The sequence below is a fragment of the Panthera leo genome, chromosome B2 (genome assembly GCF_018350215.1).
Source record: "Panthera leo isolate Ple1 chromosome B2, P.leo_Ple1_pat1.1, whole genome shotgun sequence".
NCBI lineage: Eukaryota > Metazoa > Chordata > Mammalia > Carnivora > Felidae > Panthera > Panthera leo.
In genome coordinates this window covers 19,826,169-19,970,347 of record NC_056683.1, presented here as the reverse complement: position 1 = coordinate 19,970,347, position 144,179 = coordinate 19,826,169, and the positions used below count along the sequence as shown (strand labels likewise).

Sequence of the window (144,179 nt, the reverse complement as noted above, 5' to 3'; positions counted from 1 at the left end):
CACAAAGATAGAGAAATAAATCAAGGGAAAAGAATAAAGAAACCAGAAATAAGCTCAAACATACACAACTAAATGATTTTCAACAAGGACAATTCAATGGAGAGAGAATCGTCATTCCAAAAAAAAAAAAAAAAATGGCACTGGAACAATTAGTTCTACCCAAAGTAGTGAAACTTGACCCATACGCTGCGACATATAAAAATTAACTGAAAATGGTCCATAGACCCACGTATAAAACCTATAAAATGACTGGAAGCAAATTTAGAATCTTTGTGATCTTGGGTTAAGAAATGATTTCTTAAACACAGCATCAACAATATAATACCCCCCTCCAAAAAAAAAAAAAAAAAAAAAAAAGAAGAAGAAAAAATATACTGGTCTTTACTGAAATTAAGAAATTCATTTATTTTGGGGCATCTGGGTGGCTCAGTTGGTTAGGCGACCGACTTCGACCCAGGTCATGATCTCGCAGTTTGTGAGTTTGAGCCATGCGTCAGGCTCTGTGCTGATAGCTCTGAGCCTGGAGCCTTCTTCGGATTCTGTGTCTCCCCCTGTCTCTACCCCTCTCCTGCTCACGCTCTGTGTCTCTCTGTCTCTCAATAATAAATAAATGTTAACAAAAAAAAAGAAATTCATTTATTTGAAAGACACTATGAAAATAAAGCGAAATCAAGCCGTAGATTGGGAAAATGTATTCTCTAAAAAGAAAAAAAAAATTAAAACATTTATATCCAGAATATGGAAAGAACTCTCAAAATATAATAACACAACACATGACTCAATTACAAATGGGCAAAAGATTTGAACAAAAAGATATACTGATGGCAAATAAGCATACAGAAAGATGCTCGATGTCTTTAATCATTAGGGAAGTGTACATGGAAACCCACAATGAGAAACTACTACCTTCCTACTGGAATGCCTCTAATCAAAAAGACTGACAACAGAGTTGGTAAGTGTACGGTATACTGGTATCCTGGTATACTGCTCGTGGGATTGGAAGTGGGAAAACAGTTTGGCAGTTTCCTGCAAGTTTAAACATTCACTTACAATAAGTTTCAGATATTCCACTGAGAGAAGTAAAGGTCTCTGCACAAGGACTTTTACATGAATATTTGGAGCAACTTTATTTGGAACAGGTAAAAACTGGAAACAACACACGTATTCATCTCCAGGTAAATGGCTAACCAATTCGTGGCATATCCTTATAATGAAATACTACTCAGCAGCAACAGTATGGATAAATATCAGAATCGTTATGTTAAGTGGGAGAAGATAGGCTGATAAAAGTAGTACACACAGGATGATTCCGTGTGTTATATAACATTGTAGAAAATTCCACACAGTCTACTGACAGAAAGCAGTTCAACGGGTGCCTCTCTATAGGCAATGCAGTGGGCCACCAGGAAACTCTGGGGGTGGTGGCCATGTTCACTGCCTTGATATGGTGCGTGTACAAGTATTAAAGTATTAAATTATAGTATTAAATTGAAGTATAAATTACACTCTTCAAATTTGTGATGTTTATTGTACATTAATTATATCAAATAAATCTACCAATCAACGTGTAAGAAACAAATATGTGTTACTCTAATTTGAGAATCTCGAATTATAACCTTGGTCTGTCTTACTTGACTTCTCTTGTGTCATTAACCACCACTGTTTGAAATGTTATTAAAAAACACTAGACTGACCAATCAGCTAACAATAACCCTCACGACTATCAGTATAAAGGTAAGGATGTATAAGAACATATTCAGTTGTTTAGGTAGCTGTTTTTTTTAGTTTATTAAAGTTATTAGTGCCTGTCCTTATGCAAAATTATGCTTTGGATCATAATTATCATTTATTAATAATTAAGGAACCTAAGATATCTTTTCTTTTTTAATGTTTATCTTTAATTTTGAGACACAGTGAGACAGAGCATGAGCGGGGGAGAGGCAGAGAGAGAGGGAGACACAGAATGCGAAGCAGGTTCCAGGCTCTGAGCTGTCAGCACAGAGCCCGACATGGGGCTTGAACTCGTCAACTGTGAGATCATGACCTGAGCTGAAGTCGGACGCTTAACCGACTGAGCCACCCAGGCGCCCCTAAGATATCTTTTAAATAACACTTCAGGAAGTACCCTATGTTTTACAAGCCTAGTTACTCAATATGGACATGATACAAATTTGAGCTCTCATTCTATAAAAATTTTTTTTTAAAGAATCTTCTCAGGGAGGATAAGAATTGTAAGATAATTTTTTTTTTCTTCTGTCAGAGAGGACAAATTTTGCTTCTGGTACTCATGGTAGCTCAGCTTCTCCCTCTGACTTGATGTATGACCATGGGCAAGTTTGTTTGATCTCTGCAAAGCACACTAAGCCCTTGTATTGCCTCCATCCTGAACAAATTAACCATGGTGGATGGAAAAACTGCAGACTGTGATTGAGAAATGTGCTTCTGGATCTACTGAATCCATTTTTGCAAAGGACTATTACACAATGGCAAAAATTAAAAAAAAAAAATTAAAAAAAGGGACCAAACATGTTCTTACGTTAAAACTGAGCATGGGCTGTCTTGTTCCCAGGATTTCCTGAGATGAGGGAAAAATCAGATTCACAATTGCTTTGTGATGATTATTAAATTTAAAATGTAGAGCCTCAGCTGATAGCTGTCGCCACTATAACACCTGAATGTGAGGAACTTGCCGGAGACCACGCTGTTGGTTGGTCTCAGCAGAAAGGTCCTGCAGTAAAACTGCCTACACCCACGAGGCTCCTATCAACCGCCGTGGGTGAGTATGACAGCAGTGGTGTTATCTTAGAGCGCTGCTTCTCAAAACTTCCATGTGCACATTTCAGGAATCATCATTCAGGAATCCTGATTATATGCAGAATCAGGTTTGGTAGGGAGAGCCCTGAGATTTGGGGTTTTGATTGGTTGCTGCCATTGCTCGTGGTCAGTGAGTCACGCGTTGGTAACAAGGTCTTAGACTCTCATTGGGCCTGTGACTGGGGTGTGACGATTTGCTATTCTATCTCAGAATAGCTGGTAGAAAATTCGTGGACCTGAAATTTTCTGAACCAGTTAGGATTAGGATTGAGTACACGTGCCTAACAGTGGCTTACACAAGATAATTTCTTTTTCATGTAGAAGTCCTGAGGGAAGCTGTCTAAGGCTGGTATTGTGGCTCCACTGTGTCAAAGACCCACGTTCCTTCCATCTTGTTGCTCAGCCGTCTTTAGTACATCACTTCAGGGTCCAAGGTGGCTACACGAGTTGCAACTGTTTAGGTTGGAATCAGCCAGAAATAGCAAGATCCTAGAAAAGGCTATGCCTTATGCCTCTAATAGTATTTCTTGGCATTCACATGAAATTTTTCCATTTACATAGTAGAAACTTCGTTTACATAGGCCAAACGGTCTCATGGTCCCGCTCAGGTGCAAGGGAGTCTGGGCAGGAATGTGCCTGTCGAAAATGGGATTCTCGGTTAAGACAGGGGAAGCTGGGTTTGGGAAGCAACTAGCCGTTCCCGCCACAGTATCACTGTACTGATTTTGATTGGAGGAGTTGCATTTCTCAGTGCATTAAAGCTCAGCCCATCAATTAGCTATGTCACCTAGAACTTAACCTATACAGATCTTAGGGTTTTTTTTTGCCTGTAAAATGAGAGGCGGGGACCAGGTGACTGAAATAGCAGGAATGTCCTAGAAGGAGGGGTTAAGTGGAACTGCCACCTGTGGTGAAGACATACTGGATGGACTCACTGGCCCGTTTGGCAGGCCAGAGTAACATCTACTTCCACATACACTCAGGTAGAGCTTGCTCTTTTGTAATATAGCCCTCTCGTATTCTTCCATCCAGCCCGCCCTCAACGTGCCATGTGGTTAACTGTGGGAATGACACCCCATTATTCCCCTCTGTCCCTTCCTCCACAGGGATAGCACTCTCGCAGGCTTTACTAGGTAGTCGTGAAAGAGTAACATCTAAAATTTGAAATAAAATGCTATTTACTTAGAAGTTATTGCTGATGTTTAAAGCAGGGCCCTTGTTTCCAATCCCAACTTTAATATTTTCCTCAGAAAGAATGAAGGTCATATGTGCACAGCTTTGGAGGAATATAGCAGTGTGCATATGTTTTTTTTGTCCGATGGCATTATCTCTTCTGGTAAAGTAGAAGAAAAAAGTTGACACGTACTGAAGATCACATTTAACTTTGGAAACTTAAAGGGGGTTTCGTAAGAATATATGTGTTGTACAATTTAAAGAGCTCTTTTAAGAATAGAAAAAATCACAGGCCTATGAAGATGTATTGTATGTTTTGCATTAAACCATATAATATTCCATAAGATTCATGTGGTTTATGAAATACCATATTCTAACTAGAAAGCACCCATACCTAATACTGCTTAAGCTACTATCACTGAGTGTGTATGTCTCTGATGGGTTATACATATGTGCAGCTTTGTGCAGGGAGTATGTAATAATCTACATGAGGGCATTTTATGAATCAATTTTTATCCTCTGTTATAAAGCAAATTAGACTCCAGGGACTTGTGTATTTATTAAATTCAGCTTCCCTCACTTGCTTATAAAAAATAAATTTGTCCTTCTTTTTAAAAACAATCCCCTTGTATAAAACTAGAGACTAAGAAACCCTATTTTTTAGAGTTTAGATTTTCTGTTTTTTTTTTATGTTGGCATTTTAAAAAAGAAAAAAATCTCAACATTACAAGAACTCTCAAAACATTACAAAATTGAGATATAGCTATTACTGTAACTTGAAGTAATATCATATATGCTTTTAATTTTTATAAAGTGAGTCCTTTTTTAAAAAGTCTCTAGGGACACCTGGGTGGCTCAGTCGGTTAAGCCTCTGACTCTTGGTTTTGGTTTAGGTCACGATCTCATGGTTTCATGAGTTCGAGCCCTGTGTCGGGCTCTGTGCTAACAGTGGGAAGCCTGCTTGGGATTCTCTCTCTCCCCCGCTCTCTGCCCCTCCCCCACTCATGTTGTCTCTCTCAAAATAAATAAATAGACTTAAAAAATATGTATAAAATACAAAATAAAAAAGTCTCTATATCATTCAGGGTTCAGCCAGGAGACAAAACCAAAAAACAAAAACACAACACACAGTAACTCAAGCAGGTAAAGTTTACTATAAACAATTGTTAATTGGTAACTAGGGATTAGCTAGTAAGAGGTAAAGAGGACTCAAGGAAGATAGAGTAGTTACTGACTCTATGGCTAAGAAGGGTCCACAAGAAAGGGACGTATTTGGAGAAGGCGTGCCACAGCCCACTGGGCAGGTGGAGAAGCTCGCTTTGGTGCTTCAGACTGGCAAGCGAGAAAGCTGCCGCTGTGATCCCAGTGACACTGGGAATCAGCCAGAGCACAAGGGGCACATTCTGGGAAGTTGTCCACTAGACATCTTCCAGACTATCTGGGATCCTGACTGGGGAACCAGCCAAATTGGCTAGGAGGCTGCTGAGGTGTGCTGCTGAAACTTGCCAGATAACTGAGTGCCCCTGGGTGCCCCCAGGTGCTGGCCTACACTGCAGGGGCAGAAGAGAGGAGAGCATACTGTGAATGGAGGAAGAGACTCTTTTCTCCCCCAGCATCCCTCTGTCACCCTCTACTGACAAAGCTTAGCATGAAGACCAGTAGACGAAGAAATGTTTGGAGGGCCCATCTTCAGAGTCACAAGGCAGAGTAATGAAGGGTGAACTTGGACTGGAAAAGTAATAAATTGACAACTGGCACAGTCACTCCATTTTTTTCTTTTCTTTTTTCTTTTCTTTTCTTTTTTCTTTCCCTTTCCTTTCCTTTCTTTTCCTTTCTTTTCTTTTCTCTTCTTTTCTTTTCTTTTTTATATTTTAGTCACTGAACACAAATATGAATTGTAAAAAATGGAAAAATAGGCCATCTTTTGCCACTATGATCTGAAAATTATCCATAACCAGTGATGTAGGGAAATAATATTCATCTAAGCAAATTCATGGAAACATACCATAATTTATTTATTTATATTATTTTATTAAGTTTATTTGATTTGAGAGAGAGAGTGAGCACAAGCAGAGGAGGGGTAGAGAGAGAGGGAGAGAGAGAGAATCCCAAGCAGTCTCTATGCTGTCAGCATAGAACCTGACGTGGGGCTCGAGCCCATGAACCGTGAGGTCATGACGTGAGCCAAAACCAAGAGTCGGAGACTTAACTGACTGAGCTACCCAGGTGACCCAAAACATATTGTAATTCAGAAAGGGTGGTCTATAGGGTCAAATTAAAGCATTTAAATCAAATTGAAGCATTTAACAATATAACAAATACATATATATATATATATATATAACAAATATATATATATTACAATATAACAAATATATAACAATATAACAAATATATATATACACATAACAAATATATATATATATATACACATAACAAATATATATATATATATATATATATACACATAACAAATATATATATATATATATACACACATAACAAATATATATATATATATATATATATATATATATATATATACACACACACACACATATACGTATATTTAATGTTTATTTTTGAGAGAGAGAGCACAAGCATGGGAGGGGCAGAGAGAGAGAGGGAGACACAGAATCTGACTGAAGTAGGCTCCAGGCTCCCTGTCAGAATAGAGCCTGATGTGGGGCTTGAACTCATGAACTGTGAGATCATGACCTGAGCTGTGAGATCACAACCTGAGCCGAAGTTGGATGCTTAAGCAACTGAGCCACCCAGGTGCCCCTGAAATTGAAGTATTTTAATCTGAAATATCGGAGAGATTACTTAGCCCAATTCCCTCATTCATAAAACTGGGGGGAACCTAAAACCCAGAAGAATTCAATGACTTTAGCCTTGGGGCTGAAGAGCTAGGGAAAATGTTCATTCAATGAATATTTCTTTAGTAAATATTTCTTTAGTAAATACAGGTGCCAGGTGTGGTTCTAGGTGCTGGTGAACAAAATACATCCTGAGTTCACAGAGTTACACTTAAGTTGAGAGAGTCACACAACAAATGGATGAACAAATGAATCCATAATAATTCAGGTATTAGACAAGTGCTATGACAAAAGAGCTGGGAAGGAAGATAGAAAATAATATAAGTGGGAAGGGAAGGGGGAGGTTCTGTTTATATTTATAGATATTTCTATTTCTATTTCTATTTCTATTTCTATTTCTATTTCTATATTTCTATTTCTATTTATGCCATTTGAAAAGATCCTTGAAAGGAGTTCCCCATCTCCCAATTCAAAATATTCAAATAAACAATGACTTTTAGCAAATTAAATATATTTTCTAGTTATGTCATACCTTTTGTATTTCTATTCGTGTTTTTAATGGTAGAATACATATGAATCCATTTAGATATCAAGGTTGAATAGTGTCATAGTTTCTCTTCTCCTGTCTTTCTGTTATGAAGGGACCTCAGGTTATCTGTTTGCACATTGTATGAGTTGATAACACTTTAGGAGACTGTAGGCAGATGTAGCTTGAAGGAATATGGGCTACAATGGACACAAACTACACCTCCAAAACTCCAACTGACCACATATTTTGACAAGTTTCAACAAGGTTACTGGATTTCTGGCTGTTTAGATATTATACATGTCTTAAGGGCAATGTTAAAAATGCTGAAAATCATTCAACAGTCAGTGTCCTACATAAGATGATATTTCAGCACCAAGATATTTCTTAATTATATGTATTTCCACTGTGTGTGTAAGCAGGGGATAAAAGTTGCTGAAATACCACGAACAATGGCTGATGAAATTTTGCACCACTCTATGCGCAGAAAGGGAGTTGAACATTTGATGGTTAGTGTGCGATCAGGCTATTTCCTGACAAGTATAGCTGACTTTTAAAATCAGCATAACTGATCCCACTGTCAGGCTCGAAAAACTTCATCTTAGGTAGGCAATGCAGCCACAGATATACAGTTAAGTTTTGGAAACTAAAAGAAAAAAATGTTCATGATTCTTCTGAAAATGTCATCAAATTTTAATTTGATTTCAACTGGACCTTGTGCAATACAACCTGACTAATCTTTATTTCTCTATAACTGGCCATTTATCCTGTTCTGGCGTTTTTGGTTTGTGACTCTGTTAATCAATGTAAACTGAATTGCATTAATGTTCTGATTTGTCAAAATGTTCTTTCAAAGGAGATTCTATTAAAATTCTATAGTTGTTGAAAGAAAATAATTTGCTTTTAAGATAACTCGTTGGTTATTTTTTTGGCAATTCATTGGTTATTAAAATCACTTTGTTGAATTCCTGTTTAACAGCATTTGAATGAAAGTATCTGTGGAATTTAGTCAAAATTGCAATACAAATGGAGATCTTTGAAATGTGTTTATTACCTTGTTTAGATCTCTATTTTAGAGATTTTGTCATTAATTCAGCCCACTCTGTGTAAGGGTGTTAAACTCTGAGACCAAATCACTACAAAATTCGAAACATTCTATGATGGAAATAATAACTAAAAATCTTAAAATTATCATATATCTTTTAACTCATGTGAACATGATAGTTGAGTTAATGCATCTCAGGGCTTACCTTACAATGATCAAAAAATCAAAAACTCAGATGAGAAAAATTATTTCCTTTCCTGATTAAAAAAAAAAGAGAGAGAGAGAAACATGTACAGTGTAATAAAAAGAGCATAGAGACTACCAGAAAACTTCCAATTATAATTTTCTCTTAGATCTCGTCCTAATAAGTTTTTAGTTTGTTTTCTAAGCAAATCGGGTGATAATTAAATGTGCCTGGAGGCCTCCTAGAAACATCCAATTACTCCCCTCGTGGAAATCTTCTCCTCAGTTACAGGATGATAGACAACCGCTGGGGCATGGAGTTATGTTGGCCACATTAAAGGGAAAAAAAAATATTTTGTAAAGAGCAATGAATGAGAAGGGACAAAAGTTTTAAACAGGTTCCTCATGTCTTGTTACTTCTCAGATACATACCTTATGTTGAATAGCCAGATCATTTTATTATTGCAAATGCCACGGTTGTAATCTTTTATTGCTTGCAGTAGAGGCCTACAGCATTAAGTTAGTATAAAATTACATATAGTTTAATATATCTGTACAACACCTTTAAACAAGCTTCTCTAGGCAAGAAGGTTATCCGTCTTATAAATCTATTATTCCATTGTACATCTTGATAGCCTAGCATTGCTTCTAGCCATGTTTAAGCATTAAATAGTGCATTATTATTTCACATAAATCAACCAGAGATGTGTGAATTCATAAATTTTGCATTTGCACAGACAGTATTTTAAACGTTTTACTGCTTCGTGGGAACGCAGAGCACAAGCCTGTACACAAATCAGGACCTGAGAAATTTCAATAAAATTTAATATCACAATTACATCTTCTCACAGTCAAGGCATGCATATTTTAGAAGTATTTTAACTAAGTCCAAAAATAAAAGTAAAATTTGAAAGGTGGCTTTTTTTGTTGGAGTTAGTCAGCTATTGTCATAATAAGCTAATGAGCACTTTGGTTTTTTATTCTTTGTAGCAGAATGGTGTAAAGAGGATAAAGCCTTATAAAAATTTGAAATGAAAGAAGAAATACAATAAAACCAGAAATCGTGGTAATTGTCTGTAATTGGCAAAATAATGCAGATAGAAGGCAGTCCAGAATTGATAAGCTTGTATTATAATTAATATACAGCTTTATAGTTTGAGGCTGAAATAAATTTTAAAAAAGTCATAGCCTAGGCTGTAAGTCATGGAAGGGTAAGAATGAAGACTTTTCTAGGTGTTTTTAGGTGATTCTTTCTGATTTGGAAGAGGGATACTTTTTCTTATTTCTAGGCACTTTTTTTTTTTTTTTTTGGTGTGTTGATATTTACTGTTTTTTCAATGTTTTCATTATTTTTCCCAGATAATGTTCCTTTTAAGGTTTTGTTTAGTAGGGAATGTCTATAAGATTTCATGTGCAGGAGTTTGGGGTCCTAGGAAGATTTCTGCTTTAGCATGTGTGCGGTGAAAATTACATTCCTGTTGAAATAATTCCTAATGCATATAATTAACTGAACAAATGCCACACTAATTTGAAAATGACATATTTATCACCTAGAAACAGGTAATGTAGAAAGATAAATTGCTGTGAACATAGAACTCGCTTCCAATCATCATCAAATTCTGGGCAGAAAGCTGATAGGAAAGAAAGGAAAAGAAAAGAAACATCCTCATGAATTTTTTGGACCGCTTAACTGAGACACTTCTTTGAGTTGCCGGTAGGTGATTCCTGGGGAAGTAAGTGACAAAAGGATAGATACAAATAATATCTTACCATGGACCTTTCCTTTTGTAGTGAGTGTTTTTTTATGATGAGGATTTATTACAACAGGAAACCAGTTTCTGCTTTCCTTTATAAACTTTAGATTTTTTCTCTGCCATTCTGAATCTGCCCTTTCTTTCTTGATGGGCTAAAAGTTCAAACCTAAGGTTAACAGGACCAGAAGATCATTGTTTGGAGATTAATCTCTTTAGGGCGATAAGCAAAAGACAGACACAGGGAGTCTTTAGAACCCTACAGCTACTCAGAGTAATGACAAGCATTACCATACCCAGGCAGGCTTTGGAATGTTAAAGAAAGCAGATCTAGTTACCATCCATAAAAAAACTAATGGAAACTTCTCTCTTACTCTGATGAATGTTGAAAATGGAGTGGCTTAAATAAAAAATCACTTCCCTTATTATGATGTTTGACTATTTAGCATTCATTGGTTTGGGGTCCATTTAGTTTTTGATGGTATTACTCCTTCTCGCTTCTTTTTACTGTGTGAAAGTTTCATCTTATTGTCTGGGTCTAGACTATCAAGGATATAAGGGAAAAAAATGATTCATTATAGAAATTACATTTTCTGAGCTAAGCCAGAAGGCACTGTCTTTACTTTAGCTCTTGTATAAGCAAGACTTAGTGTTATGTATATATTTTATGTGTATATAATGTTTACTTAGCAATATATATATTTATACCACACAAGTGGCCCATGCTACCATTACGCAAATCCCTCTATTTTTCAAAGGCTATATGGAAACAATTGATGGCTGAGGAAGGAGCATGTATAAACAAACATGTTTAAAAATTCTCAGTGTGTGTCAACACCATTTAAATAAATATATGTGCTTTTTTTTTTCATAACACTACCATTAACTGGTTAGAGGGGAAATTAGAAGGAAGGGATGGACAGTGAATATGTTGAATTCTAAAGCAGAATGAATTTGCTTCATCTCTCTCTCTCTCTCTCTCTCTCTCTCTCTTTAAAAATCTGGTTGCAAACATGGTTGTCTCTATTTGAAACACAAATGGATTCTTTTGTTTACCTGACTCATGGATTCAATTTCCGTTGGAGACACCACAATTAAATTTTGACAAATAAACTTTAGCACATCATCAACAGCACGGTCTCTGTGTTATATTGTTCTATCTTCTGTTTGTATGTTTATTAATTCGCCTCAAATAAAATGTTCAGGTTTAAGGAGAAATGAAGACAGTGGGCCACAAACAGATCAAGAATTGATCGGTCTTAATTTTCATAAATTTTTGCCTCTCCCTATCTATTTTGTTAGACATGTTCATTAAAGATGTATTGTAAGCTGTTATATTGAAAAGTGCGATGTCTTTTACACTATTCATCTCCTCAAATGAGCTCTATATTAATAATCCTTAGATTTTTATTAGAATCTGTGCAGCTAGGTAATAGGAATATGATATTGCCTTTTATTAAGAACAAAGCACCGTATTTTCTAAATAAAACTGACCACCACAGGAAGGTAGGCAACATGATTTTGTTTTGTTCTGTTTTCTCTTTGTGATCAGTTGTTATGAGCTATTTATATCTGCTGAGAGGCAATGCAGTGTAGTAGAGAGGGCACAGCTTTAGTATCGCAGTACCTTGGTTAAAGGACTGAGTCTATCATTTAATGAACATTTCCTGGTAGACGTGAATAACTGTCCACCAAGCTTTCATACTGTAGAGGGATGGCTGGCAAGGATATACCCTGCCAGAGCACATGTCATAGTGTCACCCCACCCCTTGCATATAAGTGCAAATGTACATTTGGGATTCAAACCTGGTTCAGCTTGACTACAATGACATGGAACATACCACCGTGTCTCCACCTACAAAAGTGATAAATGTAGTTTGCCCCTTGAATACAAAGGGATGGACACATCAAAGACCCTGTCTTAGCCCACGTTCTTCAGAAAACAGAGTGTGAGACAAGGGTTATGGTGCAGGTGCCTGATTTGAAAGATACAAACTCAGAGCAAAAAAAAAAAAAAAAAAGACGAATGTGGGAGTAAGGGTTGGGGAGAGAAACAAAGCAAAGTGATGTGGCATGTCCTTGCACTGGCTTTAGCTTGGACAGAGCTCAGAGCTCAGAGCAAGCCACAAAAACGCCCTGTATGTTGCTTGGCAGGTGTGTTTGCCTAGCACAAAGGATTTCTCTACAACTTGCAGGGAATCCATATCGCTGAGTAGTTGTGGGAGTAAGGAAGAACAGGAATGTAGCTGCCTGCACACTCCCTCCCACTCTTATTGTGTATTGTTCCAAGTTCCTCACTAGAGATGAGTTAACTTCTCTGACCTTTGGGATTGCATCATTTGGCCCATTGGATGGACCCTCAGGATGCCAGATCACACGGTGTGTGCGATGCAGTGTTCCATCTAAGTCTGGAAGTGACTTCTAGGCATGGCTGTCCAGTGGAAACTAAAGGATAGGGCCCAGCATCCCCAGGGCTGATGGTTGGAAGACCCAAGCATAGAATTGCAGGGCTTGACTGGACAAAGATGATGAGGGTTTAGAAGGCAGACAACAGAAAGGAAATAAGAAAAAACACAAGAGATCTATATCTGAAACAGAGCCTTCAATTGATTCATTCAGCTACTGTTTATCAAATGCCAGCTGTGAGGGGCATCTGGCTAGCTCAGTCAGTAGAGCATGTATGTGACTCTTGATCTTAGTGTCATGAATTCAAGCCCCACATTGGGTGTAGAACTTACTTGGGTACCAGCCACCGATAAAGAAACAGCAATAGAAGGAAAAAAAGTTAAAAATTTTCTGCCTTTATGAAAATGCATTCCAGGAAAGGACAAAGAAAAAAGTGAGATAAAGGAGTATAATAAATGACATCTTGGAAGAAGACCAAGATGGAAATGTGGGTATAAAGTGTTTGTAAGCAGGCGTAGTCAAGAGACTCCTGAGAGGATGACTTTTGAATAAAGACCTAAAAGAAGTGTGGAGCAACCATGACAATATCTGAGCATGAGTAAATACAAAGGTTCTGATCTGGGAAAGTGTTGCTATATTCATACAAGAGTGAGGAGGTCAACGGGGCTGGAGAGAAGTGAGAAATCAGAGTAATATGAGATAAAGTCTAGATCATGTTGAGTCATAGAGGTCATTGTAAGGAGTCCATCTTACTTATCATTCAAACATTTTAACCTGTTGTCTCACTTGTTCATCACAACAGCACTGACAGATAGGCAGTCTTATCCCCATTTTATGGAGGAGCAAACTGAGCCTCACAATGGTCGGGTGAATTGTACAAGGTCATAGTTAGTAAAAGCTCACACTGGGATTGCTGGGATCTTCATTAGTAGGAGAAATAAACACACCTGAGCAAACAAAAGCCATATCAGCTCTACTTAGCTTTCAGAACCAAAATACTGAAGTGTTATCAAGCATTGTGAATAATGACAGGCCGTAGTCTTTATGAGAAGCTATCCTCATTTATTCCTCAAATAACCCTCTGAGGTAGGCACTATTTTTTTTTTTTTTTTTCGTTTTGCAGATGAGGAAATCAGATAATCTTAGTCACTTACCCAAAGTGACACAATTGGAAAGTGATAAATCAGGAGTTGACCATATTCATTGTTTTGTTTTAGAACCTGTGCTGTTAATTAGGATGACACATTCCCTCTACAAATACTTTAGTTATTATTGTTATGTGTCATATTTTCTTTCTCAGAGTCCTTGTCTTTCTTCCTCTTCAATGTTGAAATATAACCATATTATCCTTTGTCCCTTTCAGATAATTCATTTGTGGTCTATACTTTTCTATTTTGAAGACAATGAAATAATAATAATTAACAACTTCTTTTGCTTCCTGGACTATTTTTCATTGTTATCTCTAGAGTTGTGCCAAAATATTTTCATCTCAGTGTTCTTTTTTCCTAATTTTTATCAACATTGTTGTTCTTTGCTCTTTATTTCTTACTGAATTACATCTTTTGTAAATGTTTCAGCATGTATCAGTCAGCGAATAGAAAACACTCAAAGTTTATCTTCATGTGAATTCATATTTATTTTGCTTTTGTTTTTGAGTTATAATTTAGGCAGGTGTAGACTTTTACATTTACAGCTCTTCCTCCCTTGTTTTCTGTCATCTATTTTTACTAATGAGAATATTACTCATCATTCAATTTTTCTTTTTTGTATTCATGCTCTCTGGATTTTCTTTCAGGTTTTTTTTTTTTTTTGAACTCCACAGTTTCATTACAATGTTTTGATATAGATTTTAAAAAAAAACTAATCTGCTCAAATTTTTGTTTCCTTCTTCAGTATAAAGGTTTATTACTTGCTTTTTTTCTAGAAAGTTCACAGTCATTACTTCTTTGGATATTACCTTTGTCTTCCCTCTATTCCTGTGGAACTATTACTAAATATACATTATTGGATATTCTTTTACTATTTTCTAAGTCTCTTAGCTTTCTTTTTATATTGTCCATATTTTATCTTTCTGATCTTTCATCAATTCCCTCATCATTTGTGCCTAATCTGCTATTTAACTGAGCTACTGAATTTTATTTTATTTTATTTTATTTTATTTTATTTTATTTTATTTTATTTTATTTTTATTTTATTTATTTTTATTTGAGAGAGAAGGAGAGGGTGAGTGGGGGAAAGGGCCAGAGGGAGAGAGAGAGAATCCTAAGTGGGCTCCATCCTTAGCACTGAGCCCGACGTGGGGCTCAATCCCACAACCTTGAGAACATGACCTGAACTGAAATCAAAAGTTGACACTCAACTGACTGAGCCACCCAGGCGCCCCACCCATATACTGAAATTTTTTAAGTCAAATTTATTGAGGTAAAATTTACATACCACAAAATTCATAGATTTTAAGTATAAATCTTGATGAGTTTTGAGAAATGTATACACCCGTGTAGCCATCTCTCCACTAGTCAAGATGTAGAATATTTTCATCATTCCAGTAAGTCCCCTGTGTTCCTTTGCAGTGATTTCCTTCTGTGGCTTGTCCCAGGCAACAACTTATTTATATCACAAAATTGACTTTGCCTGTTGTGAAACTTCATAAAAATAATCACGTATAGGATTTATATACTTGCATATAGTTACTTTCAACTCAAAATGATGTTTTTGAGTTTCATCTGTATTGCATTTATCAAAAACTCCTTCTATTTTTGTGCTTTGTGGATATTCTATTTTATGAATATGCTACAGTTTGAATGGTGGATGCCTAATTTTATTCCTCTTCATACACCCCTCCCCCAGGAAACCCTATAACAAACTAGATTTGCAAATTCAACTATACATGACTCACATTTTCAGCATTATGGAATAGAAAAACATCAACTTTCAAATTATTTTAAGTAGAATAATAAACCAAATTCTCGAATGTTCTTGCTGTCTGAGCTGAGAATATACAGAGAGGGAGGAAGGTTCATAAGTCTCCACAAAGAAAAGTGTAGGTCAAACACATAAATCACTCCCAGAAGAAAAAAAAGTCACAGGGGAGGAGACAAAATACTGAACAGAGAGCTGGAATTTGGTAGTCTGCTCTACTGTCTAGAGGAAAGGGCCTTCAAAGTGAGTGGGACCAGAAATAACATCCTTGAGGAATCATTGTTTTCAGGATAAATCAGATATATACAGAAGGAATGGTATCCTTTGGAGATGTGACAATGAGGCAAAGAAGAACTAAGAGAAAAGAAATTAAGAATTCCGAAACAAATTGTGAAAAATTGGTAATGCCTTACCCACTCACTATTATCCATCAGAGTGTCTGTATTTTATTAAAATAACAGAAGAGGGCACTCTTGAACTAGTAACCCCATCCACGAATGGAATAAAAATAGAAAAAAAAAAGCAGATTGTAATCTGCTACTTTACATAAAAGTACTGCAAAATGATAACAGAAAATCTAAATCAGACAATTTCAACTGTTGAATATTCTCCCCACCCAAAAAACCACAAGCAGAAAAGTGTAACATGATTCCTCAAACTGAAATAAATACTCTCCAAGCATTTGGAAATATTAAAAAAAAATCCTTAAATCAAAAGTTCTAAATCTAATAATATAAATGTATAAAAAATCAGTATAAAATTAAATAAGAGTCGAATTAGATAGAATTAAAAAGAAGAAAATTATATCAGAAAGGGAGACTACATTACAAGGTATCCAAGGGACAATAAATTCAAATAAATATTTAAAATTAAAAGTATTGCTTCCATCCTAACAATGACAGAAAACCAGAGACTCTATAAAAGTTTTCAGGCTTATTCTGTGAGGGCAGCTAAGACTGGAAGTGGTGACAGGAAGAGAACAAATATATACAGTAGCTGAGTTGACTGAAAGTTAGGAGCAAAAAAACACTTATTCGTGGAGGGGGTGAGTGGGAGATAGGAAAATTCTTTGACCAGGGTTTTATACCATTTTTATACCTATACTGATACCATTAAAGACCTGCTATTTCTAAAGGAGGGGAAATTCCTGCCTAAGATACAAGTCAGAGTTTTGCTGTGACAAAGAGTGAGTGGAAACCCCACCTCTGAGACCCTGGCATCCAGAGAACTCTTTCCATTTCCCAAGAAGGGCATGGAGAATAAACGAAAGCAATATGCCACTAGAGGAAGCACAAGAGGGTGGAAAAAGGGCAACTATATGGTGGAGCGTACAGCGAGATGACTGAAAGCTGAGTTGGAGCAGCAGTACTAAGGAAAACTTCTGGAACCCAAGCCCAAAGTACAAGAGAATGTACCCCACCACTAGAAGAACTGAAGCATATGATATAAGAAAGGTAACTGTAGCAGTAGTGACATCAAAACCCAAATCCTGCTCAACCCATGGCTAGTTTTTCTCAAATCCTGACCCTAATGCCTATGACAAAAGAATAAATATCATAAATGATACTTATTTCATTATGTACTCTTCTACACATAATGTTCTACATACTACGTTACTATGGTTCTGTACATAGTGTTCAATAAAAAGGTAGAAGGTACACAGAAAGCAAGAAAAAACAATGATTTGTCAACAGATACAGCAATAAATAGTACCCCATTCAGAGATGATCACGATATTGGAACTATCTGAGATGTAAAAATAACGATGGTTCACATGTTAAAAGATTTAGTGGAAAAAGTGGATCACATGTATTAACATATGAAAATTTTTCATAGAGAGTCGGAAACTATAGTAATGCAATGAAAAAGAAATGCTAGAATCATATCCACATCCGCATGGCACAGACACCATCGCGCATAAAAAATGCCTTTGGACAGTTCAGAAAATAACCTGATACAGCTGAAGAAGGCATCAGTGAGAAAAATATCAGGAATGTATCATTCCTAAAATGATCAAAACTGACATATATAGAGAAAAAAAGGTGAGATAAAAGGAACAGAGCATCCAGGAGCTGTACAACAATATTAAATGGTCTAACATATCTTTAATTGGATCCTAGAAAGAAAAGACTGAAAGATAGAAAATAGGTAGAAGAACTATTTGAAAATATAATGGATGAGAATATTCCAAAAAGAATGAAAGATATCAAACCACAGATCCAAGTAACTTTAAGAAGCCTAAACAGGACACACGCATGTGCGCGCGCGCGCACACACACACACACACACACACACACACACACGTCAAATCATTCTAAACAGCTTTTAACCAAAGATAAAATAAAATATTAAAGGAAGCAAGAGAGAAAAAATATCAATTACATAAAAGGAACAAACTGTTTTATAAATGTCAGAAACTATGCAATAATATAGAAACTGGCAAATAAATTCTAAAATATTTATAAAAATGCAAATGATATGGAATAGTCAAAACATTTTTTTGAAAGTGTCAGTGTTGGTGTACTCTCACAACCCAATTTTAAGACTGAATGCGTAGAGAAATAGATTAATAGAATGAATAGAAAGAAAACAGACTTACATATATACGATTGATTGAATTTTGATTAGATAATTAGTGGTAAAAGGATATTATTTTTTAAATATGATACTGGAAAAATTGGATATTTGTATATAAAAAAAGAAACAAGCCTACACAAAACAGAAATCCTCGACCTATTCTTCATACCAAATACAAAAATGAATTTGAAATGGAAAATATACCTAATGTAAAACTCAGAACTATAAAACTCCATAAGACTCTAAGCCTGAAACCATAAACTAGATCCATGTGACCTTGGATTAAAGAAAGATTTCTTAGGCAGAATACAGAAAGCTGAAATCATAAAATCTACAAGGAAAGAAATTACAAAATACATAATAAAAAAGCCCAGTTTTCTCCGGAATATTTAAAGAATTTTTACAACTCAATCATTAGAAAATAAAGAACCTACTTTTAAAAGTACGCATAAGATTTAAGCAAATACGGATTGCAAGTAACTACTGTGGAAATACGGATTGCAAGTAACAATATGAAAAGATGCTCAATAATATATCACATTAGAGTAATGCAAATTAGACCTACAATAACATATCAGAACACATCTATTAAGACAGCTAAAATTAAAACAAAACAAACATCTATTAAGACAGCTAAAATTAAAACAAAACAAACTAGCTGAAAATACTAGAACCTGCAATGGATAAGACAAACTATAACTCTCAACACATTGCTGGTGTCAATGAAAATGGTATAGCCACTTTGAAAAACTGTTTGATGGTTTCATATAAACTTAAGTTATACTTAGCAACAACCCAATAGTCCTAGACCTAGGTACTTACAAAAGATGGAAGAACACACACACACACACACACACACACACACACACACACACACACCTATATCTGAATGCTTATGGTAGCTTATTCACAATTCCTCAAAATCGGAAACCACACAAATGTTCATAACCTGGTTAGCGTGTATAAAGAATCTTCTGTTCTCTTCCTACTTCTTTTCATCAATGTATCAACTAAATAGCAAAAGTAATAGCAGCAACTGTTTTTTGACATATTTTTTTCCTTTTCCCTTTTATACTATAACAGCATACAAAGGATAAAAAAGAAATTTTGTCACAAAGTATGGTCCTCAATTTTCCATTTCACTGTTTGTGTAGATTTAACTATACGTATGTATGTATATGACCCTTGAACAACACAGGTTCACAGGCATGAACTGCATGGGTTCATTCTAATGTGGAGTTTTTCAATAATTACAACACAGTATTATAAATCTATTTTTCTCTTCCTTACATTTTTCTTAATAACATTTTTTCCAGCTTACTTTATTGTAAGAATACACTTCATAATACACATAACATACAACATATGTGTTAATCAACTTGCCCTTGCTCTTACTGACAAAGCTTCCGGTCATCAGTAAGCTATTATTAATAGTTAAATTTTTGAGGAGTCAAAACTTATACGTGGATTTTTCAACTGTGTGGGGGGTCAGTGCCCCAAATCTTGTGTTGTTCAAGTGCCAATTGTATTTGCAGAACTTGTTAAGAACCTGGAAATCTCTCATAATAAAATCCAAGAAGCTAAATCACATCAATTATAACATGAAAATGACTGAAATTTTGCTATCAGTTAAAAAAACTGATTACAGAAAGTTGAGACTTTTATGCTGAATTCTGAGTATTGCATTTCTGTGTATTTTTTAAATCATCAAAAGCATGTTACAAATCATGTCAAAAAATACAAATACTCCAGCCCTTTGCGATGGCAAATGGCACAGAGGGTGTCTCTGTATCCCCGAGAGTGGTCTAGTGCACGTGAGAAGGAGTGGCCGGTCACCCAGCCCCTTGTGCCCCACTTCCCGGAGTGGAACCAGGATGAAGTTTGCCCCTGACCGGCTGCACTCAAGTTTCTGCCCAGGGGCTGAGTTTGCCGCTGAACACCTACAGTTCCTGCTTGCATTTCTATGACTATTCCTTTCAGCTACTCCCAGTAAGCACATACTGGCTCCTGAACAGTCATGGACAATGACGTAGGTGGAAAAGTGGAGGCAGGAGAGGGTTGGCAGAATCTCCCTAGTTCATGGAAACTGACCCTTGGGCTAGACTTCGTAGCAGGACCTTTATGATAGAAATTTTTTATGTCAGATACTGTTCCCCGATCCCAATATTTTCTAACATTTCCTTTAAAATTTGCACAAATTACAGGTTACAACGAATCAGAAAAACAATTATGCTTCCAAGTTATTCCTACTTTTATTTACTTATTTTTTTAATGTCTATTTTTGAGAGAGAGACAGAGAGAGACAGAGAGAGAGGGAGAGAGAGGGAGAGCACAAGCGGGAGAGGGAGAGAGAGAGAGAGAGAGAGAGAGAGAGAGAGAGAGACATGCAGAATCGAGAGAGAGAGAGAGAGAGAGAGAGAGACATGCAGAATCCAAAGACTCCAGGCTCTGAGCTGTCAGCACAGAGCCTGATGCAGGGCTCAAACCCTCAAACCCTGAGATCATGACCTGAGCCAAAGTTGGATGCTCAACAAATGAGCCACCCAGGAGCCCCCATTTCTACTTTTAAATTAGAGTACACTTCAGTATTTTAAACTTCCTTAAAATTACATCCATGTGTTAGTATGACTTCGTTTCAAATACCTAGCTGGGATCAGCTGTGCTGGGTTGGATGCTTGAGGGCAGGGGTTGGTAAATTGGAGATCAGGGCAGGCCTGGATAGGTGGTTATTTTGAGAATATCTGACCAGCAGGAAGGAGATACTGAATGTCTGTTCTATAGATGAAGCTTTGGGATATTGAGAAAGTCATTTGATTTTTCCCTCCTTTCTCCTTTATTAATATTTCCGGCTTCTTACCAATGCCTCCAGAACACTGAATTCAAATCAGCCTATTAAATAACAAGAGACAGAGAAGTGAAACAAACATCAGTTGAGCCCCTAGATTCCATAAAAAAGAATGACTATATTAGATTATATACTCAAAATCTGATTATGTGCTTTTTATCATCTTACATAATCTTCACAAAAACTCCCACACACAAGAAATATGAGGTTTACTGGTATTGTGAGCTAAATAGGCTTGGCATGGTAACCTAACAATGGTAAATGTTGTACTGTTTCTTTTCTGGGAATATGCTTTTTGGATTCTGAATAACAAACCTTTGGAAAAAGAACTATTTGAGACGGCCTGGAGTTGCATTTTATGTTATATGCAAAATTTAAACAAGCACCTTGTGTAATAATTTTCTTAGAAGAACCACCGTGTTCCAGGGAACAATAGTAAAAACTACCTTTGGGACCATATGTCCAACACTTGCTTTTCCATAGTCTCCTTACTCTTTAAATATCCTCAAGTTAAAGCATGCAAATAAATAGAAAACAGCCCCTCTCATTTATAATCTCCAAATATCATCCATAGATTGCATATAACTTTTTGAAATGCTAATCATCAACTATACCTGTGCATAATATCTGCTGAGGTTCACATCTATTTATTTCACCAACCAGTTAATAAGACATCTTGGATGAAAAGTCATTTAGAATTGCGATACATGGAATCATACGGAAGCTGGCTTATAAAACAAAAGTATACTTCCTAATTTCTTGACAGACTGCTCAGGGAACCTCAGAAAACTGAAAACTTCCATAAGAATAACACTTGTTTCAAGATAAAAGTCTTTTACTGGGATAAATGTTTAGTTATAAACCTTGTATAATTGCAAAAATGCGGTACCCTTATGTGTTAATAAGAGGTAAATAGATAACTCATTTTTCAATATTTTTTATGAAAAAAAAATTCAGATTAGAAGCTAGGATATAATTTCCCATACTTTCATATTGAAAATTATAGCACATGACTACATTTTGAAAACGTAAGTAGTTTGGGAGTCATATCTCTACCTATATTTAACAGGAGAGGGGAAAATGTACTTAGTGCTTTAACAGATAGTGAGATATTATCGTTTTTCATTCAAAATGTTTCAAAAACAGTTTTCATTCTCCTAATCTTAATAACATCCAGGAGTTTGAGTGTATTTCATAAGGATTTTGAAATGTAGCTAATTTGGTGTTTAGTTAATTGAATATCTTAAAGTAATGAGTTCAAAGACAGAATGGAGGCTCATCTGTTTTCAATATGTGAGGATTACAAGTGAAGATACATTCTCCACCCTCCCAAGTATGTTCACATGGACAGAACCAGCAGGGTGTATTTCTGTGGATGTGGTTGGTTAAACTCCAGAAATAAACAGGAAGCATGAACAGAATGAGGAGAACTGAGAAGATATCAGTTCAGGCTACAAAGTCTGAGGAGTCAAGGCCAGCCACTGCAGAGGCCAGAATCTTGGAAAGCTCATAGAAAACACTATTTTTCTGAAGGGCTGTAGGTAGATTATTCCCTTCACTGTCACCCTTCTGCCTACACCCTCTCTCAAACTGTATCTGTGTAACTATGGGCCCATTTAATTGGCCTTTTGCTCATTTCAGGGCTGTGATTTTTTGATCTGCTCCTTTCAGCTGGTCAGACCTTCATATCAGAACTTGGACTTTCTACCAGCCTTTGGCGATCAAATTTTCCTAACTCTCTACTCTTCAGCCAGCTTTCCTGTTAAAGGACCCAGCAACTCTGCCTTAAATACCTTTCTCTTCCTTTTCTGGTAAATTCCTATCAGGTTCAGGATCCATATCAAATGTAAGTTGTCTAAAGAGACTTGCCCTATCCCGTGGATTGGTCTTCTGATGTGACAGTTATGTTCATATCTATGCCCCACTCTACTCAGCCCTGCACCACTTTGTAGCACTTACCACAACTAATGGATTAATTACCTGTGCAATTATTTACTGTCTGCTTCCCTTGTTAGAACTTAAGCTCCCATGGTCAGTAACTGTGTTTCTCCCCTCATTCCTATGCCTGGTTAAGCTGCCACAGTGACTTGCCATTGTAGGCGCTCAATAAATGTTCATTGAATGGGTGAATAAAGGGACATTTCTCTTTCAGAAAGATCACCCTCATTTATACCAGCTGGTAGAGCTATCACTAGTTTGAAGGAGAAATTTTTCTTGGGTCCTGTGCTGTGTAGACTTACTCATTCTTAGCATCTCCATCTATTAGCTTTGTTTAACTTTTGAAATACAAACCTGAACAAAGACCAAGGCTCTAACGTGTACTTGCCGTCCTGTTTCTGTAAGTTACAATTTACATTTATTACATTAATCTGAGATCATTCTGACTGAAGTAGGATTATTCAATCTATATTTACTGTGATACAAGGTATATAGCCTATGTTTGGTAACTCCTAGGCATTTAAAGATAGTTTGCAATGTTTTAATAAAATATGCTATCTAGAATTCTCACTTATAAATTCAGATTTACATGCCATATTAAATATATAATTAAGATATTCATTACTGAAATGTTTTATTTCTTATAACCTCGATATTTGAAATATGAAATATTTTCTTTAAAGTGTATTTATGTATTTATGCATTTACTTATTTATGTATGTATGTATTTATTTATTTATTTCTGAGAGAGAGAGAGAGAGAGCGAGCACAGAGGAGGGTTAGAGAGAGACAGAGAGAGAGAGAGAGAGAGAGAAAGAGAGAATCCCAAGCAGGCTTCCCACTGTCAGTGCAGAACTCAACGTAAGGCTTGATCTCATGAACCATGAGATCATGACCTGAATCAAAACCGAGAGTTGGACGCTTAGCTGACTGAGCCACCCAGGTGCCTCAATATGAAATATGGTCTAAAAACTTTTCTGGAAGGTGTTTCTGTTCAATGCTGTGGTTCAAACGTCTTTACAATCCTTAGTTTTCAGTTGGTATTGATTGTGTTTTGGTATTAAATAATTTACAGATCCATTTGACAATTTACATCTAACAATATTAGAAAAAGCAACTGCATTTATTTTTGGTAAAAATATGAATGTTTCGGGTGCCTTGGTGGCTCAGTTGGTTAAGCATCTGACTTCAGCTCAGGTCAAGATCTCACGGTTCATGGTTTGAGCCGCATGTCGGGCTCTGTGCTGACAGCTCAGAGCCTGGAGCCTGCTTAAGAGTCTGTGGTTCCCTCTCTCTCTGCCTCTCCACACTCACAGTCTGCCTCTCTCTGCCTCTCAAAAAATAAATAAACGTTAAAAAAATTTTTTTTAACATCATGTTTCCTAGTGAGAAAAAGACCACTTGACTGGGATTCAGGAGGCTGGGATTTCAGTGGGAGTTTTGCTAATAAATGACTGGGTGGCCATGGGTGAGATAGAAAGACCTCTTGAGCCTCAGTTTCCTGGTCTATAAAATGTGACATATTTTAGTGTTTCCTAAACTGCATTGCTCTGGATACCAGTTCTGCAAGATGTTAGTCAGTATTCCATGCTAAAACTGTGATAAAATAAACTTGGGAAAATTTGAGATAAATGAAGGTAGTAGGATTTTTTTCCTCTGAGATTTCTTAGTATTTTTTCTATACGATCTCCAGAATTAGGAAGTTTATGTATGATCTCCAAAGTGATTTGGCCATGGAACTCTTTTTAAAGAATTATCTATTGACAAAATTATTGGTAGTCATTACACTTTTTAAAACCCTTAAAGTTCTAGTAGAAATTTAATTCATGGCTATAAAAGTACTTTTTAAGTTAAAACAACAAAAAAAGGAAAGATCAGTAATGATGAGGAGAAGATGAGATTCAGATATTAAAGAAAATTTTATTGAGTACTTTTGTTCCTATTTTTAATTTTTAGATTAATTTGAGATGGAGGTTTATATGTCTTATGGATTAAATCCATCAGATACAATATTTTTATTTTTTTATTTTATTTAAGATATTTTTATGGTTTACTTATTTTTGAGAGAGAGAGAGAAAGAGGGAGAGAGAAAGACAGAGTGCAAGTGGGGGAGGGGCAGAGAGAGAGAGGGAGACACAGAATTCGAAGCAGGCTCCAGGTTCTGAGCTGTCAGCACAGAGCCTGACACAGGGCTTGAACTCATGAACCATGAGGTTATGACCTGAGCCAAAGTCAGACACTTAACTGACTGAGCCACCCAGGTGCCCCAGATACAATATTTTTAAATTATTTCTCTCTTTATAAATTTTAGAAGCATAGAGAATGATAAAGAAAATGTGAGAACAGACAATTATAAGGGAAAAGAACCCAGAAGAGTAGAAACGTTCTTGAGAGTAGTAGAAAAGTTCTTGTCCCTTCTTGACAACATAAGGTAGAGTTGTACTGGCAAACACTGGCATATATATCTCCTCTGGGTGCATAGGAATGTCTCTATGGTCTGCCCAAATCCTTTTAATCTGGATCCAACCTGTTTCATCCTAAGACTCCCAACACTTAGTGTTAACTCATGAGAAATCATCAGCCCGACATCAAGTAGATGACAATAACAATCACAAATCCCATGTATCATATACATGCTACTGAAGGAATTTAATTACAGAAGAAAATCTTTTCAATTGGCAAAGTGAAATAATGATATAAAAATGGAATTTGGAGGTTGATCAAAGAGATACAACCTTGTGCTTTATGATAGACTTGAGTACAAAGAATTTAGTTGCTTTCAGTGGAGGCACATTTCGTGACTACTGACTCTATTGCTTGGTCTGCTGGTGTCAGCTCTGACCATTACAAGGATCCTGCCACGAACTTGAGTGCCCTCAGTTATGGCCACCATTTGTCAGTGGTGATGCGTATAAGGCCCAAAGAATGTGTTTAGAGTGGAGAAAGATCTGACTAGTGTGTTAGGCCCCTCTACTGGAGAAAGTGAAAGGCAGGGATAAAATAAGTCTCTGAAATAAACACACACACCATGACCGTATTTTGTTTTGAAACTTTTGTCTAGACTTTTCTTTCATTTCCTTCCAGGTATAGCTTGGCTTACCCTCGTAGTCCTAAATTAGGTAATTAATTCACTTGAATTAACACCAAAATGAGGCATTCTGGATAATATCCAACTTGGCTCTTAGGTTTTACTATCTATTACTGGTTAAAATTGACACTTATATCCTATGAAAATATTGTAATGTTTTGTTAAAAATTATGTATTTCATTTTTTGGATATGGAAGGTACAAAGTAAGTCCAGGGGGCATACAAAGCTATCTTCAAATTTAGGAATATTTTTTCAGGTAATGAGTAGATGATTTTGGTTTATCCCAGCATGCAGCATTTAATTTCTAGGTGATTCCAATATAATGAAAGATTTCATTCTGGACAATTATTTAATTCTTTTTGATAAAAGTTATTAATTCACTAACCTATACTAAAGGAAGTAATTTGATCCATGGATTGTTTATTAAAGTATGATGAGTGGTTATACCAGAAAAATAAAAGTCACCCAAACATATTTCTTAATAGAAAAAGAAAGGAGAAACAAAAACAATTCATGAGAGGCCAAGTTCCAAAAATTCCCTTTCCCTCAAATATTTTAGTAATAAGAATATATTTTGAGTATTTCCATTAAGAAGCAACACTATGTGAAACCTGACCTAATAGTCATGAGACTCATTTCATGTAATACCTATCAAAATCAGGGGTGCCTGGGTGGCTCAATAGGTTAAGCATCGAACTCTTGATCTCAGCTTAGGTCTTGACCTCAGGGTCATGAGCTCAAGCCTTGCATTGGGCTCTGCACTGAGCATGAAGCCTACTTAAAAAAAAAACAAAAAGAAAAAACAAAAAGAAAAACAAAAAACCAACAAAAAAAAACCCTCCACCACACTGAACATGGAGCCTGCTTAAGATTCTCTCCCTGTCTCTCTCCCTCTGCTCCTCCCTCACTTGAGCTCACTCACTCACACTCTTTCTCTCTCCCTCTCAAAAAATAAAATAAATAAAATAAATCATAGTAATCCTCTTGGATACAGACAACATGTGCCATGTTCCTTTGACTCTTTTCACCTTGTTTTTCTAGGATAACTCTCAGGAAAAATTAATGACATCGCCTTTATGAAGACACTGTTCTGTGAATATACTGTGTCCTAAACACATCTACCTTCCTTTTTCTTTAATGATGGTGCCATTCGTAGTTCTGTTCGTGTAATCTGCAGTTCATATTTGTAATCTGGAATAAAATTTAAGCCTCTTAATAATTTTAATTTTTTTTAACATTTATTCATTTTTGAAAGGCAGAGAGAGACAGAGTGCGAATGGGGAGGGGCAGAGACAGAGGGAGACCCAGGAACAGAAGCAGGCTCAGAGCTGTCAGCACAGAGCCCTACGCAGGGCTGGAACCTAGGACCGCGAGATCTTGACATAAACCGAAATTGGCCGCTTAACTGGCTGAGTCACACAGGAGCCCCAAGCCTCTGAATAATTTTAAACAAAGCATCTTGGGGGGAAATTTTTAAAAAGAACTTGGCACACCAGCTCAAGTTGCTTTTGTTAGCAGTGGAGTAGGCAGCTATTAAACTTTCATTTTGGCATTTATTATGACTTTATAAAGTCACTTACCAGATTATCATTTAGTAGGATGAGGAAGCCAATTCTACATAGTCCAGGTTATATTATCTTTGGAATAAATTATTCAGATGATCAATCTGATTCTTTAATTATGTAGGCTTGGCCAAGAAGTTACTTCCTTAAATGAAATTCAAGCAACATGAAAAAAGAAAGTTAACTATACAGAGGAAGCGCCTTTTTGTTTATTTCTGTTGAAAAATAAACTTGGTGGCTCTTGTTACTTGAAATTCAGTCTAACTTTCAAAGAAAACTTCGTTTTATGTCAGAAAAACATCTCCCTATAGGCTAATTGCATATATTGTAAAGGAACTTAATCTTTTTTCATTCTTTAAATTACAACTCATTTATTTAAAGGAATACTTGTCAAAAGAAAGCTTTAAGTAGTGAGTTAAAAAAGCAGTGTTAAATAATTGAATTGACTGTGATAAAATTGCCTTAGTTTAAATAGACTAGTCTGTTTAATGAATTGTGCTTTTATAGGGTGAGATAAATCTAATGTGAACTCAAGTGGCTACACCAGAAACACTGAATTTGGATAGATTGTAAGAAAGCCAAGATGAGGCATTTATAATATTGCAGTTACATGTGATTTTAGTAAAATTGTCGTTGACTACAGAACAGTATTTTTGTCAAGGTTAATAATAATGAACTTAAAAATATTATCAAGAATCTTACATACATATTAAACAATTCAGATCACCTGAAGAGGAGGGACTATATTTGTTATTACTTTTTCTCCTGTAAAAATAATAACTTGAGTCTTAATTAGGAACATAGCACTCAACTTTCAATTTTTAGGAAGAGATTTAGCTTACAAACTTTCAGCATTGCAAGAAATCATTTTGGCAATGAGATGGTGGCAGGAAATTAATTTTGCATTTTAAAGTAAATTTGGCAGGTTTACTTTCCTGTTTAATGTTGAAAAGGGTTTTTATAACGTACCATTAAGCTACCGTGTAGTCAGCCTGTGTAGCAATGCTTGGTTATCACTTCAAAAGAGAACCTTCGCTGGAACATTTTGTAGCCCTTGATTATACTTCTTGTGTTGTTAAGTGTTGAAATACATTTTATGTGCTTAAAAACAGAGAAGCAACTTAAGGAGAAAAAAAACTAGCCTAAAACAAGTACAAACATACGGATCTGTTCTCATCAAAAAAGAATCATGAACTAAGACTGGATCATGTACTAGGTTGGCAATTCATGTTCAAATTGGCGGAATGGTGGAGACCAAATTCTTTGTTGCATAGGTCAAGGCTAAAAGGAAAGAGTAGGGCAAGATATTATCAGTTCACACATACCATTGAACCATTCCGCAATTTAAGAGCTATCTCTTCTTTTTATCTGACCCATGAAATTCCTATTTTAGTACTTATTATCTGAGAAGTAGCTTGTTAACTTAAGGCAAAATTCCTTTCACCATCCACACAGAGACTTCCTGCGTGGTATGTAGATTCTTACTCTGAGGAGTTTCTAATGATTGCCGTGAAAAAAATTTGAGAAACTCAACAGATGAACATGGGGGAAGGGAAGGAAAAATAAGATAAAAACAGAGAGGGAGGCAAACCATACAAGACTTAAATACCGAGAACAAACTGAGGGTTGCTGGAAGGGAGGTGGCTAGGGGGATGGGCTAAACGGGTGACAGGCATTAAGAAGGGCATTTTTGGGGGGATGTGTGCTGGGGTCTTATGTAGGAGATGAATCACTGGGTTGTATTCCTGAAGCCAAGACTACATTGTATGTTAACTAACTTGAAAATAAATTAATAAAACAAAACAAAACAAAAAATAAATCCTTTCAACAAGCAACAATAAAAAATATGAAGTCAAATTCAAGGTTTAAAATGTGTGACGAGGTTTCAACATGTAAAACCCTGATTTCAAAGTCACGGTCTAGTTTATATTAGCAAGCAAATTGGGGTGTTGATATAACCTGAATAATTCGAGTACATTCCCAAACTTAATTTTCTTTAATTTTAGAATATTTCATATCAACTTTTTTTATAATTAGATTTTTTGTTTTTTTTTATAGAAATTATGCACGCTTGCTACAAAAACTTATAATGACAAGAGAGGAAAATAAATAATACCCATAATTTTATCCATTTATCCTATGCTCTGTAACAATTTGAGTACCTAATACGTACAATACATATTTTGTGCCTTTATGGAGTTTATAGAATATCAGAGATAACAGATATTAAACAGAGAGTCACAAAAGGACTCTATGATTGCAACAGACTCCAATGCTATGAAAACAGAGTCCAAGGTTCTCTTAGGATGCATGACATGGGGACCTATTGTAGACTAGGGGAAGGGGTGAATATTGTGACAATGTGTTTCAGTCTGAAGTTTGAGCAGAGCCTGGGTAAGAGGGTAGGAGTGGTGAATGGGAGAAGAACATTCTAGATGGAAGGAACTGTGAGTGGCCAGGCCCTGAGGACGGAAGGCCATTGGCAAGTTCCCAGAGGCCCAAATGCCTGGGGAGTGGTGAGCAGAAAGGAAGGTGGCAGAGACAAAGCTGGAACAGCAGGTCAGAACCAGATCATGTGGCACCTTTGAAGGAACTCAACTTTTCTAAAAACAGTGAGAGAGAAAAAATATTAATAGTTTGAGCCAACTTGTTCTTTCTCTTTCATTAATTCTTAGAGGATCAGACATTATACGCTGTTTGTAACTTGCATCTGTATTCATTAAATGTTCTTCCACAACAATTTTGTTTCTGCTAATTAGTTTCATTGTACGGATTTTTCATAGTTTACTTCACCACACTCCTATTTTATACCTTTGAATTTTTGGTTGTTTTAGCTATTATTAACACTGATGCAATGAATATCATTGTGGAGACATATTTGTACACATTCGTAACTGTTTCTTTGGGAAAAATTCACAAACAGCACAACAGGATTTCGCTGTCAAAGGATAAGGACATTTGCAAGCTTTTAATATGAACTGCCAAATTGCCTTCCAGAAAGATTGGAACAATTATTTCCATGGTAGTGTAAAAGACCATCTGTGACAAATCTACTTTTTGAGCCTAAGTTATAGAGATGACTGGGGGAAATTTTCAGGTTCTATGAGATAGTCTTAAATAGCTATTTGCAAAACTGGAATTTACTTGGAGATTCTTAGTTGATAATTAAATCTGAGCCATGTGCCTGGAAATCTATAAAATTCCTGTCTTCCAATCTGATAGGTTTCAGTTAAGAATGAATCGCGTGAGCCGATTACTAAAATATGTTGTCAGCTTCAACGTCTGTAGGTGACATGTCGTTTTTTTACATTTGTACAGGTAGTGAAAAACTTTAACTTATACATAGGACACATAGAAACTCTGCATTTCAAAAATTTGAATTTGGGGCAAATTATTGAAATTCATGATTAACCCATGAGGCTGGGTCCCCCCAAATACAAACACATTCAAAAACAGATTTCGAAAGTGTCAAGAAATATTAGAAAAGTATCCTTTACTCAGTATGATTAAGTCTACCTCAGATGCTCCAAGCTATTTTTAAGCAATTGCTTGAAATTTTCAACACCAGAGCTGATACGCTATCACTGGGTTTCTCACTAATTCCAGCTCTCACTCTTGGCAATACACCCCAGCTTTGATCTGCCTCCGGCTCTTTGGCTTCCACATTCAGATTTTGTTCTCTCTGGCTTTTACTCATTGCTTTCCTTAATGGATTTTGGCTTCTCCTAACGTTCTGGGTTTTCTTACTCTGTACAACCTCAGATGGGCAGACCTTCGTTACCCTCATGCCCGGCTCACCTCACTATGGCTGTCTGGAACACACGCCCCTGTAAACTGTCAATGAGACCCCCCTGGCCTTGTCATCTTTGAGTTGGGGCAGATATTTGAACAAAAAGGTATGTATTTTCTTAACTGTTCAAATAATTGTGTAAACGTCCCAATAAGCCATAAGGTATTTATGAAAAGTTTCTTTCATGTAATTTTGGCAAAAATATAAAAATAAATGACACATTTCCTATTTCCATGACAGTTACAGTTAATGCTTATAATGACATGTAACTTTGAACTAAGAAATTAGTATTTTACTTGAATTAATAAGTGGGGATACAGTATTTTATAGCACCATCACCCTGAGAGTGACACAGACTTGTGTGTTGCAGACATACGTAATTAAGTGCTAACTTAAGTGGCTAATTCAGCAAGGGCTCTAGGACTTCAAGGAGGGAGAGGGGGCTCAGTCCCTGTTTGAGTAGTTAGGGAAAGTTTCTTGGATAAAGTGGGCCTTCGAGAGTAAATATTATTTAGGTAAGCAGAAAGGAGAAGACAGAGCACAGAGGAAGGGACTCATTTTGGCAAAATGAAGGAAATGCATGAAGCATGGTATGACTTGAAATGACAGAAACATTTCAATGACCTGTTCAAGTTTTGCCATACTTTGTGCTGTGATCATTGACAAAGTGGTTTTCTTCAAACATAAAATTAATGCACTTGACTGACCCACCTTTGTCGGGGTACGTACTTTTTTTTTTTAAATCTTTTTAATGCTTATTTTTGAGAGAGAAAGAGAGACAGAGCATGAGCAGGGAAGGGGCAGCGAGAGAGGGAGACACAGAATCTGAAACAGGCTTCAGGCTCTGAGCTGTCAGCACAGAGCCCGACGCGGGGCTTGAACTCGCAAACCACGAGATCATGACCTGAGCCGAAGTCGGATGCTTAACCGACTGAGCCACCCAGGCACCCCTGTACTTTTTAACTGTATTTCCTAATAATGACATTGGCTCTATTTTGCCATTCATCCTGTTTTATTCTTACTCAAGAGCACGTGAAGCTCATAGAACAAGTACTTGGAAAACGATTTCTAAGTGAGGCAAATGGAATATAAGCAAATCGAATGGAGCAAATAGTTATTTAACGCTCCCATTTCTTCAGCCTCTCAGTTGTTCTTTTACCTTTCCTCTCTCTTGCATACCACAATCAAATGCTCATCACAAACATTTTTTTTTTTTTTTTTTGCATTCACATTCTTCAGTCTTCCCTTCAGCAACTTGTACAGGTGCCTCCGAATTCAAACATAGTATAGAATAATATTCCCTCAATTGGTGCCTCTGGTATCATTTCTCTCTACTCCACTTTCCAGACAGACTGGTAATTAGACTACTTAAAAAATACTGCTTTTATTTCAGGACATTTCCTGATCCAAACCCCTACACTGGTTTTCCATCATCACCTGAAAGGCAGAGTTCTCCACACCATCCAGCCTACTGCATCTCCTGCTAGTGCCCCAAAGGTCATTCCTCAAAAACTCGCTGGTTTTTGTTTCATTCCCCACTGTGGAATATTTCTACCTCTCCCTTCTGAATTCACCATGGCCGGTTTCAATGTTTACTTCCTTCTTCACTAAGCAAACGGGCCTGTATAGGTCCTACTGGCCCGCTGACTCCTTTTCTGATCAATCCTGTGTACAGAGCTTTCTTCCATTATGTCCAAAAATGAATTAAAACTTAGGTGGCACGTACAATTGATCAATCTTGTATTGTTATTTTATATTCTTCCATATTATATGGTTATTCCAAGTAACAGATAACCTCTTTGAAGATGGTGACAGACTTTCCATTACCCCACCCCCACAGAGTAGGCCTTACTTATGGCATTTATAAGTCCTGGATTACACTCTGTTTGTTTTTTAAGTAACCTTTAAAGGTATGTATCTCACTGGTAATAGGAAAAGAAAAACAGGAAGGAGTGAGGGAGATCTGCTTTTCATAGACAGGATGCTCAACTTTTCAGCATTTCTTTAGGAAGTTCATGCTGTTCAACTGTTGCATTCACCTTGGTCTCTTCCATAGCATTTCACAGGTTAATAAAACCTAACACTTATCCAGTAGTTCCTACATGCCAGGCATTATACCAAGTGTTTTACATGAATTCTCTCATTCAACATTCATGCTATTCCTATGAGATAGACATTATTGTACACATTTTGCTGAGAAGGAACTAGAAGCTTCCAGATCAGTATCAGAACAAGTAGATGGTAAGACCAAGATTTTCATTCAACTGGATTCAATGCTTTTTCTTTCTTCTCCACATTTCTCTTCTTAAAGAAGATTCCTCAGTGAACCAAAGTGGAAATCAAGAACTTTTGTAAAGCTGAAAGAGAAGTATAATGTGGATGATTGGGAAGAATATTTTTCTTTTTGTAGGGAAGCATGATTCCTTGATTACACAAGGTGACAGGAGGTAGATGAAAAGCTGGTCCTTAAATCAGTGTAAGCATTTGTCCTGGTCAGGTAGAATATTGAAAGGTGATTGGCTTTTATAGCTAGACATGACATTTGTTGGCACATTGATCTGTTACTTCCAAGAATAGTTGTTATTTCCCTGATCTTAGCCATAAGGTTATTGATTTCCATGGAAGATGTGGGAAGACACTGGATGTAGAATGCAGACGATTAGAAATGGATCTGAAAGGATGAAACATTTTCGAAAACTGATGGAACAAAAAAGATTTTCATTATCCTACTTCTTCTTATTCTGTCACCATGAACTTTTCCCACTGTAAAGGAATCTATCTTCCCAAGTGGGGAAAAATGATTTTTAAAAAGATAAGCCTGAAAAAATTAATTTAAGCTTAGCCATATTAGGGTGGCATTAAGGCACTCCCGGGTATATTTTATTGGTCCATTAATATAGGCCCCGAGTGGTTGAATACACCTAAGGCATGTACTGTATTAATGAACCAATAAAACATGCCCTGGAGTGCCTTAATGATATATTACAACCATTTCTATTACATACATAAATGCACTATTTGCTGGCTGTCTTGCATAGTTTTAAAGAAAATCTTCAATTAACCAAAAATATTGCATCAAGAACTCTTACCCACAATAAAAAAAAAAGCAACAAAGAATCCTGTAATTAACTTACTGGGCTAGTTACCCATGAGGTGATTCTGGATTGATTTAATCTTTGGAGCTTTTTCACTCCACGACTTAGGAAGAACTAGTTCTTTGGATTTACAATTGGATACTTTTAGGAAAGGAAACAGATGAAAGCTGACAGAATTCATGTGTTCCTTTCTTCCTTCAAATATCCCACCCCGGCTTCTGGTTATAAAATTAAATAGATTTTAATGACTGGATCCAAATGTTAGCCTTCTGTGTTCATATTGAAAGAATATCTTTTAGGAATTTGGGGAAAATTTTTTTGCAGAGCAATAAAGAATGCTATACACTCATAGGCAAACATGACAGGATTGCAAACAGTACGTGGGATCTGGTAAAAATGTCTTCTCCTGACCAACGTGGTGTCCCACTTATTTAACTCAGTGTTAGCTCCGCTGTTTTTTCACTGGAGCCATCAACCCAGACACATTTCTATGAGTGGGAGTGGGTGAAAGAGGGAATGGAAAGAAGGAGATATAATGATGATGAGACTGGAGATGACTTCTTTAGAGATTATTAGACAAGAGACAATGTTTTAATTATTTTTAGATCTATTATCTGTGGAGCAACCTTATGAGGGGGCTACTGTTCAATTTGTTGCATCGATGGGATATCCAAAGTAAAACCAGAAACTCTTCTACAGGTAGGGCTTGGGTTTGATCCCGGCCATCTGAATCCAAAGCCCATACTCAAGTGGGTAAAGTTTGGTGTGGCCACTCTGAGAAAAACAGAGAACTATTAATTTAATGCTTTCTTTGGATTGCAAGCACCTTTAGAGTAGGAGTCATTTCTAAAGTCTATACATCAACATTACATTTTACATAACATTCTTTCTCTCTGCTCCCTCTTTCGAGGGGCACACTGGTAGTGGAGAGACAGCTGGTAGACATGAAGGAGCCTCTCAGCAGGGGCTTCAAGGATGCAAGGTGACTTGCATGGAGCAATGATCCAAGACCCGGTGGGAATGGGGAGATTGCAATACTAGATACCAATGGCGAGAAAGAAGATAAGGTGTGAATGTCTCAACATTTGACCATGGTGAGAAGGTGGTGGTTGAGAGCCAGACATCCTTCCATTCCCACTGATGCTGTGATACTAAGTAGATCCCTTGACACTGACATGCCACCCCTGGGATAATGAATGATTACAGAAAACCTTCAGGTTAGTCATAGCTGGAGAAAACACTGCACTGACTGATGAATCCTGAATTTGACCATGAGACTGACTGGGGGTGCATGATAGTAATGAGTTGCTAAAGAAAATATAAAATGAGAAAACTTTGTATATGCATGTTTGAAGCCTGAGATTACTATCCTCAGTTGTTTTATTCATGGACATTTTAATTGCTACAGATTTGCAACCTAAGAGAACCTGACTATGAAATGTTGTAAAAAGTCACTGAAGTGACTGCAGTTATTGTTTGTGGTAGAGTCATAGGTTAGCCATCATGTAATCATAAAACTTGCCTTTTCAAGGAATTGCATTTGAGCTTAATTTCTTCTTTAAAAAGATCTGTAAAACACTAGGAATTTCATTATTTTTTTCAGCTTTTTCAGAGCCAGTTTCCCTAACTGGATTTTATAATCCTGGAAAACAGTTGCTTATGGGTCTTCTCTGACTCCTTTTGATTTTTACTCATAGTTTATATTTGCCTTGCATGTTTTGTACTCAAGTGATATAATTCTACTGGCTTCATTTACAGAAGGGCTTAATCCATGTGTTGAAAGACATACTGCAGTGTTGTTCACTCAACCATTAGGACGCAAGAAAGTTTGTAAAATAAGCCTTTACTGCATTAAAAAATTCCGAGAAATCTACCAAACAGGTTATGCAACAATATCTTTAAAAATCCCACATATATTGAGAAGTAATTGATACCTCTTTATTTAAAGATGTTACTGAAGATTACTTTTTAAAGACAATTAGGTTGGTGCTATTTATAATGAAATAGTAATTTAATACCAGACAGTAAATCTACCATACAATTTCACTAGATAAATCCCTGCATCATGCAAGGTCACTGAGTTTGTTAAGTGACTCATGTGTTGGTTTATGTTCAATTTGGGAACCAGGACACAAGCTTTTCTGCAAAGTTGGCTGGATGAGTGAGCTCAATGTAGTCAGTTTCTTATAATAAAGCAGCATCAACATGTAGAACGTAATAGTGATGGCTGGACATTTGCAGTGAGTAATTTAATGGATGAACAATCTCACTATTCTTACTTTTAAAAAATTTAACACTGGTTTTGCTGATGGAGGCATCTTTGCTGACTCTAATAACAGCAACCTAAGTGTATGCTGCTTTAAACATTTCTGAAGCGCTTTCTCAGGCAGTATATCTTGTTGGATACTTTCTATGCCCTGAGACATAGATGTGGACAATATCATCCTCATTTTCAGGTAAGGAAATTATTACTCAGAGAAAATAAGTGGTTTACTTAAGGTAATTCACCTGCTAAGTGGCAAAATGCATTAGAATCAGGTCTTCTTATGTGTACTCAAGTATCTTCGTCATTCTTTTCCCCACACCAACACTTGGATATCAGTAGGTCAAGGCAGTGGGTCCAGAGTCCAAGGTGGTAGGTTGGGCATGAATGCAAACAGAGGAGAGGAAACACTGTTGAAATAATGAGCCAAATCTATATTTGGGGCATACATATTGCCTTTTAACTTTCTATAACACCGTAAGATAAACTGAAAATGCTTTATAGACCAGAAATTCAATTGAATCTAAAATCAAAATGGAGCTATCATTTGAAGATCGGATGAGATTATTAGCTCGTAACTTATTCAGAAAACTTTAGATATCCTGGAATTCTCATTCAATAAATATTGATTCTACCTTATTGACATAAAATGCTTTATAGTGGAATATAGGTGATGACCCACACTAACCGAAGTAGGAGGGCCTCATGGGACAAAGTGGAGCACATTTGATATAGTGCTGGGTTTGAGTTTAACACCAAATTCTTCTGCCTCGCTTGGGCAAATCATTTAACTTCTTTGTGGCTTAATCTTTTCAGTTGAAAAATGGGAATAACAAAACCTATCTCATAGAAGTGTTGTGAGGATTAACTTATAAATTACAGGAGTTATTCACCATTGCATGGATTTTAGGAAATCAATGAACCTTCCATAATTGCGATGCAGTAGTATATGTGTATAGGCCCATGGACAGAACTCTAGAGAGAGTGCTCATTATTGCCATTAGATGCTCAAAGGACTGTTAGATGAACCAGCATTGTATGTGAAAAGGATTTTAAATAGTGAAACACTATGTAAATAGTGGCATTCAAGGGTAAAGAAGCAATGCTCAGGAGGGAAAAACAAATGGTAATTTTCAGTAGGAGAAAAAAAAATGTCCATTTGTCTTTAACACACTTGGACTAGAATTCTATAAGATGATTCGGTAAGTCTAATTTACATACAACATAAATTACCTGTAATGGCAAAATTACTTTCACTTATAATAATTTTAAATATAGGCTTGTTAAACAGTGTGTTTGAACATATTCCATAGATGATAATCTCTAATTTACTAGTTTCTGTTTCTTTTTGAAATTGTAATGCATATATTTGAGATCCTTTTATAATTTTCCTTAGGTGATGTTGTTGAACACTTAAGTGTGGGATAAAACAAGTCTTCCCTGGTTCCAAGTAGTTAAATAATCTGTTCAATTCTTACCTTGACTTAATGAATTGATTTATAACACTTGAAGCATGTCAGTCCTTACCTCCTACTAAGATCCAGTATTTGGAATTACTAATCAATTCTCAACAAATATGACTTTTATGAAAATTGTCCTTTCCACACGTAAAACAAAAACAGACTCAACCTGGGGTAGAGTTGAGGGAGTAACATGGGGAAGAAGAAATAATATCAAAGATCTTACATTAGAAACCTTCCCTAAAGTACTAAAGAATCAGTACTGCATTTAAAAAATAGGTTGGGGTTGGTCAATGGAGCAATAGATATGCAATTTGGATGGAACACTTGCTCTCTCAGATATAAAGACATCATTGTCTGTGGAAAGAGTTCTATTGCATAAATAATGTTGAGATGACAGTGGAATTTAGATCTCCCAGTCTCTTCCTTGATTTTGGCAAGGTTGAATGTAGTGGAAACCACAGTGGTTCAGGAAGAATGCCATCATGATGTGATGTTTTATTACAGAAAAACAAAACCAGATGGTATAGGTTAGAATAATGTATCAGTTGATGTCCCAGCAGGAAATAGATGATTCATTCCAAAGAATATTTCAAGGAGTATTTAATAAAGGGGCCATTTGTGAAAATGTAGGTGGGATATAGGAGAACCATCAAGGAGAAGTACCCCAACACTAGTCACTCAGAGCCAATTTCCACCTATAGATCTGAAGAGGTAAATTACCTGGAAGGAGAGTCTTGTGGAGGGACCACCTTGTGAAGAGCCATGATCTTTATGGGGAGGAACCAGCAACTCACAGTGACCCACAGAGAGGGAGTTAAGGGATTATGAATACTCTGTTCCCACTCTCTTCTCTCCCTCTAATCTCCTGCCAGGTCTCTAGTGGTTGAACTCACGCAGAAGCCAGAGGGCAAGACAGCTCGTTGGTATACACTTTACAGGCTGGCTTTCTGCAGCAGAGGAGGGTGGAGAATTTAACTGAAGGGGTAAATGGAAGATATCTGTTACAGTTAAGCTGCAGGGGCAAGAACTCCCCCAACTTGGTGGCTTGCAATCCCAAAGTCTTCTCACTCAGGCTGAATGTTCAATGTTTGCTCTATTCACTATGGGATTTGACAGGGAAAGAACACACAGAGTAAGTTAGAAGCAGCTAAGCTTAAAGTATCTGAAACTACTTTCCTATCAGCATTCCTGGTGGTATTCAGAAAATATTATCAGTTAGCCTTCTATCTAGGACTTATTCCCAGAAGACTTTGCCTTTCACGATTCAGATAAAATGAAGAATAGTTTCTTTCTACCAAAATATTAGCAAAGTAGCATCATGCTGTATATCCAAAATAGACTCAATATCCAGCTTCCAAAACAACTCATAACATAATAACTTTTCCTTAGTATAGATGAGATTACCATCACCTTGCCCCTCACCAGTTATGTATTAATTTGGTTTGACTTCCAGTTGCTGGCAACTGTTTCCCTTTGCCTGAGGGCGTTCTCTGGCCCATGGAGTCTGCTCTGCCTGGGCATGCAACAGCCTCAGAGTACTGGGAAGATGCTGCCATGAAGGAGCGTCCTCAGTGAGACCCAGAGGAATTCTCTCATCCATGGATGGGACAGCAGTGAGGTGCACATTCCAGAGGATCTCTTACAGTTTCCTAAGGCCATAAGACTGTAGCCATTCAAGGGCAAATTACTTCATAAAGCACCTTTTATCATCTTCCTTCCCTTCCTTTTCTCACTTCCCCTTTCTCTCATAGTATCTCCTGGGTTCACCTTCCAAATAAACTCTGAGGACTCAAATCTTTATCTCAGGGTCTGCTTGGAGGGGGTAAGGGGGTAGAGGCAGGGGCAGGGGCTGACATAAACTAACACAGTGGACTATTTCTTCAGCTACAGGCTTCCTTTTATTTATACTGAATTGTGGGACCTGGAAGGACATTAGGAAGTCTTTGGACAAATATCATTGGTAGGTAAAGAGGTTATAGGCAGAGACAAAGAAAGTAGCCTAAAGTCGTTTAATGAAGACCTTGATTATAAAGCCTTTCACTAAGGAGGATGTGAAAATATTATAGATCTTAAGACTTGGAAATTCCTGAATTAGATATCGTTTAGACATTAACTATATATATATATATATATATATATATATATATATATATATATATTTCATGTTTTGCTTGAATCATTTAATCTACAAAGATTGCGAATGATTTATTAGATGGCTAAATTAGTTGCAAGGTTCTGTCTCCTCCACTTTAGCCAATGTGCACGGTGGAATAGAGACAGGATGACTGTAATAAATAGCCCATTCAGAAAACAGAAAATTGCATTATACGTAGTAATTGCCGTCCACGGTAATGATGAAATCCTTTTGGACAGCTGTTATGAAGTCCTGGCTGTGAGTGACATTCCTTGCTTAGAACTCAATTTTGCTTTCGGAGAGGAACTTCCTTGTCCTCTGTGGTCTCTGGTGCTGCCATCTGGGGCTTCTCGCTGGTCCATGACGTGACATGGCCACATTTGTAGTGGGAGTTGAGGGCTCCAGAGTTTTTTGCTGCATACTTCCTGTCTGTATGAGTTGGGTGGCTTAAGAGTTGTTTTAATTCTCTGCCAAGGGCTTTAAAAAGAAAGTATATTTTCTGTTTTTGCTATTTCATCAGACATAATCATTCAGAGAAGGAAAGGATCCTATGTCTAGGCTTAAACTCCAAACGTCACTAAGAGAAGAAAACAAATCCAATAATAATAATAACATTCCCATCATGAATATTTTTATGTCTAGCAATGTTTCTGCTTTTCAGGTGGGGGCAAAGGAAAAAAGATTTAAAGATACAAATTCACAAATAGACATCATTTATATGGATTTACAGTAAAAAATATGTGATACATATTTACATATTTTGGCCAATAGGAAATTCAAAATCATTTACATCAAGAATTTGTCATATAGGTGATATGTCTAAATAAACATTAACTCTCAAATTTCAAAGGATTTCAGGGTATTTTTTCAAAAAACCACATCAATAAACTAATAAACAAATGAATAGAAAACTAATCAGCCAAAGACTTTTAAGTTTTAACTCACAGCTGTTTTGGCAATATAACTTCCTTTAAAGTTACTAAGACTTTCCTCTCTTTGCTTGTAGTTAGTTCAATATGCTGGTACTCACAGCTACAATTCTTTGTTAGACATAATTCTTAAATCCAATTAATTTATTTTCTTTTTCATCACAATTTTTTTTTCTCTAGTCAATGACATTTACCTTAGGGACATCAGCCTTGGGTTGAGGGCCCGGCTCAATCTAAACTTTATCACATAATTATATTATTAGATCCTTAATGATTCAATTAAAAAAAATCTTATTCTCTAATCTTTGGAATCTAATCTTTGAGATAAGCATGCCCAAATTTTCAAAGATTTAAATTTTTGGAGGCTTCCTTTCTACTCTCTCTCTCTATATATATACATACATACACACACACTCATACTATATACATATATATATATATTTATAAAATATTTCTCTATATAGTTTTATATATTTATAGATTTATATATATTTGTAAAATATTTAATGCTTTTCTTTAATCTCTTGTTTATTTTTATTTATTTTTAAGTCAACTCTATGCCCAACGTAGGACTTGAACTCTGAACCCTAAGGATGATCTACTAACTGAGTCAGCCAGGCACTCCTACTTTAATCTTTTAATATGCAAAGACTGCCAATTCTTTATTAGATGGCCAAATTAGTTGCAAGTGTTTTCTGTGGTCATTTCTTCTTCTAATAGCTTGCCACATAAAGTTACTAAATCTAATGCATGCTAATGTAATTCTGTTTTCCAATCTCTTCTGCTGGAGCCACAGGCTAGGAAGGTGTGTGGTTTGCCTCTCCAAATATCATCAGCATCATTGTAACTGAATATTTTCCCACTGCCTAACTTGATAATTCACTTGCCTAGCTTCTGATATTAGTTTCCTAGTTTTCTTCTGCCAGTAACACAGATTTTATATTTTTTGTTACTACCCACTCTGACTGAAATTTCTGTGTAAGATAACACTAATTATAGTAGCAGGTAAACCTTGAAATATAAATGACTTAATCCAACAAGATGTTTGGTTTTGGCTCATGTAAAATCCAATAGTTGGAGGGGCTGTGGGTTCTGCTTTATAAATTCATCTAGCAGTCCAAAGTAGCAATACTCTGTTGTTTTAAATATATACTTTTCAAGGCACTGACACTTAGCCAGCAGATATGGAAGGGAGAATGCAGATTTGTTTATGGGAGGTTTAATTGTTTTATTTTTTTCTCTCTCATCTTTATTGATACTAAGAATCAAAAACAAGCAAAGTTTGGGGTGCTTGGGTGGCTTAGTAGGTTAAGCATCTGACTTCGGCTCAGGTCATGATCTCACAGTTTGTGGGTTTGAGCCTGGAGCCTGCTTCAGATTCTGTGTCTCCCTCTCTCTCTGCCCCTCCCCAGCTTGCACTCTCTCTCACAAAAATTAATAAAACATTAAAAAAAAAAACAAGCAAAGTTTGGTCTCATCTGCTCCTAGAACGTTTTCTTCCTTCTTAGAGCGCAGCTTATGGGAGGTTTTTATAGCCCAGCTTGGAAGCAGTACAGATCATTTCTGTCACATTGCATTGGCTCGAAATCAGGCACTTGGCCATACTTAACTATAAGGTAGCTGTGGGCCCAGGAAGCTGTGACAACATGTAGATTTTGATAAACCCATAACATTATAGTATTCTTTACTACACTATTATTATCTTTAAAATTATCTTTTGATTCAGAGGGCTCTATTATTTATACATAACGGTTGTGAAGATCATATTCCAAAAAGAATTATGATTTTTTAATTTCCCACACTGTGATATTTACTCTTAAATAAAACGAATAAGTTTAATGTTATGCATGATCCTAGTAGCACAAAACATGACCTGAAAATTAAAAGACTAAACTTTTTATTTGAAGCCTGGTACGGTCTGGCTGTTTTATCTTGGGCAAATTACTTATCTTTAAATTTCATTTCCTTGTTTATACACTGAAAGAACAGGACAAGGTGAGTGGCTTTCAACATTTTCTATGACAAAACTTTGGTTATCTTCCCTCCCTCCCCCATCATTAATTACCATCACTTACAATGTTAAGTGATTATTTATTGGATAGCAATTTTAATGAATCAAAGATACAGGTAGCTACCAACACAGATCTTCAAACCAGCATGATTTGCCATCATTATCACAATGACAGATGTGGCTATTTTGGCAGGATAGATGACGAGAGGTAATTACTTATTCAAGAGGTATTACCTATGGGTTTAGGTTCAAATAGACAAGCTATTTTCTGGAATTTTGAGAAAATGAAAGTTAAATAGTGTACACGTTATCATCTATGGTTACCATAATTAAGTAATCTTTCCAAATTCGATAAAAATATCTAGCTTCTTATTGTGTATTAAGATATAACTATCCTGCATCAATTTCCAGGTACACATTGTACATTTCAATATATGGATTCAAATTTCTTATGAAGAAGAAAGTTTTCTTGGATTGTAATTTTAGTATTTGTTAATTCCATGGTTTTGATTTTCTTCAACAGGACCTCCAATTATACTCATGCTAGGTCTTCTTTGTCCTATGTCTATCTCAAATTATTTTTAATCTCTTTGTTTACTTTTTTTAGTTCTATTTTTTCTTTCTCTTTTCCTAACATTGCTTCTTGAGTTGTCTCTCTACTTTTATATTAGTTTCCATTGAGTCTTCATTTCTAAACCTATTACTTTTATTTCTAATTCTTTTATGTGGTCTTTCTGTTCTCATCTTTCACTATATATGTATTTATTTCTTTAAGGTTATTTAGTCTACACATTTATTTAATATTAAATTAATATTTAATATTTAATATAGTAATATTTAATTTAATATTAAATTAAATAATATTTAATTCTTTTCTGTTGTTCATATTGGAGTGAGCTGGGTACCTCTATACTTCAAAGAAGAGATTCCTGTGTAGGGGATAGAAGTGGGTCAAGCTAGATTTTTTTCTAGAATTTGGTTCTTCTTTTGTACTCCTCCCTGATTTTGTATCTGTTGTTCATGCAGAGTATTAAAAAATATGGTCTCTCCATATAGCCAAGCATCCAGTATTTTCTGATATCTGTCTGGTGCCCTCCGCCAATTGTATCTGAATTTTCTCTTCTTCTTTACTCACTTAGTTTCTGACCTAATAAATTTATGTTTATTCCAAGAAGTTTTACTTCAGTCCAGGGTTCTATTTTGTTTTTTTGCTGGGTATTTCTAATACCCCTGAGAAGAGTGTTTTAAAACAAAGACCATAACAAAAGACAAAGAAGCACATTGCATAAGATAAAGGAGTCAATCCAACAAGAAGATATCACTTTTGCAACACTTATGCACCCAAAATAAGAGCATCTAGACATAAAAATCAAATATTAATAGAAATAAAGGGAGAATTAGATAGCAATGACAGTAGGAAACTTAAATGTCCCACTTACATCAATGGATACATCATCAAAATATAAAATAAATGAGCAAACAGTGACCTTAACCAACGTATTAGACCAGATGGACTTAATATATACAGAGAATTCCACCCCAAAACAGCAGAATACACATTTTAAAAAAATACACATGGAATATTCTCCAGAGTAGATCACATGTCAGGCCACAAAACAAGTTCAAGAAGTTCAAGAAATTGAAACCATATCAAATATCTTTTCCAACCACAATGGCATAAAACCAAAAATCAATTACTAGAAAAAAACTGGAAGAAAACCCCCACAAACAAGTGTAGAGAAGAACATATTACTAAACAATCAATGGGTCGATAAAAGAATCAAAGAAGAAATAAAAAAATATTTTCAGACAAATGAAGATGGAAACACAACATTCCAAAATCTTTGGGACACAGCAGAAGAATTCTTAACAGGGAAGTTCATACAATACAGGTCTACCTCAAGAAACAAGAAAAATCTCAAATAAATAATTTACCCTTATACCCGAGGAAACTAGAAAAAGAACTAAGTCCAAAGTAAGAAAGTAGGAAATGAAAAAGATCAGGGTGGAAATAAATAAAATACAGACTGGGAAAAAAAAAAAAAAAACTAAAACAAAAGATCAATGAAGCTAAGAACTGATTCTTTGTCTTTGAAAATTCAACAAGTTTCTAGCCAGAATCATTAAGAAAAAAAGAGAGATGGCCCAAATAAATAAAATAAAAAAACAGAAGAAGAGAAATTATAGCCAATACCACAGCAATATAAAGGATCACAAGAATGCTGTAAAAAATTACATGACAACAAATTAGACAACCTAGAAGAAATGGATAATTTTCTAAAAGCATATAATCTTTCAAGACTGAAATCATGAAGAATTAGAAAATCTCCACAAATCAATTAGCGATAATGGAACTGAATCAGTAATCAAAAAAGTCACAATAAACAAAGTCCACTTCAGAGGTTAATTCTACTACACTTTTAAAGAAGAGTTAATATCTACCCTCCTCAAATTATCTCCAAAAATTGAAAATGGAAGAACACTTCTGAATTTATTTTATAGGGTCAGGGTTACCCTGATACCAAGACCAGACAAAGATATTATAAAATAAAAGAAAAAAAAGAAAAAAAGAAAATTGCAGGCCAGGGTTACTAATGAACATAGATGCAAAAATCCTCAACAAAATATTAGCAAACAAAATTTAACAATAAATTAAAAGGATCATATACCATGACCAAGCGGATCCATTCCAGGGATTCAAGGATGATTTGACATCACAAATCAATCAACATGACATACCCCATAAAAAAACAAAAGATAAAATTCTTATGATCGTCTCAATAGAGGCAGAAAATGCATTTGACAAAATTCAACTTCCATTTATGATAAAAACTCTCAAAAAAGTGAATAGAGGAATACACCTCGACAAGGTAAAGGCCATATATGACAAACCCACAGCTAATGTCATACTCAAAGGTAAAAAGCTGAAAGTTTTTTTCCTCTAAGATTAGGAACAAGACAAGGATGCTCACTATTGCCACTTTTATTTAACATAGAATTGGAAGTTCATATAGTAAAGAATGAAATCTTGCTATTCATGACAACATGGATGGACCTAAGGTGTATTATGAAAAATGAAATAAGTCAGAGAAAGATAAATACCATGTGATTTACTTACATGTGGAATTTAAACTAAAAACAAAAAAAATTTTTAAAAAGCACAAAAAAACAGAAACAGACTCACAGATACAGAAAATAATCTAGTGGTTGCCAAAGGGGAGCTGGGTGTGGATGGGTAAAATAGGTGAAGGAAATTAAAAGATATAAATTTCCAGTTATAAAATAAATAAGTCACAGAGATATAATATACAGCATAGGGAATAAAGTCAATATTTGCATAATTTTGTGTAGTGACAGAGCTATTGAGGTGATTCTTTCATAATGTAAAAAATGTTAAATCACTATGCTGTATACATGAAACTGTTGTAATATTGCATGTTAATTTAATTCAATAAAATATAAGTTATAAATGTATGACACTCTCTACTCAAATTTATTTACTTCCATTTTATACATTGGTTAGCAACAGAGCAAAAATTTGTGCTCACCTCCACTCCTATATATTATTCATTGATTATTCAAACAATTTCTGAGCTAATGGTCTACACCAATCATTGGTCCGGTGCTGGGTATATAGAGACAAAAACATTTGTTTTTATTTTTTAGGGCCTTGTAGTCTTTGAAAAGACAGCCATCACACATGAAACTTCCAATGGAATCAACTTTAACAGTTACAAAGAAAATGGAACTGAAGTTAAAAGGATAAATAACCACATGAAATGTTTCAAGTCTGCTTGGAAGAGACAACATTTGAATTGAGTCTTAAAAGATGAGGGGTATTTGTAAGAATAGGTGAATATAAGAAAGGACCTTCCAGAAGAGATAGTATGCTTATTATTATGGTAGGTCTATTGTGCTTAGCAAATGGTGATGACTTTAGTAAAATGACTTTAGAGGCATGTTAATGGCTTGGAGGAAGTGGACAAGAGTTTACATGGAGTTGGCAAAGGAACACTAGGCCAGGACTGTGGTAGAAGGGACTTCAGAGCTAAAATAAGAAATTTGACTCTAATTCTATAAGCAATAGGAGCCAAGAGAGGTTTTTAAGCAAGTGAATGACATGATTAGACTTAATTATTAGGAAAATAGCTAGAGTCACCCAACATTACCAGCTTGGTCAAGGGGTTCTGAGCCAAAAAGCTGTTCTAAGAACCTAGGCAAAAGACTATAAAGTTCAGAATTAGTCAAAAAAGATGGAGCAGAGGACTGGATTTAAGGGTATTTCTGCTACAGATCCCACAATAAAAGAGTGTTTAGACTTTAAAATGCTTTTAGAAGGAAGCAAAGTAAAATAATAATATGTGAATTTCATACGAAGATCTTTCAATTGAATTTTAGCTTTTACCAAAGAAGCATATATTAGAAGCATATATTAAATAGTCTCAATTTTTGGTCTGCCAGGTTATTTTTACATGATAAGAGTTTTCAAGAAAGAAGAATCTTTTCTTTCCAAAGAGTGATAATGTCCACTTTGACACCTCCCTAAATATCTCCAACATGAGCCAGTTGGTATAGACAAATCCAGGTCTTCAACAGCCATTGGAGCTTTTGATGCAAGACAAAAACAGTCCAATATGGAAGTGTCTGTTCCCATAGTGCTCGCCAAAGTCAAGGCTCAGCACAAGCTGCAGTTATTTTCCTGGGTTTTATGTGTTCAAGGGTATGATAATAAAAAAGAAAAACAAGTTCTCTGGTAAACCACATTTATAGGCTCCTGGACTGCAAAGTTCACAGCAAGGGTCTTTCTCTTTTGAAGTCAGCATATTTCTTGAGAAACAGAAGAGTACAAGGTCTGTGGAAGACAGGAAGGAGGGTAAGAGAGCATGTGAAGTGTTCTGCACCTGGGGCTCATGGCTCTGTGGAGTACATGGAACTTCAAGCCCAGAGACAGGCTACAGAAGGCCTTCTCTCTGAAATTATGGAACAACCATGGTGGATGTATGGATTTTTCTGGGGAAAGTGTTCATTGCTTTCATCAGATTCTCCAGCTTTAAAGAGCTGACCTTTGAAGATAAGACTGGACACGAACTATGACAATATAGGTCAGTTTATGATAAGAACCAAAAGAGTGATTTACATCATAAGGCTTTGCTACTTCAGAAGATGTGATTAGTTTGTCTCAATGGACTTAGAGTCATCTCTTTAGTTATGTATATTTATAAAGTTTGTTTAAACAGCCACACAACTTTGGGCACGTTTGCCCCTCTGAGCCACAGTTTTTTCCATTACTACCTCCTAGGTTTGTTGTGATAATTTATATAGAACAGTTTGCACAATCCTTGGGAACGTTTTAATTACATATTTATGACAAATGCGGATATGACATTTGTTATGCATGTGTATGCATAGTAGCTATAAATACAAAACTGAAGCTTAGTGAATTGTTGAGGATTAGTCATATTTTATTTATGATCATCTCTTGGAAGCTGAAGAAAGAAGATCAAGTAGCAAGAATGTTTATGTTTTGCAAGTACTGATTTTAAGAAGGCAAACGTTAGGTTCTGATGTTAACCACCTGTTGCCAAGCCATGAATGAAGAAGAACTTGAGTAAATGACAATCCCTAGTTGAGTAAATGACAATCTTTAGAGAGAGTGAGTCAAAGTGACAATTTTTAGGAGAATGTACAACCAATAAGGATCAGACCCCACTTCTGATGGCAAGGATTATAAAAACATTCCATAAAAAAATTGAATCCTGGTCAAACCCAGGCTGCTGTTTTTCATATTCTGCTTGCTGACTGATCCTGGAAACTTAATCTGATTCTTCAATTTCTCCCAACATAAGTAATTGAATTGTGGGTCAGGTGGGGCCCTGTGTCAGCAAGCTATAATCAGGGGGTTTGGTCACTCCATGGATTCCTTAACCAGCACACCAATCTGATTAAGGAGCCCAGTCTACAAAAGGGCCTTGCTTTAGGACACAGGCAACTTCTTTGTCCACTGACCTCCAATGATTAGGTCTCTGACTCAAGAGCTTGAGTTTTGAAGACTTAATGTAATTGGACGACCACAATGGGTCCCCTATCTTTCTCCCAGTCTACCTCATCCCTCCATTATTTCCGTGGCTAGCTTACAGGTTACCTAGAACACTTAATAATCCTTTTGATTCCTTTGTACTGATGTATGTATATTTTCTCAGACAGCCTTTCCCTCTGACAGAAAAATATTTTGGTAAACCAAAACAAAGCAACTCACCCACCAGACAAAGTGATTACTAAGTTGGAGATCTCATTGGAAGATATTAGCCAGCCGTGAAGCAGAAACATATTTTTCTCCACGCTTTTTCATAATAGTGTTCATAAAGTCATATGTAAGTTGGATGGTGTGTGGTTAGAGCAGTGAGGAAGGAGAGAAAATGTCCTGGAAGGGAAAGAGCACCGGGCTGTGCTGTCAACAGACCGGGGCTGAGAGCTGGGCCATGGGTTACTTACTTGCTGTTATCATGGCGGACAATTTACTTCCTAGAAATGTCCTCTCTGTGAAATGTGGATGATGATGCCTGACAGGGCAATTCTAAGGGTTAAAGGTAAAGTGGGTAAAGTGCTTGGCACCAGTGAACACAAGCACATTAAACGTGTTTTATTGTTTTGCTCATGTTCAATTCGTGTTCTACCTTAATGAAACTCCATATCAAATACTTTATTTTTATGTAGGCAGCACATTTACGTTAATCATTTGGTATGTGCCTAGTGGTAGGTGCTGGGACACAAGGGAATAAAGCAGAACCCTTACGTTCAAAGGCATAACAGTCTAATTGTTTGGGGGGTGTTTGTGTACATGTTTAAACAGTAGAGCATAATGAGTCCTTGCCTTGTTGAAAATATTATCTAAACGAAATGAAATCAGTGAGGTGGTATTTTCACTGTGCCTGGAGGACACAAAAATACATAGATAGCTCATAGTTAGGAATGGGGGTTATGGAAATTCTAAGAGGTGAATATTGAACTCTGAAATATACCAAGGGCACAAAAGTGATGAGCTGTGTTTGTGTGGTTAGTTTCCTCGTGGTATTCTCCTTCACTTTTTCAGCAATAACTTAAAATTTGTCACGTTGGATTCTTCCTGAAGTCAATCTGACTTGAATTTTAGACCCAGGATCTCCCTTTTCACTTATTTCTTTTCAAAATACCAAGTTCCCCAAAAGATTGACAAGTTTTTAAAAAGATATAATCAGATTTTTTGCAACAGGTTTGCTGCCAGAATACAGGTGTCATGAAAACCCCTGCTTAACCTAACCCAAAATGGGAAAGGAAAAGACTCATATCAATATCATCATCACGGACACACAGATTTGGACAAGTCTGCCACTTCTGGTCATCTGATCTACAAATGTGGTTGACAAAAGAACTATCGAAAAATTTGAGAAGGAGGCTGCTGAGATGGGAAAGGGTCCTCTCAGGGAGGCCTGGGTCCTGGATAAACTGAAAGCTGAACATGGACACAATATCACTGTTGACATTTCCCTGTGGAAATTCGAGGCCAGCAAGTGTTATGTGACCACCGTCGTTGCCTCAGGACACAGAGGCTTCATCAAGAACATTATTACTGCACATCTCAAGCTGAGTGTGCTGTCCTGATTGTTGCTGCTCGTGTTGGTGAATTTGAAGCAAGCATCTCCAAGAATGGGAAGACCCGTGAACATGTCCTTCTGGCTTACACTGGGTGTGAAAACAACTCATTGTTGGTGTTCACAAAGTGAATTCCACTGAGCCACCCTCCAGCCAGAAGAGAGATGAGGAAATTGTTAGGGAAGTCAGCACCTACCTTAAAAAAATTTGGCTACAATCCCAACATAGTGGCATTTGTGCCGATTTCTGGTTGAAACAGTGACAATATGCTGGAGCTAAGTGCTAACACGCCTTGGTTCAGAGGATGGAAAGTCACCTATAAAGATGGCAATGCCAGTGGAACCATGCTCCTTGAAAGTCTGTATTGTATCCTGCCACCAACTCGTCCAAATGATAAGCCCTTGCGTCTCTCCCTCTAGAACATCTACAAATTTGGGGGCATTGGTACCGTCCTTATGGGCGAAATGGAGAGTGGTGTTCTGAAATCCAGCATGGTGGTCCCCTTTGCTCGAGTCCATGTTATAACCGCAGTAAAGTCTGTGGAAATGTACAGTGAAGCTTTGCGTGAGGCTGTTCCTGGGGACAGCGTGGGCTTCAATGTCAAGAACACATCTGTCAAAGATCTTATCATGCAATGTGGCTGGTGACAGCAAGCAGCTGGCTTCACAGCTCAGGTGATTATCCTGAACCATCCAGCCAAATCAGGGCTGAACATGCACGTGTGCTGCATCGTCACCCAGATCACGTTGCTCGGAAGCTGGCTGAGCTGAAAGAGAATATTGACCGTAGTTCTAGAAAAAGCCTGGAAGATGGCCCCAAGTTCATGAAATCCGGTGACGCTGCCATTGTTGATATTGTGCTTGGCAAGCCTGTGCATGTTGAGAGCTCCTCTGACTATCCTCTGGGCTAATTTGCTGTTTGTGACACGAGACAGATGGTTTCTGGGGTTGTCATCAAAGAGTGGACAAGAAGGCAGCTGAAGCTGGCAAGGTCACCAAGCCTGCCTAGAAAGCTCGGAAGGCTAAATGAATATCATTGCCACCACCTGCCACCCCAGTCTTAATCAGCGGTGGAAGAACGGTCTCAGAACTCTTTGTGCCAATTGGCCATTTAAGTTTAGTAGTAAAAGACTAGTTAGTGATAGCAATGCATCGTAAAACCTTCAGAAGGAAAGGAGGATGTTTTGGGGACCCATTAAGTTTGTGTGTGTGTGTGGCAGTTTTAAGTTATTAATTTCTCAAATCAGTACTTTTTAATGGAAACAAGTTGACCAAAAGCTTGTCACAGAATTTTGAGACCCATTAAAACTAAAGTTTAATGAGAGAAAAAATTTAAAAAATAAAAGATATAATCAAATTTTTCTCTGCATCCCTCTTTTGCCTGCCCCCCCCCCAATCTCCAGGAAACTTTTTGACATCCACTTTATAAAATAAGCAAGTAATTATCTGTTTGGGGGATGGAAAACAGAGGAGGTGGGAAGTGAAATGACTGGCCTACACTCCTGTTATTTAGGCATGGAAATTATTTGTTTAGTGATTTTGTCACAATCATAAAACAGTTTTTGCATTGTCTTGGCCTCTTTGTGTGTTTTGAAAGAGAAGAGTGCACTTAAAACATTCTTTTAATTCTTGGGAATTAAGTGTATATTTGGGGAGGGTGTGAAAGAGGCATTCTTGAAAGAAAAATGTTTCAAGCACAACTGGGAAGACATGTTAACACAGAAAAAGGAAAATGAATAAAAAATTTTACTTTAGAATTGAAAGAGATTTTAGAGCTTATCTTGTTTAACTTCCATGTGTACAGATGAATGGCCTGGGTTTAAATGTCTTGCTCATAGAAGGTCACACAAACTGAGATGTCCTGACTTCTAGAATAGGGCTTTGCTCCCCTCCGTTATTATGAGATGACATGGCAGGATGGTCTAATAAATATTGTCGTGTTGCTGTGACTGCTTGTGAGGGCAGGTTGTTTGTACAAACAAAGTTTACATAATACCTGATACAGAAATCCTAGTGCCCTGATGTAACTTTAATGATGATGCCTTTGCTCTCTTTAGACCAGTGAAATGAACACACATTTCTAGTTTCATTTATTTTTTTATTTTTTTTAAGTTTATTTATTTATTTTGAGACAGAGAGAGAGAACCTGCATGAGCACAGGGTGGAAGGCAGAGAGAGAGAGAGAGAGAGAGAGAGAGAGAGAGAGAGAATCCCAAGTAGGCTCCATGCTGTCAGCACAGATGCTGATGTGGGAATAGATCCCACAAACCGTGAGATCATGATCTGAGCCAGTCAAGAGTTAGACGCTTAACTGACTGAGCCACGCTGGTGCCCCTGTAGCTCCATTTCATAAAAGGTCTCCTTGAGGGCACTAAATCCTGCTCTTCTGGAAGAGCTCATCCACCTCCCATGGGTAAACAATTCGCTTCTTTACAAATTTTGTTTACTCACAATCCATAAACAGAATAAATCCTGTTTTGTGTGATTGCTGTTACCACAAAATTAGACAGACTTCACTTGAATGAACAGTGGTAGACTGTTGCTAACATGGGCATCAGTTCTGCATAGTCTCATAGAAAGGAAAAAAAGTTTGACCAAACATATTGGATTTACAGTTAAGTGACTATAATTATTTAATTGTGGTTACTCTGGATACTTCTGCAGTGATGGAAAGCTAGTGGTCACTATGGTTGGTTTAAAAATCAAGTAACCCATTCCATAGTTTATAGGTGAATGTTTCTGAGTTTTAAAAAAGCTTATCAGATAGAACAATTCGCATTGGTTTTACCATTATATTCACCAAAGCCATATTCTCTCTATCTATACTTCGATACCTTCCTCAGCATTTGATCTTTAACTTCTCCAGAGACTGAATTTCAAGGTAAATTATACAAAAGTAAGTTTTGAAAGAAGCCAGTCAAGACCTAGATTTTGCTGTTTCTCAAACAAACTTTTCTTATTACTGTAGTTGAGGCTGGTGAGATTACTGACTCTACTTTTAAAATATTTTTATAATTCAAGTTGTTTGGACTTATTCTTTTTTTGGAGGGTTTCTTTTCTTTTCCTTCCTTCCTTCCTTCCTTCCTTCCTTCCTTCCTTCCTTCCTTCCTTTTTTTCCAAACACAATATATGTGAAGAAGAAATAGTAATTGATGATCATTTATACCCACTTGCTTCACCCTGGACAATTCTCTCACCTCCTCATCCATGCCCTTACCAAAAGCGGCAGATGAAAGGAAATTTCCAACCGTATGTAAAATTTTGGGAATATTGCAACATACTGATGGATCTTCTATAAGTTTGAAGCGTCAGCTCTTTATTAAGACCAATTTATTAATATTTTTCTCTTAAGTCATATTTATGAGAACAGATCTGCTTTTAATGATATTACCAATATATACAAGGTACAGCTATATCACATCATCACATTGCACATCAGAAACACACACAAACTCATTTTCACAACTCAAAACACAAAACACAAAACACACAACTCATTTTCATCTTCTCCAGGCCTCAGTTTCCTCATTTGTAAAGGAATGTGAGAAGGTGGAATGATTTTTTTTAAGTTTATTTATTTTGAGAGAGAGAGAGAGAGAGAGAGAGGATGTGCACATGATCAGGGGAGGGGCAGAGAGAGAGAGGGAGAGAATCCCAACCAGGCTCCATGCCACCAGCACAGATCCCCATGCAGGACTTGAACTCACAAATTGTGAGATCATGACCTGAGCCGAAATCAAGAGTCAGGCGCCTAACTCACTAAGCCACCCAGGTGTCCTAGGGTGGAATGATTTCTAAGGTGATTTCCTGCACAAACTTTTTATGAACGTATTCTTAACACATGAACTTCCTAGCAATCCTGACAGCAAAGAACACTCTTACCAGATTATTCCCAAGTGTAACACTTTTTTTGTGGTTTATAATTTAAATCTAAAAATGTGGATGATGTACATTCAGAAAGATTTAGGTTAACTTAGAAAATTATGGATGGATCTGCCATTTCCTATTTTAAATCCTTAACACAGGCAATCCACTGTGTGTTGTTTATTTCACGAAATGCCTTAATCCTTAAAGATCATAAGAGAATCAGAATATTCTTGTAATATTACTCTTCACAATTTAAAAACTTTGATTATGACTAGCTTTGTTCTTGTCTTTTAAGATTAAAGGGTCACAGATTTTTTTTTATAATGTTTGCTTATTTTTGAGAGAGAGAGAGACAGAGTGCAAGCAGGGGAGGGGAAGAGAGAGAAAGAGAGAGACACAGTATCTGAAGCAGACTTCGGGCTGTCTGCACAGAGCCCAACACGGGGGTCTAACTCACAAACCATGAGATCATGACCTGAACCGAAGTTGGACGCCTAACCGACTGAGCCACCCAGGCGCCCCTGAAGGGTTGTATTTTTTTTAAATGCCCTCACTATGCTGCACTCTTGCTGTCATGTGAGTACGATCTGGGGTGTTTCCATGGCCCTCCTCCAGCTTCATAATGGCCTCTTTTACAGATACGCAAGAAATTATTAGATTAATTTCCAGGCCTGGAGATGGTTCTGTATATTTTGAATTTTATGACCATAAGATGTTTGATGGACCTCCTATTCTATTTTCGTTGGCAACAGATGCAGTACATTGGGGTGCTGGAGAACTTAGAAGAAAAGCATCACATAGAAATATGCACTGAAACTAAAGCAGCGGCAATTTTAAAACAAATAGAACTCAATCCCTCTGTAGTTACTGTTTTAGAACTGATAAAACCTTTTATTTTGAAAATGAAGAGGAAAGTGAGGACATAAAGTATCTGATGTGTACAAAATAAGTGAAATTTCCTTACTGCTAATCAGATAACTTGGAGTTTCTCCGACACCACGCCTTCCTTGTCAATTACCCCCTGACATTGATCAGCCTCTGTTTTTACATCTCCATGTTAAATAGGAAGAGTTTCCAGCCTCTACTTTTTTTTTTTTTTTCTTATCGGTGAGAATTCGAAGCAGACGTTGTCACAGTTGTTTGGATGCTTATTTATCTAAGCTCTTCTAAAACCCATGAAGGCAGAATTTGTTTCTTTCTTTCTGCTTTCTTCTTTGTATTCTTAATCCTAGCAAAGTGTTTGGCATGCAGCAGGAACTCAGGGCGGATCTAGTAAATATTTGCAGCAAGAAGTACTGTGCGCCCTGAACACTAACCGCCACTGACGTCTTTAATGTCAGGTTTGCTGGAAGGAAAGCTCACGTGCTAAGAATTAGGTTCATAAAAAGTTTGCGCAGGAAATAATCTTAGGAACTATTCCATCCTCTCACGCTATTTTACAGACGAGGAAACTGAGGCCTGGGAGAAGATGACAACGAGTTGTCTTTTTTGTGTTTCTGATCTACACATTTAAAATTAAAAAAAAATTAACGTTTACTTATTTTTGAGAGAGAGAGAGAGAGAGAGAGAGAGCGGGGGAAGGGCAGAGAGAGAGGGAGACACAGAATCTGAAGCAGGCTCCAGGCTCTGAGCTGTCAGCACAGAGCCTGACGCGGGGCTCGAATTCACCAACGGTGAGATCACGACCTGAGCCTAAGTCAGACGCTCAACAGACTGAGCCACCGAGGTGCTCCTGATCTGTACATTTTAACAGAGCATAAACAGTAATATTAACATATAACAAATTATATTCACAACAGAGCCGGATGATATAATTTCTCACATTTTCCCCAGCTTTCATGAGGCATAATTCACAAATAAAACTCTTATATACATAAGGTGTACAATTTGATGATTTGATATAGCTGTACATTGTGAAATGATGCCCACCATCAAGCTAATTAACACATCCATCATCTCATATCGTTGAGCACGAACTGTATGGCTACTTACAAATCAGAACATTCTGCCTTTTAATAGCTTTGTTGTGATATCTGTTGGGTTGTCTCTGAGTGCTCAGGGTTGGGCTGGCTCGCAGATGGGAGTTATAATACAGCAGCCGCCGGGGGCTGTGGTGGTGGAGATGGAAGGGCTCAAGAGCCTTGAGCAACATGGCCAGTGGGAGCAGAGGTCTTTGTCTTCAGGGTCCTGCAAAATGAGGTGGATCTGAGGGGAGAACTAACCTGGAGACGGCAAACAGGTGGATCCTTGCAGGCTTGTGGCATGGAGACAGTTTCTACTTTTCTCTTCTGATCTGATATTTGCAAAGAAGATGGAAACCAAAATATACTGGAATATCTAAGAAACCCAGCCAGACACAGGCCTGTTGTTTGTTCTGTCTGCAGAACAACACAGGTTGTTTGTTCTGTCTGCGAGAGTCTCATTTGTGTGTATATATATATATATATATATATATATATATATATATATATGCAGGAAAATTACATTGGGCTGGTTTGTGAATATTCTTTCTATTCTTACTGTTAGGATTAGAGATAGAAATGTGAAGGTGAAGACAAATTGAATTAAAATTTCCAAATTCTCTGGGAGAAGTGAATGTGTACCATGTTGAAAACAGATATTCAAATAAGATTCTAAAATATCTTCCCCAGAGCTAAGAAAACAAAAACAAAATGAAAAACCCCCCAAACCCCCCAGTCTTATTCCTAAAAGACTCTTTTGAAGCAGGTGTTTTTGTCAAATAGTAAATCTATAACTAAATATTTCAAGGGTATGAAGATTCAGAAAACATAGATATATTCTAAGAACTTTTTTTTACTTGATTGGGTTCTGTCACAGCTCAGTTTTTGTTTTTGGCTACCATTTTATTCAGCAAATATATTCCAGAGTAACGTAAAATATGTCCATTTAGTTCATGAGTTTCTTGAAACAGTTGGTGTCTAAATAACTTTATTCTTGGCAGAAGCAACTTCCTGTTTTAAAAGAAAATAAGTTAAAAGGTCTTATAAGGAAGGCTCATACGTCTTCTTGGAAATCAAATGTTTCTTACAAAACATTTTGATGTGTTTAGTACAGAGGAATTAGGAACATATGGGTCACATTTTCCTTAAAATGCACATGGTTTTTAAAAATTAAAGGGTAATGTTCTTGGTAAAATAGGTTTTGCCAAACCCAAACTGCTTAAAAAATTGTTCAAGATGTGTAGCAAGGCCAAAGGGCCCCAGGCTTCCACAGTCCTAATAATAGAATCAATCAGGAAAACCAGAATGAAGTCACTAAACTCATTTTAACAATCTTTTGAAAAAAACCAACAAAAATAAATCTCAATGTAGTAACAATCACAAGCAATTAGAATATAATAACTTTTATGCTCATACCGAATAAAACCCCAAGCTGGTAGTTAAAATCGTGCTAGGAATTCTGGAAAGTTGGCAGTGTACTTTGCTTGACTGAAATAATTGATTACATCTATAAAAATGGCGAAGAGACTAGGAGGGATTGCACAGATAAAGTACTTACCAGAAACGATTTAAGAATTTTACTGTGGTTGCTTAAGGAATAGAGGTTTATGTGATTGTTTAAAACCCGCACATTCTTTAGTAGAAAGATGTATGAAGAGGCAATGACCACAAAAATTTCATTAACCTGGTATTGAGTACTACTTGTCTTGTCTGGAACAGAGTCTATTAAATCGCCTAGTGATGTTCCCAGGGATGATGGGATAAAACGACTCCAAGACGTCAGACCTGAGGCTGTATATGTATATGGCCAGAATCAATTTGGTGTCCCATCAACTGTCAGCAAACAAATCTAAAATGAATCCAAGTCTCTGAGCGTCAATATTTGCTTCTCTTAACTACTTATTTTGATATGATATCTTGGTCTCGCACATAGTAGGGATCTGTTAGAAATGTGCCGATTGGATTTGGTTTCTTTGTATGAGAATACCTCGCATCCTTTGTCAAGGTCTTCATTTTCCCTGCATGATCTGCCTCTGGGTATTATGAGTAAACCCTCAGGGTTTTCCTCTGCTGGTTGACTCGTTGGTGTTTTAAGAAAAAAAAAAATACTGCAAGGCCTTAGAATAATAATAAAAAAAATCTTATTCTTCTCCAACTCAGACTGAATATAATCACCTCCAGCAAACGACAGAAACATTATGTTTACCAGTTGGGCAAGTTGAGCCAATAGTGCAAAGGTTCTGGAATCCTTCCAGTTTCCTCTTCTCTGCTCAAGATGCATGGCATTGTCTCCTGCTGAGAAGAATTCTAATTACTAGACAACGTGGGAACAGGGCAGACCGTATCAGCAGACTTTTGCATGGAACGTAGAGTTTGCAAAGACACAAAGTGCTCATAGAAATAACGCCAGTGTTCCTCTTTTTTTGTTTTACCAGTTCTCTAGGAAACTATATGTTTTGAAAGGGAACAGGACCGATGCATTTTAAGTCACAGGGACGGATTTGGAAGGGTGTCTAGGTTGAGCCATAGGGGTAATGGTTGTGAGTATTATTGTGTGTATGCAGGGTGGAGGGTGTTACACTGACTTTCATCTAGATCTAAGTGGCTAAGGAATTGTGTAAATGTGTCAGTGTGTGTGTGTGTGTGTCGGAAGGGGACTTTGGCTTTATCAGAATTACTGGGTGATGTCAGGGAAAAGGTTATCTCAAAGGGCACTAAAAAGATACATATCAAGGCTATGGATTCATTACTAAAAAAGTGATTTAAGAGGAGTGATCTAGTTCAGTTGATTAAGATTTCTAAGGGGAATGAACCTTCAGATGTCAAAGAAAAAATATTTTAATTAGAATATTTCCAAGAAGTCCCTCTCAGTGACATTGACACAAGTGTTTCATTTACTCTCCCACCCTTCCTGCTCTATTGCATCTGACTCTAGCCTCCTTTATCTTATTCAGTTTAAATCTTGGTCATAGCTCCCGAAAAAGATTTCATTCTTACCAATGTGTCTTCATCCACTGTTTGCAAAACATTTCTCTGTGAAGCTTTCCTTGATAATTCCAGCCCACTGGTGCCTCCCTCAGTTGTCTAAACTCATAATACTTTTATCATTTATATGGTTTATTTGATGCATGCCAATATATTACATTTAATTTGTCTCCTTGTCCTCAATTGGGTAAGAGAATGCATGTTGTATATTTCTCTGCATTTCTTATAATGTCTAGCACCTTCTGCATTAGAAGTACTCAATGAATATTTGTTGAGTGGATTAATCAGGTTCATGTGTAAAAATGTGCACATATAACTCTTGTAGGAAGGGACAAAAAAATAACAGAAGGCTTTAAAACTTATGAACCGGTTTTTTGTTCTGTTGCCTTAGCAACATTTTATTGAAATTCTTCATATTGAGTCTAGTCATATTGTTTCTTGATTTCTTAGGGAAGTCCTGTCTTTCCAGTGAGTATGAATCCTTATCAACAGCTACCAACAGTGCACGAGAAACACAATAGTCCTTCTATTCCACAAATGATTTTGATTTCATTTTGAGGGCCAGTCTCAACACGGCAACAGAGTTCATTGCAGTTAGTTTGGGATTTCCCTACATTCATTTTTCCCTGGAGTCGTATATGACTCTGAAGACGTTAAATAGTTCTGTGGGTGTGAGCAGAAATGGCCCTTGGCCATTAATTTGGGGGTGTCACGGCTGAGATATCTTTGTCTACCCTGTCTCATTGGGTCTTGGGCTCTTTCTCTTAAGTCTGTGCTGTTTTTAGGGTCAAAGGTTTACTCTGCTGTTTCTTCTCATGCTAGGTCACAGAACTCTCTAAGAGACTGATCCAATCTCATCACTCTATATTTGTTAGGGTTTCCATCTCTGGGGTTTTGCCTTCCTAAGGAAAGGATCCTGGGATTCTTTCTGGAATGTCTTCTTTAACAATTCCCCTGAGAACTGTCTCCCTTTCTCTCATGTATGTAGAGATATATAAACCAATTTTATTATTTGTGAATATGGGATCAGAGCAGAATCTATTTTATTAAGTTTAGTTTATTTATTTTTGAAAAAGAGAGAGAGTGTATGTACACACAAGCTAGGGAGGGGCAGAGAGAGAGAGAGGGAGACATAGAATCTCAAGCAGGCTCTGGATGTAAGTGCAGAGCTCAAATGCATGAACCATGAAATCATGATCGGAACTGAGATCAAGAGTTAGATGTTTAACTGACTGAGCCACCCAGGCACCCCTCAGAGTAGAATCTTATTCTACTCAAATCTTTTGCTGTGATTATAACATTTCTTCCTGGATTTCATAGCATTGGTCTCAGGAGTTTTTGTTTTTGTTTTTTAAAAAGTTCAGAGGCAGGAAATAACATATACTTAATGGTCTAAATTCTTGAAGAGGAGTAAGAATAAGAGTGGGTTAGACTTGCAAACTATTATGAGAATATATTGATTAGTATCTCAAAAGTGTGAATCCATTAAGTTTAATGGAATCCATTAAATTTAGGAAAGGGAAATAAGAGGTTTACTCAAGCTGTTTCTACCCATGCAAAATCATGGAGCCAGAATCAATGGTCTCTCCTAGGGCACTTAAAGAAACTGAAGGAATCGTTGGCTTGAAAGAGACGTCTATACTAAAGGTATTGCCATGACCCAGGTAGCAGAGTAGAGTAGAGCAATCTGATGACTGACAGCAGATTAAGTGTGGTTAATGAGGCTATGTCTATTAGGACAACCAAGGTTAAGTAAGATGTGACCCTGACTTCCTTGGCCTCTTAGAGAATGGAAAGGATGCTTCTATAGCCAGTATATTTATAAAGGTTTTATAAAGAAAAAGAGGTTCAGTTATAAGCAAGCAAGTTGACATATAAGAATATTGAGGCTGTAACTGAGACCTTGTGTTTGGCAACTCATGACCACATTTTACCTGATCCTGGTGAGAAAGGTTTGGTATTCATTAAGAATTGTATCTGTGTTGGGGTGCCTGAGTGGCTCAGTCAGTTGAACACCCGACTCTTGATTTGGGCTCAGGTCATGATCCCAAGGTAGTGGCATGGAGCTCGTGTCAGGCTCCACACTAAGCATGAAGCCTGCTTGGGATTCTCTCTCTCTCTCTCTCTCTCTCTCTCTCTCTGCCCCTCTCCCTGGCTCACATATGAACTCCCTCTCTCTCTAAAGAATAAACAAAATAATAAATAATTGTATCTGTGTTATACATAGCTTAACTGGTTTCATAATAGTGTATGTGTAACATATAGATCCATACATTTGCTAGGTCTTACTGATTGAACTGGATAGAATTGTTCATGCACTGAAAACCAGTTCATGAACAATGTTTATATGCATGATAAACTTGTGGTATTGGAGAAGAACCATGACAGGCAACATTTTTGTAGCCTTCATGGAACTAACATTTCAGAGCTAGTCTCTACAGCATTCTTTTGGCTTTACTATATTAATTTCCTCCTTTTCAAGCCTCATTGGAAGATTTTAGTAGACATATCTGGACCCAAGTTTGGACACTCGTTCATGATATTGGTGATTAGTCAGGGAATACCCTGACCCAATACATAAATAGGAGATGCTTCTAATTGGGTGCTTTCTGGTATCCAGTTCAAAGGTATGAACCAACTGAAAACACCCAAATCTGATATTTACCAGCTGCCTGGTTTGAGCCTCTTCTTCCTATTTGATAGAGACCCTTCTCTTTGACTAAATCTCTTGGACCTATTTTGTAGGATCTCTGGGGTGGGGGGGGCAGATTGGGATCATTTCGAAACTAGAAAGAGCTACATAAATATAAGATACGGTTACATGTTAATATAATGTACTAATATCTTTCCATAAGCAATAATTGTTAACTAAAATTATTTAAAGCAAGATGACAGCTTCTTTTTAAAATCACTTTTGCTTTTTATGGCTTCTGATAGAATTAACCTCAGAATTATCTCAAACTTATGTGCTCGGAAATATTCAAAATATAAAAACGTGGTAGGATGCCTGAGTCATGTCTGTTAAGTTTACTATGCGGTGTACTAATTTCTCCGTTCAAGCTGCTACACATAATAATATCAAATCACATTATGATAGGAGATCCCAGAGCGGTGACTCTGCAAATGGTGATGGGGAGGGGATAAGGAAAGCAAGAATGTCCTGAATACTAAAAAGTTTCCCATTACCAGGCATTTGAGATGATGTAGATGAAACTTGGTTGGATGCACAACTAGAATTAAAAATAACTATGTTTCTTCGATTAAAGACATTAAAACATTGTAGACTTGTTGAAATCATAAACTTAGAGGTTTCTGACTTCTTACCTTTCTCCAAATATACTTTTAGGAAAAAAATCCTAAAATATGATATGGTCAAAATACTCACATTTCCTGACATCAGCGCTATAACAAGGTTCCTAAACCCTCCTATTTGACTGAATTACTGAAGCCTTTCACTTTTTTTTTTTTTTTTGTCAGCTTCACAGATACCTTGGATATGCCTGTCCTCTCCTGCTTGTGTTTGGGCTAACCAATCTGCTAACGGGAAGAAATCAGAAATATTGCTCAGCTTTTGTTGTGTATGTTTGTTTTTTTTTTTTTTTTAATATATGAAATTTATTGTCAAATTGGTTTCCATACAACACCCAGTGCTCATCCCAAAAGGTGCCCTCCTCAATACCCATCACCCACCCTCCCCTCCCTCCCACCCCCCATCAACCCTCAGTTTGTTCTCAGTTTTTAAGAGTTTACTCTTATGCTTTGGGTCTCTCCCACTCTAACTTTTTTTTTTTTTCCCTTCCCCTCCCCCATGGGTTTCTGTTAAGTTTCTCGGGATCCACATAAAAGTGAAACCATATGGTATCTGTCTTTCTCTGTATGGCTTATTTCACTTAGCATCACACTCTCCAGTTCCATCCACGTTGCTACAAAAGGCCATATTTCATTCTTTCTCATTGCCACGTAGTATTCCATTGTGTATATAAACCACAATTTCTTTATCCATTCATCAGTTGATGGACATTTAGGCTCTTTCCATAATTTGGCTATTGTTGAGAGTGCTGCTATAAACATTGGGGTACAAGTGCCCCTATGCATCAGTACTCCTGTATCCCTTGGATAAATTCCTAGCAGTGCTATTGCTGGGTCATAGGGTAGGTCTATTTTTAATTTTCTGAGGAACCTCCACACTGCTTTCCAGAGCGGCTGCACTAATTTGCATTCCCACCAACAGTGCAAGAGGGTTCCCGTTTCTCCACATCTTCGCCAGCATCTATATTCTCCTGATTTGTTCATTTTGGCCACTCTGACTGGCATGAGGTGATATCTGAGTGTGGTTTTGATTTGTATTTCCCTGATAAGGAGCGACGTTGAACATCTTTTCATGTGCCTGTTGGCCATCCAGATGTCTTCTTTAGAGAAGTGTCTATTCATGTTTTCTGCCCATTTCTTCACTGGGTTATTTGTTTTTCGGGTGTGGAGTTTGGTGAGCTCTTTATAGATTTTGGATACTAGCCCTTTGTCCGATATGTCATTTGCAAATATCTTTTCCCATTCCATTGGTTGCCTTTTAGTTTTGTTGGTTGTTTCCTTTGCTGTGCAGAAGCTTTTTATCTTCATAAGGTCCCAGTAATTCACTTTTGCTTTTAATTCCCTTGCCTTTGGGGATGTGTAGAGTAAGAGATTGCTACGGCTGAGGTCAGAGAGGTCTTTTCCTGCTTTCTCCTCTACGGTTTTGATGGTTTCCTGTCTCACATTCAGGTCCTTTATCCATTTTGAGTTTATTTTTGTGAATGGTGTGAGAAAGTGGTCTAGTTTCAACCTTCTGCATGTTGCTGTCCAGTTCTCCCAGCACCATTTGTTAAAGAGACTGTCTTTTTTCCATTGGATGTTCTTTCCTGCTTTGTCAAAGATGAGTTGGCCATACGTTTGTGGGTCTAGTTCTGGGGTTTCTATTCTATTCCATTGGTCTATGTGTCTGTTTTTGTGCCAATACCATGCTGTCTTGATGATGACAGCTTTGTAGTAGAGGCTAAAGTCTGGGATTGTGATGCCTCCTGCTTTGGTCTTCTTCTTCAAAATTACTTTGGCTATTCGGGGCCTTTTGTGGTTCCATATGAATTTTAGGATTGCTTGTTCTAGTTTCGAGAAGAATGCTGGTGCAATTTTGATTGGGATTGCATTGAATGTGTAGATAGCTTTGGGTAGTATTGACATTTTGACAATATTTATTCTTCCAATCCATGAGCAGGGAATGTCTTTCCATTTCTTTATATCTTCTTCAATTTCCTTCATAAGCTTTCTATAGTTTTCAGCATACAGATCTTTTACATCTTTGGTTAGATTTATTCCTAGGTATTTTATGCTTCTTGGTGCAATTGTGAATGGGATCAGTTTCTTTATTTGTCTTTCTGTTGCTTCATTGTTAGTGTATAAGAATGCAACTGATTTCTGCACATTGATTTTGTATCCTGCAACTTTGCTGAATTCATGTATCAGTTCTAGCAGACTTTTAGTGGAGTCTATCGGATTTTCCATGTATAATATCATGTCATCTGCAAAAAGCGAAAGCTTGACTTCATCTTTGCCAATTCTGATGCATTTGATTTCCTTTTGTTGTCTGATAGCTGATGCTAGAACTTCCAGCACTATGTTAAACAACAGCGGTGAGAGTGGGCATCCCTGTCGTGTTCCTGATCTCAGGGAAAAAGCTCTCAGTTTTTCCCCGTTGAGGATGATGTTAGCTGTGGGCTTTTCATAAATGGCTTTTATGATCTTTAAGTATGTTCCTTCTATCCCGACTTTCTCAAGGGTTTTTATTTTTTATTTATTTTTAAAAAAAATTTTTTTTTCAACGTTCTTTTATTTATTTTTGGGACAGAGAGAGACAGAGCATAAACGGGGGAGGGGCAGAGAGAGAGGGAGACACAGAATCGGAAACAGGCTCCAGGCTCCGAGCCATCAGCCCAGAGCCTGACGCGGGGCTTGAACTCACGGACCGCGAGATCGTGACCTGGCTGAAGTTGGACGCTTAACCAACTGTGCCACCCAGGCGCCCCTCTCAAGGGTTTTTATTAAGAAAGTGTGCTGGATTTTGTCAAAGGCCTTTTCTGCATCGATTGACAGGATCATATGGTTCTTCTCTTTTTTTTTTTGTTATGTGATGTATCACGTTGATTGATTTGCGAATGTTGAACCAGCCCTGCATCCCAGGAATGAATCCCACTTGATCATGGTGAATAATTCTTTTTATATGCCATTGAATTTGATTTGCTAGTATCTAGTTGAGAATTTTTGCATCTATATTCATCAGGGATATTGGCCTGTAGTTCTCTGTTTTTACTGGGTCTCTGTCTGGTTTAGGAATCAAAGTAATACTGGCTTCATAGAATGAGTCTGGAAGTTTTCCTTCCCTTTCTATTTCTTGGAATAGCTTGAGAAGGATAGGTATTATCTCTGCTTTAAACGTCTGGTAGAACTCCCCTGGGAAGCCATCTGGTCCTGGACTCTTATTTGTTGGGAGATTTTTGATAACCGATTCAATTTCTTCGCTGGTTATGGGTCTGTTCAAGCTTTCTATTTCCTCCTGATTGAGTTTTGGAAGAGTGTGGGTGTTTAGGAATTTGTCCATTTCTTCCAGGTTGTCCAATTTGTTGGCATATAATTTTTCATAGTATTCCCTGATAATTGTTTGTATCTCTGAGGGATTGGTTGTAATAATTCCATTTTCATTCATGATTTTATCTATTTGGGTCATCTCCCTTTTCTTTTTGAGAAGCCTGGCTAGAGGTTTGTCAATTTTGTTTATTTTTTCAAAAAACCAACTCTTGGTTTCGTTGATCTGCTCTATAGTTTTTTTAGATTCTATATTGTTTATTTCTGCTCTGATCTTTATTATTTCTCTTCTTCTGCTGGGTTTAGGCTGCCTTTGCTGTTCTGCTTCTATTTCCTTTAGGCGTGCTGTTAGATTTTGTATTTGGGATTTTTCTTGTTTCTGGAGATAGGCCTGGATTGCAATGTATTTTCCTCTCAGGACTGCCTTCGCTGCGTCCCAAAGCGTTTGGATTGTTGTATTTTCATTTTCGTTTGTTTCCATATATTTTTTAATTTCTTCTCTAATTGCCTGGTTGACCCACTCATTCGTTAGTAGGGTGTTCTTTAACCTCCCATGCTTTTGGAGGTTTTCCAGACTTTTTCCTGTGGTTGATTTCAAGCTTCATAGCATTGTGGTCTGAAAGTATGCATGGTATAATTTCAATTCTTGTAAACTTATGAAGGGCTGTTTTGTGACCCAGTATATGATCTATCTTGGAGAATGTTCCATGTGCACTCGAGAAGAAAGTATATTCTGTTGCTTTGGGATGCAGAGTTCTAAATATATCTGTCAAGTCCATCTGATCCAATGTATCATTCAGGGCCCTTGTTTCTTTATTGACCATGTGTCTAGATGATCTATCCATTTCTGTAAGTGGGGTGTTAAAGTCCCCTGCAATGACCACATTCTTATCAATAAGGTTGCTTATGTTTATGAGTAATCGTTTTATATATCTGGGGGCTCTGGTATTTGGCACATAGGCATTTATAATTGTTAGCTCTTCCTGATGGATAGACTTTGTAATTATTATATAATGCCCTTCTTCATCTCTTGTTACAGCCTTTAATTTAAAGTCTAGTTTGTCTGATAGAAGTATGGCCACTCCAGCTTTCTTTTGGCTTCCAGTAGCATGATAAATAGTTCTCCATCCCCTCACTCTCAATCTAAAGGTGTCCTCAGATCTAAAATGAGTCTCTTGTAGACAGCAAATAGATGGGTCTTGTTTTTTTATCCATTCTGATACCCTATGTCTTTTGGTTGGCGCATTTAATCCATTTACATTCAGTGTTATTATAGAAAGATATGGGTTTAGAGTCATTGTGATGTCTGTATGTTTTATGCTTGTAATGATGTCTCTGGTACTTTGTCTCACAGGATCCCCCTTAGGATCTCTTGTAGGGCTGGTTTCGTGGTGACAAATTCCTTCAGTTTTTGTTTGTTTGGGAAGACCTTTATCTCTCCTTCTATTCTAAATGACAGACTTGCTGGATAAAGGATTCTCGGCTGCATATTTTTTCTGTTTAGCACACTGAAGATATCTGCCAATCCTTTCTGGCCTGCCAAGTTTCAAAAGAGAGATCAGTCACGAGTCTTATAGGTCTCCCTTTATATGTGAGGGCATGTTTATCCCTTGCCGCTTTCAGAATTTTCTCTTTATCCTTGTATTTTGCCAGTTTCACTATGATATGTCGTGCAGAAGATCGATTCAAGTTACGTCTGAAGGGAGTTCTCTGTGCCTCTTGGATTTCAATGCCTTTTTGCTTCCCCAGTTCAGGGAAGTTCTCAGCTATAATTTCTTCAACTACCCCTTCAGCACCTTTCCCTCTCTCTTCTTCCTCTGGGACACCAATTATGCGTATATTATTTCTTTTTAGTGTATCACTTAGTTCTCTAATTTTCCCCTCATACTCCTAGATTTTTTTATCTCTCTTTCTCTCAGCTTCCTCTTTTTCCATAACTTTATCTTCTAGTTCACCTATTCTCTCCTCTGCCTCTTCAATCCGAGCTGTCGTCGTTTCCATTTTGTTTTGCATTTCGTTTAAAGCGCTTTTCAGCTCCTCGTGACTGTTCCTTTGTCCCTTGATCTCTGTAGCAAGAGATTCTCTGCTGTCCTCTATACTGTTTTCAAGCCCAGCGATTAATTTTATGACTATTATTCTAAATTCACTTTCTGTTATATTATTTAAATCCTTTTTGATCAGTTCATTAGCTGTTGTTATTTCCTGGAGATTCTTCTGAGGAGAATTCTTCCCTTTGGTCATTTTGGATAGTCCCTGGAGTGGTGAGGACCTGCAGGGCACTTCCCCTGTGCTGTGGTGTATATGGAGTTGGTGGGCGGGGCCGCAGTCTGACCTGATGTCTGCCCCCCGCCCACCGCTGGGGCCACAGTCAGACTGGTGTGTGCCTTCTCTTCCCCTCTCCTAGGGGTGGGATTAACTGTGGGGTGGTGTGGCCCGTCTGGGCTACTTGCACACTGCCAGACTTGTGGTGCTGGGGATCTGGCGTATTAGCTGGGGTGGGTAGGCAAGGTGCACGGGGGCAGGAGGGGCAGGCTTAGCTCGCTTCTCCTTAGGTGATCCACTTCAGGAGGGGCCCTGTGGCAGCAGGAGGGAGTCCGATCCGCTGCGGAGGTTTGGCTCTGCAGAAGCACAGTGTTGGGTGTTTGCGAGCAAGTTCCCTGGCAGGAACTGGTTCCCTTTGGGATTTTGGCTGGGGGATGGGCAGGGGAGATGGCGCTGGCGAGCACCTTTGTTCCCCACCAAACTGAGCTCTGTCGTCCGGGGGCTCAGCAGCTCTCCCTCCCTTTGTCCTCCAGCCTTCCCGCTTTCTGAGCAGAGCTGTTAACTTATGACCTCCCAGATGATAAGTCGCGCTTGCTGTCGGAACACAGTCTGTCCGGCCCCTCCGCTTTTGCCAGCCAGACTCGGGGGCTCTGCTTGGCCAGCGAGCCGCCCCTCCGCCCCAGCTCCCTCCCGCCAGTCCGTGGAGCGCGCACCGCCTCGCCGCCCTTCCTACCCTCTTCCGTGGGCCTCTCGTCTGCGCTTGGCTCCGGAGACTCCGTTCTGCTAATCCTCTGGCGGTTTTCTGGGTTATTTAGGCAGGTGTAGGTGGAATCTAAGTGATCAGCAGGACGCACGGTGAGCCCAGCGTCCTCCTACGCTGCCATCTTCCTTCTCTCTCTGTTGTGTATATTTGAAGGCTTTTCTGGGATGCTCAAGAGACAGAAATGCCATCCCAGAAAGTGGACCCTGGGAAAGCTGTGAGAAAAGGTGGGATTTAAGTTGAGAAAACTTTAAGAGTTCAGAACGTGAAGCCCCAGTTGCTTAAACCTATAATGTTTGCTGCCTCTATTTAAATGGATAATTAGATCAAGGGACAAAGTCAAAGATTCCTGCTATGTTCTAGTTCAATTCTCTGCTGTTTGATATTAGTTAAAAGTCTTTTAGCTGCAAGGGAATAAAACCTAACTCCTGCTGATTTAAGTTAAAACAAAGTAAAAGCAGGGTGTGGTGGTGGGGGGCGCTCGTTAGCACATGTCACCTCAACGCCAAGGCTAGTCTGTAGAAATGGTTGGATCCAAAGATGTGGGCAATATTAAAAGCATCAGTGGCTCTCTCCACTGAACTTTCTTGTGTGGTTTCATTTTTTTCCAACACGGTCTCCTTATAAAATGGCTACTCTCAACTCATACCCTTTAAGCTTAGTAAAGCCTAGCAGAAGAAGAAAATCTCTTTCATGATAGGTCCAGTGAAAGTTCTAGGGTTCAGTTTGGAATGAATTCATTCTATGCTTCTCTCCAAACCCCTGTGGACAAAGAGATAGACTCTAATGGTTGGATCTGGGTCATGTTTTCACCTAGCTGGTGGGAAAGAAAAGTAAGGATGGCGGGGGGGGGGTTGGGAGGAGGGGGTTTAGATGCCCAGAACCGCATGAACTGAGAGAAAAATCTAGGTACTGATATCAGGAGGAAGGATGGCTGGATAGCCAAAGATAAGAAATGCCCCTTTGGGTGTGTTTGTAAATTACATGAAAAACCAACACTGTCCTCATGAATTGACCATCTTCACATTTCTATTAATAAAAAAAAAAAAAAAAAAATCACAAAGAGACAAAAGACCAGAATCCAAGGGCCAGTGCTATTACTTGAAAAGTTGCTACAAAACTGAAATCTGCTTCGAAAACCATAAAGTGCTATATTCGTTCAAGCTACAGACATAAAAGTGCTTTTAGTTGTTCCTCTGCTATTAATTTTTATATGTACTTATAATAAATTCAAGTAGTCATGAGATAATGCCTCTCTCATGATTATCTGATACTTTACAGAATTTTAAAGGAGACATATAATGAATCCTAGAGCACTGAATTACCTCATACCTTGCAATATCTTGCAAGGAAAAAAAGTCTTGCACTTCAAAATATCCTTTTGTCTTATTCTGTGACTGAGACTTATAGTCACCTGTGTAAATATGCCATTTGCTGCTTTAACAGTATGTGAAATACATGTATAAATACATAAATATAGCAAATGAACACAGAACAACATATTGTTGAATTTCAGCTATGTAGAGCATGTCACATTTCTGTCAAATCTGGAAAATAGAGCATTAGCTTTGGAAGAAAATATATATTTGCTTTACCAGTTTTTTATATATGTATAAAAAAACTGATTGCGGCCCACTCTGTCGCTGGTTGGTTGTCACCTTGAATTTAGTCATTTAATATCCTTGGGCTTAGTTTCCTAATCTGGAAATTTAAGAAATTTAATTGGATGCTATGTAAGGCTGCCACTAGCCCTAACATTTTATAATTCATGCAATCTCTGAAAATGCGAAATAATAAAACACGTGCTTTGGAAGTGAACTAGTTAGATTGCCAAGGGCAGTGGCACATTTTTTTTTTTTTTAAACCTGGGTCCCTAGGGGTGCTTGGGTGTTTCAGTTGGTTTAAGTCACGTCATGATCTGGTTGGTGGGTTCCAACCCTGGGGGGCTCTGAAGCTGGCAGCAGGGAAGCCTGCTTGGGATTCTCTCTCTCTCTCTCTCTCTCTCTCTCTCTCTCTCTCCCTCTCTCTGCCCCCTCTCCTCTCAGGCTGTCTCTGTCTCTGTCTCCCTACAATAAATAAATAAACTTAAAAAAAAAAAAAAACTGGATCTCTGCAACTCATGTGGTTACTTGATTCTGTCCAAATCGTTGTGAGAAACCCAGGGTCATTGTGTGCATACTTCTGTTGAAAGGTTTCGAGTCTCAGACGGTCCAGGAGCACCCACGTGGTTTTTAGACCGGAAGTTTGATTCAGCTTTTCAGTCCAAGAGAAAGGCGGTCCCAGCCAGCTCAGGACAGGATTACAACGGGGAGCGCATTGTGATCTATTTGAAATGTTTCAAAAGCACAGGGTTGGTTTTCTGCAATTCCATTTTATTGAATTGGCTGCTCGTGGTACCCCAGATGTCAAAAGTTTTGCTCTCCTTTTCTGTTGCCACCTTCCTCTCCCTCCAAGGATAGGATTGCAAATCTGCCCGCTCCCTTCTCTTTTCTCACCACTTAATGGAATGGACTCTACATGCTGTTATCCAGGCACGGCCCTTTGAGAACATTTCCCAACCAGGGGAAACAAACAAACAAAATAACCAATAATAGGAATGGCTATAAGATATAATTAATTTTTCTGACTATTAACGCAGGAGGAAAATGTCTAATGGGTTGCAGATTTCTTCCTATTTGAATAGCGTGACCGTGACCAATTCAAAAGGAAACCCTCAGCCGAAGTTGCATTTCCGTAGATCCCCTGCATCAGGACAGAGCCTGGGTCTGGGTGATGCTTGCTTGCCTGGTGTCCTACGCATGGAAAGGGAAATGATGTACAAACCGGGAGGGGTCACAGTGATCGGAAGAGAGCAGAGTTCTCTAACCATGATTAAGAATAAGGCAGCAAGACTCCACTTGTCCTGCTAACCGTTAAATATTTTTGGCTGTCTGCCAGCATCCTTCACTATTTCTTTGAAGCTTTCTTTTACTTACTACAGTAGAGTAATTAGAGAATACTTTTTCATCTTAACACACACACACACACACACACACACACACACACACACCCTGGTACGTTTTGCTCCAACATGTGCTTGCTAGAATCATCCTTCCAGAAACCATCCATAGATGCTCTGCATCTAGGAAAGCTCTTAAGAGCAGGTGGCAGAGTATTGATTCCTTTGAGCCCCTCTGTTTCTGATTCTCTGTTTTTAAATGTTACCCTAATATATCTAAGATAGGTTCATCCATGATTGGGAGCTGATTACATTTTACAAAGAAACTTCCTCCCTGGAGGCAATTAAAAATGGAATAAAACTCTCCTTATCTGGTCAGATAGGCAATTGTTAATTTTTGGCATTTTTGCATTTACCTGATTATAAGATTTCTTTTTGGAAAGATAAAAATTAAACATTTTTAAAAAGTTAAGCACAAAGCAGTTAACTCCTCTGGACAAGTATATATATATATATATATATATATATATATATATATACTTCCCAGTATATATACTGAGAAAGACTCTCTTTCAAAATATGGCCATCACCATGATTATATTGATTATATTAATTTTATTTTTTTAGAAGCCCAACAAGGCCATTTATTTTATCTCCTTTTTTTTCTCTCCAAGCTACTAAAATGATTGCAACCATCACCGTGCCTATCACCACAATAAGAAAATCCTGAGAAACAAAAGCATCCTCTCTTCTAGAATATTGTGGCTTCTGCATTAATATTCACTACATTGTTACTTTATTATGTTTGGATTTAATTCAATCAATAGTTTTTTGGGGGAAGTAAAAAAAGAGTAAAATAAGAAAGTGATTGAAGATAAAGCAATAATGTGTAGAGGAGAATATGTTTTTTTCTTATACAATTCTAAGTAAGCCATAGAACGTTTCGTATACTTGACTATTTATGATGTATAATAGGTTCATGTTGATCCCTAAACACATCATGTGATAATGGTGACAAGTCTGACTTTTGTCATTAGACAAGACAGGTCCACATTATTAATTGCTACACTTGTTCCAAGAGGAAACCTAAGTTCAGCACATCTCAGGGAGGGACAAAGAGTGCCCTTAAGGACCTTACCCCTCTGAAGGAGAAACTCCAGCTTTCTCTCCACCCCATGTGTATTCAGGTGCCTGAGAGATGGTCTGGCATTCTTACATGAATAAGTAAGTAAAGTGCAAGGTCATCTCTGGTGGAAGGAAGCTAGGCTACAGGAAAAGTTCAGGGGAAATTCCGGGCTGTAGCTCTCAGACTACCTAGGAAACAACTGCCAGCTTTCTTCAGGGTCCCTAGGTATGGGGGTTAACATGGCAACATTTTAACAGAACAAATTATACCTGTTGAAATTTGCTTGGAAAGGCACGCTACGGCACATTTGGTCTGGTAATTGTTAGTAGTCCATTTTCCACTAGCAGGTGGAGGGACACTATTGCAGGGGTTGGCTACAGGCATAGTGCCAAGATGCCTACTGTTGGCAGCTGGCTGGGAATCAACCTGCTTTTATTGATATGTTCTTTAATGGTGATTTTCTCTGGCACTCAAGCCACTAAATTTGTGGCTTTCAAATTTCCAACATGGTTGATTATGATCACTATGGTGTCTTCCAGGGTGGTAACATGGACTCCGGTGATGAGATGAGGAAGGTGGCTGCATTTTGGGGGTCCGGGTTGGAAGGACAACGGCTCTATGTCCTACTTGCCTTCCTCAGGTTACGAGAGCAGGACTTCCATGAAAATTCAGGCAGGTGGGAGCAGACACAATACATCCCTGAATGATGTAACTTTTGGATGGATGTAGTGCCTACAGTTTATGAGTTAGTACACTGTGTGTGGTTCGGACCCTCCACCAGAAGGCCAGGAGAGCTCACAATAGGAAAAGTCAAGAAATGAGCATTGTTTTCATGTTTAACCACCAAGACAAAACCACCAAGAAATCATTTTTTTTAGCTGTAAAACAAAACAAACAAAACTAAAAAATAGTATTCAGTTGCCAACCTTGAGATGTGTTTATACTTAAAAATATATATATTTTGGTGATATTTACCTGAAGTCAACAAAACCATTACAGCATTAGCATTTTTCAGGGCAGATAAATAGCTTCAAAGGTGACATTTTCTCAGTTAAAACCTTTCAATTAAAGTTTTAATTTTCATCATATTGGGTAAATTAAGAACTGTTTTGGTTGTAGCTATGTTGACACTGTCTACTGAAATCATGTTAACAAAATAAACACCAGAAACACTAAATACCAAGGGAACTTACCTAATAGATAGAGAGTGCAGGACACAAACTCAGCTCTCTCTGATTTTTTTAAATTTTATTTTTTAAATATGAAATTTATTGTCAAATTGGTTTCCATACAACACCCAGTGCTCATCCCAACAGGTGCCCTCCTCGATGCCCATCGCTCATCCACCCCTCCCTCCCACCCCCCATCAACCCTCAGTTTGTTCTCAGTTTTTAAGAGTCTCTTATGTTTTGGCTCCCTCCCTCTCTGATTTTAAAATTGATCTTCTCCTCATCATACTATACACATGTGTGTAGGTGTGTGTAGTCCATATTGCATGCTGCTGAAGTTGATTGGCTAAAACTTCATTTTGAATTTTTCCATTTCTGCTTGTGTATGATGTTGATTTATTACCTTCTTCTCTTGTGTTATCCTTCTGATTTGGTATCACATTTGTACTAGGCAGCTAACAGTTTTGTGGATGATTTCCTGCTTATTGGTTTTCTGTTACATTCATTTTGACTTACACAGTATGTATTATTTTATTCTTAGGCTTTTCAGTTTTACATTAGTATGCTTTTTTTAGCTTTTGAATTGAAAAATGCTTTCCTCTTTTTCCTCAGTCTTCATTCTTATTTTTTTTTTCCTTTTTAAGTAAGTATTTTTGAAGTATTAATTTATTACTAGGTATTACTTTAGCTGCATTTCACAGTTGTTTAAATAAGTACTTCTATTGTTTGGTTTCATTTATTTCAAGTTGGAAATATTTTATAATTTCCATTGTTATTTTCTTTTTAAACTAAGGAGTTATTTAAATGTGCTTGTTTAAATTTCCAAGTATAGAAACCTTTGTTTTCTCAGTGCTGAATTCCATTTTATGTTTCTTTGTCAGAGAATATGATCTCTGTGATATTGTTTTTCTAAATTTATATCTTAATTTATGACCAACTGAATGAGTCATATGTTCTGTAAATGCTCCATGTGACTTTGATAATAATGTATATTTTTATGATTAGTTCAGAATTTATTTAAGTTTAATGTATATATATACATTTTTATTACAGATAAATTATATAGTATAAATATTTATAATTTTATTCTTAATTTATTTATAATTCCATCCTCTATATTCTTAATTTTTTTTCTCTGCTTCTGACAGAAATATACTAAAATATCCCACTCTGATTTTGTTGTTATATTTTTCCCCTCATAATTTTGTTAACTTTTGCTTTATATTTTTCAAAGTCACGTTGTTAAATGCATAAAACATGTAGTATTATTTATTTTAGATTAATGTTTTCTTAACAATGAATTATACTTCAATGATTTTATAATCTGGTGATAAGAGGTATTAGAATTACTAGTTATAGGGGCATCTGTGTGGCTCAGTTGGTTGGCCATTCAACTCATGATCTTGCAGTTTGTGGGTTCAAGCCCAGGGTCAGGTTTTGCACTGACAGCATGAAGCCTGCTTGGGATTCTCTCTCTCCCTCTCTCTCCCCCTCTCCCACTTGTGTTCTCTCTCTCTCAGAATAAATAAACTTAAAAAAAGAATTAGTAGTTATAGTTAATTAGAATTAATTAAGATTTACCTGATAGATCTTTTTCTAGTCCTATATTTTTTAAAGTCTTTTTGATTTTAAGTTGAGTTTTAAATATTTAATCTGATCTAATAGTAAATGAATTGTCTTTGTTTACCTTAATCCTAATTATTGCTGTGTTTGAATTTCTTTCATTTTATATTCTTTGCCTATTCTCCTCTCCTTTTTCTGACTCATGTTAGTTTGATAAAGTTTTTATGTTTTCTTTTGTCCTCATCCTGTAATAATTGAAAGCTATTAGTTGCATCTGTATTTTTTTTTACTATTTTTATTGTTTAAGTTTATTAATTATCTTCAATTTTTAACACATGCACTTAGCCATGAAATCTTTTAACAAATTCCAAACTTACTCAATAGTTTTAATTATTTCTCAAACCCAAAAAAGGACCTTAGAGTATTTTGGTGATCTGTTAAGCAAACTTCTCCCATTTTCTACTGCTTTTAAGAGTCTTTTTTTTTTTAATTTAAAAGTATAAACAGATATCATGATTCTATATTAGAGTATATTATTTATCAAACTTTCCAGCTTTTTTTCTTTTTTTTGAGAGAGAGAAAGAGAGAGAGAGAGAGAGAGAGCTCATGCGCTTGTGCGTGAATTGGGGAGGGGTGGAGGGAGCCCCGTAGGAGAGAGAATCTTAAGCTCAACACCCAGCAGAGCTAGATTTCATGACCAGGAGATCATCACCTGAGCTGAAATCAAGAGTCTCAAGAGTCTGACGCTTAACAAACAGCCACGCAGGTGCTCCTTGCCAGCTTATTCTGTCAAAATTTGTCCTCATCTTTGTTCCTTACATACATTTCTTTATCTGTATTAACTTGGCTTTGGAGTATCCATTAGTACTGAAGGTCTATGGGTGGTAGATTTCTTTTTATATGTCTAAAATGACTTATTTGAGGCTCATTTTGGAAGGCAGCTATGGTCACCACTATACCACCAATGCTGCACAGGGGGCTCATTTTGAGTAAGACTCATCTATTAAACATATCCTGACAATTATTTTCCAGCAGCATTTGAGGATACTATCCTATTGTTTCCTGGCATTTGTTGTTGATACAAAGCCAACTTGCTATTTCTTTGTAGTGTATCTTCTCTCTGATAGCATATGGGATTTTGCTTTTTCTCTTATTTTCTGTAGGTTCACTACAGTATTTCTAGTGGATTTATATTTATCTTCCTTGACTCTCTAAGTGCACTTCTTTTTTTTAATTTTTAATTTTCAAAATTTTTTAGGGGGGAAGGGGCAGAGAGAGAGGAAGAGAGAGAATCCCAAGCAGGCTCCACACTACTAGTGTGGGGCCTGATGCAGGGCTGGAACTCACAAACCGTGAGATCATGAACTGAGCAGATATCAAGATTTGGACGCTTAACCATCCAATTCAGCCAGTCAGTTGCCCCTAAATGCACTTCTGATCCCAGGTCTAACGTATTTTTTTAAAATTTTTATTCCATATGGGGCGCCTGGGTGGCTCAGTCAGTTGGGCGTCCGGCTTCAGCTCAGGTCATGATGTCATAGTTTGTGGGTTCAAGCCCTGCGTTGGGCTCTGTGCTGACACCTCAGAGCCTGGAGCCTGCTTCAGATTCTGTGTCTCCCTCTCTCTGCCCTTCCCCTGCTCACATTCTGTCTCTCTCTCTCAAGGATAAATAAACATAAAAAAAATTTAAATTATTATTCCATAAAATTATCGTTTAATATCTCTTAAAAATTCTTCAAAATTTGTTGTTTCTGGTGTTTTTTGGGGGGAGGGGCATACTCTAGCCAAATGCTTTAGTGCCATTTATCAACTCATACATTCTTTCTTCAGGTGTGTCCAGTTCGGTCCAGTTATTTTGCCATTTGAAATCTTTAATTTTGAAATGTTTAATTTTGAAATCTTTGTTGTCCAAACTGTCTTTATTTTTCATTTTCAAATCATCTGTTTCTCAATCACCTATTTCTCCCTATATTTTATTATTGCCACCGTTTCTTCTTTTAAATGGATGTTGACACTCCATTCATTGTCCTAATCTAATTAAAGTCTTTGTTGGACTATGAAGACGAAGTTTTTCACATGCATTCATGTTTTGATGCTATTGATTAACTTGGTTGACTTTCTCAGTATTAGAATTCCTCATCGTGTGTTTTGATATTTTAGTCACAGATTTATTTTGAATGGAAGGTGATTTGGTTATTTGTGTCACTTCTCCTCCCACCCTTCCCTCTCAATCTCTTTTTCTTTCCTAATTCTTCTTTGTGTGGTGGGATGCTCTGACTAGTGGGATGCTTCTTTCCAGCTTTTCCAGCATTCCAGTCTCCAAGTCCAGAACTTGGCCTTACGGTGTCACTCTGGAGCTCTTCCCCGTGGTGGGTAGAGATATCACTGATCCAGTCACCAAAGCAGCGTTGGTTTAGCACTAGCTCTGCTTGAGGAGGTGATCTTGTCCTCCGCCACCAAAGACACAGTCTAGACCAGTGGTCAGCAGCTAATTTTTGATTCAGCTTCCTTTTCGTAGCAAGGAATATTCTATCCCAGGATTTCGCCTCGAGCCATAAGGTGAGCTCTGTTCCTCAATCCATAGTGGCCCCATCGTGTTTCTCAATTTTGTGCAGGCACCCATCTGTTGGCCCCCTTGCTTTTCTTTATGCTGAAGCTGAGTGGCTTCAGTCCTGCTCTCCACTGGGCTGCCTTCTAGCTTTACTCTACAGAGATGATTTTGAGCCATTATGTGCCTTTTTGTGTTTTTGTTTTTGTTTGTTTTTATATTTTATCTATCATTGACATGGGCTTAGAAGAGAGGATGTTGGTCAATATTTATTATTTTCTTCATACATTATATCATATCTAATAATTTATATTAGGAGCTTAGGCCTTTACCAACTTCACATCTGATTGTCAAAAATCTTCCAGGGGCACCTGGGTGGCTCAGTCGGTTAAGTGGCAGACTTCGGCTCAGGTCATGATCTCGCAGACCATGAGTTCAAGCCCCGTGTCGGGCTCTGTGCTGACAGCTCAGAGCCTGGAGCCTGTTTCAGATTCTGTGTCTCCCTCTCTCTCTGCCCCTCCCCCGTTCATGCTCTGTCTCTCTCTGTCTCAAAAATAAATAGATGTTAAAAAAAATAAAAAAAAAAATCTTCCAGATTTGGAAAATAACCTTTTCAGCAAACAAGATGATAGCCCTTATGAAGGTATCCATTCCTCCAAATTCTAATATTTATAGATTGGCACAGGGTAAAATAAACAAGTTTTTTGAATTTAAAATCCTTCTTGACATAGTTCTGGACCTGGTAGGCTCTTCCCCATCATACAAATTATCATATATTTGGTATCTAGTACTTAGAAGTTTCACTGCTATGGTATTTATTCAGGAGGAGGGGAGAAGTCAATGTCCCTGTGATTGTATCACGTTAACTACTTTTGATGACAAAGTGAATGGGCTTATTAAAATTATAGGGAAAAGAGTGAGACAACTGAAAAAGCAGAGAGAATACATATTTGTATTGAGCAGTTGGCACTTAACGTCTTGAGGCTCAACTTATTCACGACATTAGCTCCGTTTCTAAAAACTTCAAGCTGCCAAGACTAATACAGGCCACCCCAGAATAGTGGTACCAGAATTATGACGGTCCTCATTCCAAAGGTAATATACAATTTAAAAGTTAAAATCTTTTACATTATTTATTTATTTTTCCAGTATTTAACTTGCAGATTTATGGCCACATTATATCAATGAGAAAGCCCTTCCTCTGTTTATTTATAAACATAGATTTCATGGTATGGGAAAACGTCATGTGATAATGTACATTTATGAGCTGCATCTGGATTAATTCAAGGAAGAAATCCTTGGGTGTTGCTAAGATTCCTTAGATGTGGACATGGGTGAGGAGGCTTCTGTGGGTGAGGAAAATAGCACCTGATTCTCTGAGCATGAACACTTTAATGTTACTGTCTCTTTTGCACTAACAATAGCTCCTCAAGCCAGTAACTACTGAGTTGGACGCAGTAGAGTTTTTAAACTCTAAAACCTTGCCCATTTTTAAGTTGACTTATTAGTTTCTTTGTTGTTGTTGTTGGTATTGAATTGCAGGAGTTCCTTACATATTTTGTAACTTGACACCTGTCAGATATATGGTTTACAAATGTTTTCTCCCATTCCACAGGCTACTCTTTGACTCTGTCAGTGGGCTAAACACTTGAATGGACATTTCTCCAAAGAAGATTCACAAATGGCCAAAAAGTATATGAAAAGATGCTTAGAGCCACTAATCATCAGGCAAATGCAAATCAAAACCACAAAGAGATATTACCTTATGCCTATCCCTCTACCCTCCTCCCCAGCCAAAAAAAAAAAAAAAAAAGAAAAAGAAAAAGAAAAAGAAATGTTGGCAAGGATATGGAGAAATTGGAGCTTTTGTATATCATGGGTAGGAATGCAAAATGGTGCAGTCACTATAGAAAACAGTAGGTAGGTGCCTCAAAACATTAAAAATAGAACTGCCATATGGGGGTGCCTGGGTGGCTCAGTCGATAAGCGTCAGACTTTGGCTCAGGTCACTATCTCACCATTCGTGAGTTCGAGTTCCACGGTGGGCTCTGTGCTGACAGCTCAGAGCCTGGAGCCTGCTTCAGATTCTGTGTCTCCCCCTCTCTCTGTCCTTCTCCTGCTCACACTCTGTCTCTGTGTCTGTCTCTGTATCTCTCTCTCTCTCAAAAAATAAATAAACATTAAAAAAAATAAAAAATCAAAACAAGTTCTGCCATATTATATAGTAATTCCACTTCTGGGTGTTTACCCAAAAGAATTGACATCAGGATATTGAAGAGATACTGTTCATAGCTGAAATGTAGAAGCAACCTAATGTCAATCCACAGATGAATAGATGAAAAAAATATGGTATATGTGTACAATGGAATATTATTCAGCCATTAAAAAGGATGGAATCCTATTATATGTCACCACATTGATAAACCTTGAGGACATTATCCTAAGTGAAGTAAGCCAATCTCAGATGGACACATACTGCATAATTCACTTATGCAAGGTATCTAGCATAGTCAAATATATAGAATCATAGAGTAGAATGGTGGTTTCTAGGGACTGAGGCAGAGTTGGAAATCAAACGTGGTTATTCAACTAGAATAAAGTTTCAGTTAAGCAAGATTAAAAAGTTTCTGAGATCTACTGTATAACATTGTACCTATAGCTAACAATACTTGAAAAACATTTGTTTAATGTTTATTTATTTTTGAGAGAGGGAGAGAGAGAAAGAGAGAGAGAGAGAGAATGACAATGGGAGGGGCAGAGAGGGGGGGACAGAGCATCTGAAGTGGGCTCTGTGCTGACAGCAGACAATCTGATGTGGGACTTGAACTCAAAAACTCATGAACCATGAGATCATGACCTGAGCCAAAGTTGGGTGCTTAACCAACTGAGCCACCCAGGTGCCCCTATATTTAAAAAGTTTCTTTAAGATGGTATATCTCATGTTGTGTATTCTTAGCCCAACAACATAAAATTAAAAAAAAAATCTCTATCTTGCAAAGTAGTTCTATCAAATGAGATTATTATACAGTTCCTGGTCTGTAGTATTACTGAATAGTTTAAAAGACAAGTCTCTTCATCAAATTGGTGTAGGGAAAACTGGAGAGCAACATGCAAGGAGTGAAACTAGTCTACTTTCTTACACGGTACACAAAAATAAATTCAAAATGGATAAAAGACCCTAAATGTGAGACAGAAAGCCATCAAAATCCAAAAGGAGAACACAGGCAGTGATTTCTTTGAATCAGCCCTAGCAACTGGATATGTCTCCAGAGGCAAGGGAAACAAAGGCAAAAATGAACTAATGGGACTTCATCAAGATAAAAAACTTCTGCACAGCAAAGAAAACAATCAACAAAACCAAAATGCAACTTTCAGAATGAGAGAAGACATTTGCAAATGACATATCAGATAAAGGGTTATTATCCCAAATCTATAAAAATTATCCAGGTCAACACCCACAAATAATCCAGTGAAGAAATGGGCAGAAGTCATGAATAGACACTTTTCCAAAGAAGACATTCTGATGTCTAACAGGCACATGAAAAGCTGCTCAACACCACTCATCTGGGAAATACAAATCAAAACCACAATGAGAAAACAAATGTTGGGGTGATGTGGAGAAAGGGGAATCCTCTTGCGTTGTTTGTGGGAATGCCAACTGGTGCAACTACTCTGGAAAACAGTATGGAGTTTCCTCAAGAAACTAAAAAAAGAACTACCCTAGAATCCAGCAATTGCACTAGTAGGTGTTTACCAAAGGATATAAAAATACTGATTTGAAGGGACACATGCACCTCAATGTTTATAGCAGCATTATCAGCAATAGCCTAATTATGGAAAGAACACAAGTGATCATCGACTGATGAATGGATAAAGATGAGGTGGTCGTATATATATATATATATATATATATATATATATGTATGTATATGTATATCTTCCATCGACTGATGAATGGATAAAGATGAGGTGGTCGTATATATATATATATATATATATATATATATATATATATGTATGTATATCTTCCATTGTATATATACAATGGAATGGACTATTACTCAGCCACCAAAAAGAATGAAATCTTGTCATGTGCAACAACGGGGATGGAACTAAAATGTATTATGCTAAGCAAAATAAGTCAGTCAGAGAAAGACAAATACCATATGACTTCACTCATGTGGAATTGAAGAAACTAAACAGATGAATATAATGAAAAAAAAAGAGAGAGGCAAATCATAAAACAAACTCTTAGCTCTCGAGAACAAGGGTTGCTGGATGGGAGGTGGGCGGGGGGATGGGTTAAATGGGTGATGGGGATTAAGGAGGGCACTTGTGATGAGCACCGGGTGGTATATACAAATGATGAATCACTAAATTCGACTCTTCCAGCGAATGTTACACTGTATGTTAACTACATGGTATTTAAATAAAAGCTTAAAAGAAACAAAAAAATAAAAGTAAATACGTAAAAACTGTAAAGCCAAAAACAAACTCGCCACACCTCCCCGGCCTCAAGCAATGCCATTCTTCACTTGTACTTGTTTTCCAAACCTGACCAGCAGAGAGACTGACGGCTATTTTCTTCTATTTAAGTCCTCATTTATGGGAAACTTTTCTGACTCTAGATGTCCTCAAAAGGCAGAACAGCAAAGGATGGTACCAATTCCACGCAAAAGTTCTCACTAAAATGTATGCTGACATTTCTATTTTCTGTGTTCATAGAATTGCCCATATGTCTCATTTATCTTTCTCTGTAAGTCTATTTAAGACTTCGAACGTACTGTAACCATTGTTTCCTGTGTCACACCCATTTCCTGAGCTACCTTGGCATATTAGTGGTCCCTTCCTATCAAGGGGGATGGCTGCTCTAGGCCTGACATGTACGAGCCTTAAAGCTGCATTGAGAGACGCTCTCACTGCTGTTTTGCCTCCCATACACTGGTCCTTTTAGGTCAGCTTTATTTATATACCTACTGTGTGCTTAAAGCTCCTTTTCTCCTCACCCAAGGGTGAGAAGATTGGTTGAATGATCTCTACGAATCAGACAGTAGATTTTTATAATTCCTCCAACAGACTTGTACATGAATTTAATACTCTTGGATGTTCTAGTCTGTCTCTTTTATTTATTTATTTATTTTTGCCATCATGGCTATTCTAAAATGGGTTCAGTTTTACTAAAAGCCCGTTCTCCACAAACTTCTGAGCACAGTGTAGCTAGGCCAACACGGCATCTGCTTTTGAACTCAATGTGTTTCATATTAATTATTTTTAACCATACTTAGTCTCACGGAATTGAGAAAAGGAGGAGGGAAGAACCCAGGGGTGAGGGATGGGAGTGTGATAGACTATAATTTTGGAGAAATCCATGCAGTAGTTCCATCTTCTTTAGAAATAATTTTAACATTAGCTTAAATCATTCACCACTTGTAAGAAATCCTCTCCTGGTGTCTGTTTGATGTAACAATGGCAAGATGATGCATTGTAGGCTCCCTCAACCAGAAATCTTGATGGTATTTTTGGCTCCATCATTGATCGATTGGTCTATAAGTAAACCAAAGTGATTGTCAATGCAAGCAGCCAAAATGGTTAGTATGCGGTCAATTCTAAAAGATAACTGTTGTGAGGACTGAACATTGAAAGGGGATATTTAGTAGATTATTATGTCGTTGACAATAAATTATGAGCACAAGTGCACCTGAAGTAGTCTCAGGAATGTGTTTCACAGTTCTTTGTCTTAGTCCATTTGTGCTGCTCTAATACCGTAATTGCGTGGCTTATAAACCCACAGAAATTTAATTCTCCCAGTTCTGGAGGCCGGTGCCAGCATGGGTGGGTTCTGGTGAGAACCCTTTTCTGGGTTGCAGACTGTAGGCTTCTCATTGTGTCCTCACATGGTAAAGAGCAGAGAGAGGAAGCAAGCTCTCTCATTGACTCTTACAAAGGCACTAAATCCTATTCATGGGGGCTCTACCCTTCTGATCTCAACTAATTCTAATCTCCCCCTCCATCATATTGGAGGACAGGGTTTCAATATATGGACTTTGGAGGGACACAAGCATTTAGTTGATAAAAGTGTTGAATGATCTCTACGAATCAGACAGTAGATTTTTATAATTCCTCCAACAGACTTGTACATGAATTTAATACTCTTGGATGTTCTAGTCTGTCTCTTTTATTTATTTATTTATTTTTGTAAATAATCTCCCCCTCCATCATATTGGAGGACAGGGTTTCAATATATGGATTTTGGAGGGACACAAGCATTTAGTTGATAAAAGTGTTGTAAGTGTTTTAAGAAAGATGCCATCAATTATATGCCCCACATAGTATGAGTAGATAGAAAATGAACAAACCACATGTACTTTGAGGCTCATTTATGTCCTTGTTTGCTCCTACCATGCAGAGAACAATCTCTAGGATATAATGCTTTATATCACTTTATATACTTTATTATAAAGTATAACACTTTATAATGACTGAAAAATATGTTTCCAGAACTGGAACAATTTGAATGTGGATTTTTAACATTGAAACTCCGCCTCTGAATTTCTGGTGTAACACAGGAAAATTATTCTTGGCCAGGCACTGGAATTTCTTTGACAGCCTCATGGTTTTTCTGAAGATTAATTAGTTAAACATATACTCTTGACCATTTGATAGCTTGATCTTTGGAGACTTTATTTCCTTTATTAAAATATCAAATGATACATTTTATGTGATCTACATTGGATATTATGAAAGATTTTCATACATGTGTTTAAGATATACAACTTTTCCCTGGACATTACACTTTAATTGTCCTACTGACTTAAGAAACCACTCACTGAGGCAAATATTATTATGACCTCTTTCACAGAGAAATTTTATAAATGAAAAAGCCACTAAAATGATTTAAAATTTCCTCTTGGCTTCTGCTATTTCCTGTGACTGCCTTGGATCCTGAGAACAACCATACTGTCGAATCTAGCTACTAGAAACTATAAAATGCATCATACACCTGTCCAGAAGAAGAAAGTCCTGAAATAATTCTTATGCTTTCTATCTATTGCTGTTCCTGTATTCTTTTATCTTTCCTTCCTTTTAAGAAAAAAAATAGTACTTTGGAACAAATTGATTTAGTAAGATAATGCATTGATCATACCCCTAGCCTGGGGTGAGAGCATAACTTCAAAAACAGTAATAACTAAGACAATCATCTAATTTTACTGAAATAAAACTGAAAATGTACACTCAACAAAAATCATCTGTGAGACTACTTTAGGTGCATTTGTGCTTGTACTTTATTCTCAATGACACAGTAATCTACTAAAGTTCCTCTCTCGATTTTTCTCTTTGCAATCTGGAAGAACAGATTCACCAGTGATTGTGCTCATTTATAAAAGCATCTGAAACAAAATTGAACCCCAAGGCTGATAAGCTATAAAGATGCTGATCAGATATGAGCAGAATGGACCATGCTTTGGGGCTTGCTCAGCTAAAGATGGTTCTAGAAGACTGATGGCTTTATATACACAATTACAAACACCACAGCTCTGTCAGATGAATGGAAACTCGTGAAATATGGGGCTGGCCCTTTATTAAGTAAAGAATGACATTTTGTAAAATACTTCCTAAGATTTAGTAATTTTTTGGAGTTAATTAAATTCCCAATATTCTTTGGTAGAAAACATAATCAAAGGATCTTACAAGAAAGAACATCCAATAGCATATAAGACAGTAGTTCTATAGTTCTATAAAACAAAGATGAATTGATTTTTAATGGCTCAAGCTAAAGGGATGAACCTTGTCAAATTTATATAATTGTTACCCATAACCAGTAGAAGTCATGATCAATAAGAAATTAGAAATATGCTTGTTCTTTTCAGAGTTTTCTCCAAAGAGAGGTGGGAATTTCCTTTCCTTTCCTTCCCTTCCCTTTCCTTCCCTTCCCTTCCCTTCCCTTTCCTTTCCTTTCCTTTCCTTTCCTTTCCTTTCCTTTCCTTTTTTTCTTTCCTTTCCTCTTCTTTTCTTTTCTTTCTTTTCTTTTCTTTTCTTTTCTTTTCTTTTCTTTTCTTTTCTTTTCCTTTTTTATTCTTTTCCATCACACAGACATCTAAAAATGTAGTTACACTGACATAATATATTAAAAACAAGATTGACCCTCAATCTGAGATTAGTGCATATTTATCAGGGATGGTGTTAGTACACAAGATGAGGCTTGGTTAGATTTGCTCTTGATCATTAGCTAGCTTCTATGAATTTTCACATTCATATTGTAAAAATAAGACCCTTGAATTTACATTTCTATAAATACTTTTTGCCAAATTGAAATTTTATTCATTGACTCAATGAATAAGTATGAATGCCAGTTTAAAATTTCTTGTGTTCTCCATATTTTTTTTCATGATTCTACCAATGAAACAATGGGAAAGTCTACTATTACCGCTAATGGCTTCTTTGTCTTTCCTGCTGTTAGTCTGTCTATGGAAAGGCTTTATGCCTAGTTCATTCTGAGTGCCCAGAGTTCTTATGGTTTCTCTTGGCTTCCCAACAAAATACACTAACTCAAATCCCATATTTATATAGATATCTAGACAGATGATAGATAGATGATAGGTAGATAGGTAGATGGTAGATAGATAGATAGATAGATAGGAATTCACAAATAATATTAGCTTTTTTTGGTAGCAATTAGAAACTGAAGAATCATCAGGTCCTTGAAGCCCTGAAATTAACAAATTGTGATAGTTTCAGAATACTTTGAACTAGATGAGGAAAATTAGGTACCTTCTAGTATATGTCTGAAAAGTGTTTTTCGAGAGGTATTAATTTGTCTTATTGATGTGCAAACTGAATTGGAATGAAAATATCAGAATAAGGATATCTAAGATGGACTGGCCCCTAATATTTTCAAGACCCCAGGCAGGAGTATACAAGTGCAAGCCCGCATACTCTACATGTAAATATTTAAAGGTCATAAATCAAACTAGCAAACTCTCAAATAAACATGTTCTACCTTCCTACCTTGACAAATGTAAGTTATAACAACCTGAAAGGCCAGATTTGAATTTGAATTCTAGAATCCCTAGGAGATCTGTGTGGCAAGATGATGCCCCGGAAAGTCCTCTGGCCTCTGCAACTCCTCCTCACCCCCTGTACCTCCCCCCCCCCCCCCCCCCCCCCCGCCATGCCCTGGTCTCCTCTTCCCTCCCTCTAGCTGGTAGGGCACTACAAAACCCTGCAGGTGCTAGTGTGGAGATGACAGCCTGCATTCCAACCTCCATATATACCTCAAGCACTTACTAACGTTTTGGCACCTCTTAGGCCTAAGGATGCATACAGGTACCCCCCACTTTCCAAAAGTTTGCTTTATACCCATTTGCTTTTGCAAAAGACCTGTGTTAGTACCTGTATTCGCTAACCAGAAGAAATCTGAAAAGGATTTTTGCTTTTATTAAGAAAGCCGTTACTCTATTAACATAGGCCTTTTATGAAAGTGAAGTGGCCTAACAGGAACTTTTGGGAAGTAGGGGCTACCTTTTGCTTTATCCCATTTCAGCTTACAGAGGGTTTCATAGGAAGTCTCTACTTTCAGATATCAAGGGAAACCTCCGTATATTCCTGATGGGGTAAAGTTAGGGGAGAAGAGATCAAGCGTTCTCATAATCTGGGTGACATAATTGAGACTTCCAGGGTACCAGGTGTCATGTGTGTAGTCTAGGGGGTGGGGAAGAACTCTGAATAGCCAGAGCCCTTTCTACGGGCTTCTTTCCAACAAGAGGGTGAGTGCCAGAAAAAATCCAGAAAAGGGGTTTCCAAAGCCCAGGACCCAGGGCAGGGGCACGTCTTTCTCACTTATGGAGATGATATTGATCCAAGTTCTCTAGCATGCATTAAGGTGTAGGATTGAATTTGGGGCGTCTGGGTGGCTAACTTGAGCCTCTGGCTCTTGATTTTGGCTCAGGTCATGATCCCAGGGTTGTGGGATCGAGCCCCGCATCAGGTTCCATACTGGGTGTGGAGTCTGCTTAAGATTGTCTTTCTCTCTCTATATATATCTCTCCCTCTGCCCCTCTCCCCTGCTCATGCTCTCTCTCTCTCTCTGAAATTAAAAAAAAAAAAATTTAGGATCTAACTCACACAAAACCATTTATCATTTTGTATCTGTACATTTTTATATGGAATTTTGAAAATAACGTTATATAAGTGAACAATGAAACTTAAAAATAATCAGCATCTAAATGGTGGGAAAATAGTTTGGGGAGTTACTTACACAGTTTGGGTACATTCATTTTCCAGGTGATACTTAAACTAGCTGTAGTTTGTTAGGAATAGGGGAATTGATGATAAATCTGTACTTGAGATTTGGAGGGGGTGTGTAGTAGACAATGATTCCTTCCCCAGAAGTCCACATCTTGGAGTGGGAATATGTTGCAAAGAGCAATTCAAGTCTCAGATGGAATTAATGTTGATAATCAGCTGGCTGTAAGCGAAAATATTATCCCATATTGTCCAAGTAATTGCAACATAATCACAAGGGTTCTTAACAGAAAAATAGGTCAGAGTGAAGCAGTGTAAGATCTGAGGACTCCAGTTGCCATTGTTAGATCTGAAGACGAAGGAAGGGGTCAGGAGCCAAGGAAGGTGGTAGTCTCTAAAAATTGGAAAATAGCAGAGAAGCCGATTCTTCCCTGGAGCCTTCACAGAAGAATGCCAGCCCTACCAACACCTCGATTTTCAGTCCAGTGAAAACCATGCCAGGCTTCTGATCTCCAGCATCCAGATAACAAATGTGTGGTTTTAAGTCATCAACAGCAGCAGTAGAAAACTAATACAACGGATAAATATCTCAGCCCAACGTGATGCATTGAAAAGCTCAGAACGTTACTGAAAACTCTTTATTAAAGTGTAAAATTAGGGATGCCTGGGTGGCTCCGCTGGTTAGGCGTCCAACTCTTGATTTCAGCTCAGATCACGACCTCACATTTTGTGAGTTCAAGCCCCGAGCCAGGCTCCACGCTGGCAGCACGAGCTTGTTTGGGATTGTCTCTCTCCTCTCTCTCTGCCCCACCCCCACTTGTTGTCTCTCTCTCTCTCTCTCTCTCCAAATAAATAAACTTAACAAAAATAAAGTGTAGAATTAACATGTTCTAGGTTCTCGATTAACCTTTCTTAAAAATGAGGATTAATTTTCTTAAAAATATAGATGAATTTACAATTAGGGTAAAAAAAAATGTTGTTAACGCCTCAGTACAAAATTATATTATGATGTGCTTAGCATAGTGTATGTATCTGCAAATTTAGTCTTGCGGTAGATGCTACATCCGGGTAGCCGAGAGATGAGTTGTGTTATTTGCATTGTAATCCGATGAAAAAAAAGAAGCGATGAGTTTAACCAAATAGAGAATGCAAAAGGAATTTTAGTAGTCTTCAGAAGGCCTCAAACTCAAATTGCAAAGTGGCCCAAGTCTTGAGCAAGAGTAATGACATGTGGGCATGCCACTATGATGCTCTGTGTACATACAGATATTGGATTAAGATGAATTTTTCTTCTTTTCTTTTTTAACTGAGAAAAGGATTCCTAATGGATTTGTTCATGATATCTTGAATCATGAACTAAAGAAGAAGGGTGTGTTAAATTTTTTATTGATGTTCCCATAGTTTATTAATTAGTAGAAGATTCTACATACTTAAACTGTTATTAGTTTTCCCTGAAAAGCTATTATTAAATCATATGTGTATATGGGTGTGTATCTCCATATACAGGCAATTATATTGAGAACCATGGGGTTAAGGGAAGATAAAAAGTAAAATAACGACTTTCAATTTCTTCTTGACCTTGAATGTACTGAGGTTCCCGAAATAGCACAATATGCAGTGAACACAATAGTAATATAAAATGTAGATAAAAATGTAAAGCAGTGCAATCAAACAGATATTAGAATTTAAATCCATTTAAGACTTTATCATCAAAATCATGTGTAAAAATCAGAGAATTCATATTAAAAGGAGCAGACGTAATTCACCATCAAAGGCATTTCTTAAACTGATTTTCCTCACATCAGGTGGCTTTCTCTGGCCCTCCTCCCACTTTTTTTTTTTTTTTTTTAATCAAGCCTAAGGAAACCTATAGTGAAGTTCTCTAATAACAAAGTATAATGGGGCCTCCTACACCACTGTATGTTGAGGGCTGTCTATTCTATTTTTAAAAGTCTCCAGGGAAGGAGCTTCTAACTTCCTTGTGAATCTCTGACTTCGTACCTGGCAATCTTCCCCTCCCTGGGTCCCCAGGCTGGTCTTCCTCCCTTGCTTAAGAATTTATTATAGATCAAATTATTTTAGGGTTCTGAATATATTGTTATATTTAAATGATACTTTCCCCCAAAGGGGCTCAATTAAAAGAGTGCAGGATGTCTGTACAGTGGAGTGCTATCTCCCAAGAAAGGTGTTCAATTAATATAAATGGGGGAGATTCAGAGGATAAACACAAGTCAAAACCTCTCGGATGAACCCTTTCAAAAGTTTTGCAGCAACTGGAATGTGAGGTATGTCTTCTTTCTTCTGATTCTTCCTGGCGTTGTGAAATTATGTGCTAGTGAAGGCAGATGATCCCAGCCCAAGTCCTGAGACTAACCTTGGCCACACTGTTGGTTAGTCAGAGGGCAATGATAGTGCTTCCTTACTTATGTTTTATGTGCATTAATTAATATTTGTATGGTATTTTCAAAAATATCAAATCTTATTAAGATCTCTGGGCTTGATACTGTTATTACTCCTCAAGGTATTTTTATGGCCATTTTCCTTCAAAAATTAAATAAAACTGCCAAAAAGAATAGAGTTCTATTTTGTCATAAAATTATTGTGACATTCAGGAGGAGATATAAATATTGAATTTTTTTCAAATGTCCCATATTTCTCTTAATGTTCTCTATTACCTTTATACTAATGTTATATCTTCAAAAAAATAGCAGCACGATATAACTTGGAATTTTTAAAAATACTTCTAATGCTATTCAATACTATTCTTAAATTAATGGAAATATCAGTTAGGCTCTCTAATGAATGTAAACAGTGAAAATGTTAACTTATTCACTTATGTTAACTATTTGCTGTTTGCTTTTGGGAAAAGGGGTGTATCCGTTTTGTGTTTTATGTTTTCTTGTAAATCATTTATAAAAGTTTTTAGATCAAAAAAAGATTTAGATTCTAATTTTTGTATTACATCTTCTTTATTAGAAGAGCAGATTTTCAATTGATCTCACTTTTTAAAAAAATTTTTTAATGTTTATTTACTTTTGAGACAGTGAGAGACAGAGCATGAGCGGGGGAGGGGCAGAGAGAGAGGGAGACACAGAATCCGAAGTAGGTTCCAGGCTCTGAAGGTGTCAGCACAGAGCCTGACATGGGGCTCAAACTCACAAACTGTGAGATCATGACCTGAGCTGAAGTCAGATGCCAGACCTACTGTGCCACACAGGCGCTCTTCAATCGATTTCACTTTTGAGGATTTCTCCTTATTCTTGTTAAGAAAAGAAAGTTATCTTTGTGATGAGCAAGGTATTGTTGTCTGCCAATATGTTGGTAACTGGCTACTTTCAATATTGCAGGTCAACTTTTTTTCCCATTTGCCATTTGTTTAGGGAAGGGATTTACAGTCCTGTTTGTCTACACTAAATGACTGAAGTTATTAATGGAGCTCAAGGGAGAGTGGGGGATTTTTGCTGTTGTGTGGTTTGTATTTTGTCTTCTGACATGCTCCCACAGAAACAGAGCAAGTGTACTTCTCCATGTAAGTTTTCTTTTTTAATTGTTTTTTAACGTTTATTCATTTTTGAGACAGAGAGAGACAGAGCATGAATGGGGGAGGGTCAGAGAGAGAGGGAGACACAGAATCGGAAACATGCTCCGGGCTCTGAGCACAGAGCCCGATGAGGGGCTTGAACTCACAGACTGCGAGATCATGACCTGAGCCAAAGTCGGATGCCCAACCGACTGAGCCACCCAGGCGCCCCTTTTCATTTTTTTTTTTTCATTTTTTTTTTTTTACGTTTATTTATTTTTGAGACAGAGAGAGACATTAAAGGTGTCAAATATAAAGTATAATAAAGATGAATTTCTTCTCTTTTACTTCTCTTCCATTTCAGTTATTAATATTAATAATAATATTAATATTATTTTAAACCAATGATTCCGGAGGTGCCTGGGTGGCTCAGCGAGATACGCTTCTCACTTCGGCTCAGGTCATGATCTCGTGGTTTCCGGGTTTGACCCCACATTGGGCTTTACACTGACAGCTGGAGCCTAGGGCCTGCTTTGGATTCTGTGTCTCCCTCTCTCCCTGCCCTTCTCCTGCTCATGCTCTCTCTCTCTGTCTCTCAAAAATAAATAAAAAAAAAAAAGTTAAAATAGTAATGATAATGATTCTGAATTAAAAAAAAAAAAAGTATCCTGATCATTGTTTTCTGTTCTGTCCTTTATTTGCACATGTTGCTGGAACCCCAGAATGCTGGCTAGTGTTCAAGGAAGTGTTTCAGACTTTCTGTGTGCCGTCTCCTATTCTTTCTTTCTAAATTTCTTGAAGATTTTTTTATTTTAATTTCAGTATAGTTAACATACAGTGTTATATTAGTTTCGAGTGTCCGATATGGTGATTCAGTAGTGAGTCAGTAGTTCTACAGTTACTCAGTGCTCATCAGGAAAAGCGTACTCTGGATCCCCTTCATTCACTTCACCATCCCCCCGTGTGGTCCGCTGTACTTTCTCACCTCCATCCGACTCAGGAGGTGGAGGCCGGAGGACAGAGGCTGCGTGTTTTCCCTTTTGCTTTCTAAGCACATCTTAGAGTTAGATACGAAGAGCGTTCGTATTGAAAGGAAAAAAGTAGCACGGGGATGTCGTTCGTTGTACCCAGATGCACGTAATTTAGCCAAAAGTTCAAATCACGGCAAATAATGGAAGCAAAGTTTCCCCTTTTTTCAGAGGGGGAAGGGGCAGAGAGAGAGAGAGAGGGAGAGAGGGAATCCCAAGCAGGCTCTATGCTCAGCATGGAGCCCCACATGAGCCTGATCTCAAGACCGTGAAATCACGACCTGAGCTGAAGTCAAGAGTTGGATGCTTAACCAACTGAGCCACCCAGGAACCCCCAAAGTTTCCCGTTTTTTATGTTTTTCTGTAATGCTTAACTATTGTCCATCTCGGGTCTAGTACGTAATTTCCATTTTTCATCTTCACTTTTAAGAAAGGATGATAATTCTTAATTTCAGAAAATATTGTTGAAAATGCTTCATATTCCTTAATGAAATGTGTCGTATTAGTGCAAAAGCTTCTCTTAGTCACTCTTCATATTGTTCAAATACCTTTTATCTTTTTTTTTTTTTTTTTTCAGTAATAACCTATTCAGCTTCTGAACAGATTGTAATGGAGAAGCAGTGAGATGGGGGAAGAAGGAAATATTATTTTTATATTGTTTTATATAATTTACTTTATGCATTATGTGTGTGGGGGGGTTAAATTTCTTAAAATAAATTGGTTCAGACTAAAGTCACAATTCTCAGTGGATTAATTGAACAGTTGGAAAAGATATTATTTATTTTTTTTTTTCCATTAGAATGCAATTTAAAAGGTATTCCTAATTGCAGTAAATTTTGAAATAAGACTATTTACAATACTTTATTTTGTTCACCTGATATTGTAACAAATTAAAGAATGCTTTCTTCGCTGGCATGGTAACATGTCCAAGAAAAATAAATGTTGGTAAAAATCTCGTAATTTGTGCTATTAAACAAAATAATATTTTAAAACCTTGTTTCCTTGTGTTTGCTATGTCCTTAGATCTAAAAGAAATATTAAATTAGGGTTTTGGTAGTTTGGAATATGGACTCACGACAAGGTATGTGAACCTGCTTTATAAAAAAAAAAGATTATTCTGAAATTTATGTGGATTTATTGCACATTTCTCTTTGAGGTGAGCAAAAGCAAGTCTGTTATTGCTGATACAACTTGAAAGCTTATTGAGGGAAATAAACACTTCCTTTATTTCTTAACAAAAAACTGATTTTAAATGTTGGGGTTAGAAACCTACTCAACATTTTTTTTTCAACTGCTCTCGCTCTAATTCATAATTACAAGCTTATTCCAATCTCTGCATAATGAAACCACATTTTAGACCAACAGCTGTTATCTGCTTTTTCTGGTAGCCTTGGGGGTATGAATATTTTAATATTCATTTTCTATGTGCAGATAAACTAAATACTTCCTACTGGAAGTCTATCAAAGTAATCACAAAAATCTTAGTTGCTGTTCTTTCTTCCATGTAACTCATTAAAAAAAAAAAAAACTGCTCACTTTATGCTCCATTTGCCATAAGCCTGAAAGTGATTTTTTACGAAACATATAAAGAAGAATATGGGGAAATCCAGGAATATATCAGATCATGGGAAAGCGTAGAGCCGTAGTGTTTTGGTGACCTGAACTTCCATTCTCTTCCATTTGTGCAGTCTGTTTAAGCCTCAGCATTTTGCTTATGGCAAATCTTTTTTTAAAATAACTGGTTTTGTGTTAAAGGCTGTGATTTTCACTTATTGAAATGGTATTAGGTTTTATATGGAAATAATATGGCCTAAAGGTAGATCACCCCACCACCCCCAGTCTTCCAACATAAACTTACACACACCGTTGTAATGCAGCATACGACATATGGCAACTTTTGGTTCGGGATGGGCAGTGAATTAATAGAAAAATTAAAGTTCTATAGCCCAGTAAAATCTAAAAGTGAAGAAGCACATAGAAGGGTGGTGTGAGAACTCTCAAGGAAAATAGAAATAGATGAATTTGTAGCTAGAGTTGAGAAGTCAATATTGGGAATGGTTCAGATAGATTCTTCCTATTTTTTAAAAATGTCTATTTACTTATTTTTGAGAGAGGAGAGAGAGAGAGAGTCAGAGAGCGCATGCGCAGTCAGGAGAGGGGCAGAGAGAGAAAGAGAGAGAGAATCCCAGGCAGGCTCCACACTGTCAGTGCAGAGCCCAACACAGGGCTCAGACTCACAAACCGTGGGATCATGACCTTGAGCTGAAATCAAGAGTCGGATGCTCAATCAGCTGTGCCACCCAGGCGCCCCATGATTCTTCCTATATTTATGTCTGTAGGTAGATATTTTCATCTGTCTGCATTTCAGCAGAATATTACTACTTCTATAAGCAATATTTTTGTGTGGAAAACAATCTGTGCCATTAGGTCAAGATCAAATTATCTAATTAATGTTAAACCGTGACGATCTAAACATATTTGGGGTCTGAGCATCACGATGGAAAAATAATGCCAGGAGGAGAAAAAGCCACATAAAATGCTCTATGTGATGTTTTTCTAGTTACAAGGACCAAGTTCTTCTGTGAAAGCTTATTTGGCTTTAGTGAGCACATATGTGATGATGTCCTACATGATCTTTCTTTCTGACTTTATGTTCTTGGCTCTTGGGATAACAGAACACAAACACTCAGGCTCTGGGTTTTTCAGAAACAGATGCTTCTCCCTCTTTTTTAAAAGTGGATACATTTGGTAGGTCTTGATGGTGAGAAGAGGTAGAAATTTCTCATCCTTTCCAGTGCCTGTAACAGCTAAGATTTTCGTGCTCATCTCTACTTTGTACATTCCTCCACTCTCCTTGGGCTCGTCTCTTTTTCTTTCTCCTTCTCCTTCTCCTTCTCCTTCTCCTTCTCCTTCTCCTTCTCCTTCTCCTTCTCCCTCTCCTTCTTCTCCTCCTCCTCCTTCTCCTCCTTCTCCTCCTCCTCCTTCTTCCTCTTTGTCTCCTTCTCCTTCTCCTTCTCCTCCCCTCCTCCTCTTCCTCTTTCTTCTTCTTCTTCTCCCCCTCCTCCCCCTCCTCCTCCTCCTCCTCCTCCTTCTTCCTCTTCTTCTTCTTCTTCTTCTTCTTCTTCTTCTTCTTCTTCTTCTTCTTCTTCTTCCCCTCCTCCCCCTCCTCCTCCTCCTCCTTCTTCTTCTTTCTTTTCCTTCTTTTTTATTGTGACTTAAGAAGTCCCTTCTAAATATCAGAAAAATTCCACTTCTCTTAAGCCTATTTCTCATTGTAGTTTCTTTGTCTTCATGTCTTAACAGACACTTGCCTTTCCCTCCACCATTTTCAATGGAGTCCCAGCTTCTTCAAAGATCCCACCAGAATCCTGCCTTTTCCCCCCACATTCCTTATCTTTCAAAGTCCCTCAAGTGTCTCTCTACCCACTGAAGATTATCACTGCTGCCCTGTAGGGCTTCCCACATTTGGTTTTTATATTCCTAAGGATATTCCTAACATTTACCAAGCAATTGCTCTGTGCTGATGTGCTACTAAACACTTTGCATGCCTTCCTTCCTTCATTTATTCCCATCCTTTAGAGGTCTGCTGTTATTATTTCCATGCTGTAATGGAGCGGAATGAAATGTACTGAGGTTGAATAACTTGTGCAAAGACAAACAGCAGTTAAGTGGTTGTTTAAGTGGTATAGCTAGGAGGCAAAGTTGGGTCCCGTCCGGAACTCAGGCTGTCAGTCGTTACGAGCACATGAGTGTGTTTACTCTCCATCTTTCTCAGTGACACTGGCGTTCTTACTGTCAGTTCATCAAGTGCTATGAATTCCCAGTTTCAACATTCTGGCATTCAGCTTTCCTGTACAGGTGCCATAACTCTGGGACTGCACACAGTATTCCATCTCTGGGCTCTTCACAAGCACGGAGTCTTGGTCTGCCATTCTCCCTCTGTTCACCTCCACTGAACCTGCTTCTCGGTGTCTGTCTCTCATCCTCATGACCCACATCCCCTCTCATTTTGCCCACCTTTTCACTTCCTTTGACTATGTCACCTTCTCCCACCTGAACACTCTGGTAACCTCAAGCTTTGATGCTTCTTACCCATCCGTCTAGATTCCTAAAGTCTCTTGTTTTTTAATGAGCCTTCAGTATCAAGCCCCCATCTAAAATAATTCCAGAAATTACTCTACTCATGCCTCTCTTTAGATTACTAGAAACAAAGAAAAGATTCCCAGGGTATCCTGTGACTTTAAATTCTGTTTCCAAGAGGATGTGCCTCACGCTGCAGTTTGGCACTTGCTGCTTCTTGGAACTTCTTCTTCTTATCCCCTTTGAGTCCTTGTTGCTTTCTCCTTAGGCCTCATTCCAAACCTGCTTTCATGTTTTTCTCTTTCTCCCAAGCCAACCTTCATCTCAGCAGGGATCCACTGTAACCTTCTCCCAACCGCCCCTGGCTCGGTGCTAAGATCTTACCGCATCCTGTCCACAGTGGCACTTGCCCCCCTCATATATGCTAAGTTTTGCCCAGTTTTTATTTTGAGACATTTTACTCTGAGGCTCATTTGTTTCCTTTACCACATTTTAAGACTTTCTTATTCCAAGAAAGACTTGCCTTCATCCTTGCCCTCAAGCACACTTGGGCTTTCCTTTCTTAAAAAGTTCTTCACTTGACAGGCTGCCTCATCTAGCCACGATGGGATTTCATTTTCCCTTGACCTCTTGTTGTTCTACAATCTTTTTTTTAATAACGTTTATTTATTTTTGAGAGAGAGAGAGAGAGAGAGAGAGCAAGCAGGGGAGGAACAGAGAGAGAGGGAGACACAGAATCCGAAGTAGGCTCCAGGCTCTGAGCTGTCAGCACAGAGCCCGATGCGGGGCTGGAACCACGAACCAGGAATTCATGACCTGAGCTGAAGTTGGACGCTTAACCGACTGAGCCACCCAGGCACCCCTGTTGTTCTACAGTCTTAAATAAATGTCCTTAACTCCCTGGGTCTGTCCTCAAACAATCCTGTTTCTTTAATTCCTTAAAATGTGACTTGCACACCCCGAATTTTGCTGAAATGCAGTCATCCATGAAGTTATTTTTGCTCAATATTTCTGTTGCTGACGTCTCTGTGAAATTTGGTAAGTAAGCTGCAACTTCTTAACTAAAACATGTTCTTTTCTTGACTTTCGTAACATTATTAAAGTTTGCTCCTCCCGGCTTTGGCCAATCTCTTCTGCTTATCCTTTAATGTTTTTTAAACATTAATCCTAGGAGTTCCCGTTTTTTATTTTTATAATAATTATCTCCTAGTTCGGCTTTAAACGGCCCTGTGATATTCATTTAAAAAAAAAAATCACGGTTTCCTTGCCCGACTCTCTAGTTACACAGGACACATTTTCACTTGGTTTCCAAGCCACCATTTCTTTGAGGTCTAGAATTGAAATCATTCAGAAGTCATACTTTATTCAATTATTGCTTTCCAGGATGCAGCAACTGCCTGCTACTTGATAGGCACTCATATAGTTTCGTTTAATAGTACTAGGAATGCATATTATCGAGAAGCTACTCTACTGTCCTATAGATAATACGATAGGCACTTTAGATATTGCATTTAATATTCTCAAAAGTCCTTCAAGGGCAGGCTCGAGGCAACCCCTAATGACTGTTTACCCCCACCTTTACCCACAATTCCTTTCTCTGAAGTCACATTCCAGCCAGGGATGGCCCAGTGCCACCATTCTGGATAATAAAGTATGAGTGAAAGTTTAAAGGGGCGGTCTTCCAGAGAAGCTTTGGCTTTTTCTCAGCTCCATTGCCTCTTTTCCCCCGTTTGCCCTTTCCCTTGCTGCTTTCCAAGAACATGGATGTACTAACTAGAGATACTGCAGCCGTCTGGTGAATAAGAAATGCAGATAAACCCGGGTCTCTAGTGGCGTCTAGTTTCTCTTCCCTCAGATGCTATTTTTTAGGTCAGGGGTATCAACGTTCTCCAGGTAACTATACTCAGCTCTTGTATTCATCTTGTTTCACACCCCCCAGCTTCTCATATTTGGATTTCTGCTTTAATTTCGTGACTAATCTGATTTCAGTCTCTCCCCACACCGCTCCATGGTGGTTACGACGGCCGCGCTAACCTTACTTACAGAGTTCGGAAGTAATGTTAAGAATACAGATGGAGGTGTTCGTTAGTGCTGATCATATTAGTTAGTGGTGATCATATTGCAAAATCCAAAATTACATCCTGTAAATGTATCCAATCAGCACATCGTACACCGAAAACTTACATGATGTTGTAGGTTAATTATATCTGAATAAAAAATTACATGTAATAAAATGTTGTGTGGATGCCCCTAGCCAAAAAATGCTGCTTTACACTTACATAGAGCTGCTATATAAATTTATACAGAACTTATATACTGTTCATTAATTGATTAATTATGCTATTTAATCTTCATTAAAGTATGCAAAGTGTATTTTATTATCATCATTACTGAGAAACTGAGACTTACAAATGGCCAAACCCATACCCACCACCAGTAAGTGGCTGACTTAGAAATAGAATTCAGGTCCCATGACTCAGGATTCAGTGCTTTTAAAACCACACTTCTCTTCTCACACTGCTTTGCAATTTATTTTTGGGTTCAAGAGCCTGCTGGAGTTACCAACACTGTGACATATTGAGTGCATTTTAAGTAAATTTTCCCAGAACCTTTCTCCTTTCTCCACATGTAACTTTTTTTCCTTGACTCTCCAACATAACTCCCCCGTGTTAGTCAGACTAGTTTAAATATAGTTTCTCAAGTCTGTTTATGCTGTTTTTCTGCTTGATATCAGTACTGTAAGCTTGGCTCAAATTCCACCTCATCCATATAACTTTTTTATTTTCAACCTAACTAATTTGGGCTACTCTTTTTATATTTATGTAAAATTTCCTAGCAATTGACCTTAAACTCTCTTATATTACTTTCTAATAGTTTTATGCGTTGCTTATTTATTTATTTATTTATGAGAGAGAGAGAGAGAGAGAGAGAGAAAACGTGTGTGGACAAGTGGGGAAGGGGCAGAGGGAGAGGGAGAGAATCTTAACCCATGCCCAGTGTAAGCATGACTCAGGGCTTGATGTCATGTCCCATGAGATCATGACCTGAGCCAAAATCAAGAGTCAGACACTTAACTGACTGAGCCACCCAGGTGCCTCAAAGTTATAGATTCATTTAGATCATGTGCTTGAAGACAGGGACTATGAGTACTTTACTATATCCTGATAGCATTCTAAATCCAATGCACAGGCCTGAAAGAAACATGCTAAGAATCACTGAACACACCATTTCTTGATTCCTCCTCCCTCCCTCTCTCCTTTCCTCCCTCCCTCCCTTGCTTCCTTCTTTCCTTCCTTCCTTTCTCACCCCCTACCTCCTTCTCTCTTTTTTCTTCTTCTTTCATTTCTTTTTATTTCATCATTTGAACTGCTGAGTGATGAATGAATTACGAATATCCTACCTCTTCTTACAGTTGTCACATGAAAACTACCTGATAAATCATGAACTGTATCAGCTGACTTCAGCCTTCTGTGATCTATTTTGTTTCTGTTGTTCCATTGAGTCAAATCCATTGCCCCAATTTTTACTAAAATCTTTTAAAATAAATGAATACATACATCAGGAAAGAAACAGATATAACAAGCCCCGCCCAGTATTGCATGTAGATGTCCATATTTCCCACCCCTCACTGTTGCAGTTGGATATTTGAAACAGAAGAGAATTGAAAACAGAGAAGCAGGACCAACTGTAGAATGCTATCATAAAAAGGCTCGTCCAGCCTGGATGTGCTCCATATTAAACTTATTGTGAGTACATTTCTAAGATGGTTTTGAGTTCCAGAAAATTACGTGGGGACATCACATGTCCATTCACTTTACTGCATAGGCACATAAAATGGTGTGTGGAAAACTGGGTTGTCCTAGGACAATCGTGTGTTGAGTTCCAGCTCTGTCTCTGATGACTTACGTGACTTGAGATGACTATCTTTTATTTTTTATTAGATGTAACAAACATTTATCAAGCATTAACTCTGTGTGATGCATAGGACAAGGTGCAGTGAGATGTGCAGGCACAAGCAAAACATTTCTATGGAGGCAGATGGTAAAAGTGTTAGAAAATAGATGCTATGCAGGCAATCATCATGCTAAGACAGAGAGAAGTTAATATAACACAATGGACTGATTTAAATATTTGCTAATTTGACCACCCATGGCCAGATCCCATGTTAGAAGCAATATGGCTTCCTTCAACGCTGGCAGCTTTATTGTCACATGAGGTCAAGTTACTGCCTATTTCGATAGCATCATGATGGTTTCCATTTTCCTATCTTTTTGGTGGAAAGGTGTTTATTTGCCTCATGTTTTCAGTTAGGTATTTTAATTAAGACTTTATGATCTCCAAATGCCCAGAGAGCCACCTTTGTTTTCCATCTTTTTCTCTTGCATACTCATGCTAATTAAACTCACTGAGCCCTTGACTCGGACCTTAGACCTTTAGGAGTTCATGAAATGTTATGCCCAGAATTCGTGATCCCCAAAGACCACCAGGGAGCCGAGTCCGATGCAAAAGCAGAAGAGCCTTTATTCGAGCTAGCTCGAGCTCAATCCCCTACCTGCACTGACACAGCGGTGAGATACCAGGGAGAGAGCAAGTTTCAAAAGGACAAAGGTTTTATTGGGGCCTAGGGGCAGTTGGTGAGGTAATGGCTGTGGCCTCAGCTGATTGGCTGGGGAAGGGTCGGAGTCCTGTTACGAAGGTCGCTGGGCGTGTTTAGACCAGGAAGTTTGAACGGGTGAGTGGGAGGTTACTCAAGGGGTGGAGGCGTGGTCTAGGTGAAGGACACAAAACAAGATGGAGTCAGCCGGCATAGGCCCGCCCTTTCAGAAACCCTTAAAAGTATATGAGAAATTTCCAAGTGTATGTATATGTATGTTATTCTGGAAAGAGTATCCAGTATTTTCCATCCCTTTATCTAAAAGGTTTGTGGTTCTATAAACATTTTAAGGATTACTACTTCAAGGAGCAATTTTCCATGTTTTCCCAGCAGCAGCTGGGATATTTCTCAGCTTTACTGGACATTAGCCATTGCTTCAGCATGTATGTTAGCACATGGTCGCACATATGCATACTTACGGGAATTCATTGCCACAGTATTTATTATGACTGTGCTATCTCATATTTTATCACTTGGATTGTTCATATACATGGTGGGTGTGACCAATACAATTGCCTTCTTAATCCTATATGAAAGAGATGTGGGAGTGTTTTCTCCCTTCTCAAATTCAGGGCAGTCTAAAGGTCAGCCTGTCCTTCAAACGTTAGCTGGAGTCTAAAGGTATGGAGGCAATCACAGTGACTACTTGTGAGCAGTCTTGACATCTGGAAGCAAGTTAGTGAGCAGAGTTTGGAAACTCTGGATTGGCCTGGGATCTTTGATTGAGGGTGAGGAACCTACTAATCTGCATCCAATAGGACTTTGTCTTTTGGAGCTCTGACCTCAGGCGAAGGAGTCCCCACTGCATTGCTTCCAGAAATGTTGATTTCAAGATGCCTTTTGGGCATCCAGTGGAGATTTTGATTAGGCAGTTGAAAATATGAGATTAGATTTTAGGAGGAAGTCTGCACTGGTGATCTAAAATCCAGGGTCCTCATCCTATAAAACCAATGGACTAAGTGACATCAATTAGGTACTAAGCATTAAAAAACAGAGGTCTGAAGACCTTTTCTGAATATCCCTGGGGACCTTCTGAACGAGTCTACCTGAAGAATCCTGTATGTGTTCAACATCCAGGGGTAAGGACATAATGAAGGTACAGCAAAAGTACCTGAACTGTCACCCCCCCTCCCCCAATAGCTTGCTTTATTCTCTCTCCCATTTTCCTGTATTTAGCTTTAATAGCATAATGCAACCCTCACCCTGGTTTGTGAGGAAGTCTTTGTCTTGATGTATCTCTATGGCCCTGATCCTTTTGTGCTAACTTCCTCTTTCTCTGTGGGATGACCAACTGCAGAATCATCTCATTGACCTACACATTGTGGCCATTTCCCACTCAAAGAGAATGGGGCAATCTGCTACTGAATGGAGGCCTCAGGCTTTGAGTTCATGCACAGTTCCTAATGCTGGACCCTACAGGGCCATTCACTCGACATCTGTCTACTTCCAAGGCTCTCCACCCTTAGGATATTTCAGGGACATACTTTAACTGAAAGATCAATTTGTTTTTCATTCATCCCTGGAATCACCTCCTTCTAGACTCCACAAAAAGGTTTTAAAACCACAGGGGCAGCCAAATCTCCAATGGATCTAGTGTTTGCTGGTGGAACAAATAGCACACAGACCTTCAATCAGCCCAAGCTTCTCTTTCCCTCCAGAAAGGACGTTAATTTCTCAAGATACTCTATTTCTACAAAGTGAAGGTTAAAACTGATTATTTCTAGATTACAATGTTTCTAGAGAGTTTGTTAAACTGTCTCAATGTAGTGATTTCATATTGTGTTATGGATATTTGGCTTTCTGGCTTATCCAGTCCTGGAAGATAGTGTCCCGATTTCCCTCTCCTTTTCCAAAAACTATCACAATACTTGATGTCTTGATTTACTTTCTTGTGCACTACAAATCTAACAGACAGGTGTTCATAGAATCTCAGGTGTTACTGAGAATTTCTCCTTAAATCCAAAGTCTTAGGTTATTGCCCCAAAATATAACCCATGCAAAGTTGAGCTGCTTGTATAATAACTTACTCGTTATCACATTCAAAAGAAACACCAGTCTGGAAATTTAAATCTAGATCATAGAACATATATTAAATGGTGATTATATTGCATAATACAGAGTAGGTCAGCTTAAAAGTCCTATGCCCAATTTTCCCAAAGTTTGCAAGTGTTTTCTTGATAATTGTGCAATAAGAAGAATAATTAAACTTCCCCAAACAAAAACAAAAGTGAAACAGAAAGCATTAAAACCAATGAAATGTAATAGGTAAGGTTTATGTGGCTGCTGCAGTCATTCATAACTGTCCATTAAAAATTTTGTTTCCAATTTACAGTCTTTTTGTTCTGAGTGATTAGTGGTATATTGAGCAAATGTGATACATTTCCATTGAAGAAAATGCATGTTATGTTAAACACTTTTTACCAGTTTCTATTGGGTGAAAAATTCCATTTGAAAATCACATCTTTAGAATTTTGTTTCTATTTCTATATTATTGCCATAAAAAGTTTTCAATATTTTCACTCTGTGAAAATGGGCAATGACAACTTGAGCCCAACTGTCACTCAAATTTATAAGAAATTAACACTTAGAGATGAACTACATTTGTACTGGTTTATCTCCAAAAGTCTCTGGAATCATTTCTTTATGTTGGATCTTAGCAACAATGGAAAGTCCTTATATCCAATCTATTACCACTTTCTCTTCTGTTTCTTGCTTAGTGTACCCATATTATTTTTTCTTCTCATCCAACAAATACTACTTCTTCCCTGCTTAATGACTGCTGTCCACTAGGTTACTGCAAAGATATGATATCAGATTGTGAGCTAGGTGGATAGTGAGGCAGTAGAATCGTAGTGAGGATAGTGTAAGAGGAAACAGCCATAGTTTTATGGAAACTTGTGGGCAATGAGAAATTGAATATGAATTAAAGAGACAAAATTAATTGGAGTGGGCACAAGAAGTCTGAAGTAAATGCCAACAATTATACCTTTGATGAGGGAATTAATATATTGCTGTGGTCCACAAATTCTTGGCATGACTCCAGGTGTGGTATATATCACCTTGAGTCTGGACTCTGACTGCTTGATCAGTAGCATGAATGCGGCCATGTCAGTTTCTAGGCCCAGACCTTAAGAAACTGGCAGCTTCAACTTCCTGTCTCTTGGGACTATGACTTAAAATCCAGCCACCATATTGGGAGGAAGCCTAATAAGCCCATGGAAAGGCTACATGTGGGTGTTCTGATCAACAGCTCCAGTGGAGGCTCCAGCTGACAACCAGCATCAACCACAGACACATGTGTGAATGGACCACCATATGACTCCAGTCCCCATCTGGTCAGGTACTTGTAGCCTCCCCGTTGACTGCCCAGATATCACAGAGCAGAGGCAAGGTGCAGCTAATGAACCCTTTCCTTAATTCTCACAAAATTTGCGAGCACAATAAAGTGCTGGTTGTTTGACACCACTAAGTATGGAGAGATTTAGCTACTTATTTTTTATGTAGAAACAGTAATGGAAACAACCAGTATCAGGAATAAGTATGCCACAACTGTTCAAACCCTATCTTCTTTTAACTGATATAAGTCCTCTGAAAATCTCAAGTATGCTGCTGTACATCAAAATTGAGTGATTTGAGCTCCTAGATGTAGCAACTTGCAAATGTTTGACTCTGAACAGATGCGATTCCCTTTGAATAGGAAAAACTTATTCTAAAAATTGTTAAATTGTAAATAGATTTTCAAGCATGAGGTTGTTTCTTTGATGGTGACCTTGTCACCACTTCTAAACGTTTTTGATAAGGGGATCTTTTAAAATCAGTAGACTGCAGCTTGTGGCTGAGGTATCTAGATAGTTTAGGTGGCCAGCTTTGAACTCCTTTATCGTGGTGAAGTTGAAAGAAATGGCTTTACTTCTACCAGTAGGGTCTTCTGCCAAATTTAACTTGTACATTTCTAAATCACTTACATATTTTAAAGGATTAAAATTAAAGATGAGATTAAAAACGTTCCTCTTGGCTTCAAAGGGAGAACCAAAATCTCCACAGAGCCTGACAACCTCCTTTGCTATTTGAGAAAGAGGGAGGGGGAAACAAGGATTTGACATTTTTTTGTTTTTCTTCTTCTTAACCTCTTGTTTTCCAGCCAGGGTTGTTCTGGCGCAAACATTAGGATGTTGAGATAAACTGTGATGTTTACCTCAGCTTTACTCAAACCTAGGGTGACATTTAAGAAATTGATACTGAATATTTGTCCATTTCTGAACTTGGCTCTGACTCTAGTCCTTAGGAGGGTGGTTAATTTGACATGTTGTGGCAGAATTAATTTTGTTGCCATAACAGTAACTTTCCCCTAATAAATTTTTCTCTCTAGAGATTTCAACACTTCAAAAGATGATACAGCATACCTTTTGCAAACCGGAGGATGATAAGGTTTCGTGTAGGCAATGGAACCAGTGATTACTTCTGAACCCCAGCATGTAATTATGGAAGAAAGATGGGGGGGCTTTCAACATGCTTCTGGTAGCAACACTGAAGGTGGGGAGAAATGTCAAGTCGGGGTTGAGGTTCAAAGTTAGGAGCTGGCTTCCAGCTCTGCAGCTGCTATAATTACACAATTCTGTACATTGGAACCATTTATCTTCTGCCAACTGTGGTAATTAATTTTGTCTTTAGTCAGTGGAAGGGGGATTGATCTTCTCTTTATGAAAAAGTTTCTCACGCAAATGTTTTCCAGTGTTGAAATGTCAAATGGCTTTTCTCCTGTTTTACAGGTACTTACTGGAATCTGAGCTCACGAGTCTCTGAATCCATGACTAATGCAAGTCAGAACCAAGTTTATTGATGACGGCCCTTTTCCTCCTTAGGGATCAAAGTTTTCCAATGTATATACTGATTACGGCTCTCAAATTAGCTCTAAGCCTATTTGCATGTAATGCAAGAATCGTTACCTATGCAGGTAAGCGCCTGTTCGTTGCATAAACAAGAAGTATAATGTTTTGCAGGTTTACATTTTCTTTAAAACCTTCTTGTAAATGTACAGTCCCTATGCTTAACAGAATTATTTAACCCAAATGCATCCCAGTGGCCTTGTAGAGTAAAGTTAGCGTTTAAAAAGGGCTTGTCACTGGGCAGCTGTATCTCAATTCCAGTAAGCTTGGGTCATACCTTCGAACATTCTACCTCCCAAAGTTCGCTTGGTCTAATATGAGGCATATGAGAGCATTTTGATGTAATTTTCCTGCTGTGAGTGGAGATATGATTATGAAAAAAATAAAAGAGGGAGGGAGAAGAGTTTTAAAGGACATGGGGGAAATGTTTATGAGCTGAATTATAAGCTATATTTTGGTTTTTACAGAAAATCACTGTGAATTAAAAACAGTATAGCATTTTCATTTGATGTTTTTTTCCTGGGTGCTCAAAGTTTTTGAATGGCAACTGTAAAAGATCACAATGGTTGAACAAAACTTAAATTCACCTGTGAATTTATCCTAAGAAATTAAAGAAATCAAACAATATGGGTGATTGGCCAAATGGGACTGGGCTTGAGGATAAAGGGAAATTTGGGAGTGGCTGGGGGTGAGATATCGTGATGAGAGGATAAAATTGAGCGAAAGTTTAATTTTACATTTTTTTTTCCCTGAAATTTCCGTGAACTTCTATGTATCCTTCTATCTAGCATGGTGTACAAATTTCAGACCTGGAAGGGTAACCATTTCAGTGCTTGTACTTCTCTAACAGTAATGTGAATATGAATCTCCTGGGGATCTTGGTTCTGATTCAGGGGGTCTGGGTTGAGGCTTGAGATTCTGCATTTCCAGAATGCTTCCTGGATCAACACTTTGAGTACCAAGGGTCTTGTCCCCTCTCTACTTCACCTTCTGTCTACAGATGAGCATAACGAGGGTAGAGATACTGAGTTTCCCAAGGTGGCACAGGTACTTAATGGCAAGTGTGTGAGGAGGACCAGGTCTTCTGGTTCCCCCAGTCCACTATTTTACTCATGGAACCAGAATTGTCCAGTCTGGTTCTATTGGTGAGAAGCTATAAACATCTCAATGCTCTTTGCAGAATATCCTTAAACATTCAAATGCTGAATTCATATTACACAACTCTGTGCTCAGTCAGGTAGCATCTTATAATAGACTCTAGTGACGGAGGTCAATTATTTAATTTGAGCAGTGAACGTGTCGATTAGCTCAAGAACAGGTCCAGAGTTTATGCATACTGAAGGTTACATAATTTGAGGAGTTCTCTTTAAGAAAAGTATCCAAGGTTACAAATAAAAATTAATGGGAAAATTATTTAGTTAGAGTATTTATTTAGAATGGGAAAAGAAATGGAAGAAGAAATCCCAACAAGTAACTAGAACATTAGAAGAGATTTATGCCTCTGTCTTCTGAGATCCTTTAGGAAATTTACCATAAATATTTACAAAAAATGCTTCCTATTTGCAGCCTAGAACTTACTCCCAGTACTGTCAAGAGCCTGCACTAGTGAGTGGTCTTAAAGCTCAACCTTCATTAACTTCATAGTAAAGCTACTTCTGATCTGAGGTGAAGTTTGAGAATCAATGCTGTCTCCATAAAGTGGGCTACAGGGGCCTCAGGTGATGTTCTAAGGGGTCCCTAAGACCCATTCCAAATTCATTTCATGGAGAGAATAATCAATGTGTTCATCCTCCACAAGACTAGACCTCTTGAGAGTGTTATCTAGACATATTCTACTGTTAGTATCATAAAGGATATTATGTAAATGCTCATTCAGCTTCATTGCTTACTCAGAAGGCAGAAAGAGAAGCCAATGGAAAACCTAGGAAGGCAAGAGAAAGTCAAGCAACTCTAGCAATTGTACCAGCTTTAGAACTTTCTGTCATCTGAGCTCTATTGTTTCCACTGTATTCTTTTATCACCCCAGTTATGACCCATTTCTTGCTCTTTTGCTACTGTTCAACACTTTAGGTCAGCAGGACATTTCTAAGTCACTGAAACTATAGCATTAAACTGTAAAATGCATAACCAAAATATTGCCGAAAACAATACGCGTGTGTTATAGCACTTCTGAATGGTCTCAGAAATTCCTATTCTGAATTTAAAACTACCTTAGGTTTACTTTTTTAAGGCACAAAACTCTGTTTCAAAAGAAATTTGCTCTGTTTTACTTTCCTATACTAGATAATCCCCCTTGTACTACAGTTTAGCAGAGTTTCAGCACAAAAATATGATGAAGCTAAAATTATCAAAGACCATGATGGATGTTTAGAAACCTTCTGAGAGAAAAAGTTAAGAACGTTGCACATTTCTTTTGTATTGATATTATATGATGAATCATAATAATACATTTCAAGACCTTAATCTTGTCTGTTTGTATTTATTTCACTGGGATATGTAGTTTTGTTATATTCAGTGTTTATGTCGGTTATGGTGGATGTTATAGCACATACATATAAAATTGATTTACGGTTGAGGATGATTTATTCAAACTAGACAAACACCCACATTAATTTATACTATGAAAATCAGCTTTGATTTTCTTTTTGTAGCCAACTTGGAAAAAAAAATATCTGGTGAATCATTTAGTCTCAGAGTTTGCTTTATGAGCGATTTTCTCTGGGAAAAGAAGGGGGGACCTTCTGCTAAATTGGGGATCTGGGCAACCAAGCATCTCTAGGAGGAACAAAGGAAAAGAACAGAGGGGCTAATTGTTTAATTAGTAAATGTCTGCTTGGTTAATGACATATTAATGAGTTTTTAAGACCGTCATATCATTTACCATAAAAGACCCATGTGCCTATCCCTGGATGTACTGTATAATTAAGTAATGTGGCCCAGAGGAGTTAATCATTTAAAACCCTGTCATCTTTCTCAAGTTTTCAGATAGAAAAGCCAGCACAGAAGGCACCTGCCAGGTAGAGTCAGGGTGGCACATAATTTTGAACTAAATTGTCTCTGTGCAACGGTTACACAGTCAGATGTCTGCCCAGAAGCAGAATTTTTTTTTTTTCTTTTGACAACTGAGAGAGCTGCTAAGATACTGATGTTTGCTCCTTGGCAGTGAGAGTGTGAGTTTGCAGAATAGGGGCCATTTGAGCTGCTTTTGAGTACTTAAAAGAGTAGAGAGGCTCAGAGGACTTGATAATTCTCGAATTGTGCTATCCAATATGGTAGCCACTTGTCACATGTAGCTGTTTAAATTTCAGTTAACTAAGATTAAATAAAATTAGAAATTCATTCTCTAAATCACATTAACTACATGTCCACTGCTCAAAAGCCACATGTGCGTAGTGTCTCCTTTATGGGCAGCATAGACATAGAACATTCCCGTCATCACAAGGAGCACTCTTGCACTGTGCAGCTGCTGAATGCAAATGGTGGGAGCTGGGAGGACAGCATTAAATAGCATTCACCTCACTTCTACCTCCCCCCTCTAAGAGCTGGAGAGAGAGTGCATTCTGCAAACCCCAGAAGGTCAGCCCAATGCTACGTGACTAGTTCACATCCTTCTTTCATGGGCAGGATCCACATCAGAACACTTGCAGCCATGTGTTTAGACTAGAAAGTGAAAATTGACCTTACCACAGCATACACAATTTGGGGGATATAAATTATGCCCCTATTGGTAAATTATAGAGCTTAGTACCACAATGAGCGCTATGGAATTTTCAAGCCCAGCTCCTTGTTCTAACCTGCTTTGCTCAGATCCTGCGGATCGGCTCGTTTCACACCAACAGGATGGAGTACAAGTCAGAAACTGCAATCCCGCTGCTCCCGCACATGTCAGTGTGGTTTTCCCTTGAGTTAAATCCTGTGTCTAGAAACATTTGAATGTCTTAATTTTCTTGGACCTTCCTCATAAATAGGAGTTGTCCAAATGGGTTAAACAATTGACACACCATTCCCTTTTCCTAAGACTCTGACTTACCATCTGATTTCTTTTTTTTTTTTTAATTTTTTAAATGTTTATTTATTTTTGAGAGAGAGAGAGAGAGAGAGAGAGAGAGAGAGAGGGAGCATGAGTGGGGGGAGGGGCAGAGAGAGAGAGGGAGACCCAGAATCCAAAACAGGCTCCAGGCTCCCAACTGACAGCACAGAGCTGGACGCGGGGCTCGAACTCACGGACCGTGAGATCATGACCTGGGCTGAAGTCAGCAGCTTAACCGACTAAGCCACCCAGGTGCCCTCTACCATCATTAATTTTTCCTTTGCTCTCTCCTCAGCCCCTATTATTCTAAATATGGTGGCCATTTGGGGGTCATTATAGACTTAATATCCTGTGAATGGTGATTACGCACGTAAGCAAGTTGCACCCTATGCAGCTGGGGAGCTACGCCAGTGCCTTATCAGAGTAGAACTGCTGGAGACTCTCTCCTTGATCTGCTGGTTCATGTTAAAATTCATGTTATAGCCCATGACCCCTGCATTATGAGCCTTTTGCTGGTGCTATGTCATATTGGTGCTGCTTCCCCAACAAACCTGACACACAGGCTTCAAATAGTTTAGTCTGAGAGTGTCTCACAGCTCCCCAGATTCTCAGAAACCACAGAAGCTTTCTAACTCCTAGGGCTCCAACACTTTGTGTCATTGGCAGTGAAAGGACATCAGTCAACTCACTTTCAAAACTATAGCCTACCTACCATCTGATTTTCTTTTTTTTTTTTTAGTTTTTTTTTAAATGTTTATTTATTTTTGAGCTAGAGAGACAGAGAGAGAGAGAGAGAGGGAGCATGAGTGGGGGGATGGGCAGAGAGAGAGAGGGAGACACAGAATCCAAAACAGGCTCCGGGCTCCGAGCTGAGAGCACAGAGTCCAACGCGGGGCTCGAACTCACAAACCGTGAGATCATGACCTGAGCTGAAGTCAGACACTTGTGGCTGAGAGAAGCCATCCATCCTTGTGGCCGAGAGAGGTCCTACAGGAACTATTGTGCGAACATCAAACACGTTACCGTAAAATCCACATTTTATTCTTCCTCTTTCACATCAGGTGGGGTAGATCATTGCTCACATATGTTCACTGTCTCCTGACTTCATCCATGGGAAGAGTATAGTTTTTCTGCCTCGGGCCCTGTGACTTCTTTTGTCTCATGGTGGATGGAGCGTTCTTTCCCACCCTTGATTCGGGTCTTGGCCGTGTGTTTTACTTTGATCAAATGGATGTTATCAGATGTTATTCTAGCAGAAGCATAAACTGTGCTTGCCGACACGGGCTTGCAATCTTATGCTCTACCTTTCATCACAAGAGGAATATGCTTTGAGTAGCTTTTCCAAGAGGATGAAGAACACATGGAACAAGCTGGACCCAACCTGAAGTGTAGACTCAAACTTAGCTGAGGCCCAGCCTGGATCAACTCAACTCCAGCTGGCCTGCAGATACGTGAACGACAAATAAGTGCTTAGTTTTGTATGTTACGGAGATTCAGGATCTGTCCACAGCCGAGACATCAGCTAGACTCTTCCTTTTAATTATCAGTAGGACAATACTGGTTCTGTGTGAAACAGTCTTATGGCAGCTAGAGCTCCCCTGCCACGATCGTCTGATCTTTCTGACCTTTATGTTCTAATGGTTATGAGACACCTGGAGCCAGAGCGGAGGAAGTACTTGCCTATTCAGTGCCATCTGTATATAATGACTGTGGTAGAAGATAGAAGATAGTTTTGAGTCAGGTATGAAATGCAGAATTGGGCCATGGTCCTGGTTATTGTTGAGCCCATAGGTGCTGATATGGTTGTGGAAACCATTGGAGAAGTTTATATATACACTGTTTTCGCTCTTTTCAGGACCATGGTGCAGTTGAAAGTCCCTACTCTTCTTGAAGTCATCCTTGACCAATTGCTTGGTTTTCACAATAACTTGCAAACAGAGGTGACATATGTTATGTGTTACTTCTGGGCTGAAGCCCTGTCTACCAGTGTTCAATTTACCTTCATGTTTCCCTTGCTATTGTGACTGGCCACTTTCCACATGGTGGAGGATGGTGCTATGGAAGCCAAATTCAGAGCTGATGGGGGTTTAGCGTGAAATAAAATTATGCATTTGCAGCTATAACCACTGAATTTGTTTTTCTTGCTAAAGCACTACAACCTAACCTATCCTGACTCTTGTAATTCCTTGTATTCAAGATGATTGAAATCTAGTAAAGGGGATTAGACAGATGGCTATCCAAAGCAATATGAGACAGCACCATATTTACAGTTCAAAATAGATTTTATCTGAATGCTGAAAAAGGGAAATTGTTTCTGACCAAGGTGATCAGGAAAGACATGATCAGAGATGAATAACTGAGCAGTCATTTGCATATGATAAGATCTGGATAGACACGCGGTGGGAGGCTTTGGATGGAGATGAAATGGGAATAGAGCAGAAGAGCCTAAGGCAAGTTTCAAACATGGCGAGCCCACAGATGAGCTGGCAGTCAGGCCCTTTAAAGCAGGGTCACTGCACATAGATCAGCAGGCTTTCAGTGCAGCATCTTATGCTGTGGCCTTAGTATAAAGCCCAACTAATAGAAAAAACCAGATGAGTAGGCCAAGGCAGAGGATGGGAGAGCCTTGAACGTCAGTCAAAGAAATTTGACCTGTGTTTTGTGGGCAATGAGAATCATCAATATGTTATGTGTGGGGAGGGCATCACATCAGAGCAATGTTTTAAGACTGAGCATGATGGACAAGGGGGAAAAAAAAAAAAAAAAAGAAAGGTGTTTCTAGAACTTTCTATCCGTCTGGCTTTGGCGAGATGGTCCACTGCAATGATTAGAGAGTAAGATGACGAGAGGCTGAAATAAGACTCAGGAAATGGGAATATAAAGATGGACATGCACTTCTAGAGGGAAATGAGTATCACATGGTTGTTAGTGTATCGTCTCAACCATTTACGGGCTGTGTAATCTTAGGCAAATCACTACTTAACCACCCTGAGCCCCAGAGTCATTACGTGCAAAATGGTGATAATATGAGTACACATTTCACAGACATCTCGAGGGGAGTAAATGAGAAAATGTATTCATTCCACTCTAGCGCACATAGTAAGTCTCCAGTAATTGGAAGTTACTATTATTTAAAATAATGGCTATTTTGGTTTCTTCCGAAGAGTATTACAGTTAATTTTTTTTCTACTAAGCGTTAAACTTGTTGTTTCTGTGTGATATTTCTTTAGAATAGAAAGACAAACTTCCTCAGAATGTTAAGCTATCAAAATAAAAATGAAAAAAAAAAAAGCACTTTTCTGTTATTTCAATATCACCCTTCCATTAGACCAGAAACACCAAGTAAGCATGACCATCAAGGCAGTTTTTTCGTGCAGTTGGTAATTCCTTTGAAGGCCCGGAGGGAGGTTGGTAGGGAAGAATACTGAATAGGAAAGCAAACAAGATTAGGTCAGCACCCAATCTCCCTTTGGGGGGGATTCACAGAACTGTTTTTGTTTGAATAAGCAAAGCTTTTGCAAAAGTTTGGTTTGTTTCTCACTGAATCCAAAGTTGTTTCCCTGTCCTTCAGCTAATATTTTAAAAGGTAAAGCAAATATTCAAAAAAAAAAAGGTAAAGTGGCATTTTAAGTAGAAAGTAGAAAAATTCATTTTCAAAAGTTCGAGAAAGTCAGCAAAAATAGTAACGCTTTCTTTAGCTGTATAAACTAAAAATTGGTGAGTTACATCAGTGTCTCTGTGCCTGTTCTCTGTCAGGATCTATTGTGGACACATATATTCCCTTCATCGAAATCAATAAGGAAGTTATTATTGGATTTTACAAATGAAGAAAGAAAGATTTGAGAAATTTAAGAGGCTGACATAAAAATATGATTTCATTCAACACAGATTTATGACCATTTACTTTATGGCAGACCCTGTTCAAAACATTGCAAGATGCCCTTGAGCAGGACACAGATACTAATTTCCAACAACTTGAAGCTTCATGGTGAAAAGATAAGTAAATAAGGAAATAGTGTCAAGAGGGCTTTGATAGCCATACTCCCAAGGGAAGTCTCCTTGGATGCAGTGACCTCAAAGTTAAATCTTGCTGGAGACTAAGGGTTAGCATCTGTTAGGGCGAGAGGGCAGGACACCAGGGGAAAAGTCTGCGGTCATATGCCACCCTATGCTGTCTGGTCTTTTTCTTGCAAGTTTTATCAGAATCTGGTAAACCCTTAACCCTCCACCACAACCATCTTGATCCAAAGCATTATTATTCCTACTGGGGTTGTTGTCATTGTCTCTAGCTTGGCGTCCCTGTTTCTGGCCCTGTACCCCAAGTCTATTCTAACACTACCAGAGTGATCCTGTTAGAATGTAGGTCAGATCAAATCACTCTGCTTAAAAGTTCCTGTGTTTTCCACTCATTCAGAAAAATGAAGTGTCCAATCTGTTTATCTTGTATGGTTTTACTGAATCAACCTTACCTTCTTCCATTCAGTTCATAGCACCCTTAACTCTCTGATCTCACCTCCCATGGCTCTTCCCCCTCTTCACTCTGTTGTACAGGCTTCCTTACTGTTCCTAAGGCACATACCTGTTCCTAGAGTGTGCTTGCACCCCAGGACCTTGCCCTTGCTACTCTTTCCACGAACAATGCTTTTCTCTCTGACCTCCTTAAGGTGTTTACTTAAATGTCACCTTCTCAGTGAGGTGAATATGCTCTGTGTAAAGTTGTAACCCATCGTTGTGCCTATCCCAATATCCCCTACCTCCCTTTCATCTAATTTACTACTTAGCATACTTAGATTTTACTGATTCATCTTGTTTGTTTTCTATCTGCACCACCACTCGCAATCCCAACACGGAAGATTCACAAGGGAAGGCACGTTCGTCTTTTGGCTCATTGCCGTATCTGGCATAGAATGGTTTCCCACTAATTATTTCTTAACGAAATAAATCCATACATCTGGATACAACTGGAACAGTTACAAATGCCTTCTGAGATGAGCTTTCATTTCTTTATTAGTACAAAGAGGAAACACTGGTGTCTTTTCGGTGTCAGTATGTATGAGGGGGTTAGCCTAACAGGTAACCACAAATACAAAGTAATACTAAATGTTATAACCTAAGGGGTAGCAGGGAAAAGTCAGGAAGTTCAGGTCTATAATTGTTACTCTGAAAGCCAGAAATAAGAGTCAAATGCTAATATCATAATTCAAATGGGTAAGCGGTTTTAATAAATATAAATAGGTTCTTTGCTTCCGGTAGTTTCTTTGCTTCCTTTTCATAATAGAATACAAAAGCCATTTGTACTGTTCTTAAAGTGTTATCAGGAAACCCCATGACCCTTCTTAGTGAGGCTCTGAGGCTTAATTTTTGGTTTCTTTTCCAGCTAGAACTCATTTTGTCATTTACTCAAAGTGGCTTAAGAAAAACAGCTTATTGGCTCACTTTATTTAAACGGTTGTAGTAGGACTAGATTTAACCATAGTGTGATCTAGGAGCTGAGGGGATACCATCAGAACTCTGTTTTTCCCCACGTCACAGCTCTGACTTCTCCATGGACTGGTCTTAATCTCAGACGGTTATTGTCCTCATGGTGACAAGATGGCTGCAGTGGCAATAGCCTAACCACCTTCAACGTGGCAGCAATGAGGAAGTAACTTTTCTAGTAGTGTTGTCAAAACTGGACAATCACTCTGATTTGACCAGCTTGACTTACTTGCCACCACGATCCCGGTCTAGGGAACATGTAACATAGTGATTGGCTCCCCTGTGGGTCAACACTGAGATTCTATGAACTGATGATGAGTTAGAGGCCAAAGCAAATCAGTGTCTGTACCAGAATAAGGTCACTGGGATGCTTCAAGGGCAAACCACATACTCTTTGTTTTCTTCCAGAATTTTCTGTAGGTATTTTTTTCTGCAATCAGTGCTTGGATTTTATATAAAAACTAACAAAATGATAGCACATATGGTGACACATTTTGTCTATTTTACACTAAGTTTTATCATATTTTAAGAATATTAGTCATGACATAAACATCAGAAATTGCCAAGCAGATAATTTTAGAGCTATTACTTCATGAGAATTTAATGAAGGTTTTTGTTAATGGAAACTTCTCTGATGATGATAGACAGATGAGACATGGATGGAGAGGTAGATAGGTAGATAACACGTCTATAGGGCTTACTTTATGCCAATTTTAAATGCCATTACCTTCCATACACACACAAATATATACATAAAGTTTATTTAGTTTAAGAGAGAGAGAGCAAACACATGCACACGTGGGGGAGGGGCAGAGAGAGAGAGGGAGAGAGAGAATCCTAAGCAGTTTGGTGCTATCAGCACAGACCCCACACGAGACTCCATCTCATGAACCATGAGATCATGACCCGAGCCCAAACCAAGAGCCAGATGCTTAACTGACTCAGCCACCCAGGCTCCCTATAAATATATAATTTTAAAATTCACAGGGTGCCTGGATGGCTCAGCTGGTTAAGAGTCCAACTCTTGAATTCGGCTCAGGTCTTGATCTCACAGTTTGTAAGTTGGAGCCTCGCCTTGGGCTCTATGCTGACAGTGTGGCGCCTGCTTGGGATTCTCTCCCTCCCTCTTCTCTCTGCCCTCTCCCTCGCTCTCTCACTCTTTTTCTCACAAAATAAATAAACTTAAAAAAATATTCCTGAAGGAAGAAAAACAATAAACCAAGAGTCCTCTGTCAAAACTGTCAACGTGAAGGGCAAATAAAAAAGATAAATAAAATTTGCTTAGTCCTCACAACAACTTAAAATAAGTGCAGTTCTTTTTAAAGACTTTTTAAAAAATGTTTACTTATTTATTTTGAGAGAGAGGGCAGGGAGGGGCAGGGAGAGAAGGAGAAAGAGAGATTCCCAAGCAGGGTCCACACTGTCAGTGCAGAGCCCCACACGGGGCTCAAACCCACGAACCATGAGATCATGACCTGGGCCCAAATCAGGAGTTGGATGCCTAACTGATTGAGCCACCCAGGTGCCCTGGGAAGTGCAGATTTTAATCCTCATTTTTTCTTCCATGGGGCAAGTCTTTGTTTACAGGTCTTTTTCCTTCCTGATAAAGGGATATCACTCTACAAGGAAATTAAGAATTGTTGAGACATCCTAAGATATACCAAAGGGCTGTAAATCAGACCCCTTTCACGGTCACCTCAGCTGCTGAAACTCTGACCCATCGGTACTCACCCACCCCCTCAGTGATTCCCCAGCAGCATGTACACACCATGCACTGTGTAGAAAAACACCTGGGAGGAAGGGCATCTGCATATGATTTCAAAACTATTGAGTCCGATGCTTTCTAGGCATGTGAATTTTTCCTTGGGAATGAGAACTACAACATAATCCCAAGCACCAAACACTAGTAAAGCCATTTAACATGATGGCAGTATTTCTTTTCTTGTGTTTGGCAGTGTTTTTCATTATCCAGCTTCCTCGTGTGTCAGCACTTCCCCCCATGACATAAAATCAAGAAAAGTTAAAGTTTTCGGAATAATCCCAAACTGAAGGAATCAGTAAGTGAGAAAATTATATCAGCCTCAATGGCTGTCTCTACCAGGAGCCAATTCCACTGACTTGTGGTATTCACACAAAGGGAACATATTTTGCATGATTTGACTTCCAAGCAGTGATTATCCCTCGCAGGCTGTTTGTTTTTCCAAGTGGTCCTGCTGATTAGAGGCTCTGAGTGAAATCTGTGGTGGTTGATAACCTAGCTACCTTGGCTTTCTGCTACATTAAACCCTTTTGGTCTGCTTTAAATGGGCAGCGCTGATGCCTGTAGACTTTCTCTGCCTTCAGAAGCTGGATTTCTTTTCCAAGAATTTGCTTCTTCAGGTCGTCAAGAAGTATATGATATGCGTTGGCAGAGTTAATAGAAGAATGCAACTTTTGAGATTACAAGGCCTCGGTAGAGTATCATGTATTCCTTGGTTTCGTCATTGAAGTTTTGAATAATTCAGTAAGCAATGAATGTTATTCATTATCCCCATCTTCAACACAACTGATATGGCATCTCTCAAATTCTATTTTAAGGCATAAGTGTCCCATTCGGTGCCCCATATTGGAGTAGGGTGGGGTTGAAAAAAAATGCCAGGGTAGAACATGTTTAAGAAATGCTTATCGATTCTGGGTGACTCAGTTGGTTAAGCAACTGACTCTTGATTTTGGCTCAGGTTATGATCTCGTGGTTCATGAGATCGAACCCTGTGTCATACTCGGCTCTGCACTGATGGTGCGGAGCCTACTTGGAATTCTCTCTCTCTCTCTCTCTCTCTCTCTGCCCTTCTTCTGCTCACACTCTCTCTCTCTCTCAAAAAAGAAAAATTCAAAACTTGTGTTTGCATACCAAAGCCTTGAAACATCATTCAGCATCTTTAAAAGTTACGTAGCCAGGAACGCCTTTTCCCCCCGCATATGACAGCTTTTACCATTCCTCGGAACTTAATTTCCATAGAGCACACATTGAAAAATGCTAATTTTATGAATGGTTATTTGAGCCATAAGTGGGTCCTGTTTGCAGGATGCTCACCTCTGTAACATTGTAGGACACAGGAGATTCAGGGTTTGCAAAAAGACAATTAAAATCTAGGTCTTTGATCTTATTTTCCTTGCTCTCAGTCAGAGGTTGGAAAAAAGCCACATAAAGGGCCACATAATAAATATTTTTTGGCTTTGCGAGCCATATGGTCTCCGTCACACCTACTCAGTTTTACCCTTGCAGCACAAAGGCAGCCACAGACAATATGGAAACCTGAACAAGTATGACTGAAATGTGGATTTCATATAATTTTCACATATCAAGAAATCTTCTTTGGACTTTTTTCCAACATTTAAAAATATATAAACCATTCTGAGCTCACAGGCTATTAAAAAACAGTTAGGAGGCAGGATTTGCTGACCCTGCTCTAATCTTAAATTGGTAAATGAGATGATGTCTATGTTTCTACTCGCACTACCCAGAAGGATCTTCCATATTAATGTTCTTTTTACTTTCCTTTTGTGCTTTTTAAAAAATTCTGGAGAAACAAGTTTGTAGATTTATCACCTTGCAAATCTACCCACCCCTCAATGCTCAGTTTAAGTTGTACAGCTCAGTTAAGCTTTTTCTCTACAGTTTATTTCATACTGATGTCTTTCTACCCTGAACTCTTCAGAACAAGGCAGTTTGGGCCACATCAGCCCAACTTCTCCTCTGATGCTTTGCAACACCTTTTGCTTTGCTACGTACATTTTAAAGAATAAAAGTTTTATGGTCTAGAGATTTTTTAAAAGCCCTTTTAGGGCAGAGATCTATCTATTTTGTGTTACTTTATAGCAACCCTTCTGAACCACATTACTGCAAATTGGGCATTGATTGAGCAATCAACATACCGGTAGGAGAACAGACAATGCACAAATCATACAAGAATGTGGGGATATTGTAATGTGTATATTTAGAGTTAGCACTCAATTGTCTGCATATTCAGTATGGGAAATAGTAATTTATGGGAGCTGGTTGTAGGAGTGCTATTATGTTTGGAGTAGTATGATTTATTCTCAGGTATACATGTAATGAAAAGGGCAATTGCCTTGTCTTTTCTTTTCATTCAGTCATCATTCATTCATTCATTCATTCTGTAAGTGGTTGTCAAGTTCCAATACTGCAGGTCCCAATACCAAAGCAGATCTGAGTGTCACTTTCATTGCCAAAACATGATATCAACTCTAAATCCAGCTTCTGCTGAGTCAGCATCTGAAACATCTCTCTCTGTCTGTGTCTCTCTCTCTCTCTCTCTCTCATCAGCCCTATCCTCACCCTACTCCTGTCCCCACGAGACCCTCATCACCACTTGACTCAACTCTTGGTCTGTCCATGTCTTCCATGCTGTATGTGGTTGTCAGAGTGATAATTTTTATACCAAAAAAGTTATCATTAAGCTATCTCTAGCTTCCTATTTACAACTGTTTAATGATCCCCATAGATGAGGGATGTATAGACGTCTCAGGATAATGAGGCTTCCTGTGGAAAGGTCCCAGGCTTCCTCTGCAGTCTCAAATATTAGCGTGCTAGGGCGGCCATAACAGAGTACCGCAGACTGGGGGACATAAACAACAGAATTTTGTTGGGTCTGGAGTATGGAAGTTTAAGATCAAGGTGTCCACAGGCTGGGTTTCTCCTGGGGCCTTGATCCTTGTCTGGAAGGTGTTCTGTGTCTTCACAGGATCTTTGCTGTGTGTGCATGCATCCTGGAATCTCCCTGTGTGTCCTATCTCGCTCTTTTTTAAATTAAATTATTATTATTATTTTTTATTTTTTAGAGAGAGAGAGAGAAAGCATGAGCAGGGGAGAGGGGCAGAGGGAGAGAGAGAGAATCTCAAGCAGGCTCCACTCTTAGCATGAAGTCCGATGCGAGGCCTGATCCCATGACCCTGGTATTCATGACCTGACCTGAAACCAAGAGTTGGATGCTCAATTGACTGAGTCACCCAGGGACCCCCCTAATCTCTTTTTGTAAGGACCCACGTCATACTGGATTAGGGTCCACCCAAACAGTCTCATTTTATCTCACTCACCTCTTTAAAAGTTCTATCTCCCAGTACAGTCTCATTCTGAGGTACTGGGTGTTAGGGCTCCAATGTATGAATTTTGGGCAGACATAGTTCATCCCATATCACATCTCTAACTTTCCTCCTTCTCCCTGGATAGCACCATTCATTTCTGTATTGAATCAGAGTTCTATACCTCCTGCTTTGTTCAGTCTGTTTCCTTTATATGAGAGATATTTTTCCTATCCTACTCTTTCTTGCCTAATGAACACTGATGATATTTCAAGATTTAGTTTAGACACATGCCTTTCATTATTGTCTTTCCTGACCTCCTAGTGTTTATGGAGACCTTCAAGTATAATACGTGTAACATGCATTATACTAATATGGGTGTGTCTGTGCCCTGTATCTAAACTGTGAACCAGAGTCCATGTTTTGTCACTGCTCAATGGAATTTTGTTGAATGAATGACTTATAAAGTCTTTATTGACTCTTGGGGCGCCAGCGTGGCTCACTTGGTTAAGCGTCCTACTTCAGCCCAGGTCATGATCTCACACTCTGTGAGTTCAAGCACAGTGTCTGTGCTGACAGCTCAGAGCCTGGAGCCTGCTTTGGATTCTGTGTCTCCCTCTCTCTTTGCCCCTCCCCTGCTCATGCTCTGTCTCTCTCTGTCTCAAAAATAAATAAAAACATTAAAAAAATTTTTTTAATCTTTGTTGACTCTTTAATTTTAGTTGGTGGGATAAATGGCTGGATAATAGGCAATAAGAAATGCTGTAATCCATGGATTAGAAAAGCAATATCTGTGAAGATACCTATACTAGCAGGATAAACTCAAAGCACAGTCAGATGTTATCTAAGAACCTTCTCAAAATTAGCATTATAGGTACTGCATAGAAATGCACACAAACTAAACCAGAGAACTTACTTTTAGCTGAACAATTATTCTAGTTTTATTTACAATAAAAGAATTTCAGTAAAAGTTTTACTTTTTTAATCACTTAAGAATGTTCTGGAATCTGTTTTCCTTCTTTCTTTCTTTTTTTTTTTCTCCCTCATACATACACAGAGCTAGGTTTTCCCTAATATCCCGACAATTTTCTTACTGAGAAAATAGATAGTTCTTCTTATTCTATGTTAGACTTTTACTTGGTTCCTTGGGACCTATACATAGGACTTTCTTTGGGGAGAAAATGTTTTGTTACATGAAACTTCGAGGACAAAACTGTATCTAATTCCTAGTGAAGTATATAGTAACGTTCTATAGAAGCTCATAAGCAGATGGGAGCTGAAAGAATTCTTATAAAATTACCATATATTTAGCAAAATTAGACAAATATTTAAGATACTACTACCAAAAAAGATACTACTTTTTTTTTAAATAGATGTCAGACAAGCAAAATAGATTCAGATCCATGTGATAATGGTTCCTTAGACGTTCCACTCCACAAGTTGCTCTGTGGTTTTCTCTGTTTTCTGACATGTTAGTTTTTAAAAATAAACAATGAATTATAGTTTATTATCAACTAGACCAGACAGCAAACTTTAAAAAGGAATGATGAACCAATGCATCTCAAAGGAAAGAAAGTCCCTGCCTGCTGGTATGACTATATCCAGGGGGGTAAGTTACCTACGTGTCTTTGGAATATTTTCAAGTCGTGTCATTAAAAATGGCAACGCTATACACATACCTGAGAGTTTTGTCCGTTGGTTAGGTTTCTTTTTTTAAAAAAAATGTTTATTTATTTTTGAAAGAGAGAGACAGAGTGTGAGCTGGGGAGAGGAAGAGAGATACAGACAGAGAGAGAGACAGAACCCCAAGCAAGCTCCAGGCTCTGAGCTGTCAGCACAGAGCCCAACATGGGGCTCGAACTTACCAACCAAATCATGAGGTCATGACTTGAGCTGAATTCGGACACTTAACTCACTGAGCCACCCAGACACCCTGGGTAGGTTTTTAATAATTAGTAAATCCATTAATTTATTCCTTCAGTCATTCAGGCCATATTTCAGGAGAATCTGCTGTGCGCTGGGAACTTTGCTACATTAATCACAGGGTTCCTTATTGGATGTAGTTATTTACTCATTAATTTCATAATAGGGTTTCACAAGAAAATTCTTAACACATCTGGCGAGGGCCTTTCCACTTGAAAAAAAAAAAAAGCTAAACTTTTAACCTGACTGAAAATGTATCACCAAAGTGCTCAGCTTCTGGCATAAACCAGAGACTGTGTATAAACACATCATAAAAATAGCTAAAACAAGAGCAGAGAGCCCAGAAGGCTAAACTTGTCTTTTAGATCCAGTCATGGTGATAACCCAAGCAGGGCCCACAAGGGCCAGAGGATAAAGCAAACTGAACCAGACTTCAAGTCAACAAACATTTATTGAACTCGAGTTCTGCATCAGACACTGTGATAGTTGCTTTTGGGGATACACATATGAGTGAAACATCTTATCTGCCCTTAAGGAATTTATAAGGGAAGACACAGATATACAGAACTGCCACGCAAGGCAGGATGCATTATGTGCTCAAATGGAGACACAACAAAAGTATTCAGGGCACATGCAAGAGAAAGTGGTTAATCTTTATCATAAATATCAGAGAAGGCTTCCCACAAAGGGTGGGGCTTGAACTGTGCCTGTAAGATTAGATGTGGTTTTGAGAGGCAGACAGTAGGGGGGAGAGCCAAGTAAACAACTAAGAAAACTCATGAAGAAGAAAATCGCAGTGTGTATAGCCTTTAGGGTTGGATCAGAGAAACAGATCCATGGGGCATGGGAGCTGGTTAGGTAGTGGAGGGGCGGACAGTTGCTCAGTGTCTGGGAGCTTGAAGCCCACGGGGTGGGCGGGCAGGAAGAAAAGATGGGTGTGAAGTAGGAGGAGAATGGATAAATTGGAGCTCCTAAAGTTGTATGGAGTCCCACAAGGACCAACTGGAACCCACTATCTCTCAGTCTTCATCTTTGAGGATGGAGACAACCAGCTGGAGAAGTGGGAGCCATTCTTTATGAAGTTAAATATGCACCGGCCCCAGGTGTGGGCTGGAGGAGGAAAGCAGGAAGCAGGTCAGTTAGGAGGTAAGCAGCTCTACCCAGTTGCTTCCCCAGCCAACCAGCTGAGCCACAACAAGATGTCTTCTCTGCAACAGCAGCCAATGCCCTCACACAGTGCTGCAGCATTCCAAGGACGTGGACCCCCGTTTCACGTTTCTATTCTAAATCTTGTTCAAAGGGCCTCTTATGCTCTCCTCCCCACCCAGAACTGGGAAGTGAAAGGAATCTTGGGAAACACAATTTCAGTTTACCTAACCTGACATATTGTCTTCCACTTGGTGACATAAAACCAAAACACACAGGATTGTATTCCCCCTGTTCATGTGTTACCAAATATTTGGCCTTTCCGGAGGCCGAATAGTTTCCTTAGGAAATTACAGAAAATACCCACCAGACTGAAAGAAACTTATTTATTTATTTATTTATTCATTCATTCATTCATTCATTCCTTGGCTAAAGATCAATCAGCTTGTTCGTTATTCAGTTGGTTAGGTCCCAAGCACTGGAAATTAACACAAGGCAGAGACTAGAATTAAAGAGTTGTATTAAGTTGATTCTTTTATCTCTTACTGTGGGGATTTGTTTTTGCCATTACAAAATGTATAGAGAGATCCATTCTTCACTTTTGCCCAGCGGCTTACAAACTCCAGATACTCCAGAGCTCTCACGTACGGCTGTAGAACAATCTAGACTTGAGCCCCTGAAAATACAATGTTCAAACAAATGGGACAGATAATATGTCAAATGATTCCTTTTTGATGGCGAAAGACTTCTGTTTCCTCTCCCTAGAAATACATGCGCATCTGGGTAGTGTCCTGCTTTGGGAGACACCCTGAAGGAAAGGTGACTTCTTTGTTTGAAACTAACAACCACCACATGAGACAAACAAATTAAGTACAGTTATTTTTCAAAGAACACAAATTAAGTGTTCGAAGAGTTTGCACTTTCTCCTTGCATTGTGTTGCTCATGAAGAAAGAAGTTTGAAAGGATGGATAAAACACCATCAGAACAAAAGCTGGAAGTAAACGAAACTAAATTAAAATAGACACCATCTGTGATTCATGCATCCTCGCAGGTGGGTTACCGATTTTATGCAACTTCACATCCGGCATTGTGTCTCCAAAAACAAAAACTACATTTCTGGTAGCTCTGAAATTCAGAGGGGAAAGAAGGTGATTTGGAAGTCCATGCTAATGTGACCTCCAAAAGAAGGGATTGAATCTGCACTTCAAGGTCAACGATGACATTTGAAAGGAGTTGACAATATGTAGAAAATTAGTGCTGAATTCAAAGTTGGCTTTATTACTCTTCCGATTTGAAGTAAAAATTAACTCCAGCGACTCTAGAGCCTGATTCTGGGCTATTGTTTTCTACATGTTTTAGAATTCAGCATGCTATTTCCAAGAGCCTAGCGAAAGAGCACAAGAGTTTGACTCTAAATCTTGGAGTCCTGAGCAGTACTGCTGTGATAGGCTAAAATAACTGCTAATCCCTCATGTTCGAACAGACTTTATGAAGTGATTTCACATAAAAGATCTTTTTTGATATAACTATTATATGGCATATCTTCCATTTTATGGACAGTGTGAGTTTTTTGATGTGTAAGATGAGCTGAAATAGGGAAAGTGACAGGAAATTTACAGACCTATGGAATAATATTCCACAATGGGGTATTCTTTATAATTATCTTGGCTCAATAGCACCATCCAAAGTTCTTAAATCATCAACAATGCCATTTTTACTGTAGAGGATAAGAGTTATGATCCTTTGACTCTTTAAATTTTCTTCCTTGACAAAAGTGATCTACCTCTCTAGCCAACCTGTCTCGATGATCCATAACGTTGCTCGCCTGGTGCCAGATGGATGTGATAGAGGGCTCCTAAAAGGCTCTTGGTACGAGGAAAGTGTTGCTTACATGTAATGGGAATCTTGTGAGATTTAAAGTGGGAAGATGCTAGTTTGAGTCATTAATAACCTAATTCAGCTGGATTTACTTTTATTCTGTTAACATTGCTATTTTGGTGTATGTAACTTTTGACTAACAATTTTTTCAGATTTCAAATGATATTCATTTTTAATAGCACGGCTTACTATTTAATATTGCATCTATGTCAGAAGGACATTGCCCTAATCTGTTTCCATCGAGAACCTTAAACAGGCACTTTTGTTCTGCAGTGACAAAAGAGTTATTTATTCCTCCTTCCTGATCTAACGAACCACAAAATCTAGTCATTTCTTATCACTCCAACCATCACTTTTTGCTTATAGCTGGCACTCAGTCAAAACCGTACAAAAGCCCAAAAAACCAAGAACAAAACAGTCCGGAAAGTGACCAGGGTAGTTACATGACTGAAACCAAATCTCTGTCATCTACATACCAGATTTCTCACCCTGAGAGCCCTAAGGGTCCATCAAAATTAGGATGCTTAGAAAAGAAGCCATTTTGTTCAGAGTCAAAGCTGTACTTTCTCTGTAAAGCTAATTCTTCTATCGATCATGGTGTCATCATCCGTTGATTCTTCTAAGGTAGCAACTTGGGAGTCATCCTTAACTTCAAGCTTTATCAATTACCCTGTGGTGTCAAATCAGAAATGTTATTTCAAATCCAACCTCTCCAATTTGTTCCAAGTCTGGGTCCTAGGATTCTCTGCCAGTGAAGCTCCTCTTTATTTATTGCCTGGCTCACCACAGCATTTTTCCAACTGGTTTCTTTGTCATCAATCTCTCACGATGCTGGTTCCCATGGTTGCCAATTACTTTCCTTTAATTAAATTAAATTAATTAATTTTTATAAGTACCATATGAGTAATACAGAATGTATGGGGGTTCCAAATAGGCAGTGATGACTTCCTTCATAGATAATAAAAGCAGGAATCTTAGAGGAGGTGCCTTTTGAGTTGGACCTTGAAAGATCACTTACCATCTCTTGACAAAGGTAGATTGGAGATCAATTACAAGTGACTGAAGATTTTATAATAGGAGAATAATACCATTAGAAAACCCTTCAGGAAGATTAAAGTGGTGGCTGGAGCCAGAAGGAGTAGGAAGGGGATGATTCTTCAGATAAAAATGAAGTTAGGACACTAGTTTATTTTTTTTACTGAGGTATACTTGCCATATAACATTATATTAATTTCAGGTATACATCCTAATGATTCAATATTTGTATACAATGCAAAATGATCACCACAAGAAGTATAGTTAACATCCATCACCACACATAGTTACGGATTTTTTTCTTGTGATGAGAATTTTTTTTAAATTGTTTTAATGTTTCTTTGTTATTGAGACACAGAGAGAGACAGAGCATGAGCATGGGAGGGGCCGAGAGAGGGGACACACAACCCGAAGCAGGTTCCAGGCTCTGGGCCATCAGCACAGAGCCCGACGTGGCGCTCGAACTCACAAACCTTGAGATCATGACCTGAGCGAAGTCAGACACTTAACCGACTGAGCCACCCAGGTGCCCCGTGATGAGAATTTTTAAGATCTACTTACTCAGCAACTTTCAAATATGAAATACAGTATTTTTCGCCATAGTCCCCATGCTGTATATTACATCCCCATGGCTTCTTTGTTCTTTATAATTGGAAGTTTGTACCTTTTTGTCCTCTTCACCCATTTTGGCCACACACACTGCACTTTAACTTTACGGGGGGTACTTTGCACGGAATGGATGTTCTTTCAAAGAATTCTCTGCTTCCCTATTCAAACCAACCTGGCTTATGAACTGTTTAGCAGAGAACAATGGCCCTTCAGAAACTAACTCATGAACTGGGTTCAGAAAAATTGGAGCAATGATCATGGGGGTTATGTGCATAAAAGAGGGAGGGGATTCAGGCGTTGGTAAAATGAGGAAGGATATTAATAATATTAGCAATGCAAAACAATGGATCTAAACTGAGGTTGAAATCTAGGAGAACCTGGGTTTGCGCTGGGATCTGGCATATACAGGGTCAAGAAAGAGCATTCAAGAGTGGGGTTGTATGTAGCAGGACCTTTTTGGGTGGCTTTCTGCTATCACTCTCACACATTCATCATTAGGTTTAGCCACACAATTTTTTAAATTTATTTTTTATGTTTTTATTTTATTTTTGAGAGAGACACAGCAAGCAGGGGAGGGGCAGAGAGAGACACACACACGCACACAGAATCTGAAGCAGGCTCCAAGGGCTGAACTGTTGGCACAGAGCCTGAAGCGGGTCTCAGTATTACTGGTGGTGAGATAGTGACCTGAGCCAACCTAGGCGCCCCCACAATTTCTTAATATAACTTGAGCACCTAATGTATCTACCGTAGACGAGACAGTATAGAATGCCCTAGGATTATGAAGATGAGTAACCCAAGACTGCGATTCTATTATCATTATTCATTTTATTTGCAATTCTATGATTTACACTAAGATATTTTGAAACTACTTGAGGCATAAAAGTTTAACGCTGTTATAGATTGCCTATTGTTTGTAAGCTTTATCAATATAAATTTACTCTCTTTACTCAACTTAGTGTTTTTCTTGCTAACAAAACAGGTATTTATTTATGAACTTATGCATGCAGCAAATATTTACTGAATTCTGATTACGTTCCAGATACTGTGATAGGGCCCGAGGACAGGTTTACAAACAAAACATGCTGTCAGGGAAGATAGTCATTACTACAAATAACACTGATATCAGTATTTTTTAAAGCGCTTTTTTTTAAGTTTATTTATTTATTTGAGAGAGAGTGAGAGAGAGAGAGAGAAAGAGAGAGAGAGAGAGAGAGAGAGAGAGAATGAGTGGGGGAGAGACAGAGAGAGGGAGAGAGAGGAAATCCCAAGCAGGCTCTGGGGCTCGAACTCACAAACCAGTGAAATCATGACCTGAGCCAAAATCAAGAGTTGGATGCTTAACCAACTGAACCATGCAGGCGCCCCCAATGTCAAGATTTTAACCCTGCGTTATTTGGGTGGTGGAGTGGAGAGGGAAAAAGGAGTTGTACTCTAGGGCCTTGTGTAAGATATTTTCTTGTGATATTTCACTTTTTAAATGTTAGGAATAAAACATTAGATTGTCATTTTCAGTGATTTCTGAGGGTCTTTGCCAAGGGAAAGGAAGAATTTAGACCTTTCACTTCTATTTAACTATTTTGTCTAATCTACATTTGTCATTCTGATTTATACTTTAAAAAAAAATAATGTTTATTTATTTTTGAGAGACAGAGAGACAGAGTGTGAGCAGGGGAGGGGCAGAGAGAGAGGGAGACACAGAATCTGAGGCAGAATCCAGGCTCCAAACTGTCAGCACAGAGTCTGATGTGGGGCTCGAAACCACGAACAATGCGATCATGACCTGAGCCAAAGTCAGACACCTAACCAACACCCCGGCGCCCCTGATTTGTACTTCTTTTAATGCTTAAATTCTCGTGTCTTCTATTTTCTACAATTTGAAAGGTAGCTACCCTTTTTCTCATTCTATCAGCTGCTATTTTTATCTTTGCCCAGAGAACTTTAAAACTTTATGTAATTGTCATGGTGGGGAACAAAGTAACATCTCTTCACTCCTGCTTTGAAAAAATGAAACATTCAGTGCTTTTTTTTCCTCCCCCCCACCCCCCGTTTTTTTTTAATCTTTACTTTAGAGAGAGAGAGAGAGACAGAGTGTGAGTGGGGGAGGGGCAGAGAGAGAGGGAGACACAGAATCCGAAGCAGACTCCAGGCTCTGAGCTGTCAGCACAGAGCCGGACATGGGGCCTGAACTCACGAACCGTGAGATCATGACCTGAGCTGAAGTCGGACGCCCAACCGACTGCACCACCCAGGTGCCCCTCCTTTTCCCTTTAATGTAAGGCTTGGTTAATGTATCCTAGAGCCCGATGTGTGTGTGTGTGTGTGTGTGTGTGTGTGTGTGTGTGTGTGGTAGTCCCAACCTGTTTATAAGACTAAAACAGGCATTTGGTCTTAGGTGATCAGCAAATCCTTCCTTGCCATTCCAGGAGTAATCTTTTTCTCTCCAACGGCAGAGAACATCTTATATTAAATCATGGCCAAACAAAACAAAACAACTCTTTCACAAGAACTTAAGTGAGGTAAAGATATTTTTGTTTTCCTTCTGATAATCAAAAAATCAAATGTGTTCAGGCCATTGCATGTATGTATTCACTTATTGTTAATGAAAACTGCTGTATTGTGGATAGTCACCAATGGAATAATAATGGCCATTTTCTCTATAATAGACATTTAAAAACCGAGTGAGAAAATAGTGGCTTAATTTAAAATATGAGATAATTTAGAATATGGCTCTTGAGACTCCAATGGTACAAAGGAAGGCATACCATTAGGGATTGGAAATCCTAAATTGAGGTCAAGGCTAAGGTGTGAACCAGAGGATGCAGACAGGTTTAAAAGACCAAGGCTGGTGTTCAGTCTTAGGGCCACTTAGGGCAACAAATGCTTTTCTCGTCGTCTCAGAGTGCTTAGCATCGGCAAATGGCAAAATGGCAGCTTTTACCCTGGAGTCTTTTCACGACTGGAAAGGCCTTATAGATCATCTTGTCTGAGCACGTAGAGCAATGGGGGTCCAGAATGGCTGAGCTCATTAGCTGTGGAAGCTGGACCAGAGACCGTGCTGTCTGCTGTCAGCTCCGACTTCTTTCCATTGCCTCCACTTGCCTCTCATCTTAATCCCAAATTTGTGATTAAATGGCAAACATGGGAGATTTCACTGAAAAGCTAGACCACTTCCATGTGGATCAACTAATGTGAAACTCTGACAATTCTTCTATCAAGAAACCAGTGTGATAAATTCACCTTCCTCTCCTAACATTAGCTGATCAAAACACTTTTAACTTATTGAAAGTATTCACAGTTTCTAAGAGAAGCCCACGAGGATCATACATCCTAAGCAATCACAATATTTGAACAATATGTTCTTTTCATGTAAACAAACCCGTGCAGGTTGTCATGTCAGTGACAACTTTTCTCCACGAACATAATTGTTTGGCCTCTATTTGATACATTGGGGCATCATGTTTTCAGGACTACATTTCATTTCCCTTTGATGGAGTAATGATACTGCACATTAGCCTTTCTCCTCGAAAACACTCATGGAAAGACATTTTAACCTACATTAGCAGCATCTTTAGATAGCCATAATGCTTTTTCAAGATAAATAAGCAAACCTCTCTGGAGCTGAGGCATAACAGTGCTCCTAAGACAGACACATACAATGATCTGGTCTTTCTTTTCTGAATACAGATAAGGCATGTTATCTGATAAAGAATACCTTCCCAAAAGAAACGAGGGAAATCTTAAGTATACTTTTAATAAGTGTAAGTATACTTATAAATCTTGAAGGTATACTGTATCATATGAAAACCCTCTTAAAATCATAGCTTTTTAATTTTTTTAATGTTTTTATTTGTTTTTGAGAGAGAGAGAGAGACAGAGCACGAGCAGGGGAGGGGCAAAGAGAGGGGGAGACACAGAATCCGAAGTGGACTCCAGGCTCTGAGCTGTCAGCACAGAGCCTGACATGGGGCCCTGACTGGTGAACTGCGAGATAGATCATGACCTGAGCCAAAGTCAGATGCCCGACTGAGTGAGCGACCCAGGGGCCCCCAGAATCATAGCTTTTTAAAAACACTCTGTGTCCTTGGCTCTCAGCCAAAGATCACTGCAGGAAGTTGAAGAGAAGCACAGTTGTCAAACTGATTTTTCTGTTTTTGCAAGGATGTCCGCATTCACTATTGCACATCCTGAGAGTAATCGTGGGTGTCCCCAGTAGAAGGCAATCCAGTGAATAGATTTTGATGATACAACTTGTGTGGTGCATAGTGCTAGGAATCTGTTCAGAAATACACCTGTGGCAGTATAAATTCACAACAGTGAAGTGAGCCAGCTCTGACTTCGGGAACTCTCACAACAAATTGCAGGCCAGCTGCCGGAAAGGGAGTCAGGGTGGTGGGTGAATCAAGGGTACTCTGGAAATCCGTGTGGAATGAGCAAAACTCAGAAGGGAGAGTGGAATCCTTAAAGAGCTACCAGCAGAGAAACGAATGCTGGAAGGCATTTTTTTTTTTTTTTATGAAATCAAAGCTTTAATGAGCTATAAGAAAGCAAATCCCAAGAGCCCTAGGAGTTTTGTAAATAAAGAGACCAGACTTCCTGTGGGAGCACAGCTAGAAGATAACTTCCCATTTAGAGGTGCCCCAGCAATCACATCTTACGTGCAAAGTTAGCCTGTCTGGACCCATCGTGCTCTCCATTTTTCAAAGGGGAGGAGACACCGCTTGAAAACGTATTCCCAGTCGTGTTGCCTGGAATGTGATCCATTAGAGATTTATTTCGATATCAAAGCACATGTGCCACGGGAGATTAAAAGTGAATAATCAGTCATTTACCTTAATGTGAATGAATTAGGTGGCTTCTTGATAATATCTAAGTGAGCTGCAAGGAAGGAATAAAAGTGTTCTCGAAAAATAGGTAAGACAGAGTGAGGCGGCAGGGAGCAGTGCAAGAGGACCCCCACCTCTGTCCCCTGAGACATCAGCTAGGGAGCCAGAAGAGAAATTAAGACCTTAGGGAAAGAGCTGAGGGAGAGAGGTGGGAGGGGTCTACACTGACAACATGTGACTCAGTGGGCTGCCTAGAATCCTCCTGGTCTACAAATACAGTCTTCCTGCCCCATCCAAGTGTGGCAATAATAAAGCTCTTGCTTTATTCTCTGCTCTAACCCCCTCAACCAAGTCATTTTTTTGCCCCTGCCATGTGATAATGTTCTCTATTGATAACACATCAGTGGACAGTCTTCCGGCATTGAGCCATGACATATGTAAAAAGCAGAAGCAATGTGTTGAGATAGTTTAGGTCTCATGTTATTGTCAGTCCCCAGAAGATTACTGCCCCTGTCTTTCAGGTACTTGGCTATCAAGAGTAGGAATAAAATCCATTTTTAATATTGAAAGATCGTCCCTGGTGCCGCCCCACCCCTCCATACAACAGAAGCATAAAACCTGGCATAAAGACATATTTGAAACAAAAAGCTAACTACCCAGGGGTGGTGTAGTCACCTGAATGCCTGACCTAAAAGCCTGTGATCTTTGCTTATGCATCTGTTCCTCCTGCACTCAGATATTGATATCTGATGTTGACCTCTGATGTTGACATCAGATGTTCCCATGTCAAAAAAAAAAAAAAAGAAAAAAGAGAAAAGAAAAGGAGGATTAGGTAATAATAAAAGTACCAGTGTTGAACGCCAGCCCTGTGGCCTTTTAATACTTACTAAAATAAGCACATGCAATAGATTATATTACCCTCCGCCACCCCTCTATATAGAAGAGGGAACGAAGGCTCAAAGCAGGAAAACAACCTGGCTGTGATCATACATTTGATGGGAGTCAGTGAGAGCACCAAACTTATATTCTTGCCGTGAGATGAAAATGTCTCTTATGCTCATCTGACAGCCATTTTCTCACACTCTGATTTATGATCTATATGGTACAAGCCATTGTAAAACACAATCCAATGTACAGTTGTAAGAAACTAACACAGATTGCCAATCAATAGTAAAGAAGGAATACAATAAAATATTCTAATTGGTATTCATGAAAAATAACAGATCTATCAAGATATTCCATTATTGTCTCCAAGGTTACATTGCATGGTTTTTGGTGATTTCTTACTTTTTATGTCAATTTTTTATAATGCATTTTAAATCAAAATACAAGTGAACCCCTTTTCCAAAAACGGTATTAACCTCAGATACCCTTCCCCTTTGTTTCAATAGAGACATGAGATGAATAAAATATGATGTTTAGCAAACTCTGATTTTATTTGCTTCAAGTACTGGAAACATTATTGGTAAGAACAAAGTCTCTACTGTTCTGCTAAGTTCTAAATTCTTAAATATAAAATTTCCAATTATTCATGAGTCATTTTCTTTTTTCTTAATTTTTCAGTTACCACCTTAGGGCAAATCCTACTATGTGGGGATTTAGAATTAGTATTATTTAAATAACCTTAGGAACCATGAGTGATTCCTTATAGGTTATGTGATATACTTGCATCTTTAAGTGCCACATGAATCAAGTTAATCACAAAGTCAAATATGTAAAATTCAGATTCTATTTTGCTGTGTAGACAATTACAAAGACAGGAATATAAAAGGAAAAAGAGACAGCCGTTGAAAAAGCAAACTGGAACACCCCTTTTATGAATCCTTTTGTACGCCTGACACTGGCAGTTGGGGCTTCCTGATATGGTATTTGATGTCAAAATTGATGGGGAAACCCCACATTTTCCTGCCAATACTTGTTTTGTTTGGAAAGGTTCTTCTTTTAACGGTACGGCTGTACTATCAAATGAAAGCATGTCTGTCCTTTCCTATTCTTAGAACAATTAGAAGAATGTTGAATTTATGGCCATCACCCGATGGTGTAGCATTCTGCTTTAAACAAAATGTCTTTATTCTTTGACTAGTTGGATAATAACTAAGGCAATGAAACATAATGAATACTGTCTTTATTTTTTCTCTGAAGGTGTGCCGGGAACACGGGCTTTTAGGAAATGCACATCCTTGGGACATCCTGCTGAAACGGGCAGTGGAATGAGCTGGGGTCCAGGAGTCAGAGGTCCTGGACCCCCAACCAACAAATGACTTTGAAAGGGGCTCTCATAATGCTTATCATCTCCCTACCTAACTTTTCACCCTATAGACAGAGTGAGAAAGAGAGTGAGGAGTTGAAGAGATTCTTTCTGGGTCTAAACATTTGGGTTTCATAGTAGATAGAGTCAGGAAAGTGATGTTTCATTTTTAATCCCATTATTTAAAAAAAAAGGCAAAATTGGAGAGTAGAGATATGGTCATTGTTTTTATTCTTATGATAGAAAACAAAGTGATTTTTTTTTATTAATTGCTCAGAATTGGAAATCACATTTATTCAGGGCCTGGGTGGCTCAGTCGGTTAAATATCTGACTCCTGGTTTCAGCTCAGGTCATGGTCTCATGGTTTTGTGGGTTCGAGCCCAGCATCGGGCTCTGGGCTCTGGGCTGATGTGCGGAGGCTGCTTGGGATTCTCTCTCTCTCCCTCTATCTTTACCTCTCCCCTGTTCATGCTGTCTCTCTCTCTCTCAAAATAAATAAACTAATAAATAAATAAATAAATAAATAAATAAATAAATAAATAAAAAGAAAATCATATTTCTTCAATTAACCAGGAATGGCGAGTGGGCCAGTTTGCCCTTTGGCGAGAAGGCGTTGCATGGTGTTTGGGATGTGGGTCCTGCATCCAGGGCTGCTGGTGTTGGAATCCCAGCTTCACCCTTCTCACAGGCCATGAACTTAGTATATCCCCTAATGTCACCCACAAGAACTTGCTTGCTGAACACAGCATATTTCTTTGTTCTGAGGGGCATTGGTAGACTGAAGATAGATCTAGCCATATTCCGAAGGAATAACCCTAGATTCCACATCTGGGAGCATCTGTTCTAGTCCTGAGGTCCTGACTTTACAGAAGACTTTGGGTAAATTGTTCTGTCTCAAACAGAGAGCTTTTGTCTCTCTGAACACCATTTGGGAAATATCATTTCATGATATCCGTGATGAGAACGCATTATGTCTTTGAAACACAATATATAGACTTAAAAGTAGCTACCAACCTGTCCCAGGATATCATCCCAGGATTCACGTTTCCTTTTCAGCTCTGGGCTTTTATATACGAGCGCCGCAAAACTAAGTTCACAGCGGCAACACAATTAGCAAGCTCTCTGAAAAACTACCTCCGTTTGTGGCTGCTAATGTATTTGCTATAGATTTTAGTGACAGAAATAGTGATATTAATGTCGTCAACATCCATGTCACTGCTTGAAGGCATCATGTAAGCCAAAAGGTTACATTTTAAATTATGAAAGGCTGGGTTTAAAAAAAAGTCCTTCATTTTTCTGACTTGTCACATTAGAGTTTAAGATTATGTTATAGGTGCTCAGAATTAATCATAACATGTTAGCCTAGGTAAAAATAAAATATAATATGGGAAGTCCATATTGTTGATTTAAAATATTTTATTTATTTTTTAATTTTTTTTTAACGTTTATTTATTTTTGAGAGAGAGACATAGCGTGAGTGGGGTTGGGGCAGAGAGAGAGGGAGACACAGAATCTGAAGCAGGCTGCAGGCTCCAAGCTGTCAGCACAGAGCCTGATGTGGGGCTTGAGCTCATGAACCATGAGATCATGACCTGAGATGAAGTCGGATGCTTAACCGACTGAGCCATCCAGGCACCCCTGATTTAAAATATTTTAAATGTTATGCTATGGGCTAGATATGTTGATATCAGTAGAAGCATATATAAAATAAACTGCCATTTTATGAATAACCTCTATGTTTAGCCAGATAATGTTGTGTTTCTCATCAAGCATATTTTAATTAGGGCAGATTTCTCTGTAATGAAATTCTAAATAATATAAGAATACAAATTTTAGGAAAATGGATCTTTTAATTAATCAGATCAGCATATACACAGATGTATATATGTATGCAGGAAGTATACACATTTCATATTTACTAGGTACCCAACCATTTAATGTTCCAAACAACCTTATGGAGGTGATATTCTATGCCCACTTTAAAGATGAGAAAACAGTCTTAGAGATTAAATAACTTGTCCAAGATCACACAACTATAAAGTGGTAGCCTGAGGGTAAAACGAAGGGTTGTCAGCCTCTAAAATCACTACCTACCCTTACATATGCTTCCCCTCCAGACTCCTAACTATAGTCATAACTAATTCTTAACTGTTATTTTTTTATTGTTATATTTTTATTCTTAACTGTTTATTTTTTATTCTCTTAATGTAGAATACTGTTGGTTGGGACTTTTTGTTTGTTTGGTTTGGGATTTTTTTGTTGTTGTTGTTGTTGTTTTGTTTGTTTTCTGTTTTGTTTTGGTTTGGTTTGGTTTGGTTTGTTTTCAGGATAGGATGGAAAAGTAGTGCAGACGGATCCTTCCAGTGGCATGAGTAGATGTCGTAGGGCTGGCACTAATAATTTTCTAGGGATACTGGAAAGCTGAAATTATCTTCTGTCTTCCTGTTGATTGTCTTCCTTATTATACTAGCATAATGAGCTGAACGCAAAGATTCCTTATTTTATCCCTCCGATAGCCATAGAGAAAGTATTAAAATATATGATGAGTCATTGGTCTGTGAGACCTACCGTGCTTTAAAAATACTAAAAATGGGACCCAAATATCTAATTTCAATTAATTAACTAGTTTATTTAAAGTTTATCCATCTATTTTGAGACAGAGAGAAAGAGAGAGAGAGAGAGAGAGAGAGATGCGGGAGGGGCAGAGAAAGAAGGAGAGAGAGAGAATCCCAAGCATTTTCTCCATTGTCAGCAGAGAGCCCAATGTGGGGCTTGAACTCAAGAACCTTGAGATCATGACTGGAACCAAAACCAAGAGTCAGAAGCTTAACCGACTGAGCCACCCAGGTGCCCTCAAATGCGTTATCAAGTAGGAGAATTTTAAACACCTGAAGCAGAAATCTTGCTATCTGTGGTTAGATTCCTGCCTGAGAACTTTCTTTTTCATGTGCTTGTTTAGGTTAAGTCCATTTTCCACTCACCCCCACATTAAATACTTTGAGATCATATTTCTACATTGGCAGGAATTCTTTTCAAAGATTCAAATTTGTAAAAAGCTGTCCACCACTTAATAGTTTACAACCTAAGTATTTATTCATTGGCTCATTTTATGTGCTTATTCATTTATCAAATATTTACTAAGTACCTATGGCAGGTTAAGCATCCTGTTAGATGCTAGGAATAGATAGGACTAGAAATTGATACATTTCTGTTACTTAGAATTACACATCTCTTTAAAATCTAGGTCGCCTACACAGAAATGTTGAGAAACCGTTGAAGGCCTTGTTTTAATCCATAGTTAGCATCATAATAGCTGATGCTATCTCCAGTAAGAAAACCCACTTGTATGACATTATGGAATCTAGACGGATCTGTTTTATTGAGGATTGAGATTTGGCTTTATTTGTCTTAAAAATCAGTGCAAAGTGTTTGTTTGTTTGCTTTGTCTTTTCAGCACTGGCCAAAGACAAATCGGAAGCTATACGTGAGAAAACAGAAATACTTCAGTTGTTTTGGCCCCAGTTACATTTAATTTACATTCAATTCATGTTTCAGGTCGAGATCTAGTGAGCAAAGAATGAAAGATGTTTCAGCACCCTAACTGGATTCTTACATTGGATGCTATTTACTCTTAATGGGATTATGGCTTGGAATGAGGTGAGTTCAGAGAATCAGAGGTTTTGATTGTATTGTTTTATTAAACAACTCGGCTATTTAAAGAATGCGTGGAGCTTCAGAGTTTAATCAGTCCATAGTGGGAGAAAAATCATTTGTAGAACAGTTCAAATGCCAATGATTTTAGTATTTTCCAGCTCTGGAAAAAAAAAAAAAAGTAACAGTAAATGCATGCTATTTAGGCCTTTAACTGGAATTCTTCTGAAATTCCCAGAAACTGAACAAGAGATCAAGCATATTTTGTGGGCTACTTTCTGAAGCCAATCAAACAATAATGGCGATTGTAGCATTTGGCGTCTAAACGGTATTAACTTTTGGCTGTTGCATCAATTTTATTAAATTCAATGAGATTTTTGTTATACAGAACTTGCCAAAGAAAATTTGCATACCAGAAAGAAAGTAGTCATGGAATTTATTCATTAGCTTTTTTACCCAGGAAAGGTCTACAAATGCAAAGGTTTGATTTTGGATGGAGTTCATTTGGATGTGTCACCGGGAAGGGTATCTTTGCTTTGCAGGCTGTCTACATTTGGAAGAATTCAGCCCCATTGATTTTCTTTGTTCTTTGCTGATCTACAATGGAATATGGTGGTCTGCAAGGCCAGATAGCCAAAGCATTTCACCATTTCAAGGGCTGTTATAGGCCTACAACTCCAGATCAACCTGATCTATGGCAGAGTTGCCAAGGAAATAGTTTTATAGGTATTTCGTTTTTTACCATGAACGACATAAAAGCATTTTTTGCTTCTGTGTGTTGTTGATCATTGCATTTCACTCCTAATTAAATCCCTCACCTCACTGCTGATGTTAAGAATGAAGGGAGGCATGATTTTAGCCTTTGGGTTTTGTTGATCGATTTAAAAGTGACAAGGTTTTTGTTAGTTATACTGACTGACCCTTAAATTACTATTTAAAAAAAAAATGCTTTTCTCCTGTCTGATTTCAGAAGTGGCTTGAAAAAAACCAAAGGTATTTCTGATGCTTTGTGGTTGAATGGACTTCAAGATCTGTCCATTAATACTCATCTTACCCAATTCAAGTTAGAATATGATGCTCCCCCTTTCCGGAAGTAACATCAGCTCAGCGATATATCACAGTGATAATATGTTTCATTTATGAAAATTATATTTTTCTGGAAAAATAACCTTTTTTTCCTCCCCAAGTTTGTTTTGGTCATTAGGTTTGTCGTGATACCTCAGGTCTTGTGAAGGTGAACCTTATTGAGCAATCTTGGCTGCATCCAGGGTCTCTCCTTCTGGAGGGAGATAGAATCAGGAGGCAGAGAAGATTGGCAGGCTTAGAAGAGAGCTCAAGGCCGAATTCCAGGCCTTTCAGTGGAGTCAAAAGACAGAATGAAGAAAATGTAATGATTCTTACTCTCACTCAGGCTTGGGTACCGGCGCCCCAGGTCCTGGCTGGTGTTTTCTGGCCCTTAGCGCACTCAGCTGCTGGAACTAGACAAGACAGACAAAGGACATTCCGAAGCAGAGTCTGAAACTCCATCGAGTATGATAGAGTAGGCGGATTCACAAAATCCAGGTTTTGAAGGAGGTTCGACATTATTTTTCTATTTGCTTCTGCAACTGAAAACGGCAGTGTAAATCGGGGCAAGCGTGTGTGTGATGAGTTCAGAGGGACTGAATATTCTCAGAGATGTTGGTATGCCTCAGACTTCTGAGCGATTCCCAAGTACAGCGCACTGTTCGCAACCCCCTGGTCTTCAATTTGTCTCCCGATAATAAATAATGTAAATAATGGTAAAATTAAATGAAAGCCCATTTTGCAACAAAACAAACAAACCCCTAAACATTAAAATGACAGAAGAGTCCCCAAACAGAGTAGAAAGCCCTGGAGTGGTGGTCTCACCGTGGTAAAACTAAATCATCGGTACAAGCAGGTCCTAATAAACCATTCAGCGTGATAAAGGGGCGCTATTATGTTACAAAGCCCAGAAGGCCCTGCTACTACCACGAAGTGAATAGGTTAAAAGACTTTAAATGAGATTGGCACACTTTCCACAGCAAAAATGCAGGGCTACGGGAAGATAATATGCCTTTATTAATGTATACAATAGGACACTAATACCAATTAGAAGGATCTGTGATGTTAGACAATCTGGTTTGTCTCATTGGAAAAACTAGGGGGGGTGTGCATAGCCAGAAAGAAAACACATTTCACAGAAGTGATCTTAAAAAAAAGTCTTTTTGGGTAATGACTTAAATTCTCCTGTTGAATAGAAGCTTCCAAAAGAAAAAAGTAATGGACAGGTTAGTGTTCATTTATTAACTTTTCAGTACCGCCGATGTCCCAGGTACTGTGCTAAGTACTGGTACCCTTCAAAAAGTTACCACGCTTGTTTGCAATGTGCTCTGTGACACATCAGGCCCAGAAGTGGCAGATATTTATTCCTTTATGTCGTTAGTGGAAGACCCGTGCAAGGTTTCAACATAAAAGGCTATTCTTTCAAACAGTTTTGTAATGCCAGTAATTTAACATTCCTCTTACTTTTGCCTGTGTGACTCTAACCGCTTCCTGACCTTTAGCTCTGGGAATTAAAAAAAAAGACAAATAAAAGAGAAATAAAGTTGAAGAAACAGTACCATTTACAAACCTGAGATGTTATTCTTGTGCAACATTATGCAGTAGGTTAGACACGGTCATTGCCTCGCTGATCACTAAAAATAATTGTTACAAATACTACTTGAATGAGCAGACGTTGAATTCCTTATACTATTGGAAAGTAAAAACAGATATGAAATATTCCATATCATTTTGGCATAATCTCCTGGCCCCTAGAACCCTGGCCCTGTGCTACACTCATGCTTTCAATTATATTACTAAGTAGTCACACGCTAATGTCTGATGGAAAACGATCCTTTATTCTCCGGGTACCCTGTCCTATTGTTTTCTAAATGGGTTTCAGGAATACAGATGCAAACTTGAATGGAAAAATGCTATTTACGGTCTTGCGCTCTTTCTCTGTGTGCTTTCTCACATAATATAAAGATAGACGCTATTGTTTATTTTTTCACTGGGGCCTTTTAATAGTTGAAGAAACTTTTTAATAGTTGAAGAAACACTTAATGACAAACTTTGCTGGTATGACTCACAACGTTGTCAGACTTCTCTTATGGCAAAAGTTGGTGCAATTGACATTTCCTCCTAAGGAGATTCTTCCATTTGGTTTCTTGGGGCGTGCTAACGGGAGTAGGTTTTGCAACGGATTCAATGTGCTAACACCCCTGCCCTTGTTTCATGCACTTGTGATTAATTCTTTAGTTTGCTCTCCCAAACAGCAGTGCTTGTGTGTACACGTGTGCGCGTGCACTTGTATATGTGTCGGGGGGAGTGGAGTTAAGGGGCGAGTTCACCAGGTTACCATTGATCGTTCCTCTCCCGTCACAACTGGCATAACTGTAAAGTGCTTACAATATGGTATGAAGCGGTAGGCAGGGGTTCTCTTCCAATCCATACAGGGGTAAATCCTTAGGAAGAAACATATTTCTATTATTATTATTTTTTTTATCATAAGCCACTAGCTTTGTGAGTTTAGCTGATCATTGAACAACAGGATGCCCTATGCACATAGATCTGATTTGGATGGTTTTTGGCATGACCTTTGTTCACGCAACCTGTAACTAGTTTAATACGGTCGACTAAAGTTGACAGGCTTTGCCCAGTTCCAATGGTCAAAGGTTATCTCTATGAATGGGCTTGCTAATTACAATTTTATATTTATCAGGTTTAAAATAGCACACAGCTAGAAGCGGCTGGTAGAAGCCTTTCCAAGTTCCTAGGATGATAAGGGAAGATCACAACTGACAAACGCAAAGCAAAAAACAAAATGAAACAAACAAGCAGACAGAAAAGTGAAAAATAAGTAAACAAGACTAGCAGTGATCCTATTACTGGGATCTGGAAAGGGGCCTTGAGAACTAAGAGGATGATGCACCTGGGCTGAAAAAGCAAGCATGGTCCAGTGTTAATAAAAATAATTCCCTTCAGGGTGGGGAGATTCATTTTCAAGTACGTTTTGGATATCTTCTCTGAAGCTAAAAGGTTAATGATAGAGGGAAATCAGCCATTGAAACTTGACAAGAAAATACCCTGCCTCAACAGTTATATACTTGGCCACGTTCTCTTTCTTTTGTGCAAGTTAAAGAAAGATATCCTGCACTATATAAGTGTTTAAAATGTATTATCTGTGTCAGTTAAAATTATTTCCATTGACGGCAGGCCTAATCCACGTTCAAACCTAAAACTAGGGAACATCCTAGACTCTCTTGTAAGGAAATAGCAAAAAATGTAGACCATGTGATCTAACATGGCTACCTCATTATTATAAAAATCATCTAACATTAGGAAAAAAGTTTCACACAGTCTGACTATGCAGGCATAACATTGTCATGGTTGAAAGGCTCTCCATGGCACAGGAAAACACTTTCAATGTCATCAATGGCCTGTGAGCTTCATGGAGGCAGGCTCCACCTTGGTTTCCTTCTCCATTGGCACCTGGCAAACTCCTGGTACGATAAATATTTGCTGACTATCATTAGTAAATAATGATTAAATGTGCCCGAGTACAAAATGGTGTAGAGAGCATCATTTCAAGTATATTTACTACCGGGAAAAATTGTCGGTCAACAGAGCCTCCTCTAGCCCCTTGTTAGGGTGGACACATAGGGTGGAAAATTTCCATGCATGGCTAGTGGACAGAGGTGAGGGGGTCTGGAGCTCGAGTTTGCAACAGGTGGGACAGACTGCCAGGGCATGCTGTGCACTCTATCACCACACCACACTTAGCACATTTTTGCAGTTATATGTAGATCAATCTAGAATGTAAAGCTCTTCGAGTGCGCTGTCTGAGACAGGGCAATCAGACGTTTGTGAAACCCCATCAACTGTAACAAGACCCTGCAAACTAGCGGGGGGGGGGAATGGCTTGTGGGGCATTATTTTTGTCGTAGAAACAGGTCTTATATCTGCATTCATGCTATGGATGAAATGTTTGTGCTTCCCCAAATTAATAGGTTGAAGCCCTAACCTCCAATCTATGACTCCTTTAGGTATATCATGCGATATTTGG

General features: G+C 38.2%; 1 long non-coding RNA gene across 2 annotated transcripts; it reads left to right on the top strand.

The window, feature by feature from the left end:
• The first annotated feature begins 29,948 nt into the window (after window positions 1-29,948).
• LOC122218957 lies at window positions 29,949-113,146 on the top strand. Of its 2 annotated transcripts, none has more exons than XR_006202195.1 (6): window positions 29,949-30,206; window positions 31,410-31,543; window positions 105,526-105,615; window positions 106,645-106,750; window positions 107,045-107,229; window positions 113,047-113,146. It is a non-coding gene; the product is annotated as an uncharacterized LOC122218957 (long non-coding RNA). The 2 variants fall into 2 exon arrangements; XR_006202194.1 differs by lacking the exon at window positions 113,047-113,146 and adding an exon at window positions 109,445-109,596.
• The last annotated feature ends 31,033 nt before the right edge of the window (window positions 113,147-144,179 follow it).